The sequence below is a fragment of the Nyctereutes procyonoides genome, unplaced genomic scaffold (assembly GCF_905146905.1).
Source record: "Nyctereutes procyonoides isolate TBG_1078 unplaced genomic scaffold, NYPRO_anot_genome, whole genome shotgun sequence".
Classification (NCBI taxonomy): Eukaryota; Metazoa; Chordata; class Mammalia; order Carnivora; family Canidae; genus Nyctereutes; species Nyctereutes procyonoides.
In genome coordinates this window covers 4,018,746-4,123,409 of record NW_026575044.1, presented here as the reverse complement: position 1 = coordinate 4,123,409, position 104,664 = coordinate 4,018,746, and the positions used below count along the sequence as shown (strand labels likewise).

Genomic DNA, 104,664 nt, shown 5'->3' with positions numbered 1-104,664 from the left:
AGGTTGTAGTATCCTGTGGATAGATTGTCACCTACCCCTCCGTGCTGTTGTCACCTCTGCCAGCACACTCACACTCATTCTTTGATGATTTCAGTTCCGGACTCACTGTCACCCTCTCCAGTGCTACTTCTGCCATGGTTCTTGGTGATTTCAGTCTCTGTAAAGATGATATTTTCAAATCCTGATGTCTCAGTTCTTTGACATCCTCTCCAGTGAACTTCTCCTGCATCCTACTTCAATACCCACTCTCCTACTTATGTCCTGGTCCTTATAATTACCAGTAACACAGCCACAGAATACATTCATTTCAAATTCTATGATCTACTCACCACCTCAGTTTTTTAGCTCGTATCTCCTAGCACCCCAAGTTCAACAACCTTCTGTTGCATGTGGATCCTACAATCTGTTGATTCAGTCACCATTTCCCCCATCTCTTACCACACACAGTCTTCATTTTGCTTTTTGCGATGTTAAAAGTCCACAGTCAAGTGTCACTCCCTTGCATACGTTGTCATCTCCTTTGCTGATCTTTTCCTTTCTTTGTTTGATACAATCCAGGTCCTTTCAAAACCCAACCCTACCTACTTTGTGTCAACACCTGCACATCTGATAATAGCTGGAGAAAGACACATTACCAAGTTGCCCCATCTCACTATAAATTTATGATCACCACCTCAAGGGCACCCTTAATGCTTCTATATCACCCGAGTCTCTTACTTTCCCACTCTTCTAGGTGGTTCTTTCATACCTTCTCTTCTTTCCTCAAAACTCCAACACCTCCTACCACATCCTCACTCCTAGCTTCACACTTTATTGAGAAAGAGGCAGCATTCAGAAGAAAACTTGTACAAGCTCCTACCATGACATATACCCAGCCACTGGCATTCTGATGCATATCTGTGTCCTAGCCACCTCATCCTGTTAGAAGGGATGATTTGTTTCCACTTCTCCTTAACATCAAAACACTCCTTCGATCTAATTCTCATCCCTCTCTCTCAGAACACTGTACCTGCAATTTTTTTTCCTCTGGCATTGTTCATGCTTCCTTCCCTATTTGATTATTCTCATTACTCTATATAAACTTGTTATTATTTCTTCCATTAAAAATCAAAACAAGTGGAGTGCCTAGGTGGCTTAGTCGGTTAAGTGTCCAATTCTTGTTTTCAGCTCAGATCATGATTTCAGAGTCATGAGATCAGGCTCCATGTCCAGAGTGGAGCCTGCCTGGGATTCTCTCTCTCCCTCTCCCCCTTCCCTTCCCCCTACTCTCTCTCTCTCTCTTTCTAAAAAAATAAAAGTTAAAAAATTAAATAAAAACAAGTAATCCTCGTACTTCTCTATATTGCTCCATAATCAGCTCTTAGAGCAAAGCTTCTCAAAAGAATTATCTTTTCTTCCTTTCCTCTCCTCCCATTGTCTCCTGAACCCAGTAAGGCATCTCTCCCTGTCATTCAACTGTAATTGTTCTTATCAAGGTCACTAGTGACTTTCATATTGCTAAGCTGAATATGGTCAGTTCAGTCCTCCTCTTAATTAATCTATCAGCAACCTTTCTTAGACACAGTTGAAACAGTTTTTTCACTTGGTTTCTAGGACAGCACATTTTCTTGATTCTCTCCTGTCTTACTGATTGCAATCTTAACTAAGTATTATCTCCCTTCCTCCAAATTTTATAGTTCCTCAGGGCTCAGCCTCCAGGAAGAATAAGCTCTACTGACACCCTGATTTTGTACTTCTAGACTCCAGAATGTGAGAGAATAAATTTCTATTGTTTTAAGCTATCAAGTTTGTATAATTTGTATGGCAGTCCTAAGAAATTAATGCGTACTTCAATAAACTCCTTAAAAACAAACCCATCAACCTTTAATGATTTTCCATCTCAATTCATGTAAGAGAGTCCTTTCTATAGCTACCAAGACCCTGTACTACCTCTTTGACTTTGCTTCCCACCCTTTCCTTTTGCACACTCTGCTGCAACCACACTTTTCTCTTGCTGTTCCATTAGCACTCCAGGCATTCTCTTGCCGTAGGGCCAGTATGCTAAGTCCATCTGCCTGGAATGCTCTTCCCAAAGGTATCCATGCAACTCTTCCCTTACCCTCTTTAACTGTTTGCTTAAATGTCATCTTCTCAAATGGATAAATTCCTAGAAACACACACACTACCAAAACTGAACCAGGAAGAAATAGAAAATTTGAAGAGAAAATAACCAGCAAAGAAATTATATCTGTAATAATTTTTTTAAAACTCCCAACAGACAAAATTCCAGGACCAGAGGGCTTCACAGGAGAATACTACCAAACATTTAAAGAACAGTTAACACCTATTCTTCTCAAACTATTCCAAAAAATAGAAAAGGAAGGAAAACTTCCAAACTCATTCTATGATTCCAGCATTATCCCATTCCAAAACCAGGTAAAGACATCACAAAGAGAACTACAGGCCAATATTCATGATAAACTGTTCTGTATAGATATATTTTTTTATGATTTGTCCCTCAAACTGACCACCTGGACCTGCATGCACAAGCCGAGGAATATTGTTTGTGAGACTCATGCTGTGTGAATAATCTTGGGAGCCTAATTGTTTGAAATATAATATCTGGCCTACAGGTCAAAACTGGCCCTTCTGTTCTGGGCACCAAGAGCTATAAATCTTGTCTCACATCTCCTTCTGCTCCAGACTGGGCTGGCCCCCTGGAATGGAATCCAGGAGGGGAGGCAGACACACATAGCCCAAGCTCCTTGAAAATACAGAAACATGATAACATGGAAATGCAGCTGGCTCCAAACTGCACATAGGCAAACAAATGTTTAATTTCAAACCCTGTCACTTGCCCTTTAAATATGGCCCTTAGCAGAACGGTCAGTTGGAAGTCTCACCTGAGGGGAGGATGCTCTGCCCAGGCCTCTCAATGGGGACTCCATCCTGGCTGTCTCCATGGTGCTTCACCAGCTGATGAGATTGGATGTTGTAAGTACCAGATTTGATGTAACATTGCCTTATTCTCATTTATTACCTACTATTACCTTCACCTCTGTGTAGTTTCCTTTCCTCTTCTGTTTCTATTAGCTTTCTACAATAATAATAGAGTTTTATTTCCCTTTTGAAACTGAAACATAGCTGTTGTGAATTTTTTGTGCAGAACATAAAGATGCAAAAATCCTCAACAAAATACTAGCAAACCGAATCCAACATATATTAAAAAATCATTTATGATGATCTACTGGGATTTATTCCTGGGTTACAAGTGTGGTTTAGTATTCACAAGTCAATCAACGTGATACATCACATCAGTAAGAGAAAGGATAAGAACTATATGATCATTTCAATAGACATCGAAAAAGCATTCGACAAAGTATAATATCCATTCATAATGAAAATCCTCAACAAAATAGGTTTAGAAGGAACATACCTCGACATAATAAAGGCAACATATGAAAAGCCCACAGTTACCATGATCCTCAATGTGGAAAAACTTAGAGCTTTTCCTCTAAGGTTAGGAAAAGGCAAGGATGTCCACTCTCACCAGTTTTATTCAACATAATACTGGACGTCCTAGCCATAGCAACCAGACAACAAAAAGAAATAAAAGGCATCCAAATCAGTAAGGAAAAAGTAAAACTTATTATTTGTACATGACATGATACTATATATAGAAAACCTGAAAACCACCAAAAACTACTAGAATTGGTAAATTCAGTAAAGTCACAGGATATAAGGCACAGAAATCTGTTGCACTTATATACACTGATAATGAGGCAGCTGAAAAAGAAATTAAGAAAACAATTCCATTTACAATTGCTCCAAAAGTTATGATATCTAGGAGTAAACCTAACCAAAGAGGTGAAAGAACTGCACTCTGAAAACAATAAAACACTGATGAAAGAAATTGAAGACAACAGAAAAAACTGGAAAGATACTCCATCTCATGGATTGGAAGAGCAAATATTGTTAAAATGTGTATACTACTCAAAGCAATATACACATTTAACACACACCTATCAAAATACCAACAGCACTTTTCACAGAACTAAAATGAACAATCCTAAAATGTATATGGAACCACAAAAGAGCCCAAATAGTCAAAGCAATCTTTAAAAAAAAAAAAAAAGCAAAGCTAGAGACATCACAATGCAATTCTGGACTTCAAGTTATATTACAAAGCTGTAGAAATCAAAATAGTATGGTACTGGCACAAAAATAGACACATAAATCAATGAGACAGAAGAGAAAACCCAGACATGAATCCACAATTACATGGTCAGTTAATCTTCCACAAGGCAAAGAAGAATATGCAATGGGAAAAAGGCAGTCTCTTCAACAAATAGTGTTGGGAACACTGGACAGCAACGTGCAAAAGAAAAAAAATGGAATACTCTCTTACACTATACACAAAAATAAATTCAAAATGGATTAAAGACCTAAACCATAAAAATGTGAGACCTGAAACCATAAAAATCCTAAGAAAGAACACAAGCAGTAACTTCTTTAACATCAGCCATAGCAACTTTTTTCTAGATCTGTCTCTTGAGACAAGGGAAACAAGAGCAAAAATAAATTATTGGGACTTTATGAAAATAAAAAGCACCTGTACAGCAAAGGAAACAAACAACAAAACTAAAAGGCAGCCAACTGAATAGGAGAAGATACTTGCAAATGACATGTCCAATAAAGGGTTGGTATCCAAAAAATATAAAGAACTATTACAATTCAACATCCAAAAAAACAAATAATCTGACTAAAATGGGCAGAAAATATGAACAGACATTTCTCCAGAGAAGACATAGGGATGGCCAACAAACACATGGAAAGATGCTCAACATCACTCATCATTAGGGAAATGCAAATCAAAACCACAATGAGATAACACCTCGCACCTGTCAGAATGGCTAAAATCAACAAACAAGAAACAACAGGTATTGGCAAGGATGTGGAGAAAAAGGAACATTCATGCAGTGTTGGTGGGGAATGCAAGCTGGTGCAGCCAGTAGACAGTATGCAGGTTCCTCAAGTTAAAAACAGAACTACACAATGATTCAATAATTGCACTATTGTGTTGGATATTTACCCAAAGACTACAATAACACTAATTCAAAGGGATATATGCCCCCTGATGATATATAAATAGCAGCATTATTTACAATAGCCAAGATATAGCAGTCAAGTGTCCATCAGTTAAATGGATAAAGAAGTATATATATATTTTATATATAGATAGATACATATATATACACACCAGTAATATATGTAATTATATACAGCTGTGAAAATGAATGAGATATTGCCATTCGCAATGACGTGGGTGAGTTAGAGAGTATAGTGCTAAGGGAAATAAGTCAGTCAGAGAAAGATGATACTGTATGATTTCACTCATGTGAAATTTAAGAAACAAAACAAATGAAAAAAGGAAGAAAGAGACAAATCAAGAAAGAGACTCATAATTATAGAGAACAAACTGATGGTTACCAGAGGAGTAGTGGGTAGGGGGATGGGTTAAATAGGTGATGGAGATTAAGGAGTGCACTTGTAATGAGCACTGTGTGGAATGGCTGAATCACCGTATTGTATATCTGAAACTAACACTGTAATTAACTGGAATTAAAATAAGAACTTAAAAACAAGAAAAAAAAGTCATCTTTGTGGGGAAACCTCTTCAGAATAACTGTTCCCTCACATTTTCTAGCTCCCTAGCCTGATTTACAGTCACCATTGTAGTTAGAAGCATCTGACGCACTTTGTTTCACTCATTTTTTTTATGATGGCCTTTCCCATCACTAGAACGTAAGCTCCATGGAGACAGGGATTTTTCTTTCTCTTTTGTTCACTGCTACTTTTATGTTGTCTGGCAAGAGTTATTGTGAGTGATGTTGAACATATTTTTGCAAAAAAACCCACATATTTTTGCATGATTAAGGGTAATTCTCACTCTCTCTGTGCTGTGTTCATATATCTGATAATAGATTCTTCAGGCTTTTCCTTATGTTTCAAATTATTATCTGTCTGCTAACACAGCCTCAAATTTTAGCAAAATAGGATACACCAAAGAAACTTAAGTCCTGGTGAAATTTGCAGTCTAAGGGTGATATGTACAAATATTTTCAAATATTAATTAGGGTTTTGATGGTGAGATTAAAAATCTTGGATTTCTTGAGTGTTTACATTAATTTCATTTACTCATTTATTTAACTAATATTTACTAAGCGCATGCTATATCCAAACACTGTTCTAGGCACAGGAGATCCAACAATGAGCTTATTCTTCTACCTAAAGGAGCTAATGGAGAAGTAAATGACACTATTCTTCTGATTCAGGCTGAAAGATTTTTCCTAAACAATATACTCTTGATTCATTCTTGGTTCATTTGATATTCCCCATGTTTCCATCTGTGATATTCAGAAATTTGGGGTCATCCCTGCCAGTGAGCCAAAAGCAGTGGTAAAGTTTTTGCCGTAGAGATGACTGTTAGTCACCTCATTTTGTCTCATTGGCTTCTTTTATCAATGAAGGAAAAAAACCCACAAATCTTATTACTGCTAAGTCACACAGCCAAAGCCCCTGATTTTCAGGTGTTCCTGGGTTATTTCCACAGCATCAACATTGTAGAGAAGTTAAGGGAGCAAAAATAAGACAAATGCAATCCCATCTGTTTGTCCCCATCTGGTCTAGAAAATAACTCCAATTAATGGGGCCTTGGGCAATTTTTGGTGGTGGCATTGTTTCTGCCTGACTCTTCCCTGTCTCCACCCTATCTGCCAAGCCACAGAGCTCTCCTGAGTAGTGGAATGGGTTTAAAGGAACTGCAAGATGTTTTGGGTTTTTTGTTTTTTGTTTTTTTTGCAAGATGTTTTTAATTTCATGAGGGAGATAATAAAAACCAATTGGAGAAAAGTGGGAACGGGAAGATAAAAGCAACATGCTGAGAGAGGAGGAAGGCTGCTCTGATCTGATAAACCATAAAGATTGTTTCTGAAGGGAAGGACTACGGTTCATGGCATGTAGAATTGTACTTAAGCAACTAACGTATTGTTCAGGGGTTCTGGATCTCTCTCTGAGACAAAAAGTTCTATAAAAGAGCTCAGGACTTACATAGAGTTAGACCTGAATTTGAGCCCCAGCTATTACCAAACAGCTGCCTGAATCCTTGACAAGTCACTTCAATTCTTCTGATCCTTGGTTTCTTCTGAGATAGTGTGGCTCTCTGGCTGATAGTGTAACTGGGAGGATCAAAATGGGTCATGTCTTTGAATATGCTTTATAGGGACACCTGGGTGGCTCAGCGGTTGAGCATCTGCCTTTGGCTCCAGGTGTGATCCTGGAGTCCTGGGATCAAGTCCTACATCAGGCTTCTTGCATGGAGCCTGCTTCTCCCTCTGCCTATGTCTCTGCCTCTCTCTCTCTCTCTCTTTGTGTCTCTCATGAATAAATAAATAAAATCTTTTTTTAAAAAAGACTATGCTTTATAAAGTTCAATACTTCTTTTTTTTAAGATTTATTTATTTATTTGAGAGAGAGATCAGAGGGCAGGGAGGAGCGGAGGGAGAAGGAGAGAGAAACCCAAGTAGACTCCCCGCTGAGTGTGGAGTCTCAGATGGGGCTCGATCCTATGACCCTAAGATCACCCCAGCCCAAACCAAGAGTCAGATGCTCAACCAACTGTGCCACCCAGGCAGCCCCATTCATGAACTTCTGAAACACAGTTCCCACCCCAACAACCTCAAGCATGTGTATACATACCACAAAATATTGAGATAGGAAGACTGACTAGTTGTGATTCACTGAGGCTTATTTTTCTAGGAAGTTGCTCAATTAATGTTTCATCAGGTTCTTTGAATCCTCCTCCTGGATGCTGGGTGAGATGAGACACTTTGAATCCACCTCTCAAAGCTCCTGCTCCAAGGCAGCTGCAGTTTGTACTCTTTTTAGAGGGATGTGAAATAATTACCCATTGGCACAGTGAGCCCATCTTCTCTCCTGGCAGCACAAAAGAAAGCTCAAGAGCATCTCCGGTTTTGACTGTCAAGTGGGGTAGGAAGTGACAGCAGCCTAAATTATGAGTCCAGGTGTCTCTGCAGAAACCCACTTCCGCCTCACTCCGATGCTAATGTCAGTTTCCACCACAATCACTTCCTGAGCCCTGCTCTTCTGTTCCCTGGGAGGTCTGCCTGTGATCTGGGCATGCTCTCAGCCTGAAAGTATTACATTATAAGACTGCTTAATCTGGTGGTAGACAGGCTGACAGGTGTCTGTCTAGGTCACTGGGAATGTGGGAGGTGAAATTTAGATGGAAACAAAAAGGTTTGTCTTCCCATAGATAACCATAGATTAAGAAAAAAATCATAGGGGTGCCTAGGTTGCTCAGTGGTTGAGCATCTGCCTTTGGATCAGGTTGTGATCCCGAGGTCCTGGGATCGAGTCCTACAACAAGTTCCCTGCAGGGAGCCTGCTTCTCCCTCTGCCTATGTCTCTGCCTCTCTCTGTGTGTCTCATGAATAAATAAATAAAATCTTCAAAAAAAATCATAAAAGGGGCACCTGCGTGGCTCAGTCTGTTAAGCATCAACTTGGGATCCCTGGGTGGCGCAGCGGTTTGGCGCCTGCCTTTGGCCCGGGGCGCGATCCTGGAGACCCGGGATCGAATCCCACATCGGGCTCCCGGTGCATAGAGCCTGCTTCTCCCTCTGCCTGTGTCTCTGCCTCTCTCTCTCTCACTGTGTGCCTGTCATAAATTAAAAAAATAAATAAAAATTAAAAAAAAGCATCCAACTCTTGGTTCAGCATCAGGCCATGATCTCAGGGTCGTGAGACTGAGCCTGCCTCAGGCTCTGCACTCAGTGGGGATTCTGCTTGAGATTCTCTCTGCCTATCCCTCTTCCTCTGACCCTTTCCCTGGTTAAGCACACATGCTTTCTCGCTCTCTTTTAAATTAAATAAATAAATATATTTTTTTTAAAAAAGGAAAAAATCATAAAAGATTGTCATGCTATATAAGCTATGCTCAATTAATACTTTCAATGAGACCATATAATGTTTGTCCTTCTCTGATTGACTTATTTCACTCAGCATAATACCCTCCAGTTCCATCCATGTCGAAGCAACTGGTGGGTATTTGTCATTTCTAATGGCTGAGTAATATTCCATTGTATACATGAACCACATCTCTTTATCCATTCATCTTTCGATGGACACCAAGGCTCCTTCCACAGTTTGACTATTGTGGAATTGCCGCTATGAACATCGGGGTGCAGGTGTCCCGGGGTTTCATTGCATCTGTATCTTTGGGGTAAATCCCCAGCAGTGCAATTGCTGGGTCGTAGGGCAGGTCTATTTTTAACTCTTTGAGGAACCTCCACACAGTTTTCTAGAGTGGCTGCACCAGTTCACATTCCCACCAACAGTGCAAGAGGGTATGGTCTCATTCATTTGGGGAATATAAAAAATAGTGAAAGAGAATAAAGGGGAAAGGAGAAAAAATGAGTGGGAAATATCAGAAAGGGAGACAGAACATGAGAGACTCCTAACTCTAGGAAACAACTAGGGGTGGTAGAAAGGGAGGTGGGCGGGGGGTGGGGGTGACTGGGTGATGGGCACTGAGGGGTGCACTTGATGGGATGCGCATTGGGTGTTATTCTATATGTTGGCAAATTGAACACCAATAGAAAATAAATTTATTTTATTATTATTTTTTTATAAATTTTTATTTATTTATGATAGTCACACACACAGAGAGAGAGAGAGGCAGAGACACAGGAGGAGGGAGAAGCAGGCTCCATGCACCGGGAGCCCGATGTGGGACTCGATCCCGGGTCTTCAGGATCGCGCCCTGGGCCAAAGGCAGGCGCCAAATCGCTGCGCCACCCAGGGATCCCAGAAAATAAATTTATAAAAAAAAAAAAAAAGAAAGAAAGAAATCCCTTGCCAGGTAGTTCGCTTGGGCTCCCTCAATGTTGAATGTTGCTTAAACGCCTGGAAAATTAATTCATCATAATGATTGCTTTATCCTTTGTTGATGAAACTAATTCCATAAGTTGTAAACTTATATCCAAAGTTTTAAAGTACTTACAACAATTAAGGTGTTTTTCTAATACTCCTTTTAAAAAAATTACTTTCAACAGTGAAAGACGAAATAGAAACATGATGGGTTTAAGATATTTTAAAAGAGAAGAATCTAGGAGCAGCCCGGGTGGGTCAGCGGTTTAGCACCATCTTCAGCCCAGGGTGTGATCCTGGGGACCTGGGATTGAGTCCCGTGTCAGGCTCCCCTGCCTGGAGCCTGCTTCTCCCTCTGCCTGTGTCTCTATGCCTCTCTCTCTCTCTCTCTCTCTCTCTCTCTCTCTCTGTCTGTGTGTCTTTCATGAATAGATAGATAAAATCTTTGGGAAAAAAGAAAAGAGTTTTCTTTTAAAAAAAAAGAAAAATCTATATTCTCCTGCTGTGTAGGCCATCATCTCTTGGGCTTTCTTCTAGCCTTCCTGCAGGCTTCACATTTAACTCCTTTGCTGAGTTCTCTTGCTCTATATGTCATTAGAGATGTCCCCAGGATTCCTCCCTGGCTTCTTTCTTACCACTCACCCTCATGCAGGGCACCTCTTCCATGTCTATGACTTTACCTCCTCCTGGATGCCGGTGACCCTTGAAGTGCTGAACCAGCCAAAACTCTCTTCAGAGCTCCAGACATTTAGACCTCAAACCCCATAGCTGCTTTTATTACTCTTATTGCTAATCAAACCCATCTTATTTTCAAAATAACTTAAGGTGGATTCGAAAAATACATAAAAGATGAAAACCAAATAAAGACAATAAATAAAAGCAAAATCAATGTGAAGATAAATATGAGGGCAAAAAAAAGGGTAAGGTAGTGGAAAAAGTTCACAAATCTATTTAGAAAAGTTCTTTTTTTTTTAAAGGTTTTATTTATTTATTCATGAGAGACACAGAGAGAGAGGCAGAGACATAGGCAGAGAGACAAGCAGGGAGCCCAGTGTGGTACTCAGTCGGGTACTCCAGGATCACGGCCTGGACCAAAGGCAGACTTTCAACTGCTAAGCCACCGGGGTGCCTCTATTTAGAAAAGTTCTATAACTTGCATGACCTGCATCATAAGTTTGACTTTGAGCTTCCTACTAACCATTGCAAAGAGGGAAACACAAGTTCACAATTCATATGTTAAGTTAAAACAATATAGCAAATTTGTTGTTCACAAGTAGCAAAAACCTTTTGAGTAAGCATAACCAAGAGAAAATTCTCTAGTTCTTATTGATTCTTTTCAATAAGAAGTTTGCAATGTAATTATCAGCATTCTCAACAGTATCATAAGGGTAAATAAAAAATGAGAGACCTAATGTTTTTAACAATCTTTTACAATAGTGTCCAGTGGAATAACATAGTTATGTAAAAGAATATGTATAACACAGTTAATGTAAAAGAATTCCAGAAAAAATTAAGATTATACAAACCAAATATGCAGATCTGATGGTGTGGCTTGAGTCAAGGGTAATGAATATTATATACTCTGTAAAATACTCTATACATTTTATTTTTTTTTTCAGTAGAGATTTTTAAATGAATTGACTGGTAGTGAATCCTAAGTTGCAATTGCCTGATATTTCTGGTGTACAAATAGTCTTTCTTGGCAGTTAAGTGCAGACACATTTGCTTTAAAAGCCAGCCATTGAGGGTGAGGGTAAAAGTGATATCCTCTTATGAAAGTTGAAATGCCTAATCAAGACACTTACCTAGCAGAGGCCACTCCACCTGTTTCTGCATGGAGATGGCCTGGGGGGGCTATTAAGGGGGAAGCAAACAACCCCAGCTTCACTTCACACCAAGGATGTGTCCACAAATGAGGCTCAGATCTCTATGCCATGGGACAATGCCAAAATGGTGGAGAATGGAGAGGAGAAAGACACATGGAGAAATGCTAAAGGGATAGAATCTTCAGAATTGACCATAGATTGGTTTGAAGAGAAAGAGAGGTCTATCAGGACCCTCAGGTTGGGGAAAGGCTTTCATTTTGTGCTGTCTTCTCTTCATCGTATTGCCCTGGGCAAATCACTACTAAGAAGAAGAGAAGCTGCTGCAGGTACAACACTACAGGAATCAGTTGCAAGCCACAGGATGCCACGCCAGAGCAAATAACAGGACAGGGACCCTGGCTGGACCCCCCTCTCTCCACACTCCTGAGGCTGAAGAGGGATAATATCTGAGGCTGAAGTATAAAGAGGGTCTCTGGGAAAAATTCTCTTCTACAAATGGTGTTGGGAAACTGGACAGCTACATGCCAAAGAATGAAAATGGACCACTTTCTTAGACCACACAAGAAAAATAAACTCAAAATGGACTAAAGACTTGACTGTAAGACCTAAAACCATAAAAAATCCTAGAAGACAGTACAGGCAATAGTTTCTCTGACATCAGCCATAAAAATATCTTTCTAGATATGTCTCCTGAGGCAAGGGAAACAAAAGCAAAAATAAACTATTAGAACTTCATCAAATAAAAAGCTTCTGTTCAGCAAAGGAAACAACCAACAAAACTAAAAGATAATCTACTAAATGGGAGAAGATATTTACAAGTGACATATCTGATACAGGGTTAGTATCCAAAATATATAAAGAACATCAGTTCTATATCATTAGGGAAATGCAAATGAGATATCATTCACATCTGTTAGAATGGCTAAAATCAAAAGCTCAGGAAACAAGTGTTGAGTTCAGTAAATCATCGGTTGCATATACCAATAAGGTACTATATGTTGGCTTATTGAATTTAAATTAAATTAAAAAAAAGAAACAAGTGTTGGCAAAGATGTCTAGAAAAGGAATCTTCATTCACTGTTGGTGGGAATGCAAACTGATGAAGCCAATGTGAAAGATAGTGTGGAGGTTCCTCAAAATATTAAAAATAGGTTCCTCAAAATATTAAAATTTGGGGGATGCTATTTACCCCAAAATACAAAAACACTAATTTGAAGGGTTTTTTGCACTTCTATGTTTATTGCATTGTTGTTTACAATAGCCAAAATATGGAGGTAACCCAAGTGTCTATGGACAGATGAATGGATAAAGAATAATAGAATATTATTCAGCCGTGAGAAAGAATGAAATCTTGCCATTTGCAACAACATGGATGGATCTAGAGAGTATAATGCTAAGTGAAATAAGCCAGACAGTGAAAGACAAATACCATATTATTTTATTTATATGTGGAATTTAAGAAACAAAATGAACAAACAAGTGGGAGGTGGGGGGAAGAGACAAACCAAAATAACAACAACAAAAACTAGACTCTTAACTATAGAAAACAAATAGAAGGTTCCCAGAAGGGAGATGGGAGGATGGATGAACTAGGTGAAGGGGATTGACAGTACCCTTGTCATGATGTGCACCGAGTAATTTATGGAATTGCTGAATCACATTGTACACCGGAAACGAATATAACACTGTATGTTAACTACACTGTAATTTAAAAAAAATTTTAAGTTTCCCTGTGATCAGGGTCTCCTTGAGGAGAAGCAACCTTGTAAACTCTTCACCCTGGCCACTAGGGTTGGGCAAACACCCTTACCTCATCCTCTTGGTCACCTGAGTTTGGTGCTGCTTAGATGGACAGGTCTGTGCATGATGCTTCTACACCCACTTGAATGTCTGCTACAATCTCTTTCCTTTTTTTTTTTTTTTTTTTTTTTGCCTCAGGAGCACATCACACAACCTAGGAGGAACAACTGGGAAGTATGGGAAAGTTGCCACCCCCAGAAACAACCTTTAAGCAGCAGAATCTGTAGGGGATGGAATTTAGTAGATAAATGCCCCAGCTGATCATCCCTTCAGTGGGAAAAATCTGAGGCATGTTCCACACAGTTTCTCAGAGGGTACCCAGTGTGATTGAGCCCCAGTTGCCCACAGTAGGGACCAGCACAATAACACTGATTTTACTGACTTTTTCCCTACACCATTCTACTTACTGCATCACTTCAGCTTCTTGATAATTACCTCGTAAGACAAACACCTTTTTTTAAAGATTTTTTAAAATTTATTTATGCATGAGAGACATAGAGAAAGAGAGAGGCAGAGACACAGGCAGAGGAAGAAGCAGGCTCCACGTAGGGAGCCCGACATGGGACTCAATCCTGGGTACCCAGGATCCCACCCCCGGCTGAAGGCGATGCTAAACCACTGAGCCACTGGGGCTGCCCAAGATAAGCACCTTGATTTCAGGCTCTGCTTTCTGGGGAAGGTGTAGGAAGCCAGCCTTGATCCCAAAATTAGTTAGAAAATTGGGTTAAGGAACATTCCCAGAAGACATCAGGGAGAAATGAATATGGAAAATCTAAAAAGTGTTAGGAGATTTGGATGCTCTAAGTGGATGTGTGCAATTCAAATAATAGGAGTTCCGGGGGAGACCAACAGGTTATTACAAGAGTTCACGTTAGATGGTCTCTGTGTAACTTTATTGGGTAGATATCTATCATCTTCTCATAACCCTTTATCTTCAATTTCTCTGCTTTCCAACAAAGGAAGTAGAGAGAAAAAAAAGCTCAGTGGGTCAGGCATTTTGCCCTTGGGTCATTTCTATTAGCATTTCTATTAGCATTCAGTGATCAGAGCCACCAGTTGATCACCCATCTATTCTACAGCTAAGACACCATTGCAGTTAACTCAACCCATCAGCCTCTTTGCCAAGACATTTGTGTAAGACCTGTCCTTGCACCTCACTCTACAGCAGCTTCTGGTCATAATGGGGAATGCCTTTCAGAGAGAAGAAGGGTAACAATCAGGATGGGTACTCCATAAAGGAAAGAGGAACAGATGTGGAGCTGTTTTCCCTGCTGTACATTCTTTGGCAAGCTCTGAGAGGACAGTTTTTCTGTCTAGGATTAGAAGAGCTTCAGGCCATGCCATGCTTCTCAGAGTCAGAATCACCAAAAAGTGTCTAGAGATTAAGCATTCACTTTGTTGGCTCCTTTAGACTAGCCCAACATCATTTTCCTCCTCCTCCCTTTTTATTCTTCTCACTGGTCTTATTGTTCCTTTGAAACTCTGGGTGAATTCTCCATACCATAAAAATGGCAAGTGACTTCAGGACTACTGCTGAAAGCCAAGTGGACTGTTTCTCACAATTTTTCTTTCTTTTTTTTTATTTTTGAGGGGGGAAGATTTGCTGATAGGGGAAATCAGGGATGTGTTATTTCCCTTGAATTTGCTATGGGAAATTGTCTCCAAACATCTTTCATCTCTGGAAAGAGAAAGATCCCTAACCCATGGGTTCCCACTGCTGGAAGAGGAAGCTACAAATATAGAAGGAGAGAAAACTCAAATCCAATGTTGGATTGGAATTGGAGGCATTAGTGTGAACTACTGGTCTTCAGTATATAGAGATTATTAATAGAGAAATAAAGACAGATGGAAAATAAAGGATAATGTGTATGTAGAAAAATTATATAACAATTATATAAATTATTTAAAGTTATATATTATTAAAATTATATATAATTGTATCTATTAAATGTAACTTCTTATATATGATATATGCCTAATTCACTCACTTGATCTTTACAGTTCTGAGAGGGGCTTGCAAACAATAACAATAAGCACACCCAATTCTCAGATCTTCATTTCTAACACCATTTTTCACTAAAACAGACAAGTGCTCCTTGGGGAAACAACTGATTTCAGGGCTGAGAAAGAGATAGTACAATATATACCCGAAATACCTTAAGTCAGAAAGTGATGAAGTGTACAAAGAATTATAGAATTGTCAAGGGTCTAAGAAGCCAGCTAGAAAGGGGCTCCCAAAGCCAAATCTGGGACTATTTGAGCATCAAAATAAGTGATGACAGCAATGTATTATAACCCAGGAGATAAAATAGAAACACAAGAGCCCATAGAGATTTAATCAATTGATGAGTAAGTTCAAACTCTGATGAGAAATGGGATGTTTACATAGTCTCTAAGAACCTCTCAAAAAAAAGTTATTCATTGCAATGGGAAAACAAGTAACTTTAGAATGGAGAAAACTTGCAGACACCACTTCAATCCAGTGATTAAGGTTAACATTATCGGTAAATGAAAATTAAAATCCTGTGCCACCAGATAGGATGCAATGAGAAGAACAGCTTCATTTCTGTGATTCTCTTCTGTAAAACACATGAGTTTAATCATGAAGAAATAGCAGACAAATCCACATTGAGAGACTTTCTACAAAATACCTGGCTTATCATCAGAAGTGTCAAAGTCCTGAAAACCAAGGGAAGACTGAAGAATTGTTCCAGACTGAATACATATGAGAGACGCACAGACAGACCAACAAAGATATTACATATGTTATATGTGCAACATATAACTGGATGCAATAAGGTAATTTTGAACTAGATTCTCTTGCTCAAATGGATATTCCTGGAAAAACTGGGGAAACTTAATGAGGTCTGGGGATTTCCTGCTATCAATGGCTGTTACATAGGGACATATCCTGATAGGGAGGAAATGCACATTAAATATTACACATATATAATACATATTTAGGGTGATGGGGCATTGTGTTGGCATTCTGAAATGGTTCAGGGAAAAAAAAGTCTTTTGTGTTCTACTTACACATTTTTTGTAGGTTTTTCAAGAAAAATAGTGTAAGGAGAAAAAAGTCCAGTGGAGGGATACAGTAGAATCACACCACCTTCCTGTATATGTTTGGTATCGACATAGGCATGGCTCCTACAGCCCCTCCCAGTCAACTGCAATCCTAGCACGAGACCAGCCATTTGGAGAACCAATCCCCCATTTTCTGGAACTGGAAGGACATTGAAAGGCACTTGTTCTTTAGGCCTCAAAATAGGAGGATATGGGTGTTTCTAAAACTCCTTATTTGGAACTTAGACTAGGTCACCTCTAAGTGAGCTTTAACTCTTTTAGATTCTCTTCACCCCTTAAGAAGGTGCAGAGGAGGGCAGCTCGGATGGCTCAGTGGTTTAGCGCCACCTTCAGCGCAGGGCATGATCCTGGAGACCCAAGATCAAGTCCCACGTCAGGCTCTCTGCATGAAGCCTGCTTCTCCCTCTGCCTGTGTCTCTGCCTCTCTCTCTTCTCTCTGTATTCTCATGAATAAATAAATAAATCTTAAAAAAAAAAAAGGTGCAGAGGAGTAGGGATGAAGAGATTTAGTACTTGGTAAAAATAGAATACTCACAATTGGTTACAGGTAAAGGCAGTTGTGATGGTTATTCTTCATTTACGCCTTCCCCCGCTTCTTCTCTTTCCCTTCCTTCCTCGACTTTTACTCCAAGAGGCTGATCCCCATAGAAGGCATGGCCTGACGTCTTGCCATCTGGCTTCTGCTTGGGTTCTTCCAGTGGGAAGTGGGCAAGGTGGGAGAGTGGTGTTTCCTCCCCTGCCCACTCCCTGCACTGGTGCTGCTGTTCTGGCATTGGTTTCTCTCCATGACTCCACCTGCTCTTGGAAATCCCTTTTCCATGTCTCTAGCTCCCACTGGGTTCTGGAAGGGTTCGCCGCCTTCTCCTACCTTGTTCTTTTGGGCCTTGGGGAGATAATAGCTTTCCCAGGCATGAGGAAAAAGCTTTCCCACAATGAAAGACAAAGCCTGAGCAATACATGATGGCCTTAATAAAAAAGCTAAATATACTGCACAAGTGCCCTCCTTTCATTCTAAAAGGGGCTTCAAGTGATTTGAAGAATAAATTCACTTTGCTTTACATTATAACTGTACGAAGAAGCTATGAGTACAGAGGAGGAGACAGTGAAGGTGTAGCAGATGTTCGATTGTTCAGTGTATTCACTGTTTCTCCCTGAAAAGGATGGTGGACCCATGTCCCAATGACATGTGACTTTCCCCGTGCTGCATAATAGGAGCAGAAGGGATGGCAGCCCCTGGTAAGCAGAAGCTTTATGAGTCTTCTCAGAGTCTTTCTTTTTTTTTCTTTTTTTCCTGTGCTGTGAGACTAGCCCGGTCTCCAGAGCTGGGTTGATCTTCAGTCTGCATCCCAGAATGACGAAGATGTGCAACAGGGCCAAGCTAACCTGAGATAGCATTTAATATGAACAAGAAATAACCCTGTGTTGTTGTAAGTCACTGATATTTTACATTGTTACCATGACATAATTTGGCTTAAATTGATTAATACAAAAGACATTTACCTTTCATTATTTAAAAAAAAAAAAAAAAAGGAAGGGAGTGCCTATGTGGCTCAGTCAGTTGAACATCCAGCTCTTGATTTTGGCTCAGGTCATGATCTCAGGGACCTGGGATCCAACCCCATGTTTACCTCTACACTTGGTAGGGGGTCTGATTGAGGATCCTCTCCCTCTCCCTTCTGCCCCTCTCCCTTCTCTCTCTTTCTCTCTAAAATAAATAAATACACATTTTTTAAAAGGAAGGATTTTTTTTTTAAGATGAGATAATGATGGTAAACCCATCTTGCAATATATCCTGGCCCTTTCCCACACATGGCAAAGGCAGGTTATATCCATACACTAACAAGAGAACTCAAGTACAAAGATAAGCACATGGCTAAAAATCAATACACATGGTAGAAGCCAAAATTTTTAAAGGGAGACCCTCTCAACTCTATAGCCAAATGAATTACCGGAATCATTTTTTAATTTTGGTAAGTCAGTTGCTATAGAAATGAAAGCCAAAAGGTCCTCAGGGTCAAAGGTTTATGACTATGATACTTGCTGTTAACATAGATTTAACACTGCTGTATTTTTACTAGGATTGTTGTTTTAGAAGTGATCCAGTTACAAAGTCCCACTGTTTTCCTGTGGTCTGCCTCTTATCCTAATTTTCTTACTTTTAGTGTGTGATTTTGTAAAATTCTGGGGTTTGGGGAAATGCGCATATAGTGTCATATCTGAAATGTCTATTACAGTAGGTAACAATTCCCATATACAAATTTAAAACAAACAAAACCCCTGTAACTCTTTCTCCATCCCTGCTTGTTCCCCATTTAGTCATCCTGTACATATGCACGGGGTCAGGAGGAAATGTGGTCAAGTAGAAAGGGCATGGTCTTCAGAATCAGACAAGACTGAGTCTAATCCTTATTCTGATACCTACTAACTCTGTTAACTCTGGTGATGCTATCTCCCTGAGCCTCAGCTTCCTCATCTGTAATGGAGAGGGAGGAAAGGCCTTTCTGGAAATCATCCAGAAGAGAAGGGAGGTGGGTGGAAGGATGGGTTAATTGGGTGATGGGCATTAAGGAGGGCACCTGCTATGATGAGCCCTGGGTGTTATACACAACTGATAAATTATTGACCACTGCATCTGAAACTAATGATGTGCTATATGTTGGCTAATTGAATTTAAATAAAAAAGAAAGAAAAGAGCCAATCTCTGTGAGCAAACTCAAGAGCCAATAGCAAGTATCCCCAAGGAGGTCCTTCCCATAGGACGGCACTTCCAGTAGGACTAGGCACTGCTCCTTCAGATACTCGGGGCCCTGAATCAGAACCTCCAGGGAGGGGGCAAGGCTGGTGAATCCTTCATAATCCCCCCAGATGACATGATGCCTGGTGATACACACTGCTGTAGAGAGAATGGTTCCTTGAAGATAGCTAGCTTCCCTTATTCTGATTCCATGTTCACCAAGCAGCTGAGGGCATGGTTTTCATGGGGTGAGAATGCTTGGGGTACATATACAGAAAGTCTGGTTGGCTTAATAGCTGCAAATAGCAAAGTGACATTCTGTGTGTATTCAACTTGCTAAAATTTACTGTGCCTTAGCTTCCTCAACTGTAAAATGGTAATAATATCACCTCTCAGAGTTGCTGTGAGGATTATGAGAGCTATATGGAAGGTGCTCGGAATGGTGGCTGGCCCAGAGCAAGTACTAGCTGAGTGTTCACTATTAGTATTGTACATCAGGCTCTGTGAGGCTGGTTAATGTCACTCTGCCTTTGAAAGCCAGTGCTGTGTGGGTGCATACCAAAGCAACTTAACAAGTCCCTGAAGTGTGGCTGATTTACCAAGGTTCATATTACTTTGAAGGGACATTTCTGGGCAGCCAGAGTCCCTTCTTAGGTGATAATATGCGTGACTCATCTTGTCATGTGCCTTAATATTTGCATCTGTACATAAAGATTGTATGAAAAACTGGTTCAAATGACTAACAAATGTCTAGCACACAGCCTTCCCTCAAATAATGATGCCCTTTGTCTCTCTTCTCAAGCACCATAAATCTTTGAACTGTCACCTGGAAACCATGCATTGGGAAGGGAATGCCTGACACCTTAAGGAGACTGTAATAGCTAATTTTGACTGTAAGAGAACCTGCAACCATCTAATTCCCACTGTTTCTGGTTTGAAATAAATTCAGCAGGAGACTGTGTCCTTACCAGCTGATAATGTGATTTGAGACTCAAGTAAGAGAACCCCCACATTGGAGTATGGACCTTTCAGCACCATACCTTTTCTACTTGTTTGTTGTTCCACTTGAAAACAATCACTTGTTTTCCTTCAAGATGCAGCCCAAACATCACATTCTCTTTGGAACTTCCTTGAACTCTCTCAGGGTCTCCACTGTGTTCCTGCATCTTCTCCATCTCACATAATCATGTGCCTGTTACCTCCATTAGACTTTAGCTCCTCCTGAGTTATAATGTCTTGGTGACCTTTATATATCCTGCAGCCAGAACAATGCTTGGTACATAATAGGTGCTCACAAAAGATTTGTCATTAAATTAATGCAATAGGTCCTGATTTAAGGCTATTGAATTAATGCAATGGGTCCTAATTTCCCTCATTTTCTTACACAAGTCTGGAACGAAGGCATGTGAACCTTCAGAGCCTTTCCAGACCAGAGAGATAAGCCAGCCAAAACTAGGGGACATGGCCACCTCCCCTTCCATAGCTTTATCAAGAGCATGCTTGTAGAGACTTGCACCAGGAAGACTGGAAGGCACCTCAAAGTATCTAAAGGACCAGGAGATGACCTTAAGCAAGATACATTGACTCTAAACATTATTTATTCAATAGACATTTATCAAGTGTCAACACATGCCATGAATGAGATTCAGTTCCCACTCTCACAAATTGTATAGGCCTAGGCAGAAACAGACCATGGTAATGAGAGTACTGTGTAACAAGTGCTGGGACAGGAGGGAGCACAAGGTGCCATGGGAAGGGACACGGAACAGACAACTTTGAACATATGGCAGGAGAGACAATGTCACAGGTGAGAACCAACTGTGGACCACGCTGCTTTGAGGAGGGAGAGCCACCTGTTCTGACAGCTGCAACAAAAGGATTGCTTCCTCCTCTCTCAGGAGGAGCTCCACTTGGGGTGTAAGTGGCAAGAGCATCTCCACCATTTTCCCTGGACTATCCCTCCACTACCAGATTGGGTTCTGTCCTGTTCCTAGCAACCACTGGAAGCAGTGCCACTGGCAATGGGACCCACAGGTTCTGACCTTGTACTTCGATCTCTCAGCCTGTCACCTTGCCGTGCCTCTCCTAGGAATCAGAAGAGCTGTGCAATAAGCAGACACAAACCCACAAGAAACGAGCTTTGCCTTTTTTTTTTTTTTGACCTTTGCCTTTGTGTGAACAAACCCCACATTAAAAAAGAAATAAGAATTTCCACTAACAAATTTATTATTACTGATAGCATTTTGAATGAAGCAACGAATTTAACAAAATGTGTAAAAAATATATATTTTTAAAAATCTCAAATGGATGATAGATTTATAGATTGGTTTTCCGATCAGAAAAGACAATGATGTTTATTTATTTTTTTTTTTTCGAGTGGACGCACAGCTGCAGCACGCCCGGATCCAATGATGTTTATTTATAGGAAACTACCTTTGGGCGTGACTAGCCACAGGACCCTGAGCCCTAGGCTGGGATGCTGCCTGTGCTCCAACAGTGGGGAGACAAGCCAGGCCAGTGGGGAGCTACGGCAGGGCAGCGTGACTGCCAACGAGCAGAGCCGGCACCGGGCAGGACCAGGCTGGCAAGGCCAGGGTTGGGTGTCAGGAAGCAGGGGTGGGCATGCCGGTTACTCTTGAGAGGAGTCATCATGATGTGAGAATGTGGGACCAGCTGAAAGAAGCTCCTGTGTGTGTACAACTGTGTGTTCACTTATATCAGCACATACTTCATTCACTAAACTAGCCAAGAGGTTTGTGCGGGAGTTGTTAGTCTACAAACATATCAGAGAGACCAGGGAGGAGAAGACTCAACTTATCAAAATAGGTACCTAGGGGATCCCTGGGTGGCTCAGTGGTTTAGCACCTGCCTTTGGCCCAGGATGTGATCCTGGAGTCCCGGGATCGAGTCCCGCATCGGGGTCCCAGGATGGAGCCTGCTCCTCCCTCTGCCTGTGTCTCTGCCTCTCTCTCTCTTGTCTATCATGGGTAAATAATTAAATCTTAAAAAAAAAAAAAAAAAGGTACCTAGATTCAGCTGGAGTAAGTGTTCACTGGAAGGGCTGGGGCAGGGGGCAGTGAAGCCCAGGCTCTGGCCCAAGGAGCTCAGACATTAGCCTAGGCATATGCTAATGCTCAGATAACTGCTGTGTGGCCCTGAGGAGTGACAAGCTTGTTCCCATGTGTAGGGGAGATCAGGGTCCAGTTATAGGAATCACTGGGATTTGAGACAGGCCTATCGGGAAAAGTGGAGATGGAAACTGCATGGGCATCCCAGCCAGAGACAGGAAAAAAGAGCCCAGAGGAGATGTGCAGTGGAGTGGGAGGTGGCCCTTGTGAAGTTTCTGGAGAGTGCAGGAAAGCTGTGGGAGATGAGCTGCAAAGAGAACTGGAGGCCAAAGTGGTTCCTGAAGCAGGAGTTTTCACTCAGGTTGGCTAAATAACAGGGAGTCCTTCTCAGGCTCATTTATTCAACAAATATGTACTGTATGCAGATGATCCTCAGGTGCTCCCCAGGGTGCTGTGCACACAGGGCAGCTGAGCAGTTCCTGCTCTCCCAAGGGGGTGCTGCTTCTGCAGATTTCAGACCACTCACAACCAGGAGTACGCAGGCTCCATCCTATGCCTCTGGGAGCCTCCCAGCTGCAGAGGAAGCTGAGGCTGTGGCCTGGTCCAGGCTGAGGGCCTGGCTGTGAGCTAGGCAGGGGAGTAGGAAGGGATCACTTTGTGGGTGAGGGCACTTGGCAGTCAGTCACAAGATCCCCTTAGCCAAGTCCTCCAGCAGATGACATAGGGAAGAAGCATCCCATCAGTGACTGGAATGGAGGGCTGGAAAAATGGGGCAAGGAGAGGGGAGGCAGAGGCAGAGAAATGACACCAATCTCCCCTCCACCACAGCCTGCAGCATGCTCCAGTCACCGGTCAGCGTGGCCATAGGACTCCCGCCCAGTGCTCCTCTCGTCTTCTCGCCTGTAGTCATCCTCCTCTTCCGGCTCTGTGGGAGGCTCTCTCACCTGCTCTGAAGGCTTCTGGTAGGCCACCTGACTCCTGAGAGCAGGGAGGACAGAGGGGAAGGGTTGCTCTCACTCCAGCTGGGGGATTGGGCCTAGCACTCCTTATGGGAAGAGGAGACATTGGACCTGCCATCCCTACCCGTCCAGATGCGAAGGGACACTAGGCTGACGAGCTGGCTCAGAGTAGACAGGTAGGTGGCACAGACTGGCTCTGCTCATGAGCTCAGGGTGTTAGAGGAACAGGCTGGCTCACTAGGTAAGGAGGGGCGAGCCCGTGGAGGTGGCTCCACCTGACGCTGCCCCTGAGCAGGCCACAGGAAGCCTGGGGAACTGCGGGCCTTGGAATCAAGTGCCAGGACTGCAACGCCACTTGCAGGGAAGCTGTCCCCAGTGGTGGCATGAGTGGAAAAGGCCATGAGGAGCTGTGATACTTCCTCCCACTCTGCTCAGCTCCTTGCCAACAAGCTGCCCACAAACACTCACAGCTTGGTGTCCTCAGCCTCGTCCTTCCCCCGGCAGCAGCAGCAGTAGACAATGATGACAAGAATGATGATGGCGGCGGCCAGGCCCCCCGCGATGCCCGCATACAATGCCACATTCATGGAGGCTGCAAGAGACAGAGCAGAGCAGCTGCACCTCCCGAGTGCTGACAGGAGCCCAGGCATCTGGGGAGGCTGAGCCATGATGGGGGGTGCCTCTGGGCAGGCCCAGTCTTCCTCCCAGCCCAGGGAGTGCTGCCAGCTTCTAGTAACACTCTGTGAAGGGCATGACCTGGTAGGAAGGTAATCAGGTAGGTCTAGAGACTACTCTTCAGGATGGAGGTGTACACAAAGATACACAGGCCAATAGATTTGTGTCTCAACACTCTCTGGGCTACCCAGGTCCCTAAAAGCCCTCAGCTGTCAGCCATGCCAATTCCTACTTTAGCTTGTCCTTGAGCTGGTGGAGGTGACCCACATCAAAAGATAAGGTCCAGACTCTGGCAACTGACTCTGGGTACTTCTCTCAGGCCCGCTGAGTGGTGCTAAAGGCCGGCAGGACTGAGCAGGTCTCCAGCAGTCAGTCTGAGGTTCTCTCTTCCGAGAACCAAGGGAACTGGACTGACCTCTAGGCAAGGGAGCATGGAACAGGAGCATTTGGCTGAGGTCGCCCCAGCTACCCTGCCAGCCGGTGCCCCTAAGGAGGCTCCCCAATTCACCTCCACAGGGTCTCTCTCAGCTGCCTCTTTGGACCCCAAGCTACTGATCTTTTGGCCATTGTCCAACCCACCCCCCCAACTCCTCACCCTCCCTCCCACCCCCAAACCACTCTTACGAGGTCTGACAGCCACAGTGATGTTACAGGACTCCATCCCCACCTCATTGCTGGATGTACAGATGTAATAACCCGACATGTCTGTGGAGATGTTCTTCAGAGAGAAGGTCTGGCCTATGACTGGGAAGGAAGAACAATCAGGGTGAGGAGCCCAAGCACCACAGTTCAGTAGAGACACCTAGGAATTCAGATTTCTAGGCAGATACAAGCACTGCCACTGAACTTGTCTGAGCATCCTCTGTAATATGGAGAGAATATCAACCTCTGGGCCTTCCAGAACAACTGCAGGCAGGATACACAATTCTAAAGTGTTTAGAATTCAGTCAGGTCCCCTAGGTTTGAAGCCTGGTTCTGCCACTGATTAATTTTGTGACCTTGGCCCAGGAACTTAGCCTCATGGAACCTTAGCTTCTTTATTTATAAATAGCAATAGTCCATGTGAGGCACAGTAATAGTGAGTATAAAATGAGGTATTGATCAATACAAGCCCACATCAGAACACCTGATGTATATTAAGTGCTCAGGAATAATAATAAAATACATTATATACCACACAAAATGCTTTATAACTAGAAGATATGGTTATAACCACTTTTATGATCTTCAGAAACCGAATCCTTGAGCTTGGACTTATGGAAGAAGTCTTTGAGAAATCAAGAATGGCCCAATAGTCCTCATGAGAAACCTTCCTGCTAAATCTGTGATCCTATGAATCTCTTCACCTTGAAATGGAAAGCTTTATGCTTAGACACATTTATATGCCCTGTCTTCAAAGATGCTTTGTCCTAACTGCTATTTTGAGTGGAGAGTTAGAGACATGTTCCTCTGCTTTGCAGCAGTTAGCCTTGTAAGATTCTGCTGCCATCCAGTGGCTGCATTTCCTCCAGAAGAGATGTTTGGCCTGGCAAGTAAGATCCAGTCATGCACTGCTCAGACATTTTAGAGGTGGTTCATAATCTTCAATAAGAAGTCCAGGCTTTCTCTAACTGACTTATTTCACTCACTATTATACCCTCTAGCTTCATATTGTTGCAAATGGCAAGATTTTCATTCTTTTTTTATGTCTGAGTAATATTTTGTATATGCATACCACTTCTTTATCCATTCATCAGTGGATGGACACTTGGGCTGCTTCCATATCTTGACTATTGTAAATAATACTGCTATAAACATAGAGCTACATGTATCCCTTTGAATTTTTGTTTTTGTATTCTTTGGGTAAATAGTAATGTGATGACTGGATCATAGTGTAGTTTTTTTTTTTTAACTTAAATTCAATTAGGATCGTAGTGTAGTTCTATTTTTAACTTTTTGAGGAACCTCCATACTGTTTTCCACCTATGTAGAATTTAAGAAACAAAACAAATGAGCCAAGGGAAAAAGACAGAGACAAATCATCAAACTCAACACCCAAAGAATAATCCAATCAATAAATGGGCAGAAGACATGAACAGATATTTCTCCAAAGAAGACATACAAATAAATAAATGGCCAACAGACACATAAAAGAAGTGCTCAACATCACTAATCACCAGGGAAATACAAATCAAAACCACAATGAGATACCACCTCACACCAGTCAGAATGGCTAAAATTAACAAGTCAGGAAATGATGGATGTTGATGAGGATGTGGAGAAAGGAGAACCCTCATACACTGTTGGTGGCAATGCAAAGTGGTACAGCCACTCTGGAAAACAGTATGGAGGTTCCTCAAAAAGTTGAAAATATAGCTACCCTATGACCCAGGAATTGCACTAGTGGATATTTACCTTCAAAGATACAAATGTAGTGATCCAAAAGGGCACCTGCACCCCAATGTTTATAGCAGCAATGTCCATAATTGCCAAACTATAGAAAAAGCCCAGACTTCCCCCTATAGATGAATGGATAAGGATGCCTGGGTGGCTCAGTGGTTGAGCATTTGCCTTAATGCTCAGGGCGTGATCCTGGGATCCCAGGATAGAGTCCCCTATCGGGCTTCCCAAGGGGAGCCTGCTTCTCCCTCTGTCTGTGTCCCTGTCTCTCTGTGTCTCTCATGAATAAATAAATTTTTAAAAATCTTTAAAACCAGATGAATGGATAAAGAAGATGTATACACACACACACACACACATGCACACACACACACACTGGAATACTACTTAGCCATCAAAAAATGAAATCTTTAAATAAATAAAATCTTAAAAAAAAAATAAAAAGGGCAGCCCTGGTGGCGCAGCGGTTTGGTGCCGCCTGCAGCCTGGGGTGTGATCCTGGAGACCTGGGATCAGGTCCCACATCGGGCTCCCTGCATGGAGCCTGCTTCTCCCTCTCCCTCTGCGTCAATAAATAAATAAAATCTTAAAAAAAAATGAAATCTTGTCTCTTGCAATGATGTGGATGGAACTAGAGGATATTACGCTAAGTGAAATAAGTCAGTCATAGAAAGACAATTATATGATCTCATTCATCTGTGGAATTTAAGAAATAAAACAGAGGATAATAGATGGAGAGAAGAAAAAATAAAACATGGTGAAATCAGAGAGGGAGACAAACCATAAGAGAGTCTTAACTATGGGGGACAAACTGAAGGTCACTGGAAGGGAAAGGGGTGGGGGTTGGGATAACTGTGTGATGAACACTAAGGAGGGCATGTGATGTAATGAGCACTGGGTGTTATATATAACTGATGAATCACTGACCTCTACCTCTAATTAACATACATTATATGTTAATTAATTGAATTTAAGTAAAATTTTAAAATGCAAAAAATAAGAGAGACAAATAAAGAAACAGACTCTTAATTATAGTGAACAAATTGATGGTAAGAGTGGAGGTGGGTGGGGGGATGGGTGAAATAGGTGATTGGGATTAAGGAGTACACTTGTGATGTGCACTTGGTGATGCATGGAAGTGTTGCATCACTATATTGTACACCTGAAACTAATATTACATTGTATGTTAACTAACTGGAATTAAAATTAAAACATAAATACACACACACAAGTCCAAGCTTCTTAATACGATCACAGGGTTACATATCTGGTCCTGTAATCACCTCAGCTTTACCTCTTGCCAGTTCCCCTGGTGTGCACAGCCTCCCCCAGCCCCACCTCCACATTCTTGCAAGATTGTATCTTGGTGTGGATTTTCCTTGTCTGGATGTGCTACTCGGTATACTTCCTCAAATGTCCTATGATTTTCGTCAGCAATCTCGTATGGGAAGTGGAACAAAATCTCCAATGTCACAGAGGTAATTTAAAGCTTAGAGAACTTAAGGTACTTGCCGAACATCACAAAATTAAGAAATGACAAAGTGTAACAAAAATCCTGTTTTAGGTCTAGAGCTCTCAAGAGCAGTTGACAATTTTCTTAAAAAAAAAAAAGGTATTATAAAAATGATGTACATTCATTATAAGAACTTGTACATGACATGAAGCTATTATTTCAATTCAGTTCAGACCAGAAAACCTTTAGATGCTTGATCGAATTAGCACTAAACAAGATGAAGACAGTGTTTGTCCTGGCATGAAGGCTAATAGACATGAAACCAGGGTGGTCACAGGGTGATTAGAGTTCAAAATGGAAATGCTATTTGCGTTTATAGCAAAGGAGTTTAATCTCATCTGAAGGTTCAGGGAAAACTGGTATAAAGAACAGAGAATAAAATAAAATCATCCATAATTTCACCAGCTAGAAATAACAGCTGGTGATGTGGGTTATTTTCTTCCAATCTTTTGCTATGTACTTTCTTCAGATTCTTCCCTTGAAACCCACAGCTGTATTTTCTGGGTGCTCATTCTATATAAAGTGCTACTTCTTCCATCCTAGAATTTCATATGTCATTGTTTTCTGCAATATTGCTTACATGTGACATTAATATGCTGTGCTAAAAAAGTGATCCAAGGCCAAAGCAAATTTCAAAATCATTAAAAGAGGGTTAAATATGTTTTTTAACAAGAGAACTCTTAGAGCTTCTAATTTGCTAGTGTGGACTGGGTGTCCCTAAATGAGGATTATAGTATTAATGGCCTTTCTTTTCTTTCAATTTTTTTTAAAGTTAGTTAACGTATAGTATATTATTAGTTTCAGGGGTAGGATTGAGTGATTCATCAGTTGCATATACCATCCAGTAGCTCATTACATGAAGTGCCCTCCTTAATATCCATCACCCAATTGCCCCGTCCCCCACCCGCCTCCCCTCCAGCAACATTGTTTGTTCCCTATAGTTAAGAGTCTCTTATGGTTTGTCTCTCTCTCTGATTTCACTTTGATTTATTTTTACCTCTCTTCCCTTATGATCCTCTGTTTTGTTTCTTAAATTCCACAGATGAGTGAGATCATATGATAATTGTCTTTCTATAATTGACTTATTTCACTTAACATAATATCCTCTAGTTCCATTCACATCGCTCCAAAGGGCAAGATCTCATTTTTTGATGGCTAAGTAGTGTACATTGTGTGTATATATATCGATATTTCTAGATATATCTTCTTTACCCATTCATCTGTTGGTAGACATCTGGGCTCTTTCCATAATTTGGCTATTGTGGACATTGCTGCTATAAACAATGGGGTGCAGGTGCCCCTTTGGATCACTACATTTGTATCTTTGAAGGTAAATACCCAGTAGTGCAATTTCTGGGTTGTAGGTAGCTCTATTTTCAACTTTTTTGAGGAACCTGCATACTGTTTTCCAGAGTGGCTATACCACTTTGCATTGCCACCAACAGTGTATGAGGGTTCTCCTTTCTCCACATCCTCACCAACATCTGTCATTTCCTGACTTGTTAATTTTAGCCATTCTGACTGGTGTGAGGTGGTATCTCATTGTGGTTTTGATTTGTATTTCCCTGGTGACGAGTGACTGTTGAAGAGACTGTCTTTTTTTCATTGGATATTCTTTCTTGCTTTGCTCAAGATTAGTTGACCATAGAGTTGAAGGTTCATTTCTGAGTTCTTCTTCTGTTCCACTGATCTATGTGTCTGTCTGCTTTTGTGCCCATAACCATACTGTCCTGATGATTAGCTTTGTAATACAGCTTGAAGTCCAGAATTGTGATGTCTCTGCTCTGGTTTTCTTTTTCAACATTCCTTTGGCTATCTGGGGTCTTTTCTGGTTCCATACAAATTTTAGGATTGTTTGTTCCAGCTCTGTGAAAAATGCTGGTGGTATTTTGATAGCGATTGCATTGAATGTGTAGATTGCTTTGGGTAGCATAAACATTTCAACAATATTTGTTCTTCCAGTCATGAATATGGAATGTTTTTCCATTTCTTTGTGTCTTCCTCAATTTCTTTCATAAGTGTTCTATAGTATTCAGAGTACAGATCTTTTACCTCTTTGGTTAAGTTATTCCTAGGTATCTTATGGTTTTTCATGCAATTGTAAACATGATCGATACCCTGATTTCTCTTTCTGCTACTTCACTGTTACTGTATAGAAATGCAAACAATTTGATGTTGATGAATTCCTGTATCAGTTCTAGCAATTTTCTGGTGGAGTCTTTCAGATTTTCTACATAGAATGTCATGTCATCTACAAAGACTGAAAGCTTGATTTCTCCTTTGCCAATTTGGATGCTTTTTATTTCTTTTGTTGTCTGATTGCTGAGGCTAGGACTTCTTGTAAGTACTATGTTGAACAAAAGTAGTGAGAGCGAACAGCCTGACATGTTTGTGACCTTAGGGGGAAAACTCAGTTTTTTCCATGAAGGATGATACTTGCTATGGGTTTTTCACATATGGCTTTATGATGTTGAGGTATGTTTCCTCTATCCCTACACTAAAGAGAGTTTGGATCCTATTGGCTAGTATCGGTGAGAATTTTGCACCCATGTTCATCAGGGATACTGGTCTGTAATTCTCCTTTTTGGTGAATTCTTTGGTTTGGAGATCAAGGTAATGGCCTCATAGGATCAGTTTGGAAATTTTCCTCCCATTTCTATTTTTTGAAATGGCTTCAGAAGAATAGGTATTAATTCTTCTTTAAATGTTTGATAGAATTTGCTTGGGAAGCCATCTGGCCCTAGACTCTTGTTTCTTGAGAGATTTATTATTATTATTATTCATGAGAGACAAAGAGAGAGAGAGAGAGAGGCAGAGACACAGGCAGAGGAAGAAGCAGGCTCCACGCAGGGAGCCTGATGTGGGACTCGATCCCAGGACTCCAGGATCACGCCCTGGGCGGAAGGCAGGCACTAAACCACGGAGCCACCCAGGCATCCTGGTTGAGAGATTTTGATAATATCTTCGATTTCTTTGCTGGTTATGGCTCCTTTCAGGTTTTCTATGTCTTCTTGTTTCAGTTTTGGTAGTTTATGTTTCTAAGAATGTATCCATTTCTTCCACATTGCCTAATTTGTTGGCATATAATTGTTCATAATATTCTCTTATATTTCTTCAGTGCTAGTTATGATCTCTCCTGTTTCATTTATGATTTTATTTATTTGGGTCCATTCTGTTTTCTTTTTGGTAAGTCTGGCTAGGAGTTTATCAATCTTGTTAATTCCTTCAATGAACCAGCTCCTAGTTTTGTTCATCTGTTCTAATGCTTTTTAAAAATTTCTATCTCATTGATTTCTGCTCTAATCATTATTATTACTTTTCTCCTGCTGAACTTAGGCTTTATTTGGTGTTTTTTTTCCCCCCAGCTCCCTTAGGTGTAAGGTTAGATTGTGTATTTGAGCCTTTTATTGTTTCTTGACAGAGACCTGTACTGCTATATACTTCCCTCTTAGGACCACTTTTGCTGTATCCCAAAGGTTTTGAACTATTGGCGTTTTCATTTTCTTGTGATTCCATGTATTTTAAATTTGTTCTTTATTTTCCTGGTCGACCCATTCATTCTTCAGCAGGATGTTCTTTAACCTCCATGTATTTGTGGTCCTTCCAAATTTTTTCTTGTGGTCGACTTCAAGTTTCACATAATTGTGATCTGAAAATATGCATGGTATGATCTTTTTGTACCAGTTGAGTCCTGACTTGCAACCCAGTATATGATCTATTCTGGAGAATGTTTCATGTGCACTTGAGAAGAATGTGCATTCTGCCGATTTAGGGTGAAATGCTGTGAATGTATCTGTGAGGTCCATCTGGTTCAGTGTGTCATTCACAGCCCTTGTTTCTTTGTTGATCTTCTGCTTAGATGATCTGTCCATTGCTGTGAGTGGGGTGTCAAAGTACCCTACTATTATTGTATTATTATTAATGAGTTTCTTTAATTTTGTTATTTGTTGACTTATATATTTGACTGCTACCAAGTTAGGGGCATAAATATTTACAGTTGTTAAATCTTCTTGTTGGATAGATCCTTTTATAATGAGAAGGCGTCGTCCTTCTTCATCTCTTAGTACAATCTTTGGTTTAAAATCTAGTTTGTCTGACTTTAAAGCTGGCTACTCTAGCTTTCTTTTGATGTCCATTAACATGATAGATGGTTCTCCACCCCTTCACTTTCTAAAATGAGTCTCTTGTAAGCAGCATATCAATGAGTCTTTTTTTTTTTATCCATTCTGATACCCTAAATGTTTTGATTGGAGCATTTGTTCCATTTACATTGAGTAATTATTCAAAGATATGAATTTAATACCATTGTATTACCTGTAAAGTTGCTGTTCCTATAGATTGTCTGTTCCTTTCTGATCTTTGTTACTTTTGGTCTCTCTTTCTGCTCAAAGGATCCCCTTTAATATTTCTTGCACAGGTTCAGCCCAGGTGGCTCAGCGGTTTACTGTTGCCACCTTCAGCCCAGGGCCTGATCCTGGAGACCCAGGATCGAGTCCCATGTCAGGATCCCTACATGGAGCCTGCTTCTCCCTCTGCCTGTGTCTCTGCCTCTCTCTTTCTCTCGGGAATGAATGAATAAAATCTTTAAAAAATATATTTCTTGCAGGGCTGGTTTAGTATTCACAAATTCCTTTAGTTTTTGTTTGTCATAGAAACTCTTTATCTCTCCTTTTATCCTGAATGACAGCCTTGCTGAATAAAGGATTCTTGGCTGCACATTTTTCTCATTTAGCATATTGAATAATATATCATGCCGGTCCTTTCTGGCCTGCCAGGTCTCTGTGGACAGGTCTGTATCAGCCTCATGTGTCTGTCCTTATAAGTTAAGGACCTCTTGTTCCGAGGTGCCTTCAGGTATTTCTCTTTATCTTTAATTTGCAAGTTTCACTATAGTATGTTGTGCTGTTGATCTATTTTTGTTGATTTTGAGAGTTCTCTGTACATCTTGGACTTGAATGCCTGTTTCCTTCCCCAGATTAAAGAAGTTCTCAGCTATAATTTATTCAAATAAACCTTCTGCCCTTTCTCTCCCCACTCCCCCCATCCCCTGCCCTGCTGTTCTTCTTTTGATACTCCTATACTATGGATTTCATTTCATTGTATGGAATCACTGAGTTCCCTAAGTCTTCTTTTGTGATCTAATAGTTTTATTTCCTTCTTTTCAGCTTCCTTATTTTCCATAATCCTATCTTCTATATCACTGATTCACTCTTCTGATTCATTCATCCTTGGTTTTATAGCCTCCACTTGGGACTACATTTCAGTCATAGCATTTTAAATTTCAGCCTGACTAGATTTCAGTTCTTTTTCTCTATTGTAAGGAATTCTCTAGTGTCATCTGTGCTTTTTTCAAGCCCAACTACTATCTTTATAATCATCATTTTAAATTCTAGTACAGACATCTTACTTCTATCCATATTGATGAACTCCCTGGCTGTGAGTACTACCTCCTGTTCTTTCTTTTGGGGTGAATTTTCTCCATCTTGTCATTTTGTCCAGAAATGAAAAGAAGAAAGGAAAAAGAAAAGCAACAAAACAATAACAACAAAAACCTAGGTCCTGGGTGTGTTTTGGCCTGCTTTAAAAGAAACTAGATACCAAAATAAGAAAGAAAAAATATATGAATAAAATAAAAGGAAACAAAAAATAATATATAAAGTATATATAAAAAATTTTAAAATAAAAAAATAATAAACTAAAGAATAAAAGTACAAAAGATGCTAGATACTATTTTCCCCCAGAGCTGAAGGTTTGCAGCTCTCTATGATCAGTAAACTCGGGTTTGTGTGGTCTTCTGGAGGAGGGGCGGTTGTGCTGATTCTCAGGTGAACTTGCCCTAGTGAAAATGGGCCTCCAGGGCGCAGGGAAGTAGGGCTTGGTGTAAGTGGCTCTGGGCTCCACTAGGTGGCACTGTTTTTGCTCCCCTAAGGCTTTCAACACTGTTGGGCTGGGGGAAAGTGGCAGCCCCTGCGCCCTCTCTAGGCCCAGAGTTGAAAATTGGGCTCCCCACTCTTCAGTGAGCCCTCGCAGAATCAATCACTCTTGTCGCCCTGATTTCCATCAGAACTCTGCGTTCACCCTGCTTGCGTCCAAGCTTTTTTTGTCTCAGGTGCATGACTGAGTTTCAGAACTCCTCCAGATTTTAGGGACTCCAGCAGCACAGACCTGCACTACTCCTCCTGGGGAGGGTCTCACCAGGCTTCTGCCTTTTGCTGGACCCGGCCCCGGCCCCGGAAAGCGTCACACAACCACGCAGTTTATGGCCATCTAGGCAGAAGGCCAGCACCTAGACTTGCTGTTCTCAGCCGGGTCCCACGTCCCTATGCCTGGGGACAGTGCACCACTTAGGCGCAATCTGTTGTTCCTGTGACCCAGGGGACCCTCAGATCACAGTGTCACACCTGGATTTCTGCCCTGCTCTGCCACCTGCGGCTCCGGAAGGTCTGCGCTCGCTGCCGCAGCGCCTGGCAAGGGGGCGGGGGGTGCTCCTCCAGCAGGCACCCTCTACGCCACCAACATTCAGCCGTGTCACACTGGGGTCCGGCCTCTGCACCTCCCACCTCCCAAAAGGTGCTCACTTTTCAGCTTGTCCACTTGCGGTATTCGTTTTCTCAGAACCTCTGATTGATTTCTTGGCTGTTCAGAATGATTCAGTAACTGTCTAGTTGTATTCGAGGAACGAGACCAACTGAGGGTCCCCTACTCCTCTGCCATCACAACGCCTCCTCCCTAATGGTCTTATTTTGTAAACTAATTGGATTCTTTTATTTTTAGAGGCATCTTGGGGCTCCTGGGCTGCTCAGTCAGTTGAGTGTCTGACTCTTGATATTTGGCTCAGATCATGATCTCAAGGTTGTGAGATCGAGCCCTTCCTGGGCTCCATGCTCAGCACAGGGTCTGCTTGGGATTCTCTCTCCCTTTCTTTCAAACTGCCCCAACCTGCTTGCGCACGCTCTCTCTCGTAAATAAATAAAATCTTAAAAAAAAAAAAAAAAAAAGAGGCATCTTGAAGGAATACACTTTGGGAAATGTTCTATGACCCTGTGAATACTTACAAGGTCTATAACCCTTATCAGATTCCCCCTGCTTTAGAGTGTGAGATTCAGTCTATGTGTAAGACACAGAGCAGACACATCAGACAGGACTTCAGACTGCCTCCAGGACCGTGCTGGTTATCAGAGCCCAGCTTTGGGCTCTGGGGCTTGTTGCACAAAGGAAATGACAGTCATTAGAAGCTGCTCTGGAGGGGCACCTGGGTGGCTAAGTGGTTGGTGTCTGTCTTTGGCTTATGTTGTGATCCTGGGGTCCTGGAATCAAGTCCTGCATCAGGCTCCCAGTGTGGAGCCTGCTTCTCCCTCTGCCGATGACTCTGTGTCTCTCATGAATAAATAAATAAAATCTTTAAAAAAAAAAGAAGCTGCTCTGGAATTAACCAGTGTATATCTAGTGCCACAAGATCTGCTCTGATTCTGAGCTGGGGCTCCCAAGCTGCTTGTCCTCTTAAAAGGGACCTAATACAGTTTTTGAAATCTGGCTAAAGCTAATGTTTTTGCTGTGGTGGCGACACCTTGTGGTCCAGAAGAGGAACACACAGGACAGTCAGCCCTTCCCAGCACTTCCAGGGCGACAGCTGGGGCGAGATTTCCCCACGGAGAAACCCTGGTCTCCCAGAGGCACTGATGTTAAATTGGCAAGATTTAACTTTCATTTCCCTGGCCATTTTCCACCCCACAACCCTGACCCTATGGCTTGTCAATAAGCTCAGGCTGCCACCTCTCACCCAGGATCCTCAGGACCCTCCCTGGCTGCAGGGCCCCTGCCCACTCTTTCAACCCTTCGAGAATCTCCTCTTCTAAAGTGCTCTAGCCCCGGAATTACCCCTCCTTCCTTCTTTGAGACCCAAATTCCTGCCCTTCCAGTACATGAAGCTCAGCTGGCCGACAAAGGATGTTCAGAACTATCATACATGGGATCTCCTCTTATCCTCTTCACAGCATTCAGGGAAGGTTGTATAATGATCATCCCAGGTTTTCAGATGATGATACTAAGGGTCAAAGAGGCTGTGAGTGACTTACAGCTACAAAGCGGACACACCAGGACTGAAATTCTTATTTACTGATTCCAGATTCCCTGTTCTTTTCACTGCTGGCTTGCTTCCACTGATTACTAAGTGAAAGGAAGCAATCTCTGCTGTCTTCAGATGTAGGAGTGTGGAGGAACCCTACTCTCCAAGTTGTCCACTGTGGACTAACATGTTTTAAGAATTAAAACTGGGTTTGGTCCAACTGAAGAAGACAGGATAGACTCTGGTGCTCGTGAGGCGAGTGGAGACCAAAGGCTCTGAATGACCCCACCTGTACGCCAACACCGGGTGCAAGCTTGGCTGGCACTCCCAGATCTGGATTCTGATTCTGAGCAAACCTTAACTTGAAACAGGATGAAGCTTTTCCAAAGTAAGTATGTGAGTCTCCCTTTGACCTTCTTTCAAGTCCTTGGGTTTCTCCTCTTTTGAATCATAGAAAGACGAAGTTTTGGCTTCTAGCACCTTCCAGCTGGAGGCAGGAGAGCTATGAGTAGCGTAGTATCTGTGATGATGCTCCTCAGAAGGTGACCTCCAGGGCAAAGGCTGGCCTCCCCAGCCCAATGCACAGGCTCTCTGTGATCCCTCCTTCCTGCAGCGCATGCCCCCTACCCTTGGCTGCATGGAAACTCACTGCTCCCGGGATATTTCCCACACCTCGCCCACTCATCCTTAAGGATCTAGCTCACATAACACACAGCATTAAGGAGTTCTTACCAGGCACGGTCTCCGTGCTTTACATGTACTTTTATTTAATCTTCACAGGAACTCTAGGAAGTAAGTACTAGTTTTATGCTCATTTTACCGATGTAAAAACTAAAGCACAAAGAGGCCAAGTCAATCACCATGTGACCATGGTCCCATAGCTAACAAGTGGCAGAGCCATGATTCAAGCTCACACCATGCTCTTGGCCACCATGCTACATTGCCACCCCAAGTGCCCCCTCTTTGCAGAAACCTTCTTTTATCTCCTTGTGCATCCTCTGGCTTCCAACACCATTGGATATAAAACTATTATAGCATTCATCATGTAACCTTCAGCTCTGGGTCTCCCTATACACACTTTGCTGCAAGGAAGTGCAGGCCAACATTGTCCATGGCAGACCTTGGTGTCCATTGCTGGAGTCACTGGGTCACACATGGGTCAGAGAGGCAGGCCATAGACCCAGAGGAGGGCTGCCAGGTGGTTTCAACAGAAATTCCAGACACACTCGATAAAAATTTGCCAGCCAGAAATTTGGAAACAAAACTGGAAGCTTGTTGAAATCCACATTATACTTTCTAATTTACATTAGATTGAGTGGGTTCTATTTTTATTATTATTATTACTTTTTAAAAGTTCTTATTTTGTTCCCCAAGTGAGTGAAGGACAGAATGAAAAAGCTCATCCTCGTTTGACCAAAGCCTCAAAATGTTCATTCACCAGGTGGGACTCAGCAGGCCCCGGAGGGCTCTTCTCCTGCCCCATCCCATTTCTCACATGTCTCCAACCACTGCTTCACTTTTTACTGCCCACACTGAGCGGAAAGATATCCCAGAAGTTAAACCAACTGGCATCTTTCAGACTTTGTTTTTTTTTTTTTATCTCCAGGAGCACTGGGTGTGCCAGGGGGCCCTGGAGCCCAAAAATGCCAGCGAGGTATTCCCACAGCAGTTGGTGCCAAGGTAATATGACAGTAAAATATTTATATAGGGTTCTTTGGTTGTTGGTTTTTTTTTTTTTTTCAGTTTGTTTCCTGATCAAAGGTCAAATACCAAGCTGCCTAGTACAAAGCAGGTGTCCAGGCAACCACAGCTGAACCTCATGTCTCCTGAGAGTTGGGTGTGGCCCGAAATGGGGGGCATGGGATCCCTGGGTGGCTCAGTGGTTTAGCACCTGAGGACTGGGGTCGAGTCTCACATCAGGCTCCCTGCTTGGAGCCTGCTTCTCCCTCTGCCTGTGTCTCTGCCTCTCTCTCTCTCTGTGTCTCTCATGAATAAATAAATAAAATCTTAAAAAAAGAAGAAGAAGAAGAAGAAGAAATGGAGGGCATGTTTGGGAAGGTGAGGTTCAGTGAAGCCCAGATAGGGAATGAGGATGGGAATGCCTGCCTGTGAGTACAGCCATAGTGCTAGACTAGGACACGATCATAGTCAAAATTAAATCCCACGCAGTGCTTTTGCACGGAGTGTGATCCATACATGCTCATTTGAGAGAATTGAGTTGCAGGGAACAAAGTTAACAAATGAACATTTATTATGTGCTTCCACTGAGTGCTTTACATGATTCACTTTTATTTCCCACAACAACCTGTGAGATGGGTATTATCATGAGAAAACTTAGAGAAACTGCAAGATATCACAGGCTGACTGCAGGGTGGAGGGAAAGAGCAGCCCTGCAGCCCTGCAGCCCTGCAGCCCAGCAGCCCAGCAGCCCTGCACGGAGGCCGGATTGGCCAGGCTGGGATCTCCCCGGGCAACCCTAGCCAGTCATCTGCATTTTGGGGCGGGGGCCCGTCTTCCCGCTGACCCTGTTACCTGGTGCGGCTGGCCGCTCCTTGTTCAGGATGTCATAGCTCTTCCAGCTGTATTGAGGAGCCGGAGAGCCCTCCTTCGACTGGCAGGTCAGCTGGATATTGTTCCCGATCACGGTCTCTCCCTCGATGCCGCAGTCGGGCGTGGAGGGCGGCACTGCAGAGTGGGAAGACCAAAGTGAAGGCATGACCCAGGAGGGGCCTGGGGACAGACACCTTCCACCTCACTCACACATGTACCACTTTGCTTGTTCTAGGGCAGAGAAATTCATAGCCTCCTGGGGAGAGAAAGTGCCATAAGGTCAACCCACCCCAAATATCTCCTCTGTGGCCTGTCACCATCAGTGGGCAGCACGCACAGACGTCAGGAAGTGTCCTGAGTGCAACAGTAGAGTCACCACCATTATAAAGGTGGGGAGACTGAGGCCCAGAGAGGAGACTAGGCAAGACCTGCATGGGACTAGAACCAGGTCTTCTGACTCCACATCCAGTACTCTCTCCAGCAGCCATAGCAACTCCCTCTGGTGTTGACCCTTTCAAATCAATCCTGCAGTCTCTCAGTGTCCCATCTCTAAGAGCAGGGGACAATAGGTTTTCTGTAAAGGGTCAAAGGTAATATTTTAGATTTTGTGGCCATGCTATGGTCTCTGTCACTGCTTCTACTTTTTAAATAATCCTTTCTAAATGTAAAAACCATTCTAAGCTTGCAGGCCATGTATGAACAGGCCTAGGCTGGATTTGGCCAACTTTGCCTGCCCCCAGGTTAGGGGAAAGCCCTGTCTCAGAAGCCCTTCAACTCAAACTGCGGGCCACTGGGATGACATAGTGAGTTCCTGTGTTCAAGGAGTCCAGTGGGGCAAAAGACAAGTAATTAGACAATAACAGGCAGGCAGGAGGCCAGGCTGCCAGGACAGGGATGGCACAAGCAAGGTCACAGACTGGGCCGTGACCTGAAGGAGGGTGAGAGTAAACAAAGCCAATGGAGGCGGTGGTGGTCAGAGACAGGTGAGGGCACTCCACACAGAGTGTGCAAAGCATGTGCAAAGGCCCTGAGACAGGAAGAAACATCAGCTATGCTTGAGACTTCAGGTAGTATCCCTGGGGCTCGAGAAGGGGAGAATACGCAGCACAGAGGGCTACCACTGAATGCCTTGGCAGGCCTGTCCCCTCCAACTCCTTCTTTAGACCCATGGATAGTCTGCTTCTCCAGTAAATAGTGCCACCCATTGTACGGTCCAGACTGCACTGACGCATGCTCACTGAGCATGAAGAGTAGCTGGGAGAAGCTATGCAGGATGATGCACCCCTCCCCTCTGACCCAGCTGCCAGTTCTAGCTTTGCTCTGAAAGGCCAAGGCACTTGTGGGTGGGTGTGCTCCACATCTTCTGCTGCTCCAGTGAGGGCCCACCAGGTGTGGGACAAGCATGGAGCAAGTAACAGGCACTCCCCTAAGCCTGTCCCAGTTGGACTCCCCTAAACCTAAGAGGTGGGAAGTTCAAGAACTGCCTTCCTACATCCTGGTCCAGGCCCCAGGGACAAGCAGCCTGGGCAGGAGGGGACTGCGGCCTTCACTGGGTTCTGGCCCAGCAGGAACAGGAGAAGGTGAGCCCTGCTACCTGCCCTGGGTCTGGCACTAGGTCAGGGTTGGCAGGCCACGCTTTACCTCCTGACTGCTCCGGCGTACAGGAACATCCCTCTCCACTCACCAAAAGCAGTCACCCTATTTCTCAGCTCTGCCTTTGGAGGAGCGGGGCTTTCATTTCACAATGAGAGAGTCGGCCTAAAGTACAACACCCCCTGGGACACAACACTGCAACCAGCATCATACTCAGGGTGTGCATGACTGTAGTCAGGCCTTTCTGGGACCAGCTTTCTGGGATCCAAGACAAAAAGGGAAGAGAGCAGACCAAGGCGAAGGAGCCTCTAGAGGGGATCCCTGGGTGGCTCAGCGGTTTAGCTCCTGCCTTTGGCCCAGGGCGCGATCCTGGAGACCCGGGATCGAATCCCACGTCGGGCTCCCAGCGTGGAGCCTGCTTCTCCCTCTGCCTGTGTCTCTGCCTCTCTCTCTCTCTCTCTCTCTCTCTCTCCATGTCTATCATAAATAAATAAAAATAAATCTCTAAAAAAAAAAAAAAAGGAGCCCCTAGAGAAGCCTATCCGGACACATCCGGAGGCTAGCTAGGGGAAATTATTAAGGCGAATCCTTAATTCACTCTGCAGGCAGCAGTAGAGACAAGAGACCAAGCACCCCCAGGAGGCCAGCCTTATGAGGGAGCACGTCAGGGCCCCCCACCCCCACCCTGACACCGGGGGCCCTAACCTCAGCGCCCTGGCTGTCCTCCCCCCAGCCCACCTAGGCACCGGCCGTCACTCTGTCCCCAGCCTCTCTAAGGGCTCCCTCCCCGGCCCCCCACCATGAAAGCCAGCGAGGACCTCGAGTCAGCTCCAGGCAGACAGCCCCTCCTGCGGAGCTGCGAGGCCTGCGGGGCTCCGATCTGCCCTTGCGACCTGGAGCTCGCGGACGGAGAGCGGCTGCTCCCGGGAGATCTCCGCGGCGGGCCCGGCCGCTCCGAAGCTGCGCCTCCCGCGGCAGCCGCCAGGGGCGCCAGAGGCCGCGGAGCCGCCCGCGCCCGCGCCCGCCCCCGCGCCCGCCCCCGCGCCCGCGCCCGCGCCCGCGCCCGCGCCCGCGCCCGCCGCCGCGCCAGGTGGCTTCCCCGCGGGGACCGGTCCCGAAGCTCTCTGCGCCCTCGCCCCGCCCGCTGGGCGGCCCCGTATAATTAAAGCCCTTCTACCTAAAAATAGCCCAGTAGCAAAGCCATTTGCAAAGCAAACTTTCTTTTAAAGATTTTTTTTACCGGATTTCTTAACTTGGAGTACAAAATGACGTCTGTCTCACTTTCCTTTCTCTCTGCCTCCTTCCAAAGCAAAACACTGAGATCCATAATCTCCCATCGAACGTGTATCCTTCGCCCCCCTGCTGGAGAGCTCCTGTCTTAAGATGAAGCTGGCCCTGGAGGGGCGGGAGGAACTGGACAGTCACGGGTAAGCGGGTCCTGCTGGCTTTCCCGAAGCAGCTCGTCGCCGGACGAAAACAGAAGCTGCTTCAGGGAAGCCAAAAGGAGACCGAATTAGCCAGAAAAGGACCAGGTGCAGAGAAGGGAGGGGTTCAGCCAGGGGCCATGCGGGGCAAGGGGACAGGAGAAAGAAGTGCAGAACAGAAACTAGATACAAACGTGCATTTTTTTTTTTTTTTTGGCTTGTAGTATCTCCCCGAGGAGCTAAGGCAAATAGAAATGAAGAGCTATGTACACAGAACAATTTGTTAGGACATTATTTATAAGGGCTTTAATTGCAACAGGTTGACTGTTCGGTTAGGGACCGGGGATGCTGCACCCCCTCCCCCGAGGGGCGATGGTAAGTGCGGAGAGACCAGAAGGAGCTACCTGATGAGGCACGAAAGGGGCAAAGTCCCAACTCCTTAGGCGACAGATTCAGTTATGGACAGAAACAAGCACTTGGGCAGGAGCTGGAAGGAAGCACCGACAAATAGAAAACCTAGTGACACAAGTGAATGTTTTTCCTTTTTTAGTTTCTCTCTCTCTCTCTCTCTCTTTCTCTCTCTCTCTCTTTTCTAATAGTATTTCTTAAGAGGCAGGGCAGCATCACCAAACAGTTCTTTGTTGTGTGTGGACCAAGGTGGCAGAAGGAGGAGAGCGAGAAGAGCTCCATTTTAACAACCCACAGCCTTCTCTGTGCTGCAGATCTGCACACGAGGAGCCCTCCGGAGAGCAGGCCTCTTGCTCTGATGGACCCAGAGAGACAAACACAGCATGGCACCCCGACTAGATCTGGAGCAACTAAAACACAGCTACAAAGATGCTTGAAGATGATAATGTGTGATGGTGACAGCCTCGTCCATGAGATGAGAGGAGGTGTGAATGTTCCTAGATCTAAGACCATCAAGAGCATCCCGTGAAAACCCAGAAACAACTGCCCATGCACTCACAGGGCAGTGGAGCTTCCATCTCTTAGACCCTAAGCGAAAGCCTTCCCCCTGGAAGAGCAGGTACAGAACCTCAGTTACCACCGAGTGATGTGTTCAAGATGCAGGTGTGCTGTGGACAAGGGCAGGCAAGTGGCACATCCAGGGCTGGCACGGCTCTGCCCCTCTAGCCTTCTCTTGTTGGCGTGGATCCAGGAAAGGCAGGATGCAAGTTACTGCCAAGGCGAGCTAAAACATCACTGGCAAGCTTGTGTCTACTATCAACTGACAGCTGTTACCTTACTTTGAAAGGTAGGTAAATATAGAAGAATTTGGTAACCATCCTGAACTGGATTGATTACTGGCTGGGAGTGGCAGATTTACACCGTGGAGCAGTGAAGGGCTTTGCTTTTGGGCCATCCTGTTTCGATGGAAGCTTGGACACTTCCTACAGGTGTCTCGAGCCTCACTGTTCTCTTCTATTAAACAAAAGTGTTAATTCCCACTTTCACAGATGGATTGCAAAGATTAAAAGAGGCCATATCTGTAAAGCTCTTAGAGGCCTGGCACATACCTGGTGCTCAGTAAATGGGAGGTATTATAACCATGAATTTGTGGCAACTTGCACACACACCAAGGTCATTGCAAGTTGATGGTAGTTTCTCTCTAAGTTAAATCCCCTCTGTTTTTAGAGCAAGAGGACACATAGAATGGGAAATTTTACTAGATAGGATGGGAACAGGGTTGTGAAAGGAGTCCCATGCCTTTCTCCTACAGACAAAAAAGGCTCTGCATCTGTCCACAGGAGGCCTGGAATTCTGTTAGAGATCCCATGTTATTGAAGGTCATTAAACCTGAAATACATCTTCTTAGATGAGAGGACTTGCTATTTTTAACTTGTAATTCCTTTGCATATTAATGTGTAAGTTGACCATAATTCCAATCAACTTCTATTTTTAACGAAGCAAAGTGGTTTAAAAAATTAACGTGGAAGAAAAATGTGTAAAAAATTGACAACATTTTTTTTGGAGAAGTTTAGTAAGAGAAGATATCACACAGCATCAGATATTAAAAGCCAACTATTCAAGCACTGATAGCTCCAACTAAAAAAAAAACCCACAAAAATTATATATATATACATCAACACTATAAGCATGCTGTAATCAAAACCATGTAACAGCATAGGAATAATCAAAAGGAAAATGAACAAAAAAGGAATGAAAAATCAGCCATGTCTATGTAAGAACTTAATATGTGACAAAGCTGGCATTCCAGTGGGATAATAATTATTTCTTTGGTACAATAAATGATGCTGATGTAATTGGTTACCCATTTGAAAGAAAACAAAGTTAGACTCCTAGTATCCTATTTACAAAAATAAATTTCAAGTAAAATAAAGATCTAAATGTAAAAAATAAGACCTAATGACATAAGAAAAGAATATTAAGTTCATTTTTATATTCCCAGCAGTGATGGTACATGACAAGAGACTTCAAATGCATGATAGAAAACATTAGCAAGATACAGATTGGGACTTCTCCTGTGGCTCAGAATTTACTACAACCTCCAGGGTGGTAAGTATCCTCAATATTAAGGAGAAGCATGAGGAACATCCCAGCAGCCTTTCCAAGAGCAAATCCTTAGGTTATCAGTTACCTTCCTCCCACCCAAGCAAGAGAAGCCTAGAGGAGATTTCTTTGTAGAGGATACTTAGGAATAGGGATCCATGAGCATTTACTCTCCTCTCTTGTGGGAAGGGAAGAAAGGATTTCCCCCATCTCAGGTCAAGCCAGGGAGGCACCAAAAAAATCCAACATGGAGATTAGGGTTCCCTACTGTCGGGAGATGGCATCCCTCATTCCCTGGCTGAGGCTCAGAGAGAGAGGAACCTGTAAGTTGCTGAAGTGCTGATCCTGCAGTGTGATGATGGGAGGGCTATATAGATCCTCTGGGTTTTGGGGACCCGCCTGAGGACTGTAATGCCTGCATGTTGCCAAGAAAAGCTGGCCGGAGCAAGCTTCAATGGCAGGGTAAGTAGGGGTGTGGCAGGTGGGGGGTGGTGTGCTGATTCACATCATTCTGAAGGGACTCTGCTCCCTGGGCCACAGGAGAGCCCATAGTGGACTGGCCGCAGTGAGTGCCAAAAGCAGGGGCTGGGTAGAAAAAGGATGGGGGGCACACATGCTACCTGTGTCAGGTGGAAGAAACTGCCAGTGCACCCCCTAAAAAAACCTATAGTGGGATTATGTAAGAGCCAAGAGAGACACTCGTGGCCTAGCCAGGTGAGCAGGCCTTTCCCTTTCCTCCCTTTAACCTTTCCTCCCTTGGCCATGACCTCCAAGGAGCCACGTCATCATCTCCCAGGGGTGGGAAGAATCAGATGAAGGAGGGAAGGTGAGGAAACAGGCCCACTGCTGGTCCCCAAGCTTCAGGAAGTTGGGTCCAAATAAGGGGTAGTGAAGCATATTAGTGGCTAGATTAACATTTTCGTTTAGACTGAACTGAATTTTTTTTCACCTACCAAATTAACAAAATTTACAAAAATTAGAAAGATTGATAAGATTCAGTACTGGTAAGGATATGGGAAAGCAGGCATGCTCATAAAATGCCATAGCAATGTAAGTTGCTTTGAGGAAAGTAGTTTGCTGGGATGGATTAATAGTTAATGAAGGCATAGTCTTTGACCTAGAAATCCTACTTTTGAGAATCTAGCCAATAGAAATAAAAACAACAGGGGCCCCTGGCTGTCTCAGTGGTTGAACATCTGTCTCTGGCCCAGGTCGTGATCCCGGTGTCCTGGGATCGAGTCCCACGTCGGGCTCCCTGCATGGAGCCTGCTTCTCCCTCTGCCTATGTCTCTGCCTCTCTCTCTCTCTCTGTGTCTCTCATTAATAAATAAAATCTTTTTTAAAAAGGAATAAAAACAGAGTGGAAGAATATCTGTCTATCTATCTATCTATCTATCTATCTATCTATCTATCATCTATCTGTCAGTATTGTTCATACAAAAAAATGGAAACAGCCTGAGACTATCCATCAGTATGGAACACTTGATTGAATCATAGTATATCCGCATGATGGAACACGCTGCTAATAGGTAGATCCATAGATATTGATCTCGAGAAATACGCATGAAACATTACCCCCCAAAATGATCTTTATAATACAATCTCTGTTTGGAAAGGACATGGAGAAAAGCATGAAAGAATATTACCAGTGGCTGCCATGCTGGTTTTAGGATGGAAGAAGGAGACAATTATTCTGTATTCAGGGCTCTATTGTTTGACTGATACAATGCTTCAGAAAGCCAGGTGGCCACTTTCCGCAATTAAAAATAAAATCCCACTAAGTAGTATAAATGGAAAAAAATAAAGGAAAAATGATCCATCATTTTGGCATAAAAGCATTGCTACTTCCTGGGGTGGAGGCCACTCCTATATTGGACATAGAGGAGGCATTCATTAAAATGTTCCAGTTACTGACTCTGAGTCAGGTGCCTACTTTCCCTGGGCTTCATCTACAAAATGAAGATACTCAGGGAGATGATTGTTCAGATTCTTCCCCAACTAGAAGCTCCTATAATAAGATATTGGTAGGAAAAGAGTGTCATCTTGGGACATCTGTCAAAGGCAGTAGAGCCTGATCAGTGGTGTGTTGTTGGGGCCCAGGGGTAGAGAGATGGTGGTGTGAAGGGTTTCTACTGAGTAGCTGAATTTATGACGGGAAAGTCACGATCTGGCTCTCAGCCGGCACCACAGGAAAGCACGGTGAGAGTCCTTCTTTAGAATCTATCATTTCCCTTTTTCTTCTCCCTAATAAGTTTGCTATGAAAAGGAAGAGAGCTGGGATATGGGGAAGAAGAGCACTGGACAGAACGGGGGCAGAACTTCCCAGGCTGCCCCCGGGGCCGCTCCAAACCGGCCTCCTCCTCTGCCCTGGGAACTGGTTCCCAGGGGTGGACAGCTCAGAACAGTCTTCTTGAAAAGGGAGGAGCAGCCCCCTGCCCAGGCAGACGGGATGAGGGGAAGAGTTTGAGCTCCTGGTCAGGCATTGCTGCCCCGGCTTTACCTTACCGCTTACCTTACAGGGCGCTTCTCCTCCCTGTACCCCCCCTGCACCCTCTCCCCGCCAGGAAGGAGATGGAGACACTCACCGAGGACCAAAAGCCGGACACGTGACTGAGAGGTGCCCATCATGTCTGACATCAGTGAGACTGAGCACTCGTAGGTGCCATTGTCATCCATGGTCAGCTGATCAATAGTGATGGAGGCATCTGATTGCTCAGCATTTGTTGATATGTTGACACGGTTCTTATAAAGTTCACCATAGATGTATCTTTTCTCCAAAAATTGCCAGATGAGCACCTTTTCCTGGGAGGAAGAAGAAACCACCACTTGGCCTTACCCCAGGGCTTGGCATGGTGCTTGCTGCCTGTGCTGATGATTCTCGTCCACCATTCCCAGGCCCAAAGCCCTGTCTCAACAACCCCTTCAAACAAACAGCTCTAATACATAATGCCCATTTGTGGATTCCTCTTACGACATATATGTGCTTTTAATAAAAATATTGAAAGACCAGGGCAGGTAGGCTGTTCATACCACAGGAGCACATGTGGATAAATGGGGCTTTCTTGGATCCCCATAATTGCACTGCCGGTATCTTCTGACATCTCCCTTACGCATTCGATTTCAGTTCATTGTCCTCACTCATTCAGACAACTAGTATTTATTGAGCACCTATTATGTGCCACACATTGTGCTGGGCAGCCACTATTGGCTTCCAAGCCCACTTTATTTACTTGACTCTTCTACTCATTGTTTACCAAAAAGAACATGATACTAGCTGGATCACTACTTTTGAGCTAAACTGCCTCAGTACAAATCCCAATTCCACCAAAATGTGACTGTTTCCTTTCCTACAAAATGGAGATAAAAACAATAATACCTATTTTATACAGTTTTTGTGAGGATGAAAGTATATATATGCAAAACGGCATTGCCTGACATAGTAGGTTTGCTGTAAGTGCTAGACATAATGGTTACTGAGCATCTACTAGGTGCCTGACATTCAAAGATGAATAACTCATGATTTCTGTCCTCAAAGAATAAATGCTACAACATCCTGTAATTAGCTATATGGGACCTCAGAAGGCATTATGTCTAAACTGGGAACTCAGGGAAGGCTTCCTGGAAGAGTTCTCAGAAGACAGTGCCTTGGATCCTGAAGGACAAAGGAGAACTGGCCAGGCCCCTAGGGGGTTGGGGCGGCGCATATTGGAGGAAGACAGATGTATCTGGCATTTTAGGCAAAGGAAGAATATTGAATAAAGACCTAGGAGTGGGAAGCTTTGGGTCAACCCCAAGTGGTTCAGTATGAATGGAGGTGAGTGTGTGAGTGAAGGGGAGGGAGAAATGAGAAGCATGGGCAGGTAGCTATAAAGATCACAGCTGCTACTTATTGAGTACATGCTACATGCTGGGTAATATTCTAAGCACTTGGTATGTATTATCTCATTTAATCCTCACAACACCCCCCCCATGGAGGTATTATGATTATACCCATTTTACACATGAGGAAACTAAGGCACCAAGAGGTTAAGTACCTCTCCCAAGTTTACGTGGCTGACCAAATGGCAGGGCAGGGATTTGAACTGGACATTCTGGCTTCAGGCACCATGTATATAGGTCTGAATAATTTGCATTTTATCCTGAAAGCACTAGAGAGCCATGTATTTTAGGAAGTTAGCTCTCCATTCAGAGTGGGAAATGAATTAGAAGGAGAAGGAAGGGCAGTTAAGAAATCAGTTTAGCAATTCAGATGAAAAATGATGGGTCTTCAGATCAGGCTGTGGCAGTGCAGCCGGGAAGGATAAAGTGAATTTGGGGAGTGTGAACAGGGTGGACCAATGGGCCTGGGAGTGTATTAACTGTACAGGGTCAAGGAGTGGAAGACCTCAAAGTGAGAGTCTTTGGCCTGAATATTCAGATGTGTGGTGATGTCACCTCCAAGAGAAGAAATACCTTAGAAAGAGAATGTTGTAAGAAAAAAAGTGATGCATTCTGTTCTATATGTGATGTGCCTGAAGTGTGGATGGGACACCCAGGTGGAGTTCCGTAGGAGCTGGACTGGGTGGCTGAGTGCACCTGGGGATGAAGGTTTGGGAGTCAGCGACTCAGATGTTAACTGAGCCATGGGCTAGATGAAGCTACCCCAGGTAACAGTGAGGTATGCCAAGTCCCCAGGTTACTTCATTCTGAATGGTCGGCGACAGGTCAGATAGAAGAAAACCCAAGATAGGATTACCAAAAAAGCCAAAGGAGGAAGATTTCCAGATGGGAACGTGGTTGATAGTGGGATATGCTAGTGAGAGATGAAACAAGATAAAGCCTGAATGAGCACGTGAATTCAGCAAAAGAGAAGTTGCCGACGAAGTCAGTGGATTGGTAGAGGCAGATGGCAGAGCATGCTTGTGTAGAGAAGGGAGTGTGGAGACAGGTCCTTTGGGCAAATTAGGACAAGGTGCCCTAGTTTTTGGACAGACACAGCCTGTGCCGGGGCACAGGTGATGGAGTGCAGGCCCCCTGGGCTGGGTACCCTTGGGCAGGGCATGTCCTGGGGGGTGGTGTGTGTGCAGGTAACCAGCTCTCAGGAAGCTTGGCTGAGAAGTACAAGGGCATCAGGGCAGGAGGGGAAGAAGTGTCTGGGGCTGTGGACCAGTCCGAGAATGCGAATCTGTCCCAGCTCAGCTCTTTTCCAAGGAGTTGACTCTGCCTGGGACTCGTCATGCCCCAACCATTCTCCTAATCACAGCTGTCCCAAGGCTTCCTCCCTGGATCCCCTGCCCCCACCCCCTTGCCAGGACATGTCACAATAATCTCCTTGAGGACTCAGATGTAATCCCTTTCTCTGCACCCTTGCTTATTCTCAAGGGGATTGCCTCAAATCCTTTTGAAGGCGAGGATCCATCAGTCAATAGAAGAACTTCAGTGCTTCTCTAAGCACTCAGAAGTGCCTGGTGAGACCCTACAGCTGGTTGGCTGAACACACATGGTGGTGAAAGAGACTTCCTTCAGTTTCTTCAAGCTAGGGGCAGCAGTTTCCCTCTAGGTTTTTACCCTGAGATTCTGGTAATAGAGAGGACCTGTGCCCGTGGCCATCAGAGACTCTGGGGTAACAGACAACAGGGTGCATCAGGCAGGATTTACTCTCCTGTCCCATCGGTCCTGCTCCTCTAGGCTGTGGGTATCCTGAATCACCTCTTCTTTCCTGTCAGGGAAAAAGCTAAATGCTTTCACTCTGGGTATTCCAGGGACCTGATGCTTACCCCCAGCAGGCACGTTTGAATTTTTTTTCAAATTATTTACTTATTTATTCATGAGAGACAGAGAGAGAGGCAGAGACACAGGCAGAGGGAGAAGCAGACTCCATGCAGGGAGCCCGATATGGGAGCCGATCCTGGGACCCCGGGATCACGCCCTGAGCCAAAGGCAGAGGCTCAACTGCTGAGCCACCCAGGCATCCTGGCACTTTTAGATTTTTTTAAAAAAATTTTATTAAGTAGACTCCACACCCAGCATGGAGCCCTTTCCAGGACCTGACCTCAAGACCCTGTGATCAAGACCAGAGCCGAGACCAAGAGTTTGGTGCTTAAATGACTGAGCCACCCAAGAGCCCCTATGTTTGCATTTTAAAAGTAGATCTCACTCTGGAACTTACTGAACCACAAAGGAAAAGACAACTGTTAGCCTAAGGTGGGAGAGGGTACTATCTACTTCCCTGATGACCGGGTGCAGGTACATGAACAAGATCTGGCACCTGTTTAGAGATGTTTTTTGTATGATCCCCCTAACCCTGCACCCATCCTTTCTTTTTTTCTAAATGTACTTTACCAAAAAAACCTAAAAAAATAAGGTTGTAGAATTATAAAATTCCTTCAAACTTGGGACCTTAGGTGAGACACCCTCAAAGTGACTGATTTTAGTCCTTAGGGAGTCGATGTGGGTTGCTGCTTATTTAAATACAGTTCAGCTGGAGCCAGCTGGAGCCCTGAGAATGCCAGTGTACTCCCTGTGCTTTCCAGGTGTCTCCTTCCTGAAATACGGGAGCAGGGACTCCCAGGTGACTTAATTTAGTTCACCAGTGCCTACTCAGTTGAAGAACTGGGTTTTTATTCTTGAAGAAACTCATAGAAGGGCATGTTTATTATAGGTTGACATACTCATTTTAAAAAAAAAAAGATTTAGGGATCCCCGGGTGGCGCAGGGGTTTAGCGCCTGCCTTTGGCCCAGGGCGCGATCCTGAAGACCCGGGATCGAATCCCACATCGGGCTCCCGGTGCATGGAGCCTGCTTCTCCCTCTGCCTGTGTCTTTGCCTCTCTCTCTCTCTCTCTCTCTGTGACTATCATAAATAAATAAATAAAATTAAAAAAAAACCTTTCTTTAAAAAAAAAAAGATTTATTTGGAGCACCTGGGTGGGTCAGTGGTTGAGCATCTGCCTTTGGCTCGGGTTGTGATCCCAGGGTCCTGGGATAGAGTCCCTCATTGGGCTCCCTATGGGGAGCCTGCTTCTCACTCTGCCTGTGTCTCTGCCTCTCTCTGTGTTTCTCATGAATACATAAATAAATAATCTTTAAAAAAAAGACTCATTTATTTATTTGAGAAAAAGAGAAGAAGCACACCAGCGAGGGAAGGGCAGAGGGAGAAAAAGAGAATCTCAAGCAGACTCCCACCTTCCCACCCCCCTGACAGCAGAGCCAAACAAGTGCTGGCTCCATCTCACAACCCTGAGATCATGACCTGAGCCAAAACCAAGAATTGGGTGCTGAATAGACTGAGCCACCCAGGTGCCCCTCAGTTCACAAACTAACATGTACAAAAATGTCCTTGGTGCAGTTTGCCAAGTAATTGTGAAAATTGTTCTTGAATATTGTGTGAAGGCTAGGAAGTTGGAACAGGCAAGTAATGGGTGTTGAAAGCATTCATTTATCTACCTCATTTATTTTTTATTTTTGCATCAAATATCTATTTCCCTATTTTATGACTGCTGAAGGGTTCCAAATGGGGACATTTGAGATATTTTGTAATTTTTTAAACCCCCCATTCTGTATTTGTAATATACAAGGAAATGATGAGGCATTGCTCTAACAGTTAAACAAGGGAAGGAGAAAGAAAGACTCTAATTTCTGGGTGGAGAAGTCTCCTTTGTGGAAAAGTAGATCAAGTGTTATAAAAAGTTTGTCTATGTTATTGTACCTGACTTTAGGATCCAAAAAATATTTTTTGCCAAGTTGTGCTTTTCCTCCTGGAATTGTAAGTGGAACACAATACTAGTGCTTGCTCACACTGTGAAGTGGATGTTGTTACAGAGAACACACCAGAACCTTTCTCACTGTTAAGCAAATAATGCCTTGTGAATATATGATCTACGGAGAAACCTTTGCAGTTGCACCTGCTGATGCTGTCTGTCTGCTGGAGAATTAATTTTGAATGTGTTCAAAAAAATTTTTTTGAATGTGTTCTTCTTCCTCCCACCCTCTACTTTTATAAAATAAATAAAAGTAGACCTCACTCAAACTTATGAGTAGATGCTCCATTTCTTATAATTAGAGACATGTGAATGTAATAAGAAAGGAGACACTTTTTTTCATTTACCAAAATGGCAAATATCAAACATTTGGGGATACTATGTGTTAGAGAAGTAGGTGCCCTCATCTTGCTGGTGAAGGTAGACATTGGCATGACATCTGATGAAAGCAATTTGATCTTATTTTTCAAAATTTTAAATTCACATACCCTGTGACTCAAAAGTTCTTTTTTAAATAATTTATCTTATATTCATATACTTTACATATACATTTATGCTATGTATGTGTGCTATATTCATCCATAGACATTAGAGATATTTTATTGCAGCATTATTTGTAGCAGCAAAATACAGGAACTGAATCAAATATCCATCATTGGTATATATAGTACATTAATAAAATGGAACGCTTAATACAAATGTTAAAAAAAATGAGGTAGATTGCTTCTAGGCCTTTTGGCTAAGATCAAATGTAAAAAACGAGATAGATATAAATGTACTGACATATGGAAAGAGCTTCATGATATGTATTGAGAGAAAAAAGCCAAGTGCAGCACAGTGTGTACGTAGTCTATATAAACATACATATTTATAGATGTGTATTTACATATAAATGTCTGTATGTATGTTTGTATATATGTACAGCATTATTGAAGGTCACCCTAAAACTCGTAGGAGTAGGTTCCCTTTGGTGAGGGAAACAGGAGCCTGGGAGTTCAGGGTATGAGGTAGATATACTTTCACTTTGTGTACTTTTCTACTGCTTAATCTTTAGTGATGTGCATGTATTACTTAGACACACATACACACAAATGAGCACTCAGGTTCTGCTGGGGGAGCACAGGATGCTTTCCTGGGGAGGCAATTTGGTAGTCTCTATGAAATTATAAAAGCATTTACCCTTTCTGGGTGTGTATCTAGAGGTCTACCTGTGCAGACACAAAATGGCATAGGTAAATGGTTATTCTTGGTAATTGGAGGGTTGGGAATAAGCAAGTGTCTATCATATTGGGGCAGGTTAAATATTAACAGTGTATCCACACAATGGACTCCTATGCAGCTCTTAAAGAATGAAGGAGCTCTCTATTGCTGATATAGAAAGCTCTTCAGGAACTAGGTTAAGTGAAAAATGCAAGGGGCAGAATAGTGCCTAGAATATGCTACCTTTTGTGTAAAAACAGGGGAAATAGGAACACACACATACATACACACAAAACATTAACATTTTCTTGAATTTGCATAAAAAAATCAATGGAAGGATACACTAGAAACTAAACTGGTTCTCCTAGCCAAGAGTAATATTCAAAATACTTAGCAATTGCAGCAGAGATACCAACCAATCAGAATAGATGCTGGTCCCAAACAACCAGTACCAGTGAAAGTCAGCCTTGCCTACAGATGGGGAGCGTGTGTGAGGGTGGGGAAGTGGTGCGGAATAGAAGATTAGTGTAGACAGGAGGAGAAAGGATGGGAATGAGACTTTACGATGTTGATGATGTTTTAATTTTGGAACCATGGGACTGTATTATCTATTTCAAAATAAAAATAAAAAAATAGAACAAAATGTCTTCTATATTCTCCAAAAGATCACAAACAGGGAAAAATCCCCCAAACACTATAAAGTAAAATCTGGCCTCAGGGAGAGCTCTGTGCCAGTCAAAAGGAGTGACTGGGGATGCCTGGGTGGTTCAGTGGTTGAGCATCTGCATTTGGCTCAGGTTGTGATCCCGGGATCACCATCGAGTTCCACATTGGGCTCCCTACAGGGAGCCTGCTTCTCCCTCTGCCTATGTCTCTGCTTCTCTCTCTGAGTGTGCCTTTCATGAATAAATAAATAAAATCTTTCTAAAAAACAAAACAAAAAAAGGAGTGACTGTCTCAAATTATACAATTTAGGTAATTTGAAACCGACTAGCAGAAGGATATTTTAGGGACGCTCACTTTTTCAAAATAAAGGTGGCATAATATGTCCCTCGCTGGGCCCAACATTCATTGCTCTCTCCCCACCCAATCCAGCTTGGGTGCTTATGTTTATTCTAACATTTATTTATTGGAGTGCTCATCCTATAAGAGGTCATGGTCAGATAATATTCGTTCCCATGATACCCTCAACTTTTTAAGGATTCTTACCGTGTGGGTCCTTAGAAGCTTGTCCCATTGGATAAATCCATTTCGGTCAGAGGCAGAAGTCTGGTAGGTACATGGAAGGGTAACACTCTTCCCCCGGGCAGCCTTAAGAACACCCTGTGGGGTTTCCACAGAGATGGCATTGACAGTCACCCAGACTGGAAAGAAAGTGGGAAGTAAGAGAAGTAAATGGCATAGCCACTCATTGCCCATAGGACTTCTGAGGGAATGCTCAGTGATATTCTCTTCCTGCAACCACAGCTAGACACACTATGATTGTGATCTTGGCCACGGCGCACCAACTGCTCTCCGAGACTGAGGCGAACACAGCCGTGTGCCTTGGTTCACTGTATATCCATCCTGCAGCATCACAAATAAGTCAAATGCATTGTGTGGTAGCTAAAAGCCCAGCTTTGAGCCTCAGCCCCAACCTCTTACCAGCTGTGTGAACTTTTCTCATCCATTACATAGGAACACAAATACTTCCCAGAGTTGCTAGGGGAACTTAAAGAGATAATATGCATAAATACTTTTTTTAGTGCCTGTCACACAGAGAGCTCGTGATAAATATTCTTTGCCATCTTTTTTGTTGTGATGATGATATAGTCATTCATTTAACAAATTTTTATGGAGCACTTAAATGTGGTAAGGAATTTTATACATAAGATTAAATCAAGATAAAGAAATAGAGGGATTCCCAGGCTAGTTTACTCTACATAAGTTTATCAGGAAAAGGTGAGAAAAACCGTGTGGCCACACCAGTATCTCTCATCATGTATACTTATCTTACCATGTGATGGTGACTCTCCTTCCTCTGTGTCCCCTCCTCTTGAATCTGGGTGGGCCTGGGACTACAATGTGAGTGGTACCATATGGCTTCTCATGCTAACTTGTAAGAGGACATAAGCTTTGCTTGGTCCTCTGGAGATGCTCACTCTGAGAACCCAATAACATTCTGTGATAAAGTTAAGCAGTCACATGGCAAGACCACATGCAGGTATTTGGGACATAGCCCCAGCTGAGGTTCCTTGGGACAGCCAACATCAACTCCTAGCATGTGTACGAGCATGTTCAGCTAGCTGTCTAGGAAAGCAGGGCTGAGCTATTCCTGCAGAGCCTGCGCAGAGTGAAGATTCCTGAGCCAAATCTAGCTCATTGTTTTAGGACGCTAAGTTTTAGCATTGTTTTAGGACGTTAAGATTTGGGGTGATTTGGTATGTAGCAATAGATGATTGAAACAGAAAGCCATGTGGATACGTGTTGTGAGAACTTTCTAGGCAGAAGTAAGTGTGGCCCATGTGAGGAACAGCAAGGAAGCCATGTGGTAGGAGGGGAGGAGGGAAGAGAGATGAGACAGAGAAGTAGAGAGGTCTCAGGTCACATTGGGTCTTATAGCCCATATCTAAGACTTCATATTTTTCTTTGGAGGAGGTGGGAAACCCTTAGAGGGATTTAAGCAAGGTAATAAACTTGACATACATTTTAAAGGGTCATCTTGGCTGAAGTGAAGTGAGAGGAAGGAGGAGATTGGGGAACAGAGCGGAAGCAGGACAACCATTTAAGAGGCTACTACAATAGTACAGGTGAGTGCTAATGGTGGCTTGGGCACAGGTCCTGGTGGTGTAGGTAGAGAGAAGTGATCCAGATTGGAATGTATGTAGAAAGAGCCAATGGGATTTGACTGCAGATTAGATTTTATGTGTTAGAGGAAAAGAGGAGTCAAAGATAGATCAGGATTTGGCCTAAATAACTGGAAGGATGGAATTCTAATTTAGGGAGATGATGAAGGCTGAGGTGGGCAGGTTTCAGGGGGAAGATCAGGAGTTTGTTTGTGGACATGTGAAGTTTGAGATGCTTATTACACACCCAACAGAGGTGGTGAGGAGACAGTTCTTGGAGAGGTCACTGAAGGCTAGAGGATGGGGAGGAAGACAGGGAAGGTGTCTGGGATGGAGGAGGCCTGGGTGCTTAGTGGTGGAGGAAATGAGGAGAAACCAGCAAAGGAGAAGGAGAACTGGCCAGGGGGCTAGGAAGAGAGACAAGAAAAAGTGTTTCCCAGAGACCAAGCAGGACAAGTGTTTCATAAAAGCAGAGGGGGTCAACTAATTCAACATTACTGATCTGCTGGGCCAGGGACCTGGGAACAGAGAGATGACCCCTGGATGTGGCACCATGGAGGGGGTGGGGGGACCTCAGCAGGAGCAGATTCCATGGAGTAGAGAGGATGGAGCCTGGGAAGATGAGCTCAAGGGCAAGTGGATGAGAAGAGGACAGCTTTTGCCAAAAAGGAGAGAGAGAGAAAGGCATGTGGGAGTTAAAAGAGTCTGTAGGATCAAAAGATGTTTGTGACTTTAAAAAAAATATATGTTTGATTATTTAAAAAATATTTTTGATACTGTGGCCCTTGTTTTCTTCTTCTATGGGATCTTTGCTTCCCTACTCAGTGGGTGTGACAAAAGTATCAGATGGGAATCTCATCTGTGATTAGAAAAGTAGGAAGTAGAGAAGTTCATGTCTAGAACCTTCCAACTACCTCCCGTTCTACTTCCCTGTGTGGGTCTACATCCGGCATCTCCTTTCTAGTGGTTCAGAACCCACCCTGCCTCAAGCAGCTGCAGCTCACTCATCCTGCTGCCACCTGCAAGCTGTGTGTCTCGTGCTCCAGGAGTCTTTCTCACCCTCATTTCCCTGCTCCCTTTTCAAGGCTGAGCCCTTCTCCTGTCCAGGAAGAGCATCCATCTGATGCTCAGCTAGTTCCCCACAAGGAGTTAAGAAGGAATAGTTCAGGGTTGTGTTAACCTCCCTAAGGATAGACACCCTGGGAGAGTGAGTGCTTTTCACCTCCAGGAAGAAGTCAACATCTCCCAGCACCATAGCAGTTTGCTGAGGAAGGCGTTTGGAGTGCATATTCACTTCCTAGAGGAAACGTCCAGACTCTCCCAAGCAGAATCAACGCCATTGCCCTTTGTCCCACCTACTGCTCACAAGTGCCTGCCTCCTAAGACTTCTGTCTCATGAAAGTTTATTGCACAATACACCAGAGTGGCTAAGAACACAAGTGCAAGAAACAAACTGCCCCAGCTGGCATCCTCATTCTTACTTTTTTTTAACTGTGTGACCTTGGCCAACTTAATTAATTTTGCTGTGCCTGTTTTCTCACCTATCAAATGAGAATAACAATATTATGGTGAGGGTTGAATGACTGACCATCGTGGGCAGGCACATCCCCTACCCGATGTGGCAAGAACCATACCAGTGTTCTATATTGTCACATCTTTCTCCTCTGCTACCATTTTCTTCATCTCGATGTCCCCAAGGTTCGACAAAGTGCCTAACACAGGAAGTGCTCTTTGGCAGCAAATACATGAGTTACAGAGAATTTAAGCTTAAAAGATGGGTAGGATTCACAACCAGAGAAACTTATTGGAGAACCTATCTTACAGATTGCTAGAAAATGCCAAAAAAAAAAAAATCAAATAAGGGATCAAAAGAGACCCCAGAGAAGGGAAGCTGAGTCCGCAAGATGCCCCAGAAGGAAATGAGCGAGGTCCTTTAACCTCCCTGAAAGGGTGGGGTGTGGAGACCCAGCCTGAAGATTTGATGATTGCTTGTAAATAATTAAGGTTTGTTAAGAAGATAATAAACTGTCTCTTGAGAGCTAACCAGAAAGTAATACATCCAAGGAGAATAATGAAATGCTTGATGGAACTGGCTGCCTGAGGCATACACAGCGCATTATGGGAACCCTTGGGAAACTGGCAGTAATGCCTCCACTTAGGAAAATCCATTTGCTCGGAGAAACCACATTCTCAGGGAGGAAGTGCTGGAGGCCAGAGGTGTCCCAGCCTGCCCCAGGACCAGGCACTTGCTCTCGCCTTGAGAAAGTATTGGTACCCTGGATGAGGAGGGGCAGTTCACACAGGCAGGTTGGTTTGTCCTGTCTCCACTGGCAGCGGTGGAGGGATGGGCGGTTAGAACTTGTCCAACTGTTCAACATGGATGTTTAGGCATCTGTAAATTCCAATCAACTCAATGAATTTTTCCTACAGTCCGAGTTTCATGCAAGGCACTGGGAAAATGATCAGAGGCATGTTGATGTGCTATATCCTCCAGAAACGATTGGGACCATCCCAGCCCTTAATGCTCACGGGTTTTCTGGAGCCACTTCAGGCAGCTCTTCACCAGGTACACACAAAACTCCATTGATGAGGGTTGGTGCATGCAAGCCTCCTCCTCTCAGCAGACAGTACGCCCCTTCCTGTGGGGCCTGTGTCTCATGTTTCTCTTGTCTCTACTGTTTGCCAGTTCACACCTCAAGGTTTCTACAGAGCTGAGTGCTAATAAGACCCGTGGGTTCAGTAGCCTGGGGCATAGTCCCTACCCAGGCAGCAGTTAGAGGTCACTGTCAGCAACCTAATGGAGCCTAATTAGGTGTTAAATGCAAGTGTTAAGGGAATAAAATGTAGAGGGAGAGAGTGGAGGGGTTGTGTCACTATCCAGAAGAAGGATTGTATTAGAAAGGCTTGTCGAGAAGGTGGGACTTGAAATTGCCCCCAAGGGAGTTGATTCACTTCTTTGAACTTGTACAGGTAAGAAAATAAAGCAGGATGCGCAACTATATATAAACAGTATCACACTTCCACCTAATCACAGAAAGAGAGCAAATTCTAGAAGCAAATATACCAAAATATGGTATTAATAAGTTATCTCTGGATTTTGGGATCATGGATAAATTTTGGATTTCTTGTTTGTATATTTTTATTTTCCAAATGCTCTGTAGTAAATATGCATTACTCTTGTAATCAAAAAGCCATGTGACAATTTTATGAATCAAGCCGAAAGTGAGGACATAGAGACAGGGAGGGCAGCCTATTTTGGCAAGGAGCTCGTTGAACACAGGAAAATGAAAAAGATGAAACAAGGGGGCCTTGAGAAAGTTCTTTGGTCTCCTCTGGGATAGAAGATGCAGAGACTTGAAGCAGGCTTGTAGGCAATAGGGAAGGAGCTCCAGAAAGGAAGACACTGAAAATAGAAGAGGAGCCAGATGGAGCAAGACTCCAGCCTGGGTGAGAGGGGTGTGGAGAGGTCACAGGGGAGACTAGTGTTCCTCATAGCAAGTGTAACCCATTCCCACGTGTACAGAGAGATAAGGTCTAAGTGAGAGCAACTATCTATCACTGTGTACTGCCTGTGCCAGGTGTTTATGGCATCCCTGACTCACTGGGGCAGAAAACGACACAGACCAAAGGTCCCTGGGTGGTAGAGGGGAGGGAGGCCTCTCAGGAAGAAGGTAGGTCCAAGTGTGACAGTTGGTGCTCCAGGCAGAGAGGGCTGCTCTAGGGACAGGGTGATCTGGGAACAGAGACAAGCCCGGCAGGCAGAGAGGAGAAGGGAGAAAACCTGAGCACTGCCAGCATGGAGTAGTCTGAGGACAACTCTCTTTACAAACCTCCAAGTCAAATATGGCCTCCACCAGCTTTCTCAATCCTGAAAATTTGCACCATTGAGGACAGACACTGAAGCTGCTGCTAAAATACAAGTGCTGTCTGGGAGGGAGGGAAGACACACTGAGGGGCTCTCTTCCTTTCACTTGCAGGACAGACCCATTTCCCTAATAAGTTCCTCTTATCCATCAGACTCAAGAAAGGGACTCAAAACGGGTACCTTTTGACAGAAGCATATGAAATTAGAAAGTTGAGGCTTAGACAGAAGCTGGAACTGTCTAGAGAAAGAGGGAAAGGAGGGCAGGCAGGATAGGAGACACTAAAAAACAAACCAGCTTGCTGCCTCGTGAGGTTCAAAAGGATAGGTTCTTATTCATGAACACCCATAAAGCCAATGGCTGCTGGGCACCCATGTTGCAGGCACTGTGCTAGGCTCCTGGGAGAAAATGACAGAGACAGACATCGTTCCTACTCTCATAGCATTCAGTCTTCTGGGTAAGTCAAATTGTAATAAATAATCCCAGAGAAACATTTAAGCCACCATGGAAACAAGTGTTACATATTTGATAACAGGATAGAATTAAAGGTTTGGGGATGAGAAGTGGTTGTCCGAAGGAAAGGTCTGTTGTGCTGACATTGGAGGATGAGCAAGAATGAACCATGAGAAAATTGGAGAACAGGTGGCGGGGGGGGGGGGGGGAGAGGAGCACTGTGCAGAGGCCAGGGCATGGAGAAGGTAGGGCACATTCAGAAAGTAAACCATGCCAGTCTGTAGCAATAGCACCAAGGAGGTGATTGGGGTGTGTGTGACCCCCTGTATATCTTTTAACCTCCCCACTAAGACTCCAAATAAACATACACACCAAGGACAAACAGCATACTCATTCCATCAGGGCAGTTTAGGACAAGTTCCACTATGTGCCCTCTCTCAGCCTGGCTGCTTCCCCTTGCCCCCTCAAGGATGTCCTGCAATGCAATTCTGGAATTACGCCACTGCAGGTGTGGCCAGAAATATGGGATGGGCCCAAGTCTAATTGGCCGTGACCACAATTTGAGGATTTTGGTTTCTTGTGGGTTTTGTTTTGTTTGTTTGCTATCTGCATTGATGGTTTATTTGAAACAGTTCTAAATATGAGGGTTCTTTCTTGCATCAAATGAGTTAAGACTCAAAGGGGGGAGGAAACAAGGGTACTTATGAGTTTGAAAGACAATTTATCTTTCTAAAGAATTGGATTAGGAGAAAAGTAAGGAACCCACTGAGAGCAGGAAAAAGCAAGCAACTTCCAGGGTCTAGCGGGTGAATAAGAGAGGTAGGTACTCAGTGATTGTGCATTTCCATGGTTTTTCTACGGCAGAAAATACAGTTGGGAAGGTGCATGCCTGGAGCCAGGTTACTTTTACGTTCCATACCTATGCTGTTTGTGGGGCTGTTGGGCCACAGTAATTGGGCATGCCAGACAAATGGGTATTGGTCTTTTCCTACAAATCCCAACCCAGTCTTCTTGGCAAGGAAGGCCCTGCCGTGTGTGCTCAACCAGTCTCTTGTCCAAGGTTCTCAGCGTGTGTGGTTGACATCTCCCTCAACACAACCTTTGTCATCACTGGTTTCAGCCCAAGGAACTTGGTGGTGACCATCAAAGGGACAAGTGGCCAATTTATTTTTGACAACAGCATCGCTTGTAAGCCTCTTCTGCCCGACCGAGGGCTCCGCGGAGACACGGGAACCCTCACCCACATCCGGGCCTCAGCAACATTCACTTCCGGCCCCTGATGCTGGGGGATGAGGCGCCCACTTCCTGTGCCGGGCCGTGGCTCTGGCCACAGCAGGTGCAGGCTGCCCGGCGGTGGGCCTCACAGGTGCCGCTCTGCGGCCCTTCCCGCTCCTCAGGCGCCCCCGGCCTTGGGCTTCTCGTCCCCCAGCCCCCAGCACACCAGCGGCCCTGCGTGGCTGGGACCCGCGCCGCCGTCCTTGCGCTCCGTCGCAGCCATCTTGGGGAAGGGAAGGCGCGCCGGAAACGGGCGCGAGGAGTGATGGGAGCGGGGAGAGGTGGGCTGCTACTTGGGAAGAAGGCCTAGTCGTGGCCGTTGTCCGAATAGATGGGTAATTTCAATTTTGAGGGCAGGGAAGAGGAATATTATGAAGGAGATAAGCAAGCAGAAGCGCCTGTATCACCAGGGACGGAGATCTGGATGTCTTTGTTTAGCGTGTGGTGTTTAGTTTGTGGTGTAGGATCTCACAAGTCAACAGCGGTGTCTGCGGATGCTTGGGATGGATGCCCAGGCCGGACTACAGAGAGTCTCAGAGCCGAGGCGAGAGCTCAGCGAAAAGTACTGGAGAGGAAAAGAGGGCCAGAGACGTGTAACTTCGTTGTGGAAAACGAAATAGACATTGTGAACCTTTGTTCTGGTAACTGTGAGAAAGAGAAAAAAAGGAAAAAGAAAAGAAAAGAAAAAAGAAAGGAAAAGAAGGAAGGAAGGAGAAAAGAAAAGAAGGAAGAGAGAAAAAGAAAGAAAGGAAGAAAAAAGAAGGAAGGAAGGAAGGAGAGAGAAAGAAAGGGAGGAAGGGAGGAAGAAAGAAAGAAAAGAAAAAAGGTGGGGAGGAGACGGAAGGAGAAAAAAGGAAAAAAAAAAGAAAAGTAGAAGCAATAGTTGTGGCCCTCGGGTTATTGAGGAAGACAAGGCCCGAAGTGGGTGAAAGGTTAAATGGCAATATAACAGATGCCAAAGAGGTGGTTGAGACTATATATTCCTGTTAGGAAAAAATCAGTGGGGCCCAGAGTGACCTGGGAAGGCTTTAATGGAGGAAAGGGATGTGTGACCTCTGAAAATTAGGAAAAAAGGAAGGTGTGGATACTACAGGTGGAGGTGGTGATATTTTTCCAAATCAAGGAGTAAAAGATATGACATGACAAAAATTTTTGTACTATTCAAGGTATAGGAGGCACTCTGGGAGATCAGGGTGCTGAAATACTGGGGCTTGGGGAACACTTTAGTGATTTATAGAACTTAAATATAACTTAGAGAACCTGTCCTTATGATTTGAGTCTTTATTCTAGTGCTAGTGAGAAATCACTGAAGAGCTTTAAGTAGGGGGAGTGACATGGTCACAATTTTTTTTTTAAAGATCATGCTGGCTCCAGCATGGAGAACAGATAGAAGGAGCAGAACAAGCATGCAAAGGCCAGTTAGAGGTTATGGAAGCAGCTTAGGAGAGGCAGCTCACATCAGCTAGTGGCAGAGAAACAGAAAAGTAAACAGATTCAAAAGAGCCAAAATCGTCAGGGCACAGTGATGACTTGAATTTGTAGCTGAGGGAGAAGGAGGTATTGGGTGATATGGGGATTCTAAAATATGGTCCCCAAATACTTTGAAACTCCTCTCATCCAGAGGTGAGGTTCATGTCCCTTTCCTTGAGTCTGGGTTCTGTGACTCCCTGACCAGTAGAACTTGGTGGAAGCGATGCTCAGTCAGTATCTGGGCTAGACCTTAAGGTACTGGCAGCTTTCATTTTCTTTCTCTTTCGATGTTTGCTCTTAGACTCCAGCTACCATGCTCTGAAGATGCCCAGACTTTCCTGAGGAGAGGCCCACGCACAGAGAGGAATCAGAGTTAGCACCAACTTGCCCACCAGTGAGTGCACCATCTTGGAAGTGGGTGTTCCAATCCCAGTCAAGTCACCCCAAGTGATGCTGCATGGAGCAAGGACAGACTGTCCCTGCCAAGCCCCAACAAAATTGTGAATCTGTGAGCAAAATAACTTATTTTCTTGTTTTAAGTTTCAGGATCGTTCATTACATAGCAGTAGAAGAACCGTAACGGGTGACTGCTAGGTTTCTAGCTTTCATTCTTGGATGGATGGGAGTCATTTATGGTGCAGAGACCACTGAGAAAGCCCAGGTTGAGGGTGGGGGGAAGATTATGGGTTTTCTTTTCAGTTTGTGAGTTTGCAGTGCTTCTGAGACATTTAAGTTGAGAGGTCATGTGGGCTGTTGGATTTGTGGGTATGTAGCTCAGGAGAGACTTGGGTTTGGAGACAAATTGTGAGTCAATTGGAAATGGGTGTCACTTAGAGACATGAATGTGGATGTGGGGTCTAGAGTGAAAATAGAAGTGCGTTTTGGTGTGAGGAGCTCTGACATTTCTTAGTGGGCATAGGAGAGTGAAGCTGCAAAGAAGACCTGCAAGAAGCCAGGGATCTAGGAGGAGAACCCGGAGAGGGTGTATCATGGGAGCAACAGAATAGTTTCAGGAGGGAGGAGGGATTAACAGGGTCAAGCGCTGTCAGGAATACAAGCACAGGCTGAGCCAGGCACACTTTCCCACAGGCATCCTAGGGACCAACATCACAGGAAGCAGTATGGCTGGGTTACCCGTCCGGGGTTGGGACTGGGAAACAAAGGCAAAATGAGGACCACACCTGTGCCCACAAACGAGTTCCTCCCTGAGCCTTATTTCTTAAACACAAGTCTCTAAATCAGCAGCAGCATCACTTGGAAGCTTGCTAGAAATGCAGAATCTCAGACCCTGCCCTACGGAATCAGTCTGCATTTTAACAAGATCCCCAGGTGACTTCTATGTACACAAATGTGTGAGAATGCTTGCTCTTGGGTCATGGAATCAGGTGCTGGACAGGAACTCCGGGAAGCCGCCAGATGGCGCAAAACTGAGCCAAGTCCCAGCAACAGAAGCTGACTGTTGATGACACCTACTTTCCTTCTAGTTTCAGGATCTAACCCTATCTAGTTCCAGTAGCTTGCGTGTCAGAATCACCAGGATAACTGTCAAAATCATAGAGAGACCCAGATCCTGCCCCCCATAATTCTAACTCAGAAGGTCTGGGGGGCTTGGGCATCTGTTTTTTTACTACCCAGGTGATTCTGATGGGCAGCCAGAGTTGATAGCCACTGCCCCAGACCATCACTCTACCCCCTTTGCACACATACTCCTCTTAGGCTGACGGTTACATCTTCCCCTTTGAGGCTGTGGCTGGGACTGGGGCATTTTAATCCCGACTGCATCTCTGGCAGGCAGACAGTGTAATTCCCCAGGCACATGAGCTCCCTGGGAGCACTGGCTTCTGACTTTTGTTCAGATACCAGCAGCAGGTGGTGCCCAGGCCCCAAGTGGGAGCCAGGTGCTGGGGATTGGGGTGGCAATGGGGCTCACACCCACGGAGCAGATGAAAGGCTGGGCTGCCCATCTCACAGCACACTTGCAGGCTGACACCACCCTGGCTCTGGCCTGAATACCACCCTCTCAGAGTCAAGGTTAACTGGACAAAAGCCACTCTCTCATCGGACTCTCATCAGATGTGCATGTCTCAGGCCGAGACCTGTAAACCTCATGGCCTGGGCCAGGTCACTGCATGGAGCTTAGACATGCAGGTGACACTGAGCTCAGATGTGCCACACTCTGACAGGGCAGACCACAGGGAGCTCCCCAAGCCTGTGTGACCAACAGAAACACAGTACTTCAGAGTGGACAAACGTTAAGTCTTTTAGGGAAAGTTATCCTGCTAGGAATTGTGGCTCTAGCAAAGACCCCTGGGAAAGATTCTAAAATGGCATATCAGTCTCAGTTCAGGAACTTGGACACTTAGATCCCAGAAAAGACCCCTCCCTATGGATCAAGCATCTATGGATTTATTGAAATATTTTTAGATGGGAAGAAAAGTTGTATTTTCTCATCTAGTATATTTTGGATATCACATCACATTGAGTTTCATCAGTCCAGTGGCTGGCAATTTCCCGAAAGGGAAGAACCTTAGTTCTGTGCCCAAGTTGGGGTGTTTTCTCTAGCAGCCTTCGGGAGGGGTGGTAACTCAGGGTTCATCTACAGTGACTCTGACTCTTTCTTTCTTTCTTTCTTTCTTTCTTTCTTTCTTTCTTTCTTTCTTTCTTTCTAAGATTTATTTATTTATTCATGAGAGACACAGAGAGAGAGAGGCAGAGATACAGACAGAGGGAGAAGCAGGCTCCCCGTGAGGAGCCCAATGCAGGACTCGATCCTGGGGTTCCGGGATCACAATGTGAGCCAAAGGCAGATGCTCAACTGCGGAGCCACCCAGGTGTCCCTCCAACTCTCTTTCTGGACACACTTCTACCAGATACCAGCACTCAGGCGACTGATCCCCAAAGTCTACTGATTCTCTGTAATTTACACTTGCCCACACTAATAATATCAATAATAATAATAACTGGCATGTATTGAATGCTTATTATGTCAGACACTGTTCCAAGATTTACAAACTTATTTACTATCCATAACAACCCTGTGGGAGGCACGCTGCATTTTGACATGTTATAGATTCCCCTGCCCATTTCACAGAGTGGGAAACTGAGGTTTATAAAGGTGACTTAATTCGCCCTGCGCTAAAGTCAGTATAGGAAGAAGGCTGCCCCACGTGCTTGTGATGGCCGTAGAGTGCCATGATAGGAAGGGATGGGAACATCTGTTCTGGAAGGGTGAAGTATTTTGTCACTGACAGTGTTTAGAATTGTCAGACTGATTTTTAGTTGGTTGTAGTATTCTTTCTAAGTTTTCTAATGTACCACCTTCTATTTGGGTCCCTTCCATATGTGATATTTTCTGCCTCCCTAGGGTCTGTTGAGTTCTGGGGCCGACTGGCTCATCAGCTGGGTGTTGCTCTGCCCAGTACATCACTAAAATCTAGGTTATTACTGCGCATGTTCAGATGGAGAAAGGAAGAAGGGCAAAGGCCAGTAGGTCCTCTGGAACCCAGCTCAAGCTCCACCTCCTTCAGGAAGCTCTCCTTCATTTCCCTGTTCCTCCCTCTGGTGTGCTCTCATGAGACATAGTGGGGAGGGCCACCCAGTTGCTCTTAGATTTGACCTCTGAACACCTTCATTGCTCACTTGCACATGTTAATGGCTATTTTGCTCCCAAATATTTTCTCTTTTTTTTTAAGATTTAATTTATTTATTCATGAGAGACACAGAGAGAGGCAGAGACATAGTCAGAGGGAATAGCGGGCTTCCCACAGGGAGCCTGATGCGGGACTCATCCCAGGGCTCCAGGATCATGCCTGCGCCAAAGGCAGAGCCACCCAGGCATCCTGCCCACAAATATTTTCATTTGGCAAACTGTCCGTATGCCTCGAGCTGACCACCCACCCAGCCACCAACCCAGGCTTCCACTCCCACTGTAAGGTGTGAAGCCACAGGTGGCGGGCATGTGAATCTGGACTGGGCAGTCTGGGCGGGCAGATGGGAGGGGCTGGGGGCAGAAAATACACTTCACCATCGAGTCTGAACACAGGCCCGAGAACTGGTTCCAGTGGAGGAGTTCACCCCAGGGTCACATGCCTTCTTAAAGGAAGAGGGAAAATGTACTTGCTCCAGGCATTTCAGAGTTAAGGCCACTTTTCCTTCTAAGCTGGGGGAGCTGTTTTATTCTAGAGTTTTTCCTAGACCAAAAAATGCAGTGATTGCAGGGATGTGTCCTGGGGGTGGGGGAAGGAGAGGCATCCCTAACAAGGCTTCCAGCTCCAAAGAAAAGTATCAGAGTGTCTGTCCCTCGCTTTGTCCAGGAAGGATGGTTTTTTGCTTTCAGCCTCCCTCCGGACTTGAAGTATCCGTACCGTCTGGATCCGATGGCTGAGATAGGTGCCCTCGGGGCTGCAATCATTTCACAATCCTCACTCCTGAGAGGCCTGCACAAACTATGTGATCAGTAAAGAGGTTTGGATGAAGGAATGAAGGAACCAGGCCCTCTGTCCTGATCATGAGGGCATCTCCGCCGCCCAGGCAGTTGGGTCTCTTGGCTGGAGCCAGATGGAGCCGATTGGTCTTTTCCAGGGCTACCTCTAAGCCTTGACCCAGTCCTTCCCCAGCACCTTCACCTGAGGTCTCAAAGGTCAGGTTTGAGTGATAAGAGTGGGGCCTGCCTGGCAGGTCGGCCAGCTGGTCCTGAGGTTTGCTGTAGGAGCTGAAAATCAAGCTCTAAGTCAGAGCCTCCTTGGCCCTAGTTCCCAGACCTTAGGGCTCCTACGTTTCCATGTAAAACTCTTTGCCTCCTCCCCGTTCTTTCCGGACCCCTGAAGCCTGTAACAGTTTCTAAATCGCAGGCTGATGGGATTTCTCAGCATAGCCCAATACACTGAATTAGAGATACTCCTCAAATTCCCTCACCCCAATCTCTCAACTTCCATTCTCCATTCTGCTTCTTCCCTGTACCTAGTACCCTGAATGTCAAGGCCTCCATCCTAACCCTTAAACACTCCATGGGCACCACGCAACAACTTTACTATTTAATAACACTTGATTTGGATTTAATCATTATATCAACAAATGTTTAGTTTCTACTTTGTAGGGCTTCCCCATCTTCCAAGTTTTCAATGACTGGAGTATCAGAAGGGCTGAGGAGCTTTAACCTTTGGAAAGGGCCTTTCTAGTTTGGTTTTTGAAAGGTTTGAGTATTCTCTTGCTCTGGGAATGATTTTAAGTTGCATTTTCTCTCTGCCTTGGTTTCTTTACATGTGATGGAGAAGTTATCACTTTTACCATTGCCTTTTTCTCTGGTTTTAAAGCAATGCCAGAATCCTAGGGAGTGAACATATCTAGAACCCCACATTTGGGATTTTCCAGGACAAACTTGATTTCAAATACCTAGTCCCTGTTGTCAGATCTTGTGTCAGAACTTATGATCTGATTTGGGATCAGAATTAATGGTCTTGAAAATGTATGAATTATCCAGTCCAGAAATGGGCTGGAATTTTATTTATTAACATGCATATACAAACCATTCTCTTACTGGGTGCTGGCCTAGAACCTACTGCCTGCATAACAGAACCTGTAATTCTGCCCAGCAGGGATGCAACTTTGTCCCTGGAGGTCACCCCTGGGGAGGCTCTGGGAGACGGTCAACACTCAGTCCCCTTGTTTCACCCACCCCTGAGCGCTGGACAGGGGAGCGGCCCACTCACCTGCGCAGAGCGTCCACAGCACAGGCAACATCTTCCCTACCATGGTCTTGCTTCCTTGGAGCCCGAAGCCCAGCCTGGCAGGGATTGGCTCTGCATAGGTCTGGGCTGACTATTTAAAGTTAAAGCAGCCCTAGCCTCACCCAGCCCTCTGTCCTTGTGGTTTCCCTTTTCCTGTTTACCTTTGCCCAGCCTGGCCCCCACACACTGTGCTACTCAACGGGACTGGCAGGTGAACTCACCTATGGGACTGGGCTCGTGCTCCTCCTACTCCGCCAGAGGCCCCAAGAGGAACCTTCCCCAACTTCTCCTTGAACCAGTCCCCTGGCCCCCCCACCTTTTCTCCACTTAGCAGTGTACAAAGTCCTGGGCTTCTCACCAAGGTGTGGGCTTCTATAACAGATAGGAAATTATCATCTTGTAATAAAAAGGGAATGATCTTGGAAGCAGGCTTTCAAAGCCAATAAAAGAGGGGTGTTGCCCACAATTGCTGAAATACTCCAAAGCACAATAGGATCTGTTCCTCTCCTTCTCTCCCTTTCCTACAACCCCAACCCACCCATGCTACAGACGTAGCCATGAAAAAGGCAGGAAGTCTCTATGTTCAGAAAGTTGATAATTTGGTTGGGGAGATAGAAAGTACAGAAGTAAACAAAGAAGACAAAATAAAGAATCTTAGAAATACCATGACCAACTTGTCTGTTTACTTGAAATTGTCTTTTTTTTCAAAAAAATTGAGGTACAGTTGAACTAGACACAATGTTACATTAGTTTTAGATGCACAACACAGTGATTCCACGCATTTAGACTTTATGCTATGCTCACATGTGTAGCCACCACCTGTCACCATACAATACTATTAGAATACCATTAACTAGAATTCTCTATGTTGTGCCTTTTATTCTTGTGACTTATTCTGTAACTGGAAGATGGTATCTCCTACTCCCCTTCACCTATTTTTCCCCCCTTCCCTCTGGCAACCATCAGTTTGTTCTCTGTATTTATGGGCCTGTTTCTGCTTCTTTGTTTGTTTATTCATTTGTTTTAGATTCCACATGTAAGTGAAATCATATGGTATTTATCTTTGTCTGATTTATTTCACTTAGTATAATGTTCTCTAGGTCCATCCACACTGTTGGAAATGACAGGATCTCATTCTTTTTTATGGAGGAGTAATATTCTTCATATACTCCGAGACTCAGATCCCTGGTTGTAAAATAGAGATGTGTAATACTCATATCCCCATCTTGTGGACATTTCGGTTGCTTCCGTATCTTGACTTCTGTAAGAGATGCTCCAATAAATATAGGAGTGTATATATCTTTTCCAATTAGTGTTTTCATTTTCTTTGGGTGTATATTCAGTAGTGGAATTACTGGGTCATATGGTATTTCTATTTTTAATTTTTTGAGGAGCCTCCATACTTTTCTACAGTGGCTGCACCAACAACACAAGAGGGTTCTTTTTTCTCCGCATCCTTGCCAACACTTGTAATTTGTTGTCTTTTTAAAATTGTTATTATTTTATCCATGCTGGCATGTGTAAAATGATATCTCATTTGGGTTTTGATTTGCATTTTCCTGATAATGAGTGATATTGAGCATCTTTTCATATGTCTGTAGGCCATCCATAAGTATTTTTTAGGAAAATGATATTCAGGTCCTCTTTGCATTTTTAAATCAGGTTATTTGGTTTTTTTGATATTGAGTTATATAAGTTCTTTATATAATTTGGATATTAACTCCTCATAGGATATATCCTTTGTGAATACCTTCTCCCAATCAGTAAGTTGTCCTTTCATTTTGTTGATTTTTTTTCACTGTGCAAAAAAAGCTTTTTATTTTGGTGTAGTCCCAATAGTTTATTTTTGCTTTTGTTTCCCTTGCCTTAGGAGACATATCTAGAAAAATGTTGCTGTGGCTGATGTTAAAGAAATTACTGTCTGTGTTTATTTCTAGGAGTTTTATTGTTTCATGTCTCACATTTAGGTCCATTTGGAGTTTATTTTTGTGTATGGTATAAGAAAGTGGTCCAGTTTCACTCTTTTGCATGTAGCTCTCCAGTTTTCCCAGCAACCCTTTATTAAAGGGACTGTCTTTTCCCCCATGGAACTGTCCTGGTTTTAAAACAGGAAGTTCCTTGGCCCTGGAATGTCTTAGTCCCAAGCAAAGTTGGAATGGTTGGTCACCCTACTTAAAGGGTGGTGGTACTGTGGGGAACATAACCTGAAACATGGTATAGGAAATGAAATTGGGGCAGGGGCAGGGCCTCACTTTAGTTGAGCAGTCAGAACAAGATGGAGAGATGAGTATTACTCATCTCTATTTTACAAACAGGGATCTGAGTCTCAGAGAAGTGAAATGACTTCTCAAAGGTCACATGGCTAGTAAGTAGTTTTCTAATTTCCAGTTTACCATTGCAGCGACTTGATGTCATACGCTATAGGTAACTCAGGGTATATAGAAGGCAGGGGCTATGTCTTTCTCCTGAGTGGCTCCCTCATTATCTGTTGCCTCTCGTAGGTGTGTTGGCTCTCCAACTTTTCCTCCCTCACTTCCTTGCCACCCTCTCATTCTCTGTGCTGGTGTCCTGTCATCTTGAGCTTTACCCTGACTGATGCAGCCCTTTAGTCCTTCCCTGACCCTTACCGCCTCTTCTCACCTCTCTCTCAAGCCATTTTTCATCTTTATGGATCCTTGAAGTGTGTGGGCATGAAATGAACCCCCATTCTCAGTTGTGGTCATTCTTTGGCAGTCAATTAATGGGTCCCTATTTTGACCGCAGATTGGAGGTTTGGCGACTGGTCCATGGTGGCGTCATATGCATCCTCTGAGATGTGTTCCTTGGTCACTCTTCCCAAAGGAGCCCCCCACTCCAGCCCTGCCAAGTCTCTGCCACACAACCTGTTTGCTTTTTTTCCAGCTCTAACCACTGACATCCCCAAACTTTGTCCATGCTATCCCCTCTGGCATTCCTTCCCCCATCACACCTGCTGTTATAATCCAACTTGTTTTTTAAAGGCCAATGCATGTATCATTACTTTTTCTATGAAGGCTTTCCTGACTTCTTCAGGGCTCTTCCCTTCTTTGAACTCACACAGTTCTGCATCTCTCTCAGGATACTAACAACATTCTGCCTTATGCTTGAGTTATTTTTGACCTGTGTCTCATTTCTCCTAATAAACTGTGAGCTCATTCATTTATTCAGCCAATTTTTGATGATACTATGTGCAGGGCATTGTTCCACTTAGCTAAGAGGAAGGACTGTTTTGAGCATGTAATTATGTATCTTACTAACTTTGGTCAAGTATAGTGCCTGACACATAGTGGGTAATTTGTGAACGGGTAGATAAATGAATGGATAGATGGATGGATGAAGGCATAATTATAGAATGTGTGGGATGCTTTGGTTTGCTTTGGTCATGGGAATGGCAAGAGGTGATAAAGTGGGATAGAGTGGGTTATGTGCTCATTTGAAGTTAATGAAGTTCGTGGATTTTTTTTTTAAGAGAGTGTGGTGGAGGGAGGGGCAGAGGGCAAAACAGAGAGAAAAAGAGAGAGAAAATCTTAAGCAGGCTCCGCACCCAATGCGGGGCTGGATCTCACAACTCTGAGATCATAACCTGAGCCGAAATGAAGAATTGGATGCTTAACCAACCGAGCCACCTACACACCCTGAAGCTCATGGAATTTTTATACCTTCGATCCTTGCCACTTGACCATTACCGTGAGTGTGAGTGTGGCGGTGACTGTGAAGGTGAGTACAACTGTCTGCTTTACTATCCACAGTCATTGCTGTTCAAAGAAATGTAAGCCTGGTCACAGCCATGACTATATCCTTTAGTAGCACCATAGTGCTCTCCTGGCGTCTATCAGAGACCCCTGCCCATTCTACATATCAGGTATTTTTTCCCAGCACCCTCTAGACTGACATGGGGCTGAGATATAGTTTGTTTCATTCTTCTAGATTTTTGGTATCAGATCATCTTCTGGAAAGACTTTGAATAGGTAGCCTCAGGCAGGAGAGTATAGAGAGCAAGCCCCCCAAAACCCTTTTCTTTAGGTCTCTCCGTCAATGGAATGTGACCTCCTAACTTTGCTCCTTGGTAGTATCCAGCGTCCAGAGAATCTGCCAGGAGGGAAAGAGTTAAGTGGGGCCTGCTTTCAGGTCTGGGTCCTGAGACTGCATTCCTTCCTCCTAGAGATCTGCCAGGCTGTGGGGCCAGAGGCTAAATTTAGAAGGTAGCTAAGATTTCCTGTTAACAGCTGTCCTGCCCCTCAGAGAAGAAGCACTGAAGAGAGGAGAGAGGTTGTTCCCTCTCACTAGTCAGAACTTTTGGCCATTTTATCTGGGTCCCTGAGCCCTTGGGTGACTGTCCTTTGGTGTGGAGGTACAGGCAAGCCAGTGGTGAGTGTGCTTTTCCCTTCAATTTGTCCTGTGAATCCAAGACTTATAAGTAGAAGGGCGGGCTGCCTCGAGTGTCAGGGCCCAGCCATGTGTGGGACCAGCTCCTGAGGGATTTCATGTTCTTTAATAGGCTGTGGGATGGTGCCTGAGTCAAAGGTAATGACTCCTGTGGCCTTGGTTAAAGATACTGAAGAAGGCCAGCTGCTGCACCTCCCCCCAACAGAAGGAAAGGTGTATTCCTGTGTGCAGGTGGGGTGTGTGCTTATATATGTGTCCCCACGTGTGCATATGTGTGTGTACACCTAGGAGTTTCAAAAAAGACCTTTCTGATCTAGGGAATTCAGTGCTTTCCAACTAGTTTAGCTATATTAATGTAAACCCAGGACCCCAGTCCCCTCTCTGCTTCCTTACTGGAATCTGAGGAAGGAGCCAAGTTTTCATTTCTTAAATAATGTGACTCTAAGGTAGACAGTTTATATGGCTGAGGTGTGTGTCTTGGCATCCTGGTTAACAGTAGCTGGTCCAAGTTAGACTGGGTTTTTCCCCCGTGGTTCCTTTCCCCACCAAAGTAGTAGCATGTGGTGACCTTCCCCCCTGACATCACTAATATACCCCTTCTCCCCACAAAACCTCCAGAAGCTAATTTCCTAACCACCTTTCTCATGCCAAACTTACAGGGACTGCAGGCTGTCATGGCGACCAGTGGGGACCCAGAGGAGGAGCAGGTAGTCCCAAGTGAAGAGGATGAAGCCAATGTGAGGGCCGTGCAGGCCCAGTACCTCCGGAGCCCCTCCCCCAGCCAGTAAGTGTATACTTGTTGTGCTCCCTACCCCTGCAGCCACAGCAGGAGTGGGCTGGGGAGCAGGATGAGATATGGGCCCCAGGGAGCCTACAGTCACCATATTAAGTTCATTCATTTAACAAATATATTGATTATTTTTTATGTGTCATACTTGCTGGAAGAGGCAAATAAGCAGACAGACTACATTGTGATGTGGCATTGTAAGTGCTAGAATCAGTATGCCTCAGGTCTAGTGCAGGGTGGGCCAGGGAAAGTTGGACTTGGATGGGTCCATAGGAAGCTTCCTGGAGGAAGTGATGCTGGACCAGAACCTAGGAATCTGATAGGCCTACCTGGAGAGTGATGCTTGACTCACTAGGATTGAGGCTGAATATGAGGATGCTAGACCACAGACTGCATGGGAGGCATCAGGACAGGAAGAGGCATAAGATCAGGCCCTGGTACTAAGATAATTCTGCATCTGTGATCAAGCTGTGTCTTTCAAACTGAGATACGCGCAAACCTTAAGGTAACTGACAATGTGCCCGGGGGGTCGATCAACACGGTGTGTCTTCCTGGAAAGTCCTCTTTATTATATGACACATAATTTAAATTTTTTCTTTACATAACGTTATTGAGGGTGTATTATGAGGTAGATTGGAAAATTTGCATGAAATTGTAAGAAAAACCATGAGACATCAAAGAAATGTTTACTTGCCTGCTGAAGCAATAGGGATGTGTGCCTATCTATTTTCTTCTGCCATAAATCAAAGTAGAGGACATGACTTCTAATATTAGTTCTGTCACCAAATTTATGTGAAGAATCCCTTTAATTCTTGAGCCTATGTCTCCTTATGTATAAAAAAAAAAAAAGGAAGGAAGGAAAGACCCAACTAAGATAACTTAAGATAACTTTACTTCAAAATATCTATGATTTCTGTTTGACTTCACTTTTCTGAAGTCCTTCTGGGGTCTTGCTGGCTCTTGCTTCTCAGAGCTTGAAAGGCTTCCCCAATGGAATGAAATTCATCACTCATTGGCCAGGACACTTTGTCCAAATGTTGGAGATTTTTCCTTTAAAATTCAGCATTATGTTCCCACTCAGAAAACCTATCAGGATAGAGTTTCTAAAATGGATCCCTCCCCTCTCTACACTACCAGGCAAGGCAGAGATAGTTTTGTGTGTGATCGAGGTAGGTGATGGATGGCTTTGTGTAGTAGTTAGCGTAATGCTAGCTGCTTTAGCAAATGGGTATTTTTTTCTCACTCAAATAAATGCCAAAACAGGTATCTGAGCAGTAATCCAGGAACTGAGGCTCCTTCTGTCCTGTAGATCTTCCATTTTAAGGCAGGCTGCTAAAGTTACTGTGCTCATCAGCATCAAGACAAAATGGGAAGAGAATAAAGAATCTCTCGGGAGGTTTTTATGGGCCAGGCCTGAAAATGGCTATTTGTCTTCTGCTCATTTTCCATTGGCTAGAACTCAGCAAAGCCATGCTTTCTTATAAGGGAGGGTGGGAAATGAGGTCCATGAGTCCAGGAAAGAGGAAATGGGTTTGCTAATACATAGCAGTCTCAGCCACAGTATTCCTCTGTGGACAGTTAATATTCATGCTACCTTTTTCCCCCCACTCATGAAACTCCCAAGGGAGACAATCCCAAAAGCAGTTTACCAACTGCTACATGCAGTTCAAAGGCTAGGTTCTCTGTATGTAAACTAACTAGAATTTAAATTAAAACTTGAAAGAGGGACGCCTGGGTGGCTTAGCAGTTGAGAGTCTGCCTTCAGCTCAGGGTGTGAACACAGAGTCCCAGGATCGAGTCCCACATTGGGCTCCCCTCAAGGATCCTGCTTCTCCTTCTGCCTGTATCTCTGCCTCTGTCTCTCTGTGCCTCTCATGAATAAATAAATCAAATCTTAAAAAAAAAAAAAAAAAAAGGAAACTTGAAAGAAAAAAAAAAAAGCTAGGTTCTCTGGAGGGTATGCATCCTCTTGTCCAGGTCAGAGTGCAGCACCTGGTTGTTTGCAAAACAAGCTCCCATTTGATAAAAGGAGGAGTGGGAGGCATAGCAGTCATCAGCCCATATAATTAATGAGCATGTTTGCCTGAGAGGCGGGAAGATCTCCTAGATTTAACCTTGATTTGACTCTCAGGGCTGCATTCCCTAGTGCTGTTCTCGGTGGCCTCTAGCTCCACCCTCTGGGCCTTTTTCCTTGTCTGTTATCCTCTAGAGCCACATCTGATCTGAGGTTAGAGAGTGTGTTTTCCTTAAAGGCTATATAGCTTTCATAGACTAGTCCTGATTATGGAAATTTGGGGGCCCGAGGGTTGTTTAAGGCTGAAAGCAGCCAAAGGCTTTTTAAGGACCCTGGATTCTTTGAAAATAGGATCCCTTCAAAAACTTAATAGGTTTCTCGATGAATACCTACCATTTGCTTCAACGTGGATGGAACTGGAGGGTATTATGCTGAGTGAAGAAAGTCAATTGGAGAAGGACAATCATTATATAGGTTCATTCATACGGGGAATATAAAAAATAGTGAAAGGGATTATAGGGGAAAGGAGATAAAATGAGTGGGAAAAATTAGAAAGGGTGACAAACCATGAGAGACTCCTAACTCTGGGAAACGAACAAGGGGTAGTGGAAGGGGAGGTGGGCGGGGGGATGGGGTGACTGGGTGACGGGCACTGAGGGGGGCACTTGATGGGAGGAGCACTGGGTGTTATACTATATGTTGGCAAATCGAACTCCAACAGAAAAATATACATTAAAAAAAAAAAACTTAATAGGTTTCTGATGGATATAGACCAGACAACCTCACGTGTCAGAAACCACACATGAAGTTCTTTCTTAGATACAATTTTTCTGTCTTGATTTCTTTCTTTGCCTCCTTGTCTGCATACTTTACTATCTAAGCTTAAGCTATTATCTGCAGAATGTATCTGAAACTTTAAATGCGAATGGGAAGTCCAGGAGGTGTGTTGTGCATTTATAGCATAATTGTTAGAAGTTCTACAACATAAAGTATAACTAACAAGCAAATGAGGGGAGGATGCAAAGCTAAAATATGATCAACCCAAAAGAAGGCAAGTAAGAAGAGAAAAAGAGTACAGAGGAAGCATAACAAATGATAAGAGAGGAGTAGGATGGTAGATTTAAACCCAAGTGTGGAAATAATTACTTTAAACCTAATAGAAATGAAATACTCCAATTTAAAGCATAATAAAATCATAATAAAAATACTCCAATTAAAAGTATTAAACTGGGATGTCTGGGTGGCTCAGTGGTTGAGTATCTGCCTTTGACGGAGGGTGTGATCCCAGGGTCCTGCTTTGGACTCACCAACAGGGAGCCTGCTTCTCCTTCAGCCTATGTGTCTGCTTCTTGCTCTGTATCTCTCATGAATAAATAAAATCTTAAAAAAATATTAAGCTAATACTCCAATTGTCAGAGTTAGTGTTTTTTAAAAAGCCTACATGCTGTTTACAAGAGACACACCTTAAGAAATAGAGATATATGAGGGGCACCAGACTGGCTCTGTCAGTGGAGTGGGCAGCTCCTGATCTTATGGTCATGAATTCCAGCCCCACACGGGGTATGGATCCTACTTCAAATTTTAAAAAAGAGAGAGATATACAAAGATTAACAAAGACTAGAAAACCTATACTACACTGTTCCAATTAAAGTTGCTCTTGTACCTTCAAAACCTAGTGGCATAAAACAACCACTGTTTCATGTTCACAATCAGGAACCTCACAAGGTACAGAAGTGTGGCACGTCTTTACTCCAAGATGTCTAGGGCCCCAGCTGGAAAGACTTTCGGCCCAGGAAGACTTAAGAAGAAGGATGACTCAACAACTGAGGGTTGGTAGCCTAGTGGCTTCTTCACAAGTATGACACTTCATTTCCAGCCCTTAGCCAGGCTGTTGGCTAGAGCACCTAACGTGATCTTTTCCTATGGGCTCTCCAGTTCGGGCTTTCTCATAGCCCAGTAGCCAAATGCCAAGGGTTAGCATCCAAGAGAACAAGGCAAACATGCACTGAGTTTCATGACCTAGCCTCAGGGGTCATGTACAGGACCCCAGAGGTTCAAAAGGAGGCAACATAAATTCTGCCAGCATTACAGGAGTACCAGCGTCACACTGAAGAGAAGCAAGATGGGAAATAGCAGGGCCGTTTTGGAGAAATACAAACTGCCACAATCACAGACACTGATTAAAGGTATTTGTTGATTTCAGACAAGGAAGAATTTAAGACGGGCATTACTAGAGACCAAGAAGGATGTTTCACAGTGATCAAAGGTGTGGTTCACCAGGAAGATGTAATCATTTAAAATTTCTATGATCTGGGGCACGTGGGTGGCTCAGTCAGTTAAACCTCCAACCATTGATTTCAGCTCAGCAAGGAGTCCGCTTGAGATTCTCTCTCCCCCCTGCCTCTTCCCCCGACCCTGCTCACACTCTTTCTCTCCCTCTCTCTCTCAAATAATACATACATCTTTTCTAAACAAATAAATAAAATTTCTGGGATCTAATAATGTAGTCTTAAAATGTGCAAAGCAAAAAATTGACAGAACTAAAGAAAAAAATAAAATCCACAATCTTAGTCAAACATAAAATTTTTAAAAAACAATCTCAGCAACCGATGGTATGAGACAGACAAAAAATCATTAAGAATATAGGAAGGAAGAGCCTGGTGGCTCAGTCAGGTAAACATCTGACTCTTGATTTCCACTCAGTTCATGATCTCAGGGTCATGAGCGTGAGCCTTGCACGGGGCTCCATGCTCAGCAAGAAACCTGCTTCTCTCCCTTCTCTGCCCCTCCCTCCACATTCACACACACACAGTCTCTCTTTCTAAAATGAGTAAATATTTTTTAAAAAGAATATGAGAAGTTTGAGCAAAACAATAAGCAATGTCATCCTAGTTGGCACTTATAGAACATGTACCCAATAAGTGCAGGATACATATTCTTATCACATGCACATGGAACATTTATCAAAATAGATCATATCCTGGCCATACATGTATCAACAAATTTTTCATGCTTGAAGTCATATAAAATACATTCTTTGACTTTGGAAGATTGAAGCTAGAAATCAATAAAAGCATAAATATATAATCGAAATTCTGACTAAAACTACAACTCAATACTACTGCATATTCACTAGGCCATCTAAAATTAAAACCCAATGATAGCAACTATAAATGAGGTTGTAAAACAATCAGAACTCCATTCATAGCCGGGGAGAGTGTAAATTAGTACAACCGCTTGGAAAACTCTTTCATAGTAACTACTAAAGCCCAACATATGCCTGTCCTGTAACCCAGCAGGCTCATTCCTGATACATACTTAACAGAAATAAGTACATTTGTGCATCAGAAGAGAAGTCAAGGAATGTTTTATTAGCTAACAGTCATTAAGGGTATAAGATGTGTAAGCAAGTTGATAAACTGCCCAATTAATAGTAGGCTGGATAAATAAAGTTGGATATATATGTTTTTAAATGCTGCCCTAGGGAATAAACATGTTTAAGTGTGTATCACGTTGGTGTGATTGAGTTTCTCAGATTATTGGTTGGGAAAGGCAGTGAGCACTGGATGCGAAGGTGAGAAGTGGGTCACTCATTGCAAGGGGAGGTAGGAGACAGGGATGGCCAATTCTGGTGGTTTCACAGTTTCAAAAAAAGTTAGCTTGCCACATACAGGATAGAAGCAGTTGTTTGTAATCGAGCAGTTCCAGTGATACTCAATCTTTAGCCTATCCAGCTGCCAGTCTCACTCCTGGGAAAAATCAGGCTCAGCCTGAAAGCCCCACTTACATGTGGAATGGGCTGAGCTTTTGCATGGCCCCACATACAGAGCCAAATTTTCTTCTGCTGAATCCTCTTGGTTTTGATGCTCTTCTTGGTTTGTGTAGGCTCCTTAACAATTGGTTTTTGAAGCTGATCCCAAATTAGCTAGCCTCCTTCAGAGATTTTCAAGGGAGGCAAGCACACAGTGATACTTGGTGGGCTATCCCTTCCTGCAATAATCATCCTAAAACCTTCCCATAATAATCATCATAGTTAAACTTCAGGTATAAACTATTACAGCTGCACTGGCTTTTGAGTTATGATTCAGTCTGCACTACAGACCCAGGCCTAAACCACCACAGATGAATGAATCCATAGTATCTTTAAAAATGAAAAGGCAGGGATCCCTGGGTGGCGCAGTGGTTTAGCGCCTGCCTTTGGCCCAGGGCGTGATCCTGGAGACCTGGGATCGAATCACACTTCGGGCTCCCGGTGCATGGAGCCTGCTTCTGTCTCTGCCTCTCTCTCTGTGTGTGTGTGACTATCATAAATAAATAAAAATTTTTAAAAAATGAAAAGGCAATCCACAGTCTAGAAGAAAAATTCACAAATCACATATCTGATAAAGCGCTTGTACCCAGAAGATATGTTTTAAAACTCCTCAAAACCCAATAAAAAAGAAACAAACAACCAATTTTAAGAATGAACAAAAGATTTGAACAGATACTTCACCAGAGAAGGTATGTGGCTGGCAAATGAGCACATGAAAAGATCCAAAATGCTCAATTTTGAGAATGCAAATTAAAACTGCAGTGGGATACGATTACACACCAATAGAATACCTAAAGTTAAAAAGCCTGACCATACCAAATATCAGTGAGAATGTGGAGTACCTGAAACAAGCCCGCTACTGGTGGAAATGTAAAATGGTACAACCATTTTATAAACTTTTTTTAAGAAGTTGACCATACACCTGCTTAAATGTACACCTACACCTATATGATCTACTCATTCTACTCCTGGGTATTTACTCAAGAGAAATGAAAGCCTACATCCATACCAAGACTTGTACCTGAATGTTCAGAGCAACTTCATTTGCAATAGCTTAGACAAGCCAAACGTCCATCAACCAGTGGATGGATAAATACAGTGTACTGTAAAAAAAAAAAATACAGTGTACTGTGGTAAATTTATACCCCAGAATACTATTCAGCAGAAAAAAGGAATGAAGTATTGATTCATACAACAACACGGATGAATCTCTTATGCTAAATGAAAGCAATCAGACATAAAAGAGTACATACCATATGATTCAATTTATATTAAAAATCCAGGAAATGCAAATGACTCTCTATAGTGTTAGAAAGCAAATCAGTAGTTGCCTGGGGAGCCCAGGGCTGGGGGCGCGGAGAGGGGGGCTTACAATGGGGCACAAGGGAACTTCGGAGGAGCTAGGGAGGTTCACAGTCTTGATTGTGGTGATGGTTTCACAGGTATATACATATGTCAAATGTTAACCACTCTGTACACATTAAATATGTGATGTTTATATAATAATTATACCTCAAAAAGCTGTGCTGCTTTTGCTTTTTTTTTTTTTTTTTAAAGCTATGAGAGGGGAAATAAAAGTCTCTTCTAGGAGGCAGTGCGATACTATGGAAAGAACTTCAAGGGCAGCCTGGTGGCTCAGATGCTTAGTGCCACCTTTGGCCCAAGGGCGTGATCCTGGAGACCCAGGATCAAGTCCCATGTCAGGCTCCCTGCGTGGAGCCTGCTTCTCCCTCTGCCTGTGTCTCTGCCTCTCTCTCTCTCTCCCTCTCTGTGTCTCTCATGGATAAATAAGTAAATAAAATCTTAAAAAAAAAAACTTCAATAGGCCAAAATTGAAGTCAGCTCTGCTCTACCACTTACTAGCCATGAGAGCTTGTTCAAGTTATAAAATTGTAATAGTTTACTCAGTGGTAGAAATTAAACCATATAATATATGCTGTTTATAATATATAAGATATGTAACATATATTATTATAACATGTATATAACAGGTGTAAACATGTATCATACTAGGTATTGAAATATGGTGATTCTCTTTCCTGTTCCTTCCAGTGAAAGATATCTGACAGTAACTCATGATGTCAAGAAATTTTTATTTAACCAGAGACCTACATGTTCTAGTTAAATAAAATACCATGTTTCTCTCATTCTGCTCTAAGCAAATACTGTATTCTGAGCAACTGATCATCACCATTGCTGTTGGTCTCCAGCCAGCACAGTCCCTCCTGTACTTAATTTGTGCTTGAAATTCCATCCTTCTTGTTTTATCTCTGTAGTTAAAGGCTTGAGCCTTTTTAAAATTAAATATACAGAGTCAGCAGATACCCCACCCAACTGGTTTCCTAAGGCTACTCTACCAAATTACCACAAACTGAGTTGCCTAAAAACAGCATATATTCTCCCATAGGGGTGCCTGGGTGGTTCAGTGGGTGAGCGTCTGTCTTCGGCTCAGGTTACGATCCTGGGGTCCTGGAATCCAATACTGCATCAAGCTCCCTGCTCAGTGGGGAGCATGCTACTCCCTCTGCCTATGTCTCTGCCTCTCTGTGTCTCTCATAAATAAATAAATAAATAAATAAATAAATAAATAAATAAATAATAAAATCTTTAAAACAACAACAAAAGACATATTCTCCCATAGTTTTAGAGGCCAGAAGTCTGAAATCGAGGTGTTGGCAGCACCACCCTCCCTCTGAAGGCTCTAGGAGGACTTCCTGGCCTCTCCAGCTTCTGGCGGCTCCAACAGTTTCTTGGCTGTGGCTCTGTCCCTCCAACCTCTGCCTTCATCTTCTTCCATCTTCTCTTTCTCTGCCCTTTTTAAGGACATTTGCCATCGGTCTTAGGGCCCATCCTAGTCCACAATGATCTCATCTCAAGATCCTTTACCGAATTATATCTACTGTCATCCTTTTTCCAAATAAAATTACATTCACAGGTTCTGGGAGACCTACCTTTTTGGGATACCACCATTCAACTTACTACAGCCCTAGATCCAGCCCTGGGGAGACATAACTGGACTCTGCTGTGCAACCAGGATAGGGCCTTGCAAAGTCTACCCTGTGCTGTAGACTAGAAGCCACGGCTGATCAATCAGAACTAGCTGCGGGATGAAGTTGGCAGGGCGTCTTAACATCTCCAACCTCACCAGTAAATCGCCTCCTGGGGTGAATAAAGAATCTGAGAAAGAGGGAGAGGCAGTGGATAAAGGCGTCAGATCTTCATTTTTGTCTGGCTTAGGCACTGACCTCAAATGCCTTAAATTCAAACCCATGTCTGTGAAGCGTTCTTTCTGGAAGAAAGCCTTTGGCAAGAGATTATTCCATCTCCCCATGAGACTAATTTCCCTAGGTAATTTATGAGTTAACACTAAAATTTAAAACCTCCTGTCCAGGGGGGCAAGTTGGCGGGGCTTTGCCTGTCTCTGTGATCTCCATCAGACCTTGCCAGTCATCCAGACGAGCACAGGCTAAGAAATCAGTGTGCTTGTGCGGTGAACCGAGGACGCTACAGCCCCCCAAGCCCTCCCATGCTGCAGGGGCTCCGGAGCCCCCCTCTGCCTCTCCTCTTCCTCTTCAGCAATCACCAGTTTTCTCTTCCTTTCCAAATGAAGGACCAGACTCCTTTATCCTTCTCTTGCTCTGATTTGGAGAATGTTTTTTCTGTTTTGCCTTGATTTCTTTCCAAATTAAAGTTCATTTCTGGATTTGGCTTTTCAGATCTGGAATTCTTAAGCCTTTGAAGTTTCTAGAACTCCTTGGTCATCTGCTCAGGCTGCCTGTCGTGAAGGCATCTTCCCCTCCACCTTCAGCCAAGTTCCTTTACAGTGAGGTCTCTGTGGCCGGTAGGGGCAGGTGGGACAGGCGATCGGGGCGTGGAGTGTCCTTGGGAACTGGCTATTTCTAGCTACCCTTTCTCTTTTGTATTTCTTTTTCCGTGAAGACTTTTCCGGCTTCCACAAGGCCTGCCAGAAGCAGCTTGCTATAAATCAATTTGCTTTTGTTTACTGACTTCTCTCTTTCTTTGGAACCTGAACTTTGCCCATGTGGTCACTTTCTCTGAAGTGAATGAACACTTAGAAGAAACTCAGAGATCTGTTCCTTTTTTGCAAAAGCCAAATCAAGATAGACACCCCCTCCTGGGCCTCTGCCTCTATTTCATTTCCAAGGGACTCCTTGAAATGAAGTGATCAGCTGGCAGGGGGGGGTCTGGGTTGAAGGACTTCTGTGCCTTGACAGCATGGCAATTGGTTTAAAGCAGTGGCTTTTAAACTTCAGTGACAGTAATCCACGGTAGGATGTGCCACTTACTTCTCAACTCAGAACATACATTCAGGTCTGTATAAATAAAAAAGTAGATTTCACAAGATTATACTTACCTTAAAATGGATAGTACTGTGTACTCTTTTTCTCTCTTTCTCTCTCCCTCCTTCCTTCTCCAGATGCTGGGCAGGACCCATTGAATTGATTTTATGATACACTAACGGGCCACAGTCCGCAATTTTGTAAAACATGGGTTTAAAGAAAACGGCACCAGTCTCCCGCTCTTGGTTAGGAAGTCCATCAAACTCTGCTTTATTGTTTCTGTTTCAAATCACCCTCAAGGCTTTTTAGCTGCTGCTTGGTGATCCTGTGATGAGGTGTGTATCGATCCTAGATTCTCTCCTTCCCTGCCTGTCTTTTTGAGCAGCCAGCCCTTGCCGCTTTCCAATCAGGGTCTGGGTGTCATTTCATTCTGTCTCAGGTCTGCGGGGGGTAGGCATGGACATGGTCATAAATCAAAACCTCTAGGGCCACTGTCTCACTGACCTTGCAAATATAAACAGGGACAATTGTTCAGGTTTCGCTCTCCTTCCTCCTTTCTTTCCCTGCAGTCCTGCTTCTCCCTGGAAAACAAAGGAACCGCTCCTTGATGCCTAAACTTTGTTCTCCACTTGGGTCCTTTTGGGTCCCACCCCCACATCTGACATGGTAAACTGCCTCTGGGGCAAAACAATTTAGGACTGTTAGGTTTACATTTCCTTTTCTTTTAGCAGTTGACTCATAGTTTACACCCTATACTCAACACTACATAATGCTGAGCTCACTTTACTATTGTTCACATGGTTGCATCAGCAGCTAGGAAGAGACACATTGTGGGGCTGGGGAGAGAATCTGTTCTTCACACCCCTCTTTTCTCAATCACAAAATCTCCAACTTCTGAAAAGTGTACTGGGTAGAGTCTTCAAGGGTGTCCTATTCACTGACTCATTAGAAGAAGTTCAGTCTTGGGTGCCTGGGTGACTAAGTGGTGAGCATCTGCCTTTGGCTCAGGTTGTGATCCTGGGATTCTGGGCTCCTGCTTCTCCCTCTACCTGTGTCTCTGCCTCTCTGTATCTCTCATGAATAAATAAATAAAATCTTTTAAAAAAGAAGAAAAGAAGAAGGAGAAAAAGTTCAATCTTGACAACCCCTAAGAAGAAGGATATTTCTCCATCATTTCTATTTTCAAATTTTAATTTCAAATTCTCCCCTATCAAACTCACAGCCTCAGAGATTAGGTATATTTAGGACAGATTCTCAGGTCCCTGTATTTGTCATGTGAGACCAAATCCACACCATCTGAAATCAGTGTTGTTTAGGGAAAATGTCATGATAATGGGCTTGTCAATGGCTCCAGGAAGGAATCCAGGTGGCACGGCCAGGCGAGTTCCTCCCAAACCTTTCTTCACACCTGACAGGTGAGGGCTCCTTCTCTGCCCCTTTCCAGTTCATGCCCATTGTTGGGAATACTGATTATGGATGTGAGAAGGCTGCCTCCAAGTACACAGCTGTGGAAGCCTAAGAGAAACAGAAAACCTACCCGTGGGAGAAATGAGACTGTGCCAGGAGAAAGCCCTTCTCATCCCTACGTAGTGATTCTCTGCTATTTACCTGGTCAGAGTTTTGCTTTGGTTTCCACCCCAACCTCATTTTACATAATATTGACCCTTAATAAACAAAATGATTATTTTACAAATAATAGTATAAATAATAAATAATGGTATAAATAATTGTTTTTTAATGAAGGAATAAACCCCCTTAATAAATATTGTTTATTTATAAGGATATCACTCATATGTATATAAAATTTGAGGTTCTGACTTTAGTTTTATGGAATGTTGCTATTTTAATACTGAGACCGCCCTGAAACCTGGACCCAAACGTCCACAGGGTCTGGTGTGGTGGCGGGGCTTGCTCTCATATTGGTGTTACTTTGTTGTTACTTCCCAACTGCAACAATTCCAGGTCATTCAATGATATTTATTAGGTTCTACGTTCACTATTAGGGAGAAGATGCCTTAGCATTTTCTCAAATCTCACTTCTTAGCCCTTAGAATAACACAGCTCCTGTTATCTGTTGCTGCTTAGCAAATTTACCCCAAAACATAATGACTTAAGACAATGATTTTATTTTGCTCCCCTTTTGGTGGGCTAGGAATTTGGACAGAAGCCTACTGGGCATCTTGTCTGTGTAGTGTCGGCTGTGGTGGCTTGACAGGTGGAGGAGTAAGTGACTCATCCATGTGGCTGGAAGCTCTGCATGAACTGCTGACCATTGGCTTTTTCAGCTTGGTGGTCTTCTCACATGACAGCTCAGGGCTTCCAAAGAGAGCCAGGAAGGAGAAGCTGCCTTTAAGACTGGGGCCAGACAATGCCATAGTGTCACTTCTACCATATTCTGTTGGTAAAAGCAGTCACAGAGACCACCCAGATTCAAAGGAGGTGTGAGGAGTGTCACAGATCCGGGCCACCTTTAATCCACCCTAGGAAAAAATTGCAAATTGTCAACATTGGCCTCCAAGATCGTATGCAATGTGGCCTCACAAGGGCAGAGAATGAGCATGAACAGAACATAGTTAGAACCTTGGTTTTCCTTCTGAGCTTGCTACTGGTATCCCAGTAAAATGTTGAGCAAGTAGCAAATACTTGATAAGTGCCTGTTGCTAATTGTTGAAACTGCTACATCACCATAAATATGGTACTATACTGAGGACTAGTTCAGTCTGTGAATCAGAAAATCCCTTCTACGCATTTAGTCTGTGCCAGACATTGTATTAGGTGCTGGGAACACAGTCATCAAAGTACCATTCATGGTGCCTGCCTCATAGAGGGTATGATTTAGTAAAGGAAAAAGGGATTTATCAAATGATTTCATAAATAAAAGTAAAATTGCACCTGATAGCAGCACCATAAAGGAAAGGTACTTCGTGCAATGAGAGAGGTAGAGACCAGAGGAGTGATGATCGGACTAAGATGTGCAAGATAGGTAAGGTGGGAAGCACTGAGCATGTAGGCAGTGGAAATGGGCTTCTGGAAAGTCCCAGGGCAAAAGGAAGCTTGGTGAGTATGGAAAGCCAAGATTAGTGTCCTAGAGAGGAGTGATCCAGAGGGAAGCCAGTGTGAGCTGAGGCTGGAGAGGAGAAAGCAGCCAGAGATGGCAGGGCCCTGAAGACTATTGGGTTTGCTCCTCAAGGTGATATGTGGACACCTTGCCCAATACCCAGCAAATCCCATGCATTCTTCCATCTGTCTGTCTGTTCGTCCCTCTACCCATCTGTCTGCCCACCATCCATTCGGTCTATTCTTAGTTGACCGATCACTTTCCATGTGCTGGCGATACAGAAGTAAATAAAATGACCTCAGGTGTGCCTTTACAGAGCTCATGCCCATGCCCACCAAGCATTCACTCTTTACTACTACCCTCCAAATAATGAGACCTCACTGATTCTAATAAGCAAGGATACTATCCTGTACGCTTCTCCCTGAATCCACCCCCACTTCCCAGTCATACTTATATAAAAATGCATCTTCTTGAGTACTTAGAGTATTAGAGGAGTACTTGATGCTAGAATGGGAATCCAACACGACTTTTCTTGGAAATCCATCAGGAACCACCAACAATAATGCCACATTGTGCTGTCCCTTTTGCTGCATTGACAAGTCTAGCCACATTCGGGGTAGAGTCATAGGTTCCTTTCTTTTGGGAAAGATTTTTTTTTCTCCATAGCTTGACTAGCCCTGAGCACACCATTCTCCCAAGGGAGGACTCTCGTGTGGATTTCTACGATGAGAAAATTGTTCTGTTAATCAATTCAACTAAACTTATCTTTGCTCAAGGTAGCTCCATGCAGTTCAGCCAGACTCAGTACAACTCGATTCAGTCCATCCATTCATCTATCTGTTCATCAATCCATGCTTTCAACAAGTATTTTTTAAGTACTTTTCTGAGTCGAAGTCTATGTTTGGCTTGGGGATCCACCAATCAACTTACCTCCTCTGTCTAATCTAAATAGTGTATTGTGGTGAAGAGCAGATTGGACTTTGAGCAGGATTGCCCTGTGTTTGCATCCTAGCCCTGCCTCTTATGTATTGGATTGGAGAATTTCATTAGGTTATCTGGGCCACAATTTACTCTTTTTATTTTTTATTTTTATTTTTTTAATTTAATTTAATTTAATTTATTCTTGAGAGACACAGAGAGAAGCAGACTTCCTGCGGGGAGCCTGATGTGGGACTCAATCCCAGAACCCCAGGATCATGACCTGAGCCAAAGGCAGACTCTCAACCACTGAGCCACCCACGTTCCCCAATTTCCTAATTTTAAAGTGGAATAATAATGCCTACTGTGTGAGAATTTCGTCAGGATTAAAAAATGGTATCCATTCCCAGAACAATGGATGAAAATAACCAATGAACATCATTGGGAAGTTTCTAAACACCATGAACCAAAAGATCCTATGGGTTTTAATAAAGATAAAATAGGTCACTTATAAGAATCAGGAAACACATTGACTTCAGACATTTAAAAGCAAAAAGACAGTAGAACAGAGGTTCTAGTCCTGGCTAAGATGGCAGACACACCCTCCACTCTCCCATGGACTGCCTTTATAAAACCTGAACAGAAGGATACAGCAACTGTTTGAAGATTTTGAAAAGTAAATAGTAGCAGACAGATTGAGGAAGAGAGAATTCAAAGTACAACCAAATCAGCAATGTCAATATCATTTTTTTCCCCCTCTGGAATACCCAGACATGACTCAAGGCAATGTGACAGCAATGGAAACAATAGCCCGAGGTGCCTAAAATATGGAATATTTTTCAGCAATAAATTATTGATTAATGCAAAAAAATAGATGACTTGTAGATGCATTTTGCTAAGTGATATAAGCCAAGTCCCAAAGACTGTGATATGATTCAATTTATATAACATTCTGGGACAAGCCACACTGTAAGGACAGAAAGCAGATCAGTGATTGGCAAGGGATGAGGTTAAGGGAGGCATTGACTCTAAAGAAGTAGCACAAGGGAATTTTTGTGATGGGAGAAAAATGGTATCCATTAAATTCTCTCACTTTTTCTTTAATCTTTTTGGACCTAAAGGAAAGAGTAAGCAAAAAAAAAAAAACAAAAACCATAAGGTCGTGGGTGGGAGGTAGCACCCACTGTGATACTGTGGTCTTACCCCTTGTTTCTGCCCCTGATTCACCATGTTCCTCAAATCCCTTAGGACATTTCTGCTGAATTATTTCTGGAAAATTACCTTGACATTTACCTATGTTACTTGATTGCATCCCTGGGCTCAGGCTGAGTCTTGATTTCTTGTGTCCAGAATCAGGACTGTGCATTTGAGCAAACCTTCAGATTTCCCTGTGCCAGCCCATCATTCTTAGCCCATTCTCTTTCAAACAGGGCAAAGATATAGGGCATGTGGGTAAGGGTTAAGGATGGTAGCCTACCCAGCCCACCAATCCAGCAGAACCTCAGGAACAGCATAGTTAGGGACATCCTATAGTATTGATAACAGAGGAACAGGGGTAAGACAGAAAATATGAACAACAGTGTAACCCAGTAGAGAAGGTGAACTCACATCAGGGTGAGATCTCCCCAACCACAGACATGCGCTCTTCCCTCCACAGCCTAGACTACCACGTCATTAGACATCAGCTCACATAAGTGCCAACTCAGGTCTGAAAAGTGGCAACTGAGCCACAGTGTTCGCCATTCTCAGGTTCCCTAAACTAAGGAGGGCATTCCTTTTATCTCTCATTGCTGTCTACTGTGCCCAAAATCAGGTCCAGTTTTTCTGTCTAAAAAGAATGCCTCCCACTCAGATGCGGCTCAGAGTCATCTTACACAAATACTCTTTTCTCTTAGGTACTCGATGGTCTCAGATGCAGAAACAGAAAGCATTTTCATGGAGCCCATTCACCTGTCTTCATCGGTTGCAGCTAAACAGATCATCAACGAAGGTAATGCCACCAGAAGGCTGGTGGAAGCAGGCAGAGTCCACAGCCATCTGGGGATCCCTGGAGAAGGCCCACTGGAGGAGGTCAGGGTGCTTCTCAGGGGCTGCCCATCACATTAGGAGGAGTAGATCCAAAGATTGTGATTCGGCCAACACAACTCATCATCAACCTTCAAGAGATAGAGGCGGAAATTATTACGCATCGGTGTGAATCGTTCTCTGGAGTCAGCAGCCAGGGAGACAGTGCCAACCTGCTTCTATGTCCTCCCATTCAGTTTTGTAGTTAATCTCAGGAATCCTGGGGTGGCTTATACTAGAGACACAGACCTGAAAGCCCAAGAAATGACCAGAAGCACACAGAGAGTTCTGTTCAAAGGGATATCTAGATTTATTCATTTTCTTTAAGATTTTATTTATTTATTCATGAGATACAGACAAAGAGAGAGAGAGAGAGAGAGAGAGGCAGAGACACAGGCAGAGGGAGAAGCAGGCTCCATGCAGGGAGCCCAACATGAGACTCGATCCCAGGTCCCCAGCATCAGGCCCTCGGCTGAAGGCGGCGCTAAACTGCCCAGCCACCTGGCTGCCCAGGATATCTAGATTTAGATCTGCATTCCCACTAGTGTTTGAAGGTGGTTTTCAATCTGAATTATGTATGAGGAGGAGGCAGGGAAAGGTAGAATGGGGAGAAATGTTAATATGCACACCGTAAATTTTGGCACAGAAACATACTATATATTTCATTCAAGGATACTCATCCTGATTGGATGAATTTTTTTTTAAATCAATTTTGGGCAAACATCTTTTCTACTCCCTCTGCCTTGAGTGTCTCTGTCACTACTGTTGGGGTGGGGTAGGACGTAGCAGCCATGCTAATGACATAGGGTCCTGCTGGGCTTTGAGCTTAATTTGGCATCCACTGCTGGTGTCTGTGAAACCTTCCCTGGCCTTTAGTTGTGAGAACCACACATACTGCTGCTTCTCCATGTAGTCCCAGGTCTTTCTCGGTCCTCAGGCCCTCTGGGTGCCCCCAGGGTCGCTAAGGGCATCTGGATCCACTTCATGAGGAGCCAGAAATTCCATCTGCCACTGCTTGTGACATAGACATCCTCGGGGGCCCCATCTTCTCAAGGAACTCTCAAGTTTTTTTCCCTTTTATTTTACCGCCCTACCTGGAGTCTCTCTTCCCTTTGCTCCAAGCCAGGCCAAAGTGGCTTCACCCAGTCTAGATCTCTCTGAATTGATCCCAGCACCACCCTAGCTCTGGAAGTTCTTTTTTCCTCCCATGTGTTTGGGAACTTCCCTCACCTTCCCACTTGCAACACCCCTGCTCTGTGCCTTACTCCCTGGACCCTTCTCCATCCTTGGGTTCTTGGGAAGTAAAAATCTGGCTTTCAGAGCTGTAAGAAAACCATTTCCTCTCTTTGAAAACTTTGCTTTCAAGCCTATAGAATGCTCTACATGGGTCTACAGGACATTGCACATGTAGGTTGAAATCTAAAGCTAAACAGTGCCTTTTCTTAAATTCTAGATTTTATCTACCGTCCCTTGTCGGGGCATTGAGCCTAGGTTTTCTTAGTCTCAGTGGCTCATGGGTGGAGTGGGGAGGTAAAAAACACAGCAGAGAAAGGAAAATGTATCAGGTGCTATTTCAAAACATTACCCTGCTCACCAGTGATCAGAGGGATAAAAACATGTGTTGAAGAACCCTTCATTTTCATGAAAGTCTGCATGTGCCATATACCCGAGAGAGCTTCAAGGAGAAAAGTATAGGCTTTGCTTCTGAAGGAATATTACATAGTAAAATAAATGGGAGAAATTGATGCAGGGAGGGAGGTAGACCAGACCTGGGGAAAGCAGGAGCTGTCAGTAAGAATGAGGGGCTGGGACACTTGTTTTTAAACTGGAAAGGGAAAAATCAAGACAACAACCAGCTATGTAAATAGCTGAGGAGGACAATGCTGTATATTTTAATGAGGCATCAGGGAGTTTTAGTTTTTTATATGTAGTAAAGAAGAGAGGCCTCTGTTAGGGGAGGGAAGGAGAGGGCCTTTTTCATTTGCTAGGTAAGATCCCAGGAGAGCCAGGGGAGAAGACTGAGTGGTAGAGAGAATAGGAACGCTTCATCTATTTTTAAACAAAATAGAGCTCTGGGATTGCAGGGCTTTTCTTTTTTCTGCTTTTGAAACGGAGATCAGAGAACATTTAGAGCTGAGATCTGATTCAGGGATGGGGGGCCCATCAGGTGGTTCAGAAAAGGGAAGAGAGAGAGAAGAGCTTTAGGGAAACGGAGTGCTCAGACCTGGGTAGAAAGCAGAACCCCCGGGACCCGCAGACCTTGAGCAGCCGGCCTAGCTCATGGACACCTGTTCAGCTTGTGAAGGGTTGGGCCACGTCTAGTCGCCAAATGTGACTGTGCTCTTCACCCATCAGGGAAAGAGATGGTGCCAGCAAGAGGTCATGGCCCACACGGGAGACACTCTTTCCTTTCTTACTTTTCCCCCTCTCTCTATTCAGTATTTTTGGCTACTAAGTGGCAGGAAAGGTTTTGCCCTCCTTTATTCTTATATTTCTCAGAGAAAGAAATATCTTACATTCCCCCCAAATTTGATAAACCGGGAACAAAAATATTAGGAGGAGGAGCTAAAGGCTCACTGGAGATGTGGGTGAATAGATTTTGAATTCATTTGCAATCTGAGCTTTTCTGAGGCAGAAAGGCCCTGCATGGTGTTTTGGGACCGGCATGGGAGTTCTTGGCAAACCCTTGCTGCCTGCCAGAAAGTTTGGGGGACTGAGATTCACAGGCACTTACACTCCAGTGCGGAGAAGCAGACAAGAAAATAAACAACTAAATTAAATGTGTATGAGAAAGTGACCTCACATAAATGCTGAAAGTTTTACTTTTCCCAAGTTACCTGCATTCCGTATGAAAAGGAGTCAAACTAATAAAGTGAAATGTGATATGAAAGAATGCCATTTATTCATTTGGTAAATGCTTCTAGTTTACATGGTACCCTGTGGGAGCTGTGCAGGTGAATCAGACATACGCCAGGTACTTAAGGACCTTGTTCTAAGAAATTATCAACCTTTAGAAAAATACAGGAGGGAGTAAGGGAAATGAGTGTCCCTCCACCTACACCCATCTACCTATACTGTTGTTGGTCCTGACCACAAGTGTCCAGGCCAATGCAGCCCTCACCACCACCCCCAGACCTTCATTAAGTCCTTCCTGGTATTGGGGCATGCTCAGAGTCCTAGCAGCAGCCTGGCCAAGAGCAGATCCTCCTGAGAATGGGGAGGGCCGTGGCATTCTTAACTCCTTAATGAGAATACTGCTTGTCCTGTCTAGAATTCAAGCCACGGGGGATCAGAGCCGAGGCAGAGTGTCCAGGCATGCTGGAGTCGGCCGAGCAGCTGCTGGTGGAGGACCTGTACAACCGTGTCAGGGAGAAGATGGATGACACCAGCCTATACAATACCCCCTGCGTCCTGGATTTACAGCGGGCCTTGGTCCAAGACCGCCAGGAGGCGCCCTGGAATGAGGTGGATGAGGTCTGGCCCAATGTCTTCATAGCAGAGAAGTGAGTCTGACTGCTGCAAGTTGTGACCCTTTGTCCCACCCTTTCAGTGCCCGAGACACACGAAACACCTCCCACTTTCCCCGAAAAGGCCCCAATAGCTTCATCCCACAAGTTGATGCTGTCTGATGGGACATTTGGAGTCAGGGATGGTACCAATGAAGACTTTCACAATATAATAAGATGACAAACAGGTTATAATTAATACATATCTATGTACATAGATATGTATAATATACTAATTGAGCAACACATAGATGTGTGTATGCACTTTTGCATAGACAACAATTAGAAACAAATGTGATTAAACAGTAACAATATTCTCTAAGAGGTGGTTCTGCAAGTGGTTTTTATTTTCTTCTCTAGGTTTCTTTTGAATTGTACAGATTGCCTAGAGTAAACATTTCTTGGTTTTATAATCAGAAAAAAATGTTATTTTTAAAAAGTTTATGAGTGGTTTTTCAGAACAAAACCCAAAACACTTCACTCATGTCCTGTTCCTTCAGGGTCCTGCTAATGTACAATCAGTACCCACAGGTTAGTTTGTGAAACTAATCTTTGCTGATCAATTAGCTACATAATGAGATAGCCTCCCTGTGCAATTACTCATATATGTGAGGATTTGGGGGCCCCCGTGGCGGCAGGCAGTAGGGAAGACAACTTTGGATGGTGGGGCTTGTACTCCACCAGGAGTGATGATCACAACCTGAACCTCAGAGCTGGGCACCAAGTCCTAAGTGATCTCTAGCTAGCTCTGGAGATCCAGGGACATTCCATCATGCTCATCAGGGACCCCAGACGCCTCCGGATAACCCCAGGTTTCTGGTTCTTCTTTGGCAATCTCATCTTCAGAGCCTCTTCAAACCAAGCTCCACTTACTTCACTGAGCAAAAAGAGCTGTGAACTAGAAACCAAAACACCTCTCTTTGTTCAGTCTTTTTTCCTTTAAGTCCTGGGAAGTCAGAAAAGTTCTTAGGTTCATTTTTATAATCTTCGAATGGGAATGAAAATAGTTACCCTATCTACCTCTTAAGTTTATCCTTAGGGATAAAATGAAATAATGTGTGTAAAAGGACTTTGAAAAATACAGCATGACATATCAACGTGAAGCACATCTAATTTGATCATTAGTTCTGTCTGCCACTTTTGCGTCCAGATGAATGTCCATTCCCAAGGCAAAGAATTTTAAACCAGAGGTCTCTAGATCAAAGATTTCCTTCCCTATCACTCTTATTCTCCTCTTCATTCTACCCTCCCCTGCCCAGCTCCCTGTCCTTCTTTCTCTGGCCCCTTTTTATAACCATATTTGCCTGGCACCAAAGAAGGAGGTGCTCACCCAGCTGTGGCCTCTCGCTCCTGGTCTCTGGTAATGCACCTTTCCTGCTCTGACTCTGGCAAAAACTCTCTCTGACTCCTTCCTCCTCCCCAGGAGTGTAGCTGTGAACAAAGGGAGGCTGAAGAGGCTGGGAATCACTCACATCCTGAATGCTGCTCATGGCACCGGCGTCTATACTGGGCCCGAATTCTACACTGGCCTGGAGATTCAGTACTTGGGCTTGGAGGTGGATGACTTTCCCGAGGTGGACATCTCCCAGCATTTCCGGAAGGCTGCTGAGTTCCTTGATGAAGCCCTGCTGACCTACAGAGGTGAGGGAGTAGAGTGTGCCCTCTCCAGGCTGCTAGAACTCCACAGGGGGAGAGGCAGAGTGGGGGACATCAGGAGAACTCCGGATTACCTGGCATGTCTGGAGGTTATCTGTCCTAAGAAGGTAGTTGTCTCATTCTAAGAAGAGAGGCACGGAAAGGACAATCATTCATCTTATTGGTAATTATTGAGGGCCTAATACATATCAGGCACTGTTCTAGGTACAGAAGGACACAGAAAGACACAGAAAAAGCTCTGACCTTTGAATCTCACACTGTAGTGAGCACAGAGAAATGTGTCAGAGAGTGACAAGTGTGAGGCAGAGACCAAATAGGATGATGTGTTGGAGTGACTGGCTGGATGCCGTGGGGACGGTGGTTGAGAGAGCCTCTCTGAGAAGAGGACATTTAAGCCAAGTGATAGGAAGGATGTAGCCATGGAAAAATAGGAAGAAGAGCATTCCTGGCCAGGGAAAGTGCTAGCTTGAAGCTCCTAAAGTGGAATAAGCTTGGTGTGTCCGGGATCACAGGCTCATATGTCAGCACGGTGGGGAAGGGTTAGAGTGGCAGGGCCCAGTCATGCAAGAAGTTGAAGGCCAAAGTGAAAGAGATGGAAAGTTCCTTGAATCTGATCTACATTGTAGAAAACTCTCTCTGGGCTTGGGAGACTGTGGCGGCAGAAGGGTGGGACTAGGAGCAGGGAGTGCTGAGGCCGTGGCTGTCGTCCAAACGCGAGATGACCAGAGACTCAGCCACAGAGTAGATAGGACACCTCAGTGGGGACAGGATGCAACCCATGCGTTGGGGGTGGCTGGAGTTCAGATCCGGAGTCAGAAACCTCGGGCTTGAGTCCAGGCTCTGCTATGCTCTCTCTTCCCCAGGACCTTGAGCCATTTCTTTCTCCAGGAGAACCTGTTTCCTTGTATATACAACAGAGATAAAGAGATGTAATCTTCCTAACATTGCTATGAGGATTAAATTTTAAAATGCGGGGATCCCTGGGTGGCGCAGCGGTTTAGCGCCTGCCTTTGGCCCAGGGCGCGATCCTGGAGACCCGGGATCGAATCCCACGTCGGGCTCCTGGTGCATGGAGCCTGCTTCTCCCTCTGCCTGTGTCTCTGCCTCTCTCTCTTTCTCACTGTGTGCCTATCATAAATAAATAAAAATTAAAAAAAAAATTTAAAAAAAAAATTTTAAAATGCGTATAAAAACTTACTTAGCACAGCACCTGGCAAATATGTATGTGTATGTATATGTATAGTTATAAATATATGTATGTATCTCTATACATAGAATGTTTTATAGAGATTTTTATTAAAATGAAATTTTTAAATTTTATGCATATATATTACATATGTATGTATACTATATGAAATAGTTTTCTCTCCTTTTCAATTCTTTAAAAAAAAAAAACCCTTAGTAAGAACTTTAAGAACATAACACTTGACAGACCAGCTCTACTAGGAACCCACCCTGAGGGGATCAGATATACCTACAGAGATGTGCTTACAAGGATTACTCGTGGGATCATAGTCTGAATGATCAGAAACACGAAATGTGGATTGGTTACGTAAAGTTTGATATGGTCATAGACCAGGAACCTCGGCTCTCATTAAAAATGAAAACGGGGGGTGGCTCAGCAGTTTGGCGCCTGCCTTTGGCCCAGGGCACTATCCTGGAGTCCCCGGATTGAGTCCCACGTCGGGCTCCTGGCGTGGAGCCTGCTTCTCTCTCCTCCTGTGTCTCTGCCTCTCTCTCTCTCTCTCTCTCTCTCTCTCTCTATCATAAATAAATAAATAAATCTTTATTAAAAAAAATGAAAACGGGAAAAAAAATGAAAACGGAGCCTCATACTTGCTACCATGAGAGGATGCTTATAATAGATTAAGTGAACAAAACTGAATTGAAAACAATACCTATGGTTTGACACATTTCTATGGAGAAAAAAAAAAACATCCCTACTTTTAAAAATTTATTCCTTCCGACCATCGTTGACTGGAGCCTGTGTGCAGACGCCAGCGGGGAGGGGGTTTCTGGCGCGCTTCTGCCCCGCACGGAGCGGCGGGGAGAGCGTGGCCACGGACGTGGGGCCAGAGCAGGACCAGGGAGCGTGGTCGGGCCAACTTGAGCGGAGCCGGAGCCGCCAGGGCGGGCGGGTGGCGGGGCCTCCCTGTGGCCCTGCTGGGCCCTGTCACCTGCTCCTCCCCTCCGCTGCTGCTGGCGGTGGCCATCAGCCTGCCCTCGCTGCCTCCGCCTCTACCCCCTGCACCCCGCACCCCGCACCCCTGCCAGGCAGGGAAAGGACCTTATCCCCACTGGGGTTACCTCTGCATCCTTCCTACTCCAGCCTGAGGGCTGTCACCACCCCTAATCGGTAGCTTCTGTGATTTCCTCTACTCCAGGATGCTTTGGAGTCTGCTCTGAAGAGGGAGGAAGGCCAAACTAACACCTGGGCTGGGCGGTTTAGGTAATAGTCACAATAACTACAGTGGAGGATGTTATTTACATTTTACAAATGAGGAAACTGAGACCCACAGAAGGTTTAGTGACTTTGTCGCTGTGTGATAATCAAGGTTCTCTTGGTTGCTAGTAAGTAGAAACCATCTCAAACTATTTAACCATCACCAAAGGCATTAATTATAACAACAGAAGAAAAAATCCAAAGACGGGGATGTGGCTCCAGACTCACCTGAACAAGGACTGGATAATCTCTGGACTCTTGTTTTCCATCTTCTCTTTTTCTTTCTACCCCAGGTAGCATGGCCCTTCACAGACCTGAACATAGACTGGCTAACTTCCTGCCTCAGTGTCATTTCCAAATTTCCTAGGGAGAAAATGTGCTTGGCAGACTCTGGTCCTTTGTCTACCTTGAATTCTATCCATGGTGGCAAGGTGGGGAGCATAGCTTCTGGACAAGTGCTTCTTGTGTTTTTCCCGAATATGGAAAGAGGGAACATTCTGAGGAAAATGAGAATGATAATTGGGAGAATACAACACAAAAGCCAGCCATGTAGAGGAATACTGAAAATGGAAAGAGACCTTTCTTACTCAAGCCCAGTGCTCTCTCCAAGCCACATCCTTCAAACTCTTCAAACAGAGGGACCACATCGAGAGGGCACCTCCCTCTTCCTGCTGCTCATCAAAATGGTGGCTGCAATTTAGAAAAAGACCACCTTCCTCAAGCCGTTTTATTGCTGGAGATGTTTCATCAGAATCAAACAAATCTGCAAATTGACTTTGACTTGGATATACATATGGTACAGTGTCAGTGTGACCATGTGTCAAACAGAGAGCAGACAGTCCTGTCACCCAGGGCCTGACCCACCTCGCCTCCCCCTTGTCCTCAGGCCACACTTGAAGCTCCACAGAGGAACTCTGGGGTGCAGGGAACACAGCATGGAAAAGCACAGCACCCCCCAAGCTGGTTTCTGCCAGACTGAGTCTAAGTAGCACTTGATGCCAGTCTCTATGAGGAAGCTGGGCTGCTTGTGCCAGAAGTGTCCTGTTGTGAGCCGGCCCGGTAACTCCACCTCCAAAGAAAGGAAGGAAGACTTTGGTGCTGGTGGTAGTAAGTGGCGGCAGTGGCCTGGTCAGCCAGTTAAAGGGCAATCTTTGGTGAGAGACAGCTGAGCCCAGAGCTGGTGATGGGAGGAGAGGACACCCTCCGCCCTTCACCTCCCTCTAGTCACTGCTGTCCTTTGGCAATAATGTTCTTCTGCGTGACTGGGCCTCAGGTCCCTTCTAGGCTTGCCTTGGTCTCCGACTTCATGTGACAAACAGTCTTAACTGGATGCAAGATGCGCTGATGAAAATCACCCCCTGCCCATCCCATATTGTTAGCTAGGACTCTTAAAGATGTAACGAGCATCCCCAAAGACTGTTGGCAAATAGATTGATGGCAGCATGCAAGGAGGTCTCCCGTGGTTCCAGGCTGCTCAAAAACAGCCATTAGAATGAAGGCATAGAAGGCATGTTTGTCATATTTATTAAGGACATGAAGCAGAAGATGAGGCAAGGGGATAACTGATTTATTGAATGCTAGAGTCAAGACTTGGTAAAAGTTTCTGGTAGGCTATAAGGTTATTTTTACCAAAAACATTAATAGGAATTGGTAAAGTTATCCTTATGTTTTAAAAATGCTGACACATGACTTAATAGCAGTTTAAAAAAAAAAAAAAAACCTTTACAGGTTTCAGTTGATATAAAAGATAATCTGAGTTCATTTTAGGACCTATCCATCCACATTGCAAGCTTAAATGGCATCAATGAAGCCTCGGTGCCCAGAATGAGAGTGGCAAGAGGCCCACTCTATTCTGTGTGGATCAATCGAAATCTGAAATATATTTGCTCAATCCTGACACAGACTCCTAAGGAAGAAAAAAAAAAAAACTAATAAAGTTTGACCTGCAAGTTTGGCTAGTAATGATTGAAAGACCCAGAATAGCCAAGAAATGGGAAAAAAAATTAATGAAGAATGTAATAGTGAGCTCTTACATATTTTTGTATAAAAGCCCTGGTTCATTATGGAAATGTCAGAATGTCAGAGTAGGAGCATGAGATACTCATTAGAGAAAGCTATACTTTGCCCTAACATGTGAAACAAGTTTCGAAAGAGTAAATTGATCTAAATATAGAGTGAAGGATGTGTGTGTGTGTGTGTGTGTGTGCATGTGCATGATACTGAGCTCCCTGTCACAGGAAGCATCCAGTCTCTCCTGGATGATGGATGATCCAGCATCGAGGACATTGTAAAGGGAATTCTCAAGTTTCCACTATACTCCTGGTGCTTTCCCACACTGACATTCCGTGTCATTGTGATTCATTCACCTCAGCCTCATTTCTTTTCTTCTTTCTTCCCCCTCCCCCCATTCCTTTGTTTCTCCTCCCTCTGGTGCTCATCCATCTGGCAGGAAGAAAGTAGGGGTGCACCCCAGTGTTTCAAAAGTGGGGGCACTTGTTAGCTCTTTTCCCTCCCCACCCTTCCCTCCCTGCCCATGTTCAGGCAATGCAGAAAATGCTTGCCCAAGCGCAGGGCAGCCTCACTGGCCTCTCTGATGTCCGTAACATGGGGCAGTGATGCTCATCCCTCATGGGACTTGAGTGCAGATGAATGCCAGAGGCTAGTAAATATATTAAGTCCAGCACATCCAAACAGTACTTTTCATTTATTTATTTTTAAAGATTTATTTATTTATTCATGAGAGACACAGAGAGAGGCAGAGACACAGGCAGAGGGAGAAGCAGGCTCCCCACAAGGAAGCCCAATGTGGGACTCCATGCTGGATCCCAGGATCATGCCCTGAGCCAAAGGCAGATGCTTAACCACTGAGCCACTCAGGCGTCCCACCAAACCGTACTTTTTAACAGAACTTTAAAAACCCTAATAAGGAAGCCACCGTAGTTATGTTATTCCCTCTCGTGTTTGCTTTCAGGGAAAGTCCTGGTCAGTAGTGAGATGGGCATCAGCCGGTCAGCAGTGCTGGTGGTGGCCTACCTGATGATCTTCCACAACATGGCCATCCTGGAGGCCTTGATGACTGTGCGCCGGAAGCGGGCCATCTACCCCAATGACGGCTTCCTGAAGCAGCTCCGGGAGCTCAATGAGAAGTTGATGGAGGAGAGAGAAGAGGACTACAGCCAGGAAGGGGTGACAGATGAGGCTGAGGAGGGTGAGGATAGGGAGAGCAAGGTGGGGGCCAGAGTGCACAGCCTCACGGTGCAGGAGGAGGAGGACACCATCAGCCACCTGAGCGGCTCCTCCTGGGGCCGGGCCAGCCAGGCCTCCAAGCCCCTCAGCCTCATTGACGAAGATGAGGAGGAGAAGCTGTACGAGGAGTGGAAGAAGGAGCAGGGCCTCCCGGCCGGCCAGGTCCCCCAGGCTGGAAATGCCCAGAGACGGCCGGCCTCTGGCCAGGGTAGGGAGGAGCCAGAAGACGGAGAGGACGTGGAGAGGATGATTCGGGAGTGGCAGAGCCGAAATGAGAGGTACCAGGCAGAAGGGCATCAGCGGTGGGGGAGGGAGGAGGAGGAGGAGGAGGAGGAGGAGGGCGAAGAGGGCTCCTTCGTGAGGAGGAGCCGGCGGCGCATGCTGAGCGAGAGCAGCACTTCGGAGAGTGTGAGCAGCCACGACATCCGGGTCCTGAAGCAGCAGCTGCAGGTGAGCAGCCTGGGCCGGGCTGGGAGGCGCCGCTCGGACTCGGTGTCCACGGAGAGCACCTGGGACACGTGGAACCAGAGGCTGCAGGAGATTGAGAAGGAAGCCGCCCGGCGGTATCGCTCTCGGAGCAAGAGGGAGGAGGCGGACGCGAGCTCGGAGGCGGGGAGCAGGGGGCGCCAAGACGACGAGGAGAGCGTGTCTTCCGAGGCCAGCTCGTTCTACAACTTCTGCAGCAGGAACAAGGACAAGCTCACTGCCCTCGAAAGGTGGAAGATCAAGAGAATCCAATTTGGGTTTCACAAGAAGGACCTGGGGGCTGAAGAGAGCGGCGGTGAGCCGGGCGCCGAGGACGCCGAGAGGGAGAAGAGCGCCGACGTCAGCCTGACGGCCTACCAGGCCTGGAAGCTGCAGCACCAGAAGAAGGTGGGCAGTGAGGACAAGGAGGAGGTGGTGGAGCTCAGCAAGGCGGACGCCGCCGCCTCGGCCAAGAAGAGGCAGCGGAGGCTGGAGCTGCTGGAGAGAAGCCGGCAGACGCTGGAGGAGAGCCAGTCCCTGGGCAGCTGGGAGGCCGACGGCTCGGCCACCAGCAGGAGCATCCCCCTGTCTGCCTTCTGGGCAGCAGGCTCCTCGGTGGGCGCTGAGGAGGACGCGGCCTCGGTGCTCAGCACCCAGAGCCACAGCTCCCGCGCCTCGCAGGCGGGGAGCAACGCAGGGGGGTGCTTGGCCTCACTCCCCGGCACAGCTGTGCCCAACCTGCCCGTGGGGCCCGGGGACACCATTTCCATTGCCAGTATTCAGAACTGGATTGCCAACGTGGTCAGTGAAACTCTGGCCCAGAAGCAAAACGAGATGCTGCTCTTGCCCCGCTCGCCGTCCATCGCGAGCGCGAAGGTGCCGCCAGCAGCCGGCTGCCTGGGGGACGACCAGGTGTCCCTTCTCAGTGGACACAGCGACTCCTCCCTGGGTGGCTGCCTGCTGCCGCAGAGCCAGCTGGGGCCCAGCTCCGGCTCACCATCCCTGCTGTCCTCCCGCGCTGCGGGGGGTCCGAGGGCCGAAAGTCAGGGGGGCAAAGTCAGGGGGACCAGCAAGCCTATCTACAGCCTCTTTGCTGACAGCGTGGATCTGAAAGAGCTTGGCCGGAAGGAAAGGGAGATGCAGATGGAGCTGAGGGAGAAGATGTCTGAGTACAAGATGGAGAAGCTGGCCTCCGACAACAAACGGAGCTCCCTTTTCAAGAAGAAGAAGGTCAAGGAAGATGAAGACGATGATGTGGGTGACAGGGATGAGGACACTGACAGTGCCATCGGGAGCTTCCTGTATTCTTCCCGCAGTAATTCCCAAAAACCTGAAACAGACACCTCCTCCTCCCTGGCCATTTCTGATCGCAATGGAAGTGGTAGCAGGGCTGGCAAAGAGATGGACGGCAGTATTACCAAGTGGCTCAGTGGCCTCCGGACAGAGGAAAAATCTTCTCCCCAGAGTGATTGGTCGGGAAGCTCCAGGGGGAAGTACACCAGATCTTCCCTGCTCCGGGAGACGGAGTCCAAGTCCTCCAGCTACAAGTTCTCCAAATCCCAGTCAGAGGAGCAGGACACCTCCTCCTACCATGAGGCCAATGGCAACTCTGTAAGGAGCACTTCACGGATCTCTTCTTCCTCTACCAGGGAGGGCAGAGAGATGCACAAGTTCTCCAGGTCGATGTTCAGCGAGACCTCCAGCTCCCGAGAGGAGAGCCCAGAGCCCTACTTCTTCCGCCGGAGCCCTGAGCCCTCTGAAGGGGATGCATCCCCGGAACCACGGCGTCCAAACTGGGCCAGGCCCAGGGACTGGGAAGACGTGGAAGAGTCATCTAACTCAGACTTTTCTGAATTTGGAGCCAAGAGGAAATTCACCCAGAGCTTCATGAGGTCTGAAGAGGAGGGAGAAAAAGAGAGAATGGAAAACAGAGAAGAAGGGAGGTTTGCTTCAGGGAGGCGGTCTCAGTATCGGAGAAGCACTGACAGGGAGGAGGAGGAAGAAATGGATGATGAAGCCATCATTGCTGCCTGGAGACGTCGGCAGGAAGAAACCAGGACGAAGCTGCAGAGAAGGAGGGAGGATTAAGCTGGGCAAGGTGGACCTGGGCCACGCAGCTTAGTGCAGGGCTCAGAGCACACACGGCCACCACCCATCAAGGGACAGGGGTGTGGAGAGGATCATCCTGAGGGGCAGCAGGGCACTCGAGTTGGGGTGGAGAGGAGGAGGAGAGTGAGATCTGAATGCTAAACCCACCGACACTGCTTTCTGTTGCCCAATGTCCTCTTAAGTTTTGACACTTCACTTACACATGTGATCGTGTCCATCAGAGATTGGAGGTGAGCTCGTGTGACACCATAGCTTGTCAGAGATTCCAGCTTACATCCAGGAATACTCAATACAGGATGTGGTTCTGGTTGTGGAGGTTTCATCAGAGCCAGGAAATTCATCCTGTGGCGAGTCTCACCTCTCCTGGCAAAGCTGATTTCTGGTTGTTTCTCTTAAATGTTTGGGATCTCCATTAAAATGGTATGTTGTCTAACATTTCTTATGTCATTCTGGTCATTTTTAGCTTTCTGAACCTATACCTTAAAAGACACAGATGGGTTATCATGAGCCAGTCTCACCTTGTTCCATAAATGCTGGCCTCCAGACTACACCGCACTTTTTACATTAAAACAGTAACCAAGTATTTTGTCTATGATACAGTAAAGTGGGAAGACATGAGGAAGACCCTTGAGAGTAACAGGGAATTACAGGGAGATCACGTTTTATTGGGGTGAGAGTGGTGAGACATAGGCAGAGAGGAGGGCCCCCTGGAATAGCAGAGAGACAAAAGCAAACCAATGGGGGTGAGGGAGAAGAAAAGAAGCCCAATACAAGGAGATGGAGATGTAGTTTCATGAAATCTTTCGGTCACCCTTGCTTTTCATTCCTTGGAGGATGGTCAGACCATGCGGTAGGCAGCCCACGGGATCCTTCCTGCACTCTGGTTGGGCTAAGTTGGTGAGAATTCTTTACCCTTTATTCCCAAGGCATGTTTGCTTTACAGAACACAAGTTGGATTTCTAAGGCCAGCTGGTGTGTTGAACACCTGACAACGAGCATTGGTGGATTGGTTCCTACAGTTCCTTTCAACAGGCAGCACCTTGCAAGATTTGAAAATAGGCATATGCCATGCAGGGCTGCAAGATGTCTAGATGTCAGTGAGCCTTTGTCCCTGGTTTCCATTGCTTGATAGAACATTCTCTTCTTATGAAATGGCACCATCTTAATATACCTCCAGCATGAAGGCCATTTCTGGGTGAGCTCAACCTTTCCTCTCTCA

General features: G+C 44.5%; 2 protein-coding genes across 2 annotated transcripts; one reads left to right on the top strand and one right to left on the bottom strand.

The window, feature by feature from the left end:
- Positions 1 to 22,951: 22,951 nt before the first annotated feature.
- Positions 22,952 to 57,164, bottom strand: GPA33 (glycoprotein A33). The gene is made up of 7 exons (XM_055324337.1): positions 56,936 to 57,164; positions 54,261 to 54,415; positions 46,699 to 46,915; positions 38,568 to 38,720; positions 24,703 to 24,822; positions 23,872 to 23,995; positions 22,952 to 23,422 (listed from the first exon to the last, which is right to left on the bottom strand). Exons 1-7 carry the CDS (start codon positions 57,162 to 57,164, stop codon positions 23,290 to 23,292), a joined length of 1,131 nt encoding a protein of 376 aa, XP_055180312.1. The 3' UTR covers positions 22,952 to 23,289.
- Positions 57,165 to 72,949: 15,785 nt separating this feature from the next.
- On the top strand, positions 72,950 to 103,880 carry STYXL2 (serine/threonine/tyrosine interacting like 2). The gene is made up of 6 exons (XM_055323808.1): positions 72,950 to 73,049; positions 73,727 to 73,851; positions 89,852 to 89,946; positions 93,292 to 93,523; positions 94,950 to 95,167; positions 100,597 to 103,880. The coding sequence occupies exons 2-6, from the start codon at positions 73,742 to 73,744 to the stop codon at positions 103,422 to 103,424; spliced, it is 3,483 nt and encodes a 1,160-aa protein (XP_055179783.1). The 5' UTR covers positions 72,950 to 73,049; positions 73,727 to 73,741; the 3' UTR covers positions 103,425 to 103,880.
- The last annotated feature ends 784 nt before the right edge of the window (positions 103,881 to 104,664 follow it).

What these genes read in the sequence shown, in the direction of transcription:
- GPA33 (XM_055324337.1), bottom strand. Translation starts at nt 57,164, where the DNA reads ATGCACTCCAAACGCCTTCCTCAGCAAACTGCTATGGTGCTGGGAGAT. An exon ending in AAGGGAGCAGGGAAATGAGG is followed by an intron (nt 54,416 to 56,935) that starts GTGAGAAAGACT and finishes CTTTCTTTCCAG; the next exon opens with TCTGGGTGACTGTCAATGCC. An exon ending in GAGGCTGAGGACACCAAGCT is followed by an intron (nt 23,423 to 23,871) that starts GTGAGTGTTTGT and finishes CCCTGCTCTCAG; the next exon opens with GAGTCAGGTGGCCTACCAGA.
- STYXL2 (XM_055323808.1), top strand. Translation starts at nt 73,742, where the DNA reads ATGGCGACCAGTGGGGACCCAGAGGAGGAGCAGGTAGTCCCAAGTGAA. An exon ending in TAAACAGATCATCAACGAAG is followed by an intron (nt 89,947 to 93,291) that starts GTAATGCCACCA and finishes TGTCCTGTCTAG; the next exon opens with AATTCAAGCCACGGGGGATC. An exon ending in AATGTCTTCATAGCAGAGAA is followed by an intron (nt 93,524 to 94,949) that starts GTGAGTCTGACT and finishes CCTCCTCCCCAG; the next exon opens with GAGTGTAGCTGTGAACAAAG.